Source organism: Papilio xuthus, unplaced genomic scaffold, assembly GCF_000836235.2.
Source record: "Papilio xuthus unplaced genomic scaffold, Pxut_1.1 DF825946.1, whole genome shotgun sequence".
In the NCBI taxonomy this organism is placed as follows: domain Eukaryota; kingdom Metazoa; phylum Arthropoda; class Insecta; order Lepidoptera; family Papilionidae; genus Papilio; species Papilio xuthus.
The window spans coordinates 7,577,370-7,721,548 of record NW_013532703.1 but is presented as its reverse complement, the minus strand read 5'-3'; the positions used below and the strand labels follow the sequence as shown (position 1 = coordinate 7,721,548).

The window sequence follows — 144,179 nt, the reverse complement described above, 5'->3', positions numbered from 1 at the left end:
TCATTCTCGCTTGAGTGCGAAAACTTGTCACTATAACCTAATATTAAGTTAGGGACTTTATAGTTTTGTTTGCAATAAAGTCATTACGGAAATTGTTACTGCCTTGCCTCAAAAATGTTCTAGTTTATATTATTTCTACAATAGTATGAATTTATCCATAACGTTCTCGCAACAGGATCCCATATGAGAAAAAGGATAAAGAGACTACGTTTTGTAACGTCTATTAAAAGTAAGATATTATATTTCGTTTGGATTAATGAAAACTAGACAATTCTAGACATAAATAATACATACATTTTCAGTAAAGTTAGCTACACGAAGGAATTTAAAGATAAAATATACGGTATAAATTCGTCGGGTCACGACATTAGTTTCGCGGCGACGACCGTTGCTAGGATTTTGTCGCATTAGTACCGCTGACATTATATCATGGCAGTTTTTTTACGACCGTATTATTTAGATGTTCTTTATCACGCCACCTTGGAAAAGTTTTCACAGGATATATTTATTCCTTATTTAGGAACTATGTATTTATAATAAAATATTACATAGGTAAAAAAATAGATTATTTTCTTGACATGTTATTATTTGAGTTCTAGCATTTTTCAGATTAGTTTATTTATTGAATTCGAAATATGATTGTAATTGTCTAGTATACTGTATCCTAAAAAAAATATTTAATTTAAAACCATACAGACTGTAGGAGTCATATTTATTTATGAGGGTACTCGTAAATTTCAAATCGAAAAGCTATTTGTCCTTGCAACTGACATGTTAAAGTAACATAAATTTATAGTAGACGGTGACTACTTCAAACCACAATGGGATGGCGATGTCTTCGAAATTTAATGTGGATTTTATTATTCTGCACGTGATTCGCTTTGCTTCGAGTAGTCGGATTAGATTGTGTTAATGATGTTGTGTTCTTTTTAATATTATACGCACTTTGAATCAATTTAGTATTGTTATTATAAGTATGTAATATATAAGTTGAATAATACGATGAGAATGTGTGTGTGAAAAAATGTTTTTAAACATTGCATTTGCCGGTCAATAAAATAACATACACATTATGTTTTTTTTCTAATTTAATCCGTCTCAAAAGTGGCAGGAGACTTTAGTTACTAGAGTTTAGTAAAATGTATTGTTAGGACGAAAATCCGACACTATGCCAGTGTACTGGCGCAAAACTTGCCTTACTAAAATGTCGATGTTTATGTCCCCTCACTAATCAATCTGACACTCGACTTGGTAACGAAAGCGCGCGATTCGCGTCAAAGGATTTTAACTAATAATGCCTCAATGTTTGTATTTGAACCTTTCGTTGCTTTATTATCTAGGTATTGTTTTCCAGATGGATCTGATAGGTATGAAAATTAGGTAACTCTGATTTTGCTCGGTACATAAGCAAGCAATTTTTATTACTTTTAAAATGTTCGTTTTTAATAAAAGTGTATACTTGTAGAACATACTGAGTTACCAACAATTATGAAGCAGTTTTAAACGTTTTTCATTTGCGTCCATATCGCTTAGGGATTTTAAAATTTCTGAGTGCTCTTTATTCACAAGAGCTTTAATGTACTACGAGAATAATGTACATCTATTGTAAAGGGATAATGGAAGTCATTGGCAGATTTTTTTTTCAACGATGTTATAAAATTTAATGATTGAAATAAAAACTGTAGCATTCGTTGTGCTATATTTGGCTCGTTCACGTACCGACACGTGTTGCCGGCTCAAAGGTCTGACATCGACTGACGTCCCCTCTCTCCGGCATGTACTTATGGCGTGTACGCTCGAGACAAACAACACTACGTTTATGCATACACTACAAAAACCATTAACGTTTTTCATTCCATTAGACTTATTTATTCATGTATATTAATATACGTTTTATATCTCATATATTTTTATCGATCAAGAACTGTTCGATGCCAATTCCATGAACGCTCTGTTTTTAAGTATGATTGTCATTTCTCATGGTACCAGAATTTTATACATATTAATAAAAGAATCAGTATTGGCAGGATGAAAATCCTACATAGTGCTGTACTGGCGCAACACTAGCCTTACTAAAATGTCGACGTTTATGTCCCCTCACTTAATATTCTGACACTTGACTTTGTAACGAAAGCATATCATTCGCGCCAAAGGATTGTAACTTGTAATGTTTAAGAGTATGTAATTTTTTTTCAGCATGTAAAATACTTTGGCAACAATTATGTAAAATCTATGTCTGTCTGTCCGCAAGGCTATTGTTTATTGTAATCTCCGGAACGGCTAGACCGATTTTTACGGGACTATGACGGGAAGGTAGCTGATACATGCGGTTTTTTTTACTTTCAATTCTTCGTTGATGAGGTCGTGGAATATTGCTATATTGAAATATATTCATTTGTAGCATTTTGCGCCACAGTTGCGGTAAAATGCACGTACATTTTCCACTTTTCTATATTTAATTTAACTTACCTGTACAACATTGAGGCCGTGGAAATGTCGCTATTAATATTTCTAAAAGTTCTCTTTTTAATATTTTCCTTTACGATATATAGCCTTTACGATTAATGTCAAATTGTATTTAACATACATTTGCTGTAAATGCAGTCGAGTTTTAAATTAAATCTCAGTGCACTATCCTATCTAGAAATTGTGTTCATGTTTAAATTCGGAGCTCTAATAGACTTACTACGAATAGTGTTTACAATTCTGAATGATTGTTTTATGCACAAATAGTTAAACTTCAGTAGACGGAATACTTAATGCGTATGTAGAAAATACGATAATATTAGGATGCTGACTTAAGACTAACAGATAAAAGTGAGATCTAAAACAAGCTTGAAAGTTTACCTTTACTTTTACTAAATAATTGATTGTTTGTTAAACTGTCTGTTTACTGAGCGGCAATTGTCATCGTTACATCTTTCTTTCAACGTATAATTAAAAATTAACACGTTGACGGACAGTAGGAACAAGCGAAGTTCGAAAATTGACACTATATGTTTTTGGGATTTTTAGAATGTTAGAAGTATAGTTTTACTCTTTCTGCTTAAATAAACTTAATTTTGATTAATTTAGTACCTTTAATTAGGTTGCGGCTATAACCGTCATGGCGCCAGCGGACTCTATACACTAAGTGATAGGACGATATATAACAGGTGAAATATGAACTTCAACCTAAAAAGATGTTTTCAAAACACGACACTATGCTTCTACGTATACGCCAGTAAGTGCACATTTGTGCTGCTATAGCCGTAGTGTCTAAAAACGACCGTTTCGTTTTGGACGGCTATAGCAGTCATGCCACATTGTGAACTTCGCTTTGACGGCTATAGCCGCAATTGTCCGTCAACGTGTTAAGTTATTCTTCTTGTCATCGTCTGCAAAATTCTCGACGATCTTAATAGTTGTATTGTAGAAGTTAATTTTGTATGGATTATGAAGAGAGCGGTACAGTTTTGTAAACTTTTCTCTAACTTTTAACGCTATCAGGTTTGCTTGTTTAAATGTGATTAATCGTTTCCAGTAACTTGCTTAATAAAGTGACTTTTTTTAATTAGTTCTAGACAAATAGTGTACATGAAAGTTGTATAAGATTTTTCATGATTTTGAATTTTTGAGACAAACGATTTTTTTTTATTCGTTTGTGTATTGCGTATGTTTCTTTTTTGGATTTAACTCGATATGTTTATATGTTAATTGATTTAAAAGCTGAAAAGGGGGATAAATAACTTTAATTGTATATTATAAATGTACCGATACAAGCAAGTAAGCGAAACACTTTAAACGTATTGAAATGCACACATGAAATATGGCATAGTCCCATTCGCTGGTTACTGAACGGTCTGAGGGCTGTCAATAACCCACTTATGCTTGCTCTAGCATATGACCCAATTTGAATGGCAATATGGAAATGTTTTATCCTTTTATAGATTCATCGAGGTGGAATAACGGTCAAGAGATTACAGGTCAATTGAACTTTTGATGTAACTATTGTTGTACTGTCTACAGTACGACAGCGGTGTGTTGCTACCTCGATAGTACTATAAACAATACTAAGTAAGCATAAAACGCAGTGCCAAGTCTTATTCTATTTGAAGATATCTTGTAGCTTATTTGCTTTCTATATGTCTGTTCATGAAAAAAAAAAGATCGCCGAGTATAAATTATTAAAACGTTATCTAAATGAAATTACAAGAGGGAACGTTGCTATTTTGTTTATTTATACGTATGTGTAATCACGGTTGTTCTGGCGGCCGGGACGTTATCTCGGAAGGAGGCAGCGAGCTGCGAGCGGCGACGTCCGGTTCTCGAATGTTCCATTTCCACCTGGCACTTTGAACGGAACAATTGTTAACAGTTTACGACTGCCAGTCGTTGTGGACAGCGACTAAAAGCCACTCCGCCATTATGTTGTAAAGATATTCCCTTTATAGTTTTGTACTTTTTGATAACACTATGATTAACTTATGTTTCCTTTTTTTTAAATCAGAACCTTACACTATTGAGTTCTTATACAATATTCAACGTAATACCAACATATTAAAAACTACAACATTGCTATGTTGGTAAACAAAAAATATATTTTGTTATTTAAATTTTATAAATACGCGACGTCATTTGCAATGTAAAAGTAGGAGCAGCTAGTCGTAGCGTCAAAAGCTCTCTGTTCATTTTTATCGGCTCTCCAGTGGCGATGGTTTATCGCTACGATAACGCTTTTTAATGACGGACGGCCTTTTCAACGGCGCGTTGTATTTTACGCTTTTTATGCTGTTCCATATTCTATGATGACCATTTGGTTAATGATAAAATGTTTACTATTATATTTACAGTGAAGTTTCACTGTTGAAACTCGTGTTGTTATCCCACAAATTTTCATTGCAAAAACAGACATAATATGTTTGTTTTGGTAGTGGAAGCCCATGTTTTTAATTTAAACTCTGAACAACAGATTTGTCAGGCGGTTATAATTGGATCTAAACCTTTCTTATTGCAAATTCTACCTGCTAAAGAAATGGTCGTGGTGTGGATTGGCAACAACATTAGTTCGTCTTTCAGCTTTTAGTGCAATATAATTGGTCGCAAATTGGTTACTCTATGACGTGTAGACTGCAAAATTGTTTATTTATAATCAATAGAGGTAGCAGCAGCAGCTCTGTCGAACAGCAAAGATTAACTCAGTTAGCTGTGGCTCTGCGAGCTCGTTATAGAACTCTTTGACTCACTTTCTGCTTTGCAAGCGGGACACGGAATGGCTCAACTATTACAAATCACGTATGCATGCACTCAAAGGTTAAAATAAAGTCTGAGCGTCAGATATTTGCCTGTGACTTTGTTTCTGTGTACTTTGTGTTGTATTACTAACTTAAACTTTAAAAATTCGGAGTATTGTTACTTTTTAACCCTAACTTACTGTAATAATTCTACAATTTTCTATAGTCCACTTACAATTAAGACGGTGAAGTTAGAGGTTTAATAGGTAATAAGCTAAGTTTGTTGTTAGTGCTCAGGTACAAATTGTAGAGGCAACGTTGTTCACAGAGTGCGCTCATTTTGCGAACAAGTTTACTCGACCGGCGCGGCGGGCGGTGGCGGAATTAACAAAGTTGTGTGTAGGATTGCTTGCAGCCCGCAGAACTTCTACTTTACCACTATTTAAATTTACATTTAAAACACTTTTAACATCAACTTAAGTTGTTAAATGAAACTATTAATTATGTTTATCATGATAAACAAAATTTTGCTTGGTTGTGTAGTGTACATGTTTAACAATCAAGAGATTGTTTTTTCACATAGAAAATAAAACTATTAACCCTTATTCGATGGTGTCCAGTGTCACGAACAACTAATTAAGAAAATCTATTGAACTAGTTTAGAGAAAATTACGAAAGTATGACTTTGCTAAAAAAAAAAGTTTTTTTGCTACAAAAAATTTCGTCGAATTAAGGGTTAATAGTTGAACCTTCTAGTACTTACATAGGCTACGATTTTACCGTATATTTGCCGTTAAATATAAAATATAATACAAAATAGTTGACAGTCACAGGAAAGAAATCCTGTGCAAGTATTCCGTGGCTTATATTTAAAATAGCTTGAAAAAAATATTGTTTCGAGATGAAAAAAAAAATCCTTCTTTTAGCTAAAATTGAAAAGGTTCTTAAAATGGAATGACTGCTATACTACAGCTACTGTCGACATCGCTTGATGTTAAAATACTTTATGCCGATGTTTTTTTTTTTATTTCATCCTGCAGAATACTACGTCACATTTCACATTAATTTGCTTGGTGTCCGATTTGCTTTATAATTGTTATTGCGTTTCATGGAATACTAGCTTGCGCCCGAGACTCCGTTCGTATGGACGTAAAAAACTAAAGTAGTAAGCTATGTGCATTTCCAGACTACGTTCTACATCAATTCCAAATTTCAGCGAGATCCATGCAGCTGTTCTGGACATATCTCCTAACAAACTTCCAACTATCCATCCAAACATTCGCATTTATAATATTAGTAAGATTATTATATATAGTAAGAAGAAAGATGTATTTATTAAGTGAAGTGTATATTTCTATTTGGTTTTATGTAAGTGTGCATAATCTTGTGTTGTATAGGTTATCACTACATTTTGCCAAGTAGACGGATAAAGTAATGTCTTAGCGGACGTTAACCCCAGTTGGAAAAGCGATTACTGACACGCGAGGCAAATGTAAGTCGACCTGACCTGCCGTAGACGTCTGACAGTAGGTAGTTAAACTATTCAATGCGGTAAGACTAAGGAAAATTATGTGATTTACATAAGCGTGATACATATTGTGTAGACACATACTACTGTAGTTTGGACAATGCGTTCATATACCATTGAGTTTAGTTTTTAAATATATTTGTATAGGTAGAAGCATATGGACGGGTGCACGTATCGATTTTAGTCTATATATAAAAGTCGACTTACAAAAAGGCTACTGTCAAAGTCAAGGTGACATGGAGGACAAAAGTCATTGACATATTCCAAATTAGCTAAGTGAAATATTAATCGACTAGACATATTAACCTTCAGACTATTACTTTGGTTCTCGGGAAATTTGTAGCTGGTGGTAGTAGATTGGATATAGGTTAAAACCTCTTTATGGTCGAGGAGTTTTCTTTGTTGGGATCCATACTTAAACTTCTGAATTACATCGATTTAATTTGTATTAGAAATTTGAAAAACTTCATTATTTTATTTTCTTAATAAGTATTTGCTTTCAAAATATGGAAGTAAGATCATTAGCAGGGTAAAAAAATCCTTGTCATAATTGTAAACGAAATGAGGCAAGTCCGAATGGAAACGGAAAGGCCCTGCGCCATGCTTTTGTCTTTAGCGAGCCCCTAATGACTGAGGGCTTTAATATTAAAGCGCCCTCTATTTCAATTAGTTAAAGTTGTAACTTGTATTTTAATGTTAGTGTACTTTCTTTCTTATATTTTAAACTTCATTTTTCATCAGATTCAAGGAATGTGATACATAATTTTTCTTGAACTAATATTAGAAATTTCTAAATTCTTTTAATAAACTGGTTTAACATCTATTAAGACCTTCAGAGGTTTTCTCTGTAGATTTCCTCAACGAATACTTTAAAATTTACATTAGCCATTTTTCTCGAGTTAATTTAGTTGAACTCTAACCATGTAACATTTGCGTGAGGTTTGAAATTATATGCGCCATTTTGTGAAATAGTTGTAGTTTAGTTAACCAGTCAACGGACCATGACCGACTAAGGGAAAGTCCGTTTCACTAACATTTATATAGCTACGACTAAGTCCAATCTACGTTACGAGGTTTCGAAAGTTTTGTGTCGTTTGTTGATATTACGTTCCTACGATACTGAAATTTATAGGCATTCTTACGCGCAAATAAATACATATAAATAATATAGATATAATTTGTTCTTTTTAATTTGTTTAATGTAAAACTATAATAAATATGTTGTACTAATTACTTCGCTTTTATTCCGCAATATGGGATTGAAGCCTTTGTTATCCTTAATTGATTTTTACGGCCAAGTTTTTTTAAAAACTTTTGTTGAGGCACAGACCATTGTGGTGGTTGCGATTGTTATAAATACCAATTAAGTAAGACAATGGGCTTTTTAAGAGAAATTCTATGTCCGTATATGAAAATAATGAGGCAACATGGCTTTAAAAAACGTTAATTCATTTAAGAAATGGCAACATTGGAAGAGCCTGTAATAACTGAATCAGTTTGACTTGTCAAATATCTAATTCTAGTATTCTTCCCTTATACAGACTCTAGGGTTATGATCCTAAGTATACTTAGTCACGTATTTACATTACAGGACTTCTGCGTGAAACTAATTTTTGTGTCTGAATATACTTTTACGCATGGGAATATTATTTAAGAATTTCATATGGAGTAGTGGTATTATCCTGTCAGTTATTACGATTGTTATGTGTTATCAGAGTGCGCCTGGTGACGGTAATTGTGATAACTTTATTAGGTTTCGGCATAGTACTTGAGATAACGACGTACTTTTATCTGTCGTATATTATCGCGCTGGTCAATATTTGATAGTATGAGACTGCGTATGCTTGTTTATAGATTGTCTGTAAGCGCAGCATCAGTTTTATGTTTTGCTCCGTTTATTTCGTTATTCAAAAGCGTAATTTATGTAGTACAATTTAAAAAGTTACTTGTGAAAACAAAAGATATACGACTGAATAAAAAAACTCAATCATGAAGTCATAAAACTTCAAATTGATTTCTGGCATAATGAGGACGAGATGACTTGTTTTTCGATTTGCAGGTAAAAATTGTGATTGTAACGTGGATTAGATATAGAAAACGCGTTTCCTGTTTTCACACTTAGGAGCGTAATATAAAGAAGTGTTTAACTAATGCAATGTCTGCAGCCGACGTCGAGTGGTTCCATACACTTGTACACTTTGAAGACACTGATTACCATCTTTCCGAGTAAAAAGTCTACTTTACCAGATTGGAGTAGAAAGCATTTGAAAGCTCTATAGAGTTAAAACGCGCTACACTGCAAACAAAAGAACAGAATAGTCGAGTCTGAACGGTTTTATTTAGTGCAGTTTGAGAGGTTACAATTATTGTGCCGAAATGTTTTAGGAATTCTCTCCGGCGTTGATTTATTTCAGGCAAATGAAACAGTTTTATAGTATTTGATGGAAGTCTGCAAATCGAAATAAGTAATACATAGATTAAGAAATAACATCCAAATTTAGAGTTTAATGATTACTCAGACTGTCTTGTAGTACAGATTTCTAAATCTAAACCAAGGGACTCATTTACTGAATATTTAAAGAATTTTAGTGTGGGAGATAGTTTTATGCCTTACTTTATATATAAAAAAATTGGTTTTAAAAGCTTGGTCAAACATCACCGTGAATTTCTGACATCCAAAGATATTCCTACATAGTGAATTAAATCGAATATCAAGAATTTAATTCCGTACCGGGATGCGCTTCAAGGAAATGCTGGCAGGCAGCGCTCTGTGAAATTCATTTATCAAAGAATCCTTGGCCCGTGCGACTTGTGGTGGCTCCAAGGTGTCAATAGAACTCTTCGATTCAGTACAGCTAAGACAAATTTGATAAACCAAAGGAACAGTCATTTGTTACACTTGGTTGAGTGAAATAAAGTATTTGTTCGGAGAAGATTTTTATGTGAAGTACTTATTTGTTTACGATACGGAATACAAAGTTAAATTCGTGTTATCGTACATTTTTAATCAAAGGTAATCTATTTAATAGACATCTTAGAACTTAGAAGATATTACTTAATATTTTATGAATAATTGCTTACATTATTGATTCACGATTTTTAATATAATATTGAAATAGATATCAAATAATTATGTTCGTATTTCTAAATTGCTTACTATTGATAAGTTCTCAATTCTTAAATGAATTATTATAGTTTAAATGTATAATTGGAAAGCTCTTTCTTTGTATCAACTTTATGTTAAAATACACTTTAGATGTGAACTTCTCAAAGAAATTTAAAAGTGATTGCACTACCGAGAGATTCTTGTAATAAAAATTCTCACTTCCAGGTATCGATAGAGATGCGAATAAAATTTCATTTGTGACATCTTTACTAGTTCTTAGAAGGGTTGGTAATCAACTTTTGAAAGGAAGTGAAGAATATTGCCAGCACTTTGATGCTAGTGCCAATATTATTATGAAAATGTATTATTTTATGTCTTGAGTGCATACAATTTTTCTAACATATTTTTTCTTTTCTATAAAATCCTAGTTTGAATGTTTAAACATCTTAGAAATTTTCGTCTTCACTTATTTTTTGGTCCCTAAAATTCATCTTTCTTCTTCTTCTCAGCCATGAGACGCCCACTGCTGGGCATAGGCCTCCCCCAAAGATCGCCACGATGACCGGTCCTGTGCCACCCGCATCCAGGACGGAATAAAATAAAATTCATAATATTTGTATATTATGAATTTTAGATATATTATAAACGTTAGAAATATTTATTATTGTATTACCCTTTTTTTGATAGTAATATTGATTATAATATTATTAGGTAATGGAGGAATATCGAAAAAAAGACGACCCTAATAAAATATAATAAATGTCAATGTACGAAAACCCTGACCTAAAATGTTAGGTTATAGCTTTCGTATCTCATTTAACAATATATTTTTTTGTATACCAAATTTCAGTTTCTTTCGATAATGCCATTCACCATTTCAAAGGCCGGCAACGCATCTGCAGTTCTTCTAGTATTGCTGATATCCATGGGCATCGATGAATACTATGGTATTCTTGCGGCTCGTTTGCCCCCTATTCTTTTTTTTAAGAAATATTTTTTTCTGAAATGTTAAAAACATTTCTATTAGGCAGTTATCCTTGAAACCGCGCGCATCATGAGAAAGTTCCTGTCTCTGCAGCCCTGACCACTGGTTGTTGGAGTCATGGGATTTTGTATATTTTTTTATTTCGAATATGAAATGTACTATATTAAAAATATGATAAATAAATGAATAGGTTTCTATTAATTTTATAGGATTTCTCAAATGACATTTTCCCTTTTCACCCAAGCGATTGCAACTTTGTTTTAACATCTTAACATCTACATGATAATAAATTATTACTAGTAGTGTATTAAGCTTATATATGTTTCCCGATCATTAGTTACACTGTCCGAGAATGGGAATGATACCAGTTGCACGGCGAAACTTTCACAATATTTGTCTTTTATTCCGTCCGGCGACACGATTGATGGAGTATTTTATTTCATTGCTCTGTTATTTTTCATCCCGTGTGATGAATAAAACAACGGTCTTTTTGCTGTTTAAAATCGACAGGCAGACTTATTGCTTGGTAGGCTTATGTTTATTTTATGGTATTTTATTATGATAAAATTTGCAAGCCAGAATGATAAAAGTGAAAAAAAAATAACTAATAAATAAACTAAACACACTTACCGTGGATTTCCGACACCAAGATCCTGGTTTAAAATATTTTTTTAAAAAGATAATGACACGGCTGACGATATATACTGTAGAGGTTTTGGTCTCAGAAATAGTAAGTAAACTGGCCTTTATGTATGCCGAGCATATTTCTTAATCAAGTTATCAATGAATATAACCTAATGTATGTTTTAAAAGTAAGATACAGCGATCGGAGAATATGCTGTCGGTAACACCAACGAATAATTCGTACAAATACAAGTTGAAAATGCTTAACTATTCAAGACCCCCGGGCTCTGGTGCTGCGGTAAGGACAAAAGCGCAGTTGCGCCCACTCTCCGCACCTTATTTTAATTTTTAAACTGGTTATAAAACTTCACGTTTTACATACAATTATTTTACATTTTGTACACTGGAAATGTTTGGAACCATTCCAGCAGCCATCTTTCAACGCGACAAGACTGTTAATACTTTCTACACCATTTTAATGGTTGGCTTTGCAAAATTTTACAAATTACTATTTTCATAAAATATGGCCATATAATAATTATTTTTTAATGCTTATTAATAAATATCATCTAAAGTCATACGAATAGACCGAATCTTTTTCAAAACATCGTTATTACGTTCGTTAGTAGTGTCTTATTTAATTCTTAAGTTTTTCTTCTCAGAGGGTAACTATGCCAAGTTTTGTATTTCCTTTCTTAAAATATAGATAAGAAGTATGAAATAAATTACTCTCAAATTGAAATGAAAAGTAATTTATAAATTGTGGAAGTGCACTTTTGATAAATGGAAGGAGCGAGCACTTTACTAAATTCTTATATCGAGAACTCAGCTTAATAGATTTAAGTAGGCGTTCCTTACTTGTGGCTTCTATTCCTTTTGTTCACTTTCTTGTTACTTTTGTCGAATAGAAAACAGTGTACACATACAATGCGCAGATTGTTCGGGGTTGCGGTAATCTTTATTTAGCAACACGGCGAAGATTTAGCTTTACGATTTTATTGGCACTATCATTTTATTTAAATCAATATGACATACTTTGATCTATTTCTCTACGTCTATGGCCTTACATGTCACATTTGTAAAATAATTGCTTCATACTGTTATTTATAATTTTTAGATTTCCGTACCTCATAGGAAAAAAACCGAACCCTTATAATATCACTTTGTTGTCCGTCCATCTGTCTGTCAAGAGCCTTATTCTCAAAAACGCGTGATCGTTCAAATTCGTTCAAAGAAACGCGTATCAAGCTGGAATTGTTTTTAACAGACTTTAATTTCTTGATTATTGGTTCTTTTCGTCCCCCTCGTATGACGTTAAATGATTGCAATATAGCTTTTACTAGCAATGTCTAAAATGTTAAGTATAACTTCAAACATGAAATGTTAGAGACGATCCAGTTAGTTGGTGCGGCGCCGGTTCCCATTTAACGCTGTCAGTTGTAGCGTAAAGTAAAATCGGATTCCCACAGCTGACACACAAAGATAGCTCTAGTGTTTTAAAAGCATTGTAGAGTTCCTGCAGTGTTAGAGATTTTTTTTATTTAATACAAGGAAATGTGAACAGAATGCAAAACGTATTGGGTATGTCTGAAATCCTTGCACTTAATTAATAAGTTTATTCTCAAATATGATTTAGTTTTTAAGATATTATTGTAAATTAAAACGCGAAATTTTGGATCAGACCACCCAACGGCCAAACAAATCTTTCGCAAGTTGTTTATATCGTGAAGACCAGAGTCAAGTAACGAAACGCCAAGACCCAAGGTAGACTTATTTAAATTCTATAATCTTTCGATTTATTACTCTACTTTATCTACTTACTAGGTATTTAAGTATTGATCTTTTAATTTTATAATAAAATAAGCGATTTAACATTGTTTACTAAGTTGTATACGTGTCAGCTTCATATCAGTCGACGGCAGTAGCTTTTCGCGCACTCGTAAGTAGATCAAAAGAACTTTGCATATCATCAGACTAATATGCTTCATTCACATTAATATTATTATAATTTTATTCACTTCTACGGTAATAAAGTTTAACATAGTATGTTGAATAGGCACCGTGATTTAATTTTGGTATAATTAAATTATGATTTGATATAATTAAAAAAAAGTACAGTAATAATTATAAGAAAGAAACAAATACTTAAATGGCTCTACCCCTATAGATGAATGAAACCTCATTGGTAGAAATCAGTTCAGTTGTTTAGGGTACAGGGGGTTACAAGAAAATTTAACATTTATACAAACCCACATTGGTTGATAAAAATATAACTACGCGAGAAAAACATTCCATCCTTTATATAAACAAAAAAACCCACACATGAATCTCGGGTTATTGGTAATTTAAAATTTTTGACATATAAAATGTTCTGAAGTAATATTTAATTATAAGTCAAACTAATTCAGAATACCTATTACTTTTGCATAAAATGAAGTAAATTAGTTTCATCAAAATATATTAATACAATGAAAGCAGGTCACGTCCTTTATACACCTCTTGTTAATTAGAAAGTTCAAATACTTGAGTCATTGTAACATCTAGCTGCTTTTAACAAGTAAATTTTCCATTTGAATTTGCAATTTTAATTTAAAAGTGTAGATAGAAGTGCTCTCACTACTAGCAGCAACGCTTCAGGAAACTCATTTACTTTAGACTCCTTTGTCTCGGAAGGTTGCGTTAATGAACTCCTAGATGCAATGACAGCTGAGGTGAACTCGCCTCGCTCTAGCTTCACTGCTCTATGTTTATGGTGAGTTTCTACTACCATATATTAACTTTATTGCCGTTCCTCTCATTTTCTTAGTAAATAACAGAGATAGCTATATACAGGTAGTATAGGTAATAGCGTAGAATAAAAAAAATTGTAGCCTATGCGTTGTTCGAGACTATGTCCTATATGTATTCCATATTCAGCGGGATCCGTTCAGCTGTTCTGGAGATTCCATTCATACACACAACCAAACATTCGCATTTATAATATTATGAAGTAAGGAGTAAGATATTAGTAATATAATGCGATTTATTTTATGCACAGGATGTTAGGAAAATCTTATATTATAATTTTAACAAAAAAAAACCTATTTCTTTTGATATTCTCTATGTATGTCTTAACTTTTTATCGTCTTATAAATTCTGTCGAAACAGAAAGAGTAAAAACAGAAAATAGAATTGAAAACAATATATCACGTTTTATTGCTTTTGCTTCAATGGAAAGTATTTTCGGAAGCTAATTGCAAAAAGTAATTTTATTACGTAGCGACTCTGACGTCATTGATTCGCGCGCTTCGGTTATTTATTGAAATAGAGTTAATGAAGCGACACACAATTTAGAGTTAACTCTAATAAAAATTTATTTACTGTGCAAACAAAAAACATTACAAGTAACGCTCGTAATTCAGAGGGGGCCTACCCCATGGTCATGGCCATGGTCTTTTAGCGCGGTCCTGACCCGTCTCTCTTGCCTCTTCCACATTCAAACATGCACGTTAGTTTCGAGTGCTCTTAATACCGTACTTGAGTTACGAACACTTTAATTTTGTATTTATGCATTTGGTCAAATTTTATGGATTATATTTGCAGATCATTAATACCACACAATAGTCCGCGAGTGTGATATCTCGACCTCATATCGTTTTATATCAAGACTCGTTCGCAGCTCATTTCATTTTACACACTGGTGAAATGAAAGCACAATCGATTTTATTATGCATTTTATTTAATATGATTATAATCCACTATAACCGTTGTGTTAGCTCATGGGAACTACTTTATTCACTAGCTGTCGCCCGCGACTCCGTCTGCACGGAATTAAAAACATACTTAATAAGTAGCCAATGTTATTCCAGACTATATTTCCCATCTATGCTAAATTATAGCGAGATCCATTAAACCGTTTTGCACGACATCAACATCCATCTAAACATTCACATTTATAATATTAGTAAGATATTAGTGCCGTTTAATTTTACAATGTCAATTTTTTCATTTATCAATTCAATTTTGAATACACTAAGTTATTTTTATTTTTTGTACACAAACGCAATTTTCCGAAAGCAAACCAGTTACACCCTCGAGATGTGAACCTATTTTCGCTTTCCATTATTTTGGGCCCACTTCACAGCGCGTCTATGCCCTCATGTTACACGTATTTTATTTTTGTTCTATTAAAATTTCGTATTATGTAACGATATGATTTTCTTAAGTGTTATTGCCTAACGTCTTACGGATCAACTATTTCTCTCATATGGATAGATATTTCTACAATTTTCTAAAATGTAGTTTTAAATATGGTACGCTCAGATTTACTATTCTTTTGCGTATTTATGCAGTTGTAACATAAAATAATATCAAATGACATTTCATTTTCATCAAAATTTACCTTACTGTGTTCGTTTCTTAAATCTATAAAGTTCGGACAAGTAGGTGATGAGCCCACTGTGCCCTAGGTTGTTGGCGGAGCTGTCGCCTTGAAGTTCACAGCCGAGCTCGGTTTGTTTCGGGTATCATCCCTGGTGAATTGTTCTGTTTAGGGCGGAGAACAATTCATTTACCTTACTTACCTTTAGAAAATTTCTAAACACACCACATGCGATAGATCGAAAATGCAATAGATCCAAACAATATAGTTACGTAGGTCGTTTGTCTTTAGTAAGCGACCACAAATCAACGATAATCAAGTTAACCAGTTTGAAACGGCTTTAGACATACACAATTGTTCTGTTGACGCCTCTCGATACGACATCAATGTGCAGTTCAAAGCTTTATCTAACACTTTCATTGATAAAAACTATTGCAGTCTCCTTTTTGTCTTTAATATAGTAATAATATTGTATTGTATGTTAATTGCTATAGGAACGCAAAATGTGTCATCTGTTCTACGATCAATCCGCAAAGAGAAATATGTATTTATGTTTTCTATACTTTAAAGCTTAGAGCTTTAAAAATATTATTTTACTTTATATCTTTGACCTATTCCTACACAAGGGAATTGGGTAACGATCTACTTTATTCAAATAATATCACAGAAACTCAGTCTCAATTCTGATAAGACTACAGTAATTCCTGTTGCATCTCGACCGGGCGAAAATCCGTCAGCGAAATTAAAGGGATTAAATTGGATCAAGCTAAGATTATTGTCCAACGCTCCAGATGTTTGGCTGCATTTCTCTAAGCTACGTTGTTCCTCTGAAGTTTGCGGTTTTCTTTTGTTAGAATTAAATTATTATCTTTGTACAGTTATAGTTTTCTTCCTAAGCTAAATAAAGTTTTATTGGGTTAAATTTTTTATTAATTTATGCAGATATTCAATGAAATTTGAAGCATCATAATAATGTAAATATTCACACTGACCTCAATAGATGCTGCCATTTGTAAGGGATAGCTTTAAGCGTGTGACGTCACGCCAACAGATGCATGATAAAACTGCACATTTGTTACTATAGATGTCTCCTCGGCGACTGTCAAAATAGACAGTACGTCTATTGAATAAAACGCAATGTTATGACCAATTGGAATTGGAGATGTGATTAGGTATGTAAGGCACAATCCCGATTATTTTGCTCAAAGGAATGAACCATTTAATTTTTGTACTTTTTCAAATTTTTGAATTGATTCCTGTCGTAAAATGGAACAGGAACACTGTCAGTGAACCACGTAATTACTACCTCAAACTCACTGTGCACTCTCTGTTTTGCATTTTTTGATTAAATTTAAAAGCATTGCCACCATATACATGTAAATAATTTTATTTTCATGTTGTCAGCAATGATTACAATTGATGCTGGTATCCAATGGTTTATTAATTTGTAGTCAGCCAGCAGCGACGTCGAGTGCAGATGACAGCCTGCGATTGTATAATTAATAACTTACATTTGCATACCGTGCCGCGACACGTTGAAATAAAGCTCCGTTTTGGTATAATCCAGCGATACACACCATGTCTCGTGTTTTATAACTCGCTTGAATATTACAGATTGTTTGCAATGCATATTCTATTATTATACATAAAGTAGTTTTAATGCTGCTCTTGAATATAGATTTTTTTCATAGAGTAAAATTTAGCAATTGTTTACGTTAAAATAATGTATTGTGAGCCACGTCTTTATCTTTATAATCTGTGAGACACGATTGCTTAGTCTTTGATCAACCTATAAGTTACTATTATACAAGAATATAAAAAGGTTTTTAGCCTGAATTCTTCGTGTACGTGTTGTGTTGTACATAAAGATTCATTTGGTCAATCGATGGCGATGCATCGGGTATAAACGTGGATTGCGGCCGGTACACAATACGCTCGGTTTTTAATTAATCTGGCCGCTCGTACCGACGCCGCTTCCGAGCTCAGCACTCTAATATTTCTACTGCTACTGAGTGATTGTTACCAAAGCTTTTGTTCTACTGTTCAAAGCTTTTGCGTTGTTTAATAAATGTAATTGTTATAAATAAAGAGTTTATATACTCATGTATATAAACTCTTTATATACTCCTTTTAGTTGAGAAATTTTCCAATAGAAGGGACGCAAAGAAATAAGCGTATTAAATAATGTTATATCACTTACCGTTGGTTTCTGAGACAAAAATCTCTATATGAAACATATCGTCACCCCTGTCATCATCTTTGACGAAACAGAGATAGCAATGTGTTTTTACCGTGGATTTTAGTATCAGAAAATCACGGTTAGAAGCGTACCTCACGTTTATAATCGATTCCAAATACTTTGGGATCATCAAAATAAATAGTCTCTTCCTTTTATTTAATTGTCTTTTAAATGTAAGTGATAAATTTATATTTTAAGAATGATCACAGTTAGATAAGTGATCCTACGTTCCAGAATTTTCTATGTTAAGAAACGTTGATTTGAAAATTGTTTTCTGTTATAATCACTAACATTTCAGTGTTATTAATCTGTGTAATAGAGGGCGCTGATTTTGATGTGCTTAGTTCCGTCGAGGCATCCACGAGTGGATAATGAATGGGACACATTTACATATTATTGCACACTTAATTAAAACGTGCTCTCTCGTGATCGCTGACAAAGCCTTCAGCGAAATTAATTTATTATGAAAATAAATATCAAATAAATACTCGTATATACTAACGTTGTTCTTTGATTTTGTTTTTTGACACCTTTAACATGTAAAGGAATGTGTTAGATTAGGTTAAATGTGGCCTTACATATATGGTACGGTACATATGTTGGTCTATCTTTACTTTTCACGAAAAACGTTTTGTAATAAATACATTTCCTTAACAGTGCATTGAGTGTGAAAAATTAATTCCAACTAACAAAAGAGAGTAAATGGAAAATTATCCAAAGGCTCGTTCACACCACGCAGACCACAATAGAGAGCGGGTGATCCAGTTAAACGGTTTATCGCGGCCAACTGGTCTGCCTGTGACGTCTGTTTTATCCTTCCCCGAGGTGTTATCTACCGTTATTTTATTAAAACTCCACTGTTTAAATCGCAGTTTTAAACGTTCTATCTCTACGTCTAGAACCCTAGAGTGTAGTGAGCTTTTTCCTAATTGCTTTTTTCCTAATTCAAAGTATTGGATAACCTTTGATTTGTTGTTAAAAACATTTCTGTTATTATCCGAAAATTCAAATGCCGAACTGTACAAAAGGAATTAAAAATCTTTTTTTTTTCATTCGTAATTTTGGTGAAAATTTGAGGATGATTTGGAAAGAGCATTACGTAGTAGATGTAGCGCACTGATTGCCCTCGTTTGGCAACATCACGCGCCCCGCTCCCCCGGACAACCCGCCCCGCGCGCCCCCCTCACTCGTCCGTTCTACGTCGATAACTGATTGAAATAGGTTTCATCGCAGCGGCGGAATGCAAATCCATTTAATATCAAACTCAACCTATTTGCAATTACAAATACTCGAGCCAGAGACAATTTTAGTCATTTTTATTTGAAAAAATCATCAAAATGTACTTCAAAAGCTTACAATAAACTAATAATTAGTGAAACACATAATAATTAGCGTAAGCTACAAATATATCCGAATTGTTACTACCTTTGAAATAAGAATAGGTCGTTTTCAAAAAACATCTAAGATCTATTATCTATCAACACACATATCAAGCAGGAACAATTGTACAGTTTCCCTTGTGGTCGAGGTGATTGACATTTAGAAATGGAGGGTGAAGTGAAGGCGGCAGGGCATAGCATGCATATGTAACGCGTCTGTCTGGCTGCCCCGCTCGGACCCTTGCACGCCGCACCGCACCGCTCCGCCCACCCAATGCCTTTTCCATTTCATTTATGTAACTATTGAGCACTAGAATGTATAATACAAAAATAACAATGGCCAGCAACAGTATTAGATGCTGAACAAATGGCCCACTCTTCCGGTAAAATACAAAGACCTCATAGCCGAAGGACGTGAAGTGAAAGGAACCGTTATGTCTGATGATTGTGTTTCAGTAGATCAAATTTTAGTCTCCTTCCCTTCCCAAGGCTATAAGGAAAGCATGGGAAGAGGAAGTTGGCTTTAGTGAGGGGGAAGAAGAACATATTAGAATATAAGAGGGAAATATTCTCTTTCTGTCCACTTCAGGTGTCCAATGCATTTGTAAAACTCGACAGAGGTGTAATGGTAGAGTAAATCGTTGTTTTATTGTCAAAAGCAGTCACTTCTCGTTGTTTATATTACAGTAACATTTTTATCAGCTCAAATGTAAATGGATTAAATGTAAAGAATTCTTTAATACGTATGTTGGATGCGATCAGATTAAGGATTCGCGAAGGCTTTTAAGCGAGGCAATAGACTGTAAACGTCCGTCTTCAGCGTTTGCGCTCAGTGGAGCGACGACCGCTGTCAGGAAACGGGATATGATGGCATGGAGTAACGGATTGTCGCTTCTCAATGTGTATTTACGTTTGAAACGTTTTAAAATTAATTAGAGCGTGGAAAATCACATTTTATTTGATTTTAATGGATATTGATTTTAAAGACAAAAGATTTGTCAAATTAATTGTAAAATTGTCTTCATCTGATGACATATAGGAATTTATATATTCTTTACACATTTTAGTTAACTTTGGGCATGTTATTAGTTTTATGTTGTGGCAATAATTATATTTATTGGTTAAAGAAGTTATTTCCTTTTTGTCCTTAAGTATTGTGTTTGCAGTACCAGGCTTCGGTTTATAGATGTCTCAATGGTTAATGGACCGCGCCGGACACAAGCCGCAGACGACGCCGGAGCGCATGCCGGCAATTACGCTTCAATACGACCACCATTTGATAACACTTAAGCTAAACATTTATCCAATCCACGATATCTCAAACCATTCCACGAAAAAGGTTACGTATCATATGAAATCATTTATGAGATGTAACCGAATAGTTTCTCTGCTAAGGTTATAAATATCCCTTTATAAAACTAACAACTTATAAAACAAACTGCCCGTTGCCCGCGACTCCGTTCGCGTGGAATAAAAAAACACTTAATACATCTATGCCAAATTTCATCAAGATACGTTGAGCCGGTGAAGAGATACGTTCAAACAAACATTCATCCATCTTAACATTGGCATTTATAATATTAGTTAGATAGTGTAGTATTTTAAAGACAGGCGTGAAGTGGAAGCAATCTCGCGTTTCGTCTGATGAGTGTGCGTCCCGGAGGCCTAATTTAGTCCACTTTCCCTTCGCACCCTTTTTCTTAAAAGGCAAGGATGGGAAGTGGAAATGGACTTTCCGGACGAGAGGATGCATGGAAAGAGAAGATATTTTCTTTCTGTGCATCCTCTTCTCCGTCGATTTTAGGTAGGCAACGCATATGCAAATTCAAATTCGTGGCTTAGTATCTCTATGGGCAACGGTCACTTCGCTATTTCAGCGATTTCAGGTTGCCACCTTTTGATAGAAAAAAAATATATTGTCACTTCTAACGTCGTTCGGACATGGATCACATATGCTTGATGAGGTTTTATCAATGTTCAAACATCTTAAATATCGACAAGAGCTTTAAACAAAGCTAATTTTGATCATTTACATGGCTTTTTAGTGTTAACAATCAATATTGCCATGTGAAAACTTTAATATCTACTTCAAGCTATTGTAGAAATATCGCGTTTTAATTTCTTTATACTCATCACAAAAGACATTGTCGGTAGCGAATAATAGGGACTAGTGAGCTGCTAGGAGCTGACTGTAATCTGTAATCCTAGTATTCAGTTCGCGTGGGGGAGAGGGGATTAGTTTGGCTGATCTAGCGGAGACATGTTTCCAATTCTAAGTCCGACTCGTAAATGTCTTTTACTTCAGACGGTTACTGTTCAATTAATGTTAGGAATACTTGAAGAAGGTTTGATATTTTTCCGTAGCAGTTGTTTACGTATTGTAGTGCAGAGTAAAAACTATTTTTAAGGTCTATATTTCGAAGGTCTGTAGTTCTCAGATGATAAAAAACGTTTTATGAAGATCTGTACACATAATTTATTTCATATCACGATTTATTTTCACGTGTTAATTGAATTCACGTATGTAAAGGAGTACTTATAGCGCCAAAGACACCTTTTAAGAGGCTTAAAAATGTGATTGAAAGAATTTATACACACGTGTAGCTTTAAGCTTCTAACATCGCACATGTAACAAAATATTCTAAGAATTATACTGGCAGAAAATGAGACCATAGAGATGGAATAAAGAAATAAGTACCAGTGTAAAACATATAGGTTTCCATTTATTTATGATTTTCATACATGACACGAAATAAATACAATTCCTTATAAGTTGAAATCTGGAAATACCTTTGTGTGTATATCGTTAACGAAAACATTAGCTTTAACTTCTTATTTCTTATGTAAGTCTTAAAGAGGATGACGTAATCACTAAGTCCTATAAGTATCCATTATATTCGTAATAACATGTTTAGAAATGATATTACTGCGAAGTGCTGGAATCAATTAACTACAGGGATCTCATTACCATGCCAATTACGGAGACAAAACGCTGTTATTAATTCTGATGGAAACATCGGAACTAAATCTCTCAGGTGCACTCTCGTGGCTTAGTAGCTAGGTATAATAAATTTCACTTAAGTTCTCATGTAGCGAAACTAATTTAATATTTTGAATATGTAAATTTTAGGGTTCCGCACCTCGAAAGGAAAAAAACGGAACCCTTATTGTCACTTTGTTGTCCGTCCGTCTGTCTGTCAAGACGATCATGATGTGAAAATATGATTATTTTATTAGTTTTTTAGTGGCCTTTAACTGATGCAATTACCTTACAATATTTAAAAAAAAATATGCTAAAAGAAGCACATGCTTGATGTGAAACCTTGAAGTATTTGATCAATAGTGTGGTATAAATCATAATTTTGAACAGTGGTAGAGCCCACTTTAACATCTTCGCACGAATTGGCCCGGCACGCCCAGTGAAATACCACGACCACACAGAAGAAAAGCGTCAAGTGGAAGCTATTCCGCGTTTCGTCTGAAGAGTGTGCGTCCCCGAGGCCTAATTTAGTCCTCTTTCCCTTCCCATCCTTTTTCTTATAAGGAAAGTGGGAAATGGAAGTGGACTCTCCGGATGAGACGATGCATGGGAAGGGAAAATATTTTCTTTCTGTGCATCCTCTCTTCTGTCGATTAAAAGTAGGCAACGCATATACAATTGCGTATGTCTATGGGCAACGGTCACTTAGCTATTTCAGGTGGCCACTCGCTCGTTTGCCACTTTATGATATATAAAAAATAATCAATCTAATGTGAACACTTTAAAATACGCAATAAATCTTATAAAACATTTAAAACGCCTGATTCTTTATAGTATTTGTTCCACTATATTTATTAAATTCTCTGTGACCCTTTCCAAGTAATAAAAATCCATTTAAAATAATCCACCTTTATGAATTACGTGACTTTTGAGATCGCGTGCGACTTAATATAAAAGCAATTCAGAGGCACCTTCAAAGCATTTCCCCAGTATAACGTTTCCTTTATATTAAAAGCTAAATGGTTCTAGTTAATATTATTAATAAATGTTTATATGTTGATATTGCTTTCATATTTAATAAGAAATTTTAATAATTAATAAATTCTATTGAAGCATCTTAAATTATAGCTATGGTGACCTATTCTAGATATCCGGCTTTAAGCGGGAAGAGAATTAAATCCATTGATTTTTTCCAAGAGAAATAAACAAAAGTGAATTCCGTCTAAATTTAGATATTGCCGGAGTATTTTCCCAGCTAATAAACTACAATATGTGTACGAACAGTAACACCGATGGCCGTCTGTAACGCGCACAATTAATTCCTTATAAAGCCAGTGTTAAGGAAGCTTTCGTACATTCTTGGTTTATTGCTTTGACCTATATGACCTTGTTTAATAAAGAAGTAGAAAAAACCTTATATTTTATCTTATATTTTTTTAGTAAATATCCTAAGAAGTTTTGTATATTTACTGTATGTTTTATGTTGTATACAGACAAGCTTAAGTAAAATATAGTCTTGCGCCGCTATCGCAGTGGAGTTCGGGTTGGGGTTCAATAAGACTGAGCTCAGGCACGTGGCTCGCACGATAAGTGAGTCACTGCGGGAGCTACAACAGAAACTCAAACGGCCCTATCTGTATTCCTATATTACTGTGTTAAAAAATAGATATTTTTGTCTCTCAACACCGTATCCGTAACACTCGATCGACAAGGGTTCATTCTTAAGAATTACACAGGCTTCGTTTAATTTCTTTTCTGCTTAAATATATATGCATAAAATTCGATGTCTAATTTCATATACTAAGGATTTTTAAATGTCCCATTTTATTATAAAGTAGCTTGACATATTTTGAATCATCACTGACATCTTTTGATTACACGGATCATAATCACAGGATGTGAACATTCACCAGACGACAAATATTGACGATTCCAGTCTGTAGTAAGCGCTCGCAAACTTCTGTTTGAATGAATTATGGTTAAGTTTGAATTACCATCGAAGAGAACAGATTTAAGTGTTCTATAGTCAATCGTTGTCTAATATGGCTAATGTATACTCACAGGCCAAGAAGTTAACATTTTTGTGATACATTTAAGAGGTCCAAAACTGTTGCATATACCCTTGATATATTTTAAAGTATTTTGTATTTTTATTTCAATATTTTTTTAGGACAAGCTTTAAATTTTATAGTTATGTATGTATTTTATCAATTTTTTTGTAAGGTAAACGTTGTGAGTAGAGCAGCAACGTATAGCAGTCAAGGGGCGAGCAATCGATTTGGTATCCTTTGCATATTATAACGATGTTACATTGAGCTTCATTACTCGCTTCAATATTCCCTAGTCAGGATATCGAAGCTGTCTGCTCCTTTACACAACAGCTCCTGTAACGAGTTTGTCTTTACTGTTTCAAGAAATAGATTGGATGTGGACAATAATTTAGTAGATTGATTCTAGATTTAATTAAGTTTTACTTTTGTATTTTATTTGTCAAATGTCAAACTTGATAAGTTGAAATAGAATTGTACGAACAATAACTGCGATGTAATTTGTCAGTTAACAAGCATATAAAAAGTCTGGAAGTTTTTTTTTATATTTTATGGCGTTCTGACGAATTGAATGTAAACTTTTTGGATAAAAAGATAATTCCATTGTACGGTTCGTGATGGCCGACTACGGATTCAAATTTGTCGAATGACATATTCGTTTTTGTTTTTTTTTTTGCGACTTTGTAACAAAAGGTTGCTATGTTCAATTTAAATTTATAATTCTTGACCACGTACACGTAAACGTGTAATATAGTTTTATTTTTTGTTACGAGAAAAGATAAAAACTCAAGGGCTTAAGAACTTTAGTTGTAACTACTCTATTTAAAAATCAACTACAGTTTAGCCAATCATTAGTGATTTTAAAATTAATCTTATTAATTTTATAAATTACTACTACTTCTTAAGTTTATTTTAATTTCTCGCAGACGGAGTCGCGGAAAACCGCTAGTATGTCAAATAAGCTCAGGCGTTTATCTTTCCTATTTTTAAATCTGTATCCTAGTTTCCTGGATTATTCAGTTCAAACAGTGCCCTCCTGTTAACGGATTCAACTTTAAGTTCCCGCTCAACGCTGTCGCAAGCCGGTGCACTGCTGAGCGAGCACTTAATTAGAGCCGACGTGTGAGTTATTGCTTACGGACGATTACCAGCTTTAATGTCGCTCACAACGCTTGCGTAAGTCCCAACTCATTGTGTTACTACGGCTATTATAATCGTTTTTCAATAAGCCTTTTGTAATGGTCAATTTAAAATGCTTCCTATTTATTCTTGGATCCCCATCTATGAAGTCGTTCCAGTTTCTAGTTGTGTAGATCTTGTACTTTGTCTCTTTAAGATAGCTACCCTAAGATTATTCTTAGTTTATGATTTAAACTAGCTGTCGTACATGGCATCGTCGGCGCGTAATTAAAAAAAAAACTTAAAAAGTAGCCTATGTGTTCTTCCAGTCTATGTTCTACATCCATGTCAAATTTCATAAAGATCCGTTGTGTCGTTATGGATCGCTTCAAACAACCATCCATCTAAACATACGCATTTATAATATGACGTAAGATTTTATGAATAACACGATTTGACGATGACTTTACGTATTAATAACAAAGAACAGATATTTTTCTTATCAGAATTTATACTTGATTTTTTACATCGGATAGGATGGTTCATATTGTTGCCAATATCAGATCGGCTTATGTCGCAAAGGGTTGTTATGGACAGTCGCGTGCAACGCTCTTCCGATACTCTAACCCAGTGTCTTATCGAATGTAAGTGACGTATACATTTTTAAAGATTTATTGTTTACTGAACGTGACTGTACACAAAACGTGCTTCTCCTTGAGCCACGTGAGAAAATCGTTTGGAAGTACAACATTGGCTGTCAGATGGGGAATGAATTAGTTATGTAAATATTTTGCTTCAAAATCGAACTAGAGGCAATTTTATTAGACACTGTATAAGTGAACAAGTAACACTTACTGCACCCTGAGTGAACTACTGAGTGATCGTTTATTTAATCATAAAGGTGAGTATAGACTAGAGCATTTACTTGTACCACTGGTATTGCTTATGTCCTTGGGCGACGTTGAACACCTCGTTGTTACCGCTGCTCGTTTGCCACTTTCTGTTATAAAAAAAACAACAACGACCTGCTCTATGATATGTTCTAATGTATCATACTTTCACGAACCGCACGTGCTTTGGAAGCTGTTTTTTTACTTGTATTATTCGTAAGAACGTTACATTACATTGAAATGCTCGAGAAAATGCTCTGGTGTATATTCACCTTTAAACTTCTCTGAATATGACCAAATGATATGCCATTTTGTAAGAATTATTAGAGAGCGTCGGTGGCTCAGTGGTCAAGCACTTGACTTGCAATCTGCAGGTCCTGGGTTCGAATCCCGCCATGTACCAATGTGTTCGTTCGACGTTCTTACGGTGAAGGAAAACATCGTGGTGCAACCTGCACATATCTGAGAAGAAATTCAAAGATATGTGTGAAGTCAACCCAACCCGCAATTGGCCAGCGTGGTTGACTATGGCCTAGTCACCCGTAACTTAGGGTAGGCTCCGAGCCCCTCGGTGGGGACGTATAGTTAGCTGATGATATAAGAATTATTTTAAAGGTAAAAATTGATAGATGAGATATTAAAAAATAAAAGTTTTTGTTTATACGTTTCAGTTAGATTTATATAGCTAGCTGGTCTATGAGTTGTTCAAATAAAAGCTTTTTCCCAAGCCCGGTGTAAGGGTGGCGTCTGCAAATAGACTCATTGTTATTTATGATACCTAGCGCCGGTTTATTCCCTTCCGTCTGGTTCCTCGACCTTTGCCGACTGAGGAAAAATATCAGTTTTTCATTTTAATAAACATCGTCTAGTAATGCAATAATTAATACTTAAGTTTAATATTAAAAGACACTGGAAAATATTTTCATATTATCTTTTGTTTACAGGTAGACCTCGGCTTGCATTTGCCGTAACAACTAAATTAATATTTTCTTCCCCACTTCGAACATCTTGTAAGTACTTTTTTTTAAAATTTGATTTTTAGACACTTTAAAAACATCAAATAAAGGTATCCATTTATTTGCAACGATAAATGAAAACACTTTTATATTTGCGCATTGAAATTTTAGATTATCGTATACTAGCTGTCGCCCGCAAATCCGCGCGAAAAAAAAGCTTAATAAGTAGCCTATATGTTCGTTCAGATTATGCTATACATGTGTGCCAAATTTCATCAAAATCCGTTGTCATCCATCCAAACATTCGCATTTATGATAATATAATAGTAAGATATGTTTCCGTATTAGGCTTACATTGTTATAGGTTTCATTTACTATTATCTATGTACATTACATACAACATATACAAAATATAGTTTATATTAGTGGATGTATTTCATTATTCAGCTTACTCTACCGCGCATCGCAACGTAGCTTTGACGATTAAATTTCCTGATTAAACCGGGTAATCGCTTGTAAGCTCTCAAACACTCTTTGACACACACGACCGGGAATAAATTGATTTAATAATATACAACTAACACTATCGTCTTTAATTATTAAGTTATAATCCTAATTATACTTATGAAGATCTTCGTATAAATTTTGTGAGTTTTACGTAATAATTATTTACACAAACCGAATACTATAGATATAGAGCTAATTATTGTAAACTTATATAAAAACGGCTAAACACTCACGTATATTCGTCCGGTGACGGCACCGACTAGTTTCGAGCCCATCGGGGGCCCTTCATCAGGGTGAGTGGGACTGGTATTATTTCGCGGACGCGGCCCGTCGCTCACTCAAGTCGGTGCCGCCAACGGACGAATATACGTGAGTGTTTAGCCGTTTTTATATAAGTTTATTATAATGTCTCACGGAAGTTTGAATAATCTAATTATTGTATTGTAAAACTAGACCACGCCCGCGACTTCATCAGCGCAGAATTTAAAAAATAATCTATAATATGCCCGCTTAGATCAGCTACCCACCCCACAAATTACCATGAAAATCGGGATGGTTATCGTGGATTTGTGAGAAGGTATCTCCAGAACGGCTGCATGGATTCCGATGACATTTGACATTGATGTAGAACATAGTCTCGAAGAAAATATAGTCTACTAATCAAGTATTTTTATTCCATGCACAGAGTCGCAGGCCACAGCCAGTAATAATAATGAATGTTCGATGTTTTACGTAGTAAAATTGTCATATTTTCAACATTTATAGAACATGGAATACGATATGAAATTGACGGGAAATGTAACGTTTTGCAAAAGGAAATAGCTATTTCATTTGCACGTATTTTGTAATAGAATAACTTTAAAAGAGCGTTTTAATTTGAAATTTAAAACTAAAGAAAAAACCTGTATTGTATTATGTTATTTTATTAACCTTAGTAATCTATTAGTAATAATATAATAGAAGGGAAACAATTAAAATAAAAACTATGAAAGGCAAAAAAGAAAAAGAACCTTTTCATATCAGAAATTCATGATATTTTTATTAGCTGCCAGTCAAAACAAACGATGCTTTTTAAATGTATTTTTTTCTAAAAAAGCATCTGAAGATTAAAACTATCTTCTATAACTAGTTCTATAAACTTCTTCGCTGAAGTCTAAGTTGTTAAGTTTTCAAACTATCCGCAATAGCTACGACTGTGAAATGGAAAAATTTGTTGCGACTAAAGCGCTTCCTTAACTTTTCAAAAGCGGTATGCGGTTTCTAAGAAAAAGTAGAGTGGACTTATGTGTTTTAATACTTTGAATAAAAACGAATAAAGTAGATAAAACTAGTAATCATTCAGCAAAAGTACGAAAACGATTCGTATATATCGATATCTAATTCGTAATTGTAATCGGTGATTACAAATACGAATTAGTTAGTTTTGTTATATTTTGTTTTGTTTAAATAAAAAGAAAAATATTAGTTGTTAGACTAAATATTTCGATTTTTTATATTTATATGAAAGCGAATAACAATTATTCCCTTTTCTTAGCTTTGGATTAAAAGACGTAAAAAATCTTAAGTACGCCTCTTTCTATATTATTGAAATTAATCTAAGTTAGCGGTTTTTAAGTAATATTACTTGACTTTCATAAAAGCTAAAGTTAATCGTTGAACTTTACAAGCGCATAATGAAGTGAGGCTCGACATTTTGCAAAGGCTCGGGACTGCGCATTTTGTTTGCGATCACACTGGAGCTTCTTTAATAATGATGAATATTTTACGCATCTCATTTTTTGTAATATTCCAATGAAGTGAATTCTTTTAAGGAAACAATATTAAATTTGTTGTAACATAGTGCTGCGCATAAAGGATACAAACATATTTGCAACAGATAAATTAGAAAGTGGACGTTGAACAAAAGATATTAAAATGGGAGGACTCAAAATTACTCCATCGACAAGTTCTTAGTTCCTTAATTTCGAACAACACTTTCCCAAGTTATTCTTGTATAATTTTAAGCTATAAAGTTAATATCCAGTTGCTTCACCCATATGTGTTATTCATTGCCACTTTTATTTGGTCGTTACATAAGCAGTCCCATATTTCAGATTTCTGACACTAAATTTACACTGAGATCCTCCTATAATAATCATTTAAACACCCTGAGTGTGGTAATTGAAGGAACAACGGCTTTTTACATTAAGCCTATACTTATAAAGACTTAATAATAGGGGAAGGAAAATTATCCTAGTATGATTCAAATTACTTCTTTAAATATTCATTAATAAGTTTCAGTGTAGTTTCATTGAAGGTGACTTTAACTTTTTCTAACTTTTCCGTACCTATTTAGTCGGCGGATTCGTTTATAACTTTAGTAAGAAGTCTAGATCGTGTTATTTATGGTATCGTTCGAACATTCCCTTCCGTCTGGGGCCTTGACTCTTTAATGGGTCTGAAGTTCGCACTGTCTCCGGTTATAACTTATGATAAACGACCAGTCGGCTTTTAGCATTTATCTTACGGATATGTTTTATTTAGTTCATTCTTGTTATTCTTTTGTTTTTTAATTTTATTCCACGAAAAGAATTTTTAATTTTGATTTATTACATTTTCATAAAGAAACTTTATTCAACGTAACAGTGGTAGAGCCCGCTTTAACATCTTCGCACGAATCGGCCCGGCTCGCCCGGTGCCACGACCACACAGAAGACAGGCGTGAAGTGGAAGCAATTCCGCGTTTCGTCTGATGAGTGTGCGTCCCGGAGGCCAAAATTAGTCCTCTTTCCCTTCCTATCCTATTTCTTATAAGGAAAGAATGGGAAGTGGAAGTGGACTTTCCGGATGAGAGGATGCATGGAAAGGGAAAATATTTTATTTCTGTGCATCCTCTCCTCCGTCGATTAAAGGTAGGCAACGCATATGCAATGGCGTATGTCTATGGGCAACGGTCACTTCGCTATTTCAGCGATTTCAGGTGGCCGCTCGCTCGTTTGCCACCTTGTGATATAAAAAAAAAAAAAACCTTGTAGTTTATCTCTATGCAGTAGACAGAAATGGCAGTCCATATTCGCTTCGAAGTTCTTGATCAGCCCACTTGATCTTATATCTTTCTAAAATTATAAATGCGAATGTTTGAATGGATGTTTGTTTCAAGGTACCTCCAGAACAGATGTTGGGATCTCTGAAATTTAGGCTACCAATTAAATTTCTTTTTATTACACGCGAACGGAGTCTCGGACAGCTGGTTAATGGATAAAACTAAGTCTTGTTCCTATACATTGATAAACAATATAGAAAGTTACCAGTTAGACATCGAATCGAGTCATATTGAAATAGATAATATCAATAGTTATGTCTTGATATAGTCATAGAAACTTCAATGTATCGTCAAAGCGCTGGAGTAGTTGCTGTTGTCGATAAAGTTAATTTTGTCGCAAATGTTGATTGTGTTAATATTGACAATGGAGCTGCCGTCGCGTCACTTCGCACGTGCGTCTGTGGATGTTTTATATTCCGCGGTGAGGTCGACGAACACTTAATGAAGTGGGGCTTAACTTTGTATAGAGGTTCGAGGGTCGCAATGAGGGGATCGTGTGTGATTACGCGCCGCGGCAGTCAAACGCCCGCCTACACTCTATCTGATCTTTGATAAACTCGAAAAGCAAATGTTATTTTTTATGCTAATAACCGTATTTTTAACAATGGATTCCTTGTTGAGGCACATTTTTTGTTTGGGAAAAAATTATAGTGACATTTTGCTTTTTATAAAATAGCCAATATACTGCCCTTCCCATATTCATCAAAAGACAATATGCGTGCTTCAGTCCAACAAAAAACGTTAATATTAAATTTTCTTTGAAAAAGTCAAATAATATCCTTGTTTTTTAAAAGAACAAAAAATAAACAAAGGAAGAAATAATTGACCTACATTATCCTGTATAGACATAATCCGTAAGCAATAACTGGCATAACAGTGGCATGCCGCGGATTCGCTCACGTCTCGCGAGGTTCGACCCAATGAGCACACGGAATGAGAGGAATGGTGCATTTCCCTAGGTACAGCGAGCAGTACGCGGTGTATGTTCATATCATGATTATAAATCATATATATTGCATTATCTTAAACAATATTTGTTTTTTTTTAAAGAAACTTACGAGTTTTTGCCATCGAAAGATGAAAGTCTGAATTTTCGATTTCTTAGGACCACTTAGGAACTTTTAATAATATCTTGTTCCTTAGATCTGTATTCATAAAGAGAGAATGAAATAACTTCTTTTTTTAACTTTATTTAATCGTCGTAAAGTCTCATTGTTGCTCCCTGCTCTCCGTCTTCACGCATCATTGCATCTTTTATATTGCTCCATTATTACTGCATTACTCCTCCCATTTGTTTTTGGGGTAAATTTATTGCGTCACCTCGGCTCCCGGTTTTTCACCGCCCGCTTATAGAATGCAAATGTCTTATGAAATTGGGACATTTTTATCGATCTATTTGAATATTACTTTATGTTTGAACAAAACTGATGCATTAAATAAATTCAAAGGCTTCTTATGCCATGCGGTTTTCTCTGGATTTTTTTCCTTTGGCATAGCAAGTCGAAGCGTGATGTATAGTAACATAGTGATCAGATATATACTACTTAAAGTTTGCAGCACATTTACAGTCATATGTTTTTTTTTGAAAATTGTGTATTCAAAACTTCGAATTTGTCTTCGTCTTTACAGACATGCATGTGAATTAATTCTTACTGGTATATGTTTGAAATATTTGCATGTTACCGTTGCACCTTTGAGCGGGCACGCAGGTAGGTCAGCGCGGCGGCGGTGTCGCGTTCGAATCGATGCCCCGGCGCCAGTGCGACGACCTGCCTTCCCTCCCCCTCTCTCCACACGTACCAGCCCACATACCATATTAATTACTCGTAATACAATCCGTTGATGTACTGACTTTCTAACAATATGGTAAAAAATCCTAGATAGCCAAACTCATGCTTCATGATGAATCAATCATCTCTGTAGCCCAATTGACTAATATTATCCTAGTTGGTATACCTAACTGCGCAATGGCGTCTTTTGGGTTCGATCTATTGCCGAAGAAAACCCTGTTTGATGTTGAAAAGATTGTCTCCATTAAAGTTCTGCTTTGATAAACTGGCCGCGATAATTTATAATTATCAGAAGCAGAAGACGGAGCATTTAGTACTGCCTTTTAAAAGGGATAGGATTAGGTCCTCGAGATTAAGTCTTATCGACGCCATTTGTGAGGTCAATGAAACGGAACTTTCTTCCCAATCATTTGTAAGACGATTTGTGCTGCGATCGTCTGCAAACGAGACCGCTCGGAGATTTGTTGCTCTTTGTGAATGTTTGATCAAGAATGAAATGGTTGAGTGATACGGAACAGAGAATACAATGGAGCCTCCTCTTTTTACAAATATTAGAAAGAACTGTGAAGTATAAAGGCGTATCTTTGAGGATACGTTGTCTGACCACATATCTACTATCTATTGTGAACATTTCTTTGTTTCTTCGTTATAAAAAAAATCGTCAGATTCGTTCAGATTTTCATCTTCATCGATCTATTTTCACCAATATAATGAATCATCCAATTGTATGCTCCCCTATCGTATTTTGCCACGTTTATTTCATATTATAAAATTTTGCGGAATGACGTTTTCTTTTAAAAAAAATCGTGACGTCTTTGTCGCGCATTTTCCTGTGACTACAATGAAGCGAGAGTAGGTCGAGGCAGGCTTTTGTACAGTCTCATCTGGCTATATAAACTGTCATCTGCTTTCCAGCTTTTTATCATTTTAAACTAGAAATGATAGAATAATTGCCCACGTACATTGTAACGAAGATGCGTACTAATTTTCAAAATAGAGTAACAAGTAACAATGTAGATTAATCTTAGTTAACTTTGTAAATACTTTCATACTATAAAGGTTACTCATGGATTTTTTATACGAGTTATGATACATGTATTTTATGTATGATTTTGTCATTCAATAAAATGTACGTATGAAAGCTTTGCCTTTAATATTTTCGTTACAGGATGATCTATATTTTCGTAGACAAATTAACTCGATGTAACAAGCACGAACAATGCGAGTTATGTAACATACGAAATGATATCGGATTTATAATACCGAATATACGAGTGTTTTTTCCACATTCGACGTTATATTCTGAAATTTCACGTAATTTTAACATGACTCATACCAAATAATTGACGAGAAAACAGTAACATTTCTTTAACAAACGTAAAATATTATTATAAACTAATTAAAAAGGGCTACATTCACGTATAGAAAGGACCAACTGGTTTCGGATCCCTCAGAGTTCTTTCGGTTAGTGATTACCGGGCTAGATTTGCAGTAACGTCATGCTTCGCAATATCTTCTTTCTATATATATATATTTATAAAATTGGAATGTTTGGTAATAAATTAGGCTTTTTTTATTCTCCGCTGATGTAGGCAACCGCTAGTTATTGAGAACAGCATTTTTCATTTTAAACTCACAACTTGCCGCCACCGGACGAATATACGTGAGTGTTTAGCCGTGTTTATATATCAGTTTAGTATAATGTCTCACGAAAGTTTGAATAATTTATTGATTTTAAAATCAATTTCTAGTATAAACAAAACGCTGGTGTATTTTGTGGCGAGAGGCCATCGAGGTAAGGAAGTGGTTGCAATCGATTGCCCGGCGCCGCGCCGAGGACTGCTACCCCTTTGCGTGTCGTATTAATTCCACGAATACATTAGTGATTTCATTAGTGATGTTACACTTACCGAGTTTGCATTGCGTCAACAAATTTGAATAGGGCAATTGGTAAGCAAAATTAAATCTCAAGAGTATAAAGCCACAATTACGAAAACAAATATTATAATGATTTAGTTTTTTCAATTATGTTCGACACAAAAATAAATAAAAATTGTAAATGTAATAAAATTATCAAGAAAAGCTAAAAAAAATGTAAAAATTCTTTGAGCCTCCAGATGCAACATTTTAAAATCGTGTCTTGACCTACTCCCAGTTCGTTATTGTAGTATTAGCGTTGTGCTGAAAGGTCTCCACGTAAAATGTTTTTAAATTAACGTCATGTCACAGAGCTTTGTAGTTGTCGGCGAAAAGGGGGCGACCTTAATATGTATTGTTAAAAACTAGGTAAAAAAGTTAAGTAGTGCAAAGGAATTAACGTAAACGGTTTTTCTATTTAATTATGTTGAAAACAGAAGTGAATGAAGACTAGTTTTGAGGTTATCCTAATCATCAAGTGAATCGCGTGAATGAATCTTTTTTTTTAAGCCCTACACGTCCCTGTCTTGTCTAAATTTTTCTGGACATCGCTACCGAAAAAACCCGCGTTCAAACCGACTTGTTTGTTAGGCGTATGGTAAACTAATTAAGTCGTACATAGCAAAATATATTAAGGAAAGAAACTTATCGCATTCGATTTCATAGACTTTGATGATATATGTAAATAATAGCTCTGTTTTGATAAACAACCACAAATTCGTTTGACTTCATTCGATGGAAAGCCGTGAAATAAACTGTGTCAGTGATTTGTAAATGAGGTTGAATGGACTCTCGCTTGATAACCGCAAGAATACTTAAATATTAATAATTTTCAGACTTAGTTAAAAAAAATTGGATTATTTTAAAATCACAGAGATATAAAACAGCTATTTAACAATGGACGGAAAAAAAAGCTGGAAGTCGAACTTCATCATCATCATCATCATCATCAGCTCGCTATACGTCCCAACCGGGGGGCACGGAGCCTACCCTACGTCAAGGGTGATTAGGCCATAGTCAACCACGCTGGCCAAGTGCGGGTTGGTTGACTTCACCTTTGATTTTCTTCTCAGATATGTGCAGGTGGCATCACGATGTTTTCCTTCACCGTAAGAAAGTCGGATAAATGTACATATGTAAATCGGAAATCGAAAAACACATTGGTATATGGTGGTATTTGAACCCAGGACCTACAGATTGCAAGTCAAGTGCTTGACCTCTGAACCACCGACGCTCTATCTCTCGAATCGAACTTAGGGGCAAAAAAATAACTGTATATAAAGGTTTTGTACCACACGTAAGACAATGTAACTATTAAATATTCATAGTGTTACAAAAAAATATATGCAACGCGAAATTCGGATGTATTGTTCAGTAGCGCAGAAGATAGTGCGGAAATTTTCCCCGCTATTTGCAGCAGGAGGCCTCGTTTGCTTTTGATATTCACAATCGAGGCCTTTGTGTGTGCATTGCAATCCACTACAATATGGAATCACCGTGTAAACAGAGAATGCGTTATTTATTATATTCGATGTTCTTTTTATAACATGATGTAATTTTTGAAAATGGCGAACCTAAGTTTATTGGCATCTACTATTTACCTTTGGTTGTTTGGTTTTAAACATGCTTAGAATTTATTTTATTGAGTAAAGATTTCGTGAGTGCCATTAATTAAAAAAAATATTTTATTTATATCTACAAGACACATTATTTGCAGCAGTAGCTATTTCCCGATCTCATAGTATGTTTAAGTTGGGTATAAGTCTTTGTATGGTGTACTGTATAAAAACGTTCTGGTTATTTACATTGTTCTTGTTTTCATAAGTCTGGTTGACGTTAATGCAGTAAGTCACAAGGTTACGTAATACAGTTGAAATCGATGTCACCACGTCGTCAGGTCGAAGACCTCGTATGTTGAACTAGTGTTATTATCTTACGTCTCTTTTTAGTATCATGATTATTCTTTATGCCTGAATAAATGTTAAACTTTCGGCAAATACACTGGTGTTGTTTGTGTCCAAACACGAAAAATAAGGCATTTTCGAATATGGGGTTATAACGTAATGACAACGGCAACGCATCTGCGGTTCCTCTGGTATTGCTGATGTCCATGGGCGTCGTTGAACACCTTGGTGTTCCCGCTGCGGGTTTGCCCCCTTCTCTTATAAAAAAAATTCTATTCATAATTCGTTATATGATGGAAGACTACAATAATAATAAAACTAGAGCAGTAATAAGGCAATGTAGTCAGTTATTCAATGTCCGGCGATTGCAGCCGCAAACTTTGTCACATTTTACGAGGATTCAAATTTGTACTAGTATTTGAGAAATTTTAATTAAATTTAACAAACATTCTGGAAATATATTGTTACATTTCGACTAATAGATTTTGATATTCATTTAATGGTAAGGTACTCGGAAGTATAATTTAAAGCTGACGATACGACTTTTGTTTTAAAAACGTTACCCTTTTATGTCGGGCAATAGACAGCAATATTTACTACGTTTGATCGTAAATATCACATGCGCGGATTTTTCACATATCCCATGCGTGCATTTCGATTATCTCGACGAAAAATTGTCGAAAAATTCAGGCGAAATCGTTAGCGTAAAACGCTTTAAAGTGTCGCCGCGAAACCAACACGTACTTTCCATTAATTGCTTTTTACGTTGTTTTTTATTTGGCGGTACGACTTTAGCGTTCAAACGGCCCGTGAACGGTTTAACAAATCAGAAGCGTAGCTCTGTACACAACGCGGTAACTTTTGTTGGGGTACTAACGAGCGATACAGACTGAGTATGGTAAAGAAATTGAAGGGTTTGGTAATGTTATTTTTATTTTAATTTGAGTGCAATACTGGACATATAGTGTATTGGCTATGGTCTTGGTTGTCTCTAACGCCAACGTCAAGTGTCAATCGTGACAGTCGTCACACGGCAAGCGAGCGCAGCGGTTGTATGGTGCGTTTGTATACGTGGTGTGGTGTCAAGTGAGCCGTAAAATTCTCCAAAGACTGAAGAAATACTAGTTATAAACATAGCCTATGTCACCGGGGGATATGTAGCTTTCCAACAGAGAAAGAATTTTTCAAATCGGTCCAGTCGTTTCGGACCCTATTCAAAGCAAACAAACATTGAATCAATCTTTACAATATTGTAGATCACGTTATGAAAAATCACATTATGAAATGGTCACACACATAACACATTTGACCTCTGCCGTATTACTTTGATAGTATGTACTATCAAAGTATTTGAATTGTTGAAGAATTGTTTTCGATGAAAAAGCTTTTATATGTATAAAAGCTTTTTCATCGAAAACAATTCATAATTAAATCAATCAGCTTGTAGACACGATAAAATTACAAATTATTTTCGATGCAGAGGTAATTAAAGGGCATCAGCCATTTTAGTTGAGAACCGTTTCCAGGGCAGCTAAAGTTAAATTACTTTCCGTAACTACAGGCCCATTAATCGGCAACTGATGGTGTAAAACAGCCTGCCCTGTTCCACGATAACGCAACCGAACTAACTAACAATTACTCTAAATTCTCTTACAATTTAGTATAGTTTTACACTATAGCAACACTATCTGTCGCCCGCGACTTCGTCTGCGCGGAATTAAAAAAACTTAGTGAGTAGCTTTTCTACATGCTAAATTTCAACAAGATCGATGCAGCCGCTCTGGTGATACCTTCAAACAAACATCCATCTATCTATCCATCCATCTAAATATTCGCATTTATAATATTAGTAAGATATGAGTACGATATAAGGATGTTGTAAGCATTGCCATTAGTCTGATGATATGAACCCTTACTGTTAATAAATTGCCTTTAGTTAGATCAAATCAATTGATTCTTAATGTCGTATTATTTCGTCCCGCAGAGAGTCAAGTTACCAGTTAATTGAAAACTGACTTTCATTATGATTAGTTGCGTTTTGTCAACACCATGTTTGTACAAAAGAAATAAAGTTAAAAGAACATTGATAATTATTATAGATAACTAAGTAGTTTCTTCAACAGTTACTGTGGATTTCCGATACCAATATTACCGCATAAAACATATTATTATCTCTGTTTTGTCAAAGATAATGACAGGGATGACGATATGTTTATATAGAATATATATTATAACAGTAGTAATATATGTTATAACAGTGGTAGAGCTCGCTTTAACATCTTCGCACGAATTGGCCCGGCTCGCCCGGTGAAATACCACGACCACACAGAAGACAGGCGTGAAGTGGAAGCTATTCCGCGTTTCGTCTGATGAGTGTGCGTCCCGGAGGCCAAAATTGGTCCTCTTTCCCTTCCCATCCTTTTCTTTATAAGGAAAGGATGGGAAGTGGAAGTGGACTTTCCGGATGAGAGGACGCATGGAAAGGGAAGATATTTTCTTTCTGTGCATCCTCTTCTCCGTCGATTTAAGGTAGGCAACGCATATGCAATTACGTATGTCTATGGGCAACGGTTACTTCGCTATTTCAGCGATTTCAGGTGGCCGCTCGCTCGTTTGCCCCCTTTTGATAAAAAAAATAGAGATTTTGGTGTCAGAAACCAACGTTTATTCATTAACAGTTAGTTATGCTTCACGGTTGATAGTGTTGTATGAAGTTTTGTATAATGCTCTAAAAAAACTAATATAAAAGTGTCGAGGCGTGGAATTCGTCTATTGTGAGGGCAGACGTAGACGTGTAAGAAATGAAGGAATATTTCCACAGAGTTTGTTCACGAGGCGTAAAGTTGTTTTTATAATTCACACACGAGCCCTTTGTTTGGCTTAGAAAAATCTGCCCTTGTTCATGTATCATGACGCTTTTTACATTCATTTTTATTGAGTTGAAAATTTTATGAATGGTACATTTTGTTTTGTAGGCTTTTCCTTAGTATTTATCCCTATTATTGATTTTGAGAAATTCGTCTATGAAAACGTATGTGTTTTCAAAAATGACACGACATTCCCTAATATATCAAATAGTAAATAGTATGGTATGAACTATACAAAAGTTCACTTAGTAAGTTTTTTTTTTTACTCGGAATTTTTTTTTAGCCAATAAACTAATTATAATTACATTTAACAATGCTAATCACGGTGCGTCTAAATAAAATTCAATAGGGATGTAATGAAAGTTGTTAATTTTGTTGGCTTTGATATTCGTCCTTCATAAATATCGGCATTCGGAAAGCGATGGAAAAAAGAAACGGTTTGACACAACCATTATGCGAATCCATCCCCTTCGCAGGGGTGTCACGCATGCGCAGGGCACTGAGCCGCGCCGCCCGCCGCAGTCCGCCGCCCTGCTGCCTCGGCGCCGCACGTCGCAGCCCAACCACCCTTTCTTCAACGCCGCACTGACGTCGAACGAGTTATTTTTATCATGTTATAACGTGTGAAAACCTGTGCTAGAGTGTTGCTGTGACCTTATGCGTTGATGGATGTTCACAACTCTTTCTTCTACCACTGTGATGTAAGTAGTCTAAGATATTCGGGTCACCTCAATACCCAATAGTCTACGTAAGGAGAAATTAAATGCTTAATTCCGATTGTTATCAGACGCGATTACATCGACGTGGTAAATTTTACTCTACTACCAAGTCTGATTCTGTCACGTAACACGTTACTTAAACGTTAGGATTTTCAACATGTTTTGCGTCTAACTGAATTGTTAATTTATTGAAAATGAGCACGAAATAAACAGTGTGGTAAAATTATATTCGAATATTAACTAGGAATTATAATCTACAGCAGAAACTAGAATATTCCTTCCCTAAATATAAGCAAAAAGGCTTCAAGCGGCCAGACTAGACGGTCCCAAACACAGAGCTAAGCTCTTTAGGGGAATCGGATTAGGAAACTAAATTACGCAGAATATTCTGTAAAAACTACGCCTTAGAAACGGAATGAGCGTGACCCTATTTATGTTCACGGCACGATCGAGCAACGGAAAACGACCCCCGAGTACGACTTCTAATAAACTCAAATGCGGTATTTCTCCTTTAACAATTATTCTGTCACGACAATTTATTATGCTGAGCTTTTGTGGTGCGCGTTAAAAAGGTTACGTGGCAACATTTCGTTTTAAAACTGTTTCCATGCTGTTGTATAGTGTTAATCGGTTGCCTAGCTCATTTTAACATGAACTATTAAATGTTCATAATATGCTGAGTAAAATTGTATTGTTTTTTAGCATTCTACAAATATTATTGTCCATGAAATTTGTCGACCTTGTAAGGACACGCAAAATTACTAATCTCAGACGTTGTCTATCACATTATTTGTCAAAATTTTCACGATTTCACAAAACAAATGGAACTACACTTAGCATCATTCAAACAAGCGCTTTGTATATTATGAACCTAGCCGTTTAACTTTATGACGCGTATTTCTTACAATTACCTAAGTATACACTACTTTCCCATACAAATTTTATTTAAAAATACTAAAAGAAAACACCTTTTTAACTTTTTTTTAACAAAAACATATCTTATAACAGACGGAATAGGTCAAATGAATTTTCAGTCGACGGACCCGCTGTATGCTAATGACTAAATTATATTTCGCTGTGTTTGGGTTTTGCAAACAAAGTTCAAAGGGGCGAGTATGATGGAGATGGTTTGATATTAACTAAATTTTCGTATCTTTATATCTAATAAATTATTCTCTTTTAACCGAAATCAATACTCGATTCTAAAGTACGATTAAAAAATTGTCTTAATAGCTTTGAATGGTTTGAACTTTCGAGCGATAATATAGTGAATTTATTGACCATCTTAACTCACGTATGATCGTCTGGTGACGGCACCGATTAGTTTCAGCCCCCTTGCTGTCCATCTTCAGGGCGAGTGTTTATTTTGGGTTCTTCGCTATCGTGTCACGTCTCGCTTAATGCCTTTTCCGCTATATTTACTAAATTCCTAATTAATTTATTAATAACTTTATATGAAAGAAACACAGAAATGATTCAATCGTTATCTAAACAATTTAATATACGTTTTAGGTTATTATTGTGTTCTTTCGATCAGATAAATTTGAAACAAATATATAAAAAAAAATCGCGGATAAGTAAAATAGTTCGAGATGGATTGTTGATTTCAGTCGCTTATTAACATTTCGAGTTTTAGAATATCACAAAGGTTGATTACCATTATAATTTTGTGAAGAAAGGTTTTAAAATTATTTAGAGCGATAGCTGAGTACTTTGATTGAACGTTATTAAATCAATGAAGAGTCCTTTCTCTGCTATTGACTAATGGAATTGTATACCTGTCATTCAACGTTAATTGAATGATTGTCAACGCGAGTTTTATGTTCCGATGCGAATTTCATCCCAATGATGATATCGCAAGTCGAAATGAAATTATACATACAACTATATCCTATATGGATGGTAAATTGTATCCGGGCATTGTGGCAATCGATGGGGGAGGCCTACATCCAGCAGTGGACAAGTTTAGGCTGAGTATGATGATGATGATGGATGGTAATGATTAGAAAACATATAACAGCTTTGAATATGTAGTTAATTTTAATAATTTGTCTATTATTAAACATAAATAGAAATAATTCTTTGAACCAACTAAAATGACTTGAATGATTTCTACAAAGTTTTAACCTTTGTACTTTAGGTCGTTAACTTTATGTAGTTATCTTGTAATATTTGTCTTTGTAATATTTGAAATACTTCTCAGTTTACATAAGGAGTGTGGGCTTGAAGTTATATACCGAATTATTTGCTTTGTAAAATCTTTACATTAAGTTTTATCAATCGGCATGAAATAGTTTTTTTCGCATATGACTAATGCTCCCATCCTTAATCTTGGCACGTATATTTTCACCCTCAACAATTTAGTGCCCACCCTCACCCACCACTCTTATAACGCGTCGGATAAATTAATTTTGGTTCTGTAGTGGGGGAATTTTATCCCTCAATGTTATGTAAAGAAAAGTTTTTCAGTTTAACTATAATGGATAACCATTAAAACTTTGGTATCCGACTCTCTATGAAATTCGACGTTTATCATTATACACCAATGGCTAAAGTAATTATTATGTACTTATTAATAACTAGCTACCGCCCGCGACTCCGTCCGCACGGAATTAAAAATAAACTTATAAAGTAGCTTATGTGTTCGTCCAGATTATGTTCTACATCTATGTCAAATTACAGCAAGATCCATATAGCCGTTCCGGAGATATCTTCAAACAAACATCCATCTAAACAAAATACGATGTTTTAAATTTTGTCTTTCCTCAAACTGTTACTGTGTATTAACTCTTCCATCTGTGGTCGGAGAAAATCCTATTGATGACAAAATGTTTTTGTACAGGTATTTTGACAATGGAAACCTACGATTAACATGTGTGATGCGATATATTCGGACCGTTCGTAGATTTATCTCAGTAGTGCGGGGCTCAATGTTGTCCGCCGCGTATCCAGTTCTTGGACAACTTGGAGTTATACTTTGACAAATGACATTGGATTTAGAGGACACTTATGTAGGCACATAGTTTTACTTATTATTCTGTTTTACATTTACATTTGTAATAAAACTTACTGTATCCTTTTAAGAGTATAAAGATATAAGATAAAAAAATATTTCTCTAATTCAATTAATTCATTTAAAACGATTTGTATTACGACAATGTTGGCTTGTTAAACTTTGTTAGTTAACAAAGATCTCGTCCGACTTGTCTTTCCTATTCAAAAGTTCAATGAAGTCTTCATGGCTGTATACTAGCTAGCTATTGAAATAAATAGCTTCAGTTATTTAGGAACTGTGTACAATTGTGTATTGTAGTGTAAATATTTGTGTAATTTTCAATTGATTTTATAACCACAATGCGATATGTAAGAACCCCTTGCTAATCACTTGATCCTCGTATCGTGTAGGTCTATCAGCCCCTCGACAGATGTATCCTATCAGACCACAGTACATGAATCACTCCAATTTGTTACACCAATAATGAAAATCTTTTAATGGTGACTCATCCCTTTAAGTTAAGGATTTTTTGGATACAATGACGTCACTTTTATTTACTTAATAAAACATTGAATTAAGAATTTGATGAATAATAATTTTATTATATTGTAAATATTTAAAAATACATAACTTCGCGATATATATGATGCAAAAATGATTTAGAAAACCGAGTACTTTGCTTAGATTTTACTGATTTTGTACTCAAACTCGTTTTTGCGTTGTGCTATCGTGTACCTAGAAACATATAACATAGTGTTGGCTGTATTGGAATGATAAATGTGTGCCATTATCCGGTACGGTTCAGTGACGTCGATCCATTTCTCGGACGCGATAAATCTTTGACAAATTGCACGATCTCTGTCTGATGCACTGCTCTGTGATATGTTGAACATAACACGACGTTATATCCCATAGGGATGTGACGGATTACATGCATGATAATGTTGGTAACATGATATGTTGGATGTCAGCTGAATATATTTTATAGAGTGTATCAAGTTTTTACGACTAAATTAAACCAATGGGGACTGTGAAATGTTGCGATTATTATAACTTACATAAGTATATACCTTGTTAGCAATTTATTATCATTTATGTGTGTTTCTTTAAACCATTTACAAGAGGCAAAGGTATTTACATTTTTTTTTTGATCGCGAGTAATTTAAAAATACATGTGACGTATTCGGATTTTTGTTTTATTAAAAAAAATGTCGGGTTCTAACTGATAATCATCATCTTCAGCTCACTATACGTCCCCACCGAGGGGCTTGGAGCCTACCCTAGGGTGATTAGGCCATAGTCAACCACGCTGGTCCAACGCGGGTTGGTTGACTTCACACATATCTTTGAATTTCTTCTCAGATATGAGCAGGTTGCATCACGATGTTTTCCTTCGCCGTAAGAACGTCGGATAAATGTATATATGTAAATCGGAAATCGAAAAACATATTCCTACAAGTCGGGATTCGAAACCAGGACCTGCAGATTGCAAGTCACTTGACCCCTGAGCCACCGACGCTCTGACTGATAATACAGTTATAATATTTTACATGGTTAAGTGTATGCTGAAATTTTTGTGTATAATTTTAATCCCTTAAAACTTTTTTATTATCAAAGCTTGTACACTGTAAGTGCTTTCATTTAGAAGTTTTAGTACAATTCTTTCACTTTCCTCTAATGTTAGAAATTAGCCTCCTTGGAGTATTTAACTTTTGACTTACGTAACCTAACTACGACTTAATATCCGCTCTTAGTTTAAACTTGGTTGTAACTTTATTAGGTGATTTTTTTTATTTTACTTATTTTAGCTTAGATTTTTTTCACTTCTTGATTAGTCTTTTGCTTTTAGCTTTATAAATCCACGTCGACCCTCACCAATCAAACAAATTCACGACCCCAGGGAATGTTCCCTTTGCAAGGGGATATGTCCAATTTAATTGTGCGACTGGGGATGATGACTCATTTCATTCGTATAACATAACGTATAAATTCAAAAAGTGTAAACAATAATATTTTTTTCTAATATAGTAACCTCTTTATAGCGGATAAACCCAGAAAAAAATAATGTTTTTTTTATTTTTTTTATGGCAATAACCTCTCTTACAATGTTGTCAGTAGTTTAAAGCTTAGATGAGAAACACACATACTAATCTGCTGATATCCATATGCATAGTTAATCCTAGGTGTGACAGCAGTTTGGCCCCGTGTCTTATAAAAAAAATTGCTTTTAGATAACTGTAGGCGTTATCCACAACTTCTAGCGCATATATTGCCACATTGTTTTTTATTTATCTAAGAACAAAATATTACTTTATATATCAGATTATATAAGAACTCATATACAGAACAAAGACCTCACATTGCCTCATATATTGCAATTGCGCTCGTGTATCTACCTCTGATTGTCTCCGCGTTTTCATTTGCAGCTGGTGCGGATTAACAGGAATCCTTTTGTTCGACGAGAACTAATATCAAAGAAAATTCGCCACAAAGCTGACTTGGAGAAATAATCTCACAGTGGCATTTAATATATTTTTTTCTGATAGTATTACTATTTTTACAAGTTTACGTTATTTGACTATTAGTTTCATTTTTATGTTCCTTGCATATCTACTTTATTTTTTATGCCAGAAGATAGCAACTCACAACTGATGTCCATACACATGTGGAACTAACTAGAGTTGTGCTGCGGACTCTACTAATATCAAATATTAGGAATAATAATTATTTTGTTTTTTTTTCTTCATTTAATTAATAAATTATTTTTGTTTAACGTCATCGTGTTAAGTTCATCCCCACACACTCAGCAGTTCTAGATAAAGTGCATTCGCTTCGAAGCGATTCCATAGCGAACATTAAAAAACTATGGAACAGACGCGCGACAATTGCGTGACTAATCGATAGTTATTGTCAGTTCTATACATTTTTGAAGTTCGTCGATTCTATAAATCGCTAATTAACGAATGCACTTTGTCGAGCCCCAGAGGTCTTGCTAATCGATGACATTCATAATGTGGCCACAGAGAGATTACTATTTCCCCTCTGTCAAGGGGACCGGACAAATCAATGGTCGTATCTGTTGTTGCTTTTCATGGACTTGAGTAGATTTACTGTATCTATGTATTTATTTAGGGTTTCAATGTCTTGTGTATATATACGACAATATAAGCGCAAGTATTTTTTTTATTTAACCCTATATACCAATGTTATTGTGAGTTTGATCGAAACATCTGTACATATAGTTATCCTATTTATTTTTAAGAGACACAAGAGAGAGAGAGAGAGAGAGAGAGATCTCTTGTGTCGGAGGCCAAGACCCACTTTGGGTCGATGCGCCAGCGGAGTAAGTAAGTATTTATTTTTAAAGAATATGAAAAGGATAGTTGTATTGTTCAAACCGTGTATTTCCAAAAGACTATAAACTATGTACTATTAGAAATTTACATAAGGAAAAATTGTCGAAAAAGTGCTACCTACAATCCAAGATACATTTTTGAAATATATGGAATATACTATTATGTAATGAATTGCAAATATCGAGACGAGCTTTTTATACGCTTCCAACATTGTTATTTTAGACAGCATTTATTTGTGTTGCAATCAGACATGTATAACAGAGGGGAGCTCCCTTTTAACTAAAAGCAATCTTAATAGTAATGTTTTAAAGGTGAATTTTCAATGTATCCATTCATTATATTGAAATTGTAAATGTTTCTTTTGAAGTAATCGAAAGAAAAACATGTGACTCAAATAAGAAATTTTTATTTTTTTATATCACCACCACCTGAAATCGCTGAAATAGCGAAGTGACCGTTGCCCATAGACATACGCAATTGAATACGCGTTGCCTACCTTTAAACGACGGAGGAGAGGATGCACAGTAAGAAAATATTTTCCCTTCCCATGCATCCTCTAATCCGGAAAGTCCACTTCCACTTCCCATCTTTTTCTTATAAGAAAAAGGGTGGGAAGGGAAAGAGGACGAAATTATTTCGTTGAAAAATTGAAACATCGTAGTCATATTTGATTGGATTGTTTATGCGAAAAATTAAAGCATACCTTTTTAAATTAAGGAATAAATTATGGTAATGGATCGTAATACGTTCAACGGACGCCTAAATGTAATTATATACGAAATGCTGCCACAAGAATTTGCACAATTTAAATTAAAGGTTTTTTTTAATTGTTTTTTTAAATGTATCAGAGTTAATAATGTTGTTTAGGAACACAAATATGGTTTTAATTGACTATTTCAACTTTTACGAATATTTAAAAACGAAGGGAGCGTCGGTGGCTTAGGGGTCAAGCACTTGACTTGCGATCTGCAGGTCCTGGGTTCGAATCCCGCCATTTACCAATGTGTTTTTCGATTTCTGATTTACATATGTACAATTATCCGACGTTCTTACGGTGAAGGAAAACATCGTGATGCAACCTGCACATATCTGAGAAGAAATTCAAAGATATGTGGGGAGTCAACCAACCCGCACTGGGCCAGCGTGGTTGACTATGGCCTAATCACCCTTAACTAAGGGTAGGCTCAGAGCCCCTCGGTGGGGACGTACAGCGAGCTGATGATGACATGATGAATATTTAGAAAGAACTATGACGATATAATCTTACTTCGTATTTATATTATTAATGCGAAAGTTTAGATGGATGTTTGTTACGTATCTCTAGAACGGTTGCATTGTTTTAGCTGAAATTTGGCTTACATGTAGAAATAATCTGGAAGATCACAAAGCTTACTGATTGTATTTATTTAATTCCACGCGAGCGGAGACGCGAATGATAGCTAGTGTGATATATTTCCTTTATCACTTCAAACACTTCAAAGATTAAGATTAATCATATAAATTATTTTACTAGACAATTGGGTAAAAAACGCTTTTCTGGCTCAGCCTCTCTTCATATTTGTGTTTCTGTTCCCTTTCTTTGATATCCAATACACAATCTCCACGGAGTTGAATTACGTCTGTCCCTTCGCCCGAGATTAGACTGAATCATATAATATCAAAGACTTTACTGTATCGCTTCGAATTTTCACAATTCACTCCTCTGGGAAATATAGAAAATGTAACTTTCGAATGATTGTCGTTAAGAGACCGTAAACAGGACACTTTTTTATTGATAATGTCTTAAAAATTCCTTGTCGTTAAATATTTTATTTCTGAAACAGAAATAAAATAAAAATATCAGCAAATTTTTTATTCGATCTCAGTACTTCACATTTTATCGCTCAATTTTGATCGTCAGGAAACTTGTTTCGTAGCAAACGTAGCGCATTTCGTAGCACTTTACATAATTACGTTTATCAATGGCGTAATTATGGACACAAATAGAGAGATATTTTAATTAACATTGTTTCTAAAATTGAGCTTTTTATAATTAGCCATTATTCTTCAATTATTATTTTATATTCTCATGAACAATCCGTGTTTAATAATAATCCTGACAATTTACTAAACAGGCAGGGCTTTGAGAGTTCGCATATTGTAATCTCTTTGAGTAACTTGCGTCGGCTGCCGTCAAATGTCAGCAGTGACAGGGATTGGGGCAGGATTATTGCCATTACTAGTTATGGATACCTTTGTATTAAAGGTAATTTTAATTAGCGTCCCGGAGGTCTAATTTTAGTCCTCTTTCACTTCCCACCCTAGCTCCATCCTGAGAAGGGAAAATGTTCTCATTCTGTGCATTCCCTCCTCTGTCGATTTATGTCGAGGCATGTCGCTTCGATATTAGAGTGATTTCAGGTGGCCTCCCGCTCGTTTGCCTCCTTATGATATTAAAAAAAATTACTGTCCAGAGCCAAGATTTTATCATTTTATATCGTCACAAAAGTACCGAACCAATTATATAAAATTGGTCTATTCTACTCAATATTAAGGTGAGTTTGAGACACCGAAATCTCCGTTTAAAACATATTGTTAAGTCTGTTTTCTCAAAATTAATGAAAGGGATGACGATATGTTTTATACAGAGATTTTGGTCTTAGAAATTCACGGTAAGTGAACTACTTTTTAACCCATTTTGGTCCCTTACTTGTTTGCCACCTTGAACTATAAAAAACCTTCCCCTAGGTTTAGCATTTTTTAGTTTATTCATTGTAATTTTGTCTGAAGGTGAGAGGAGTTGACAGAACGCGGGTCAAGAGCTCAGCTGTGTCGAGGACTGCGGCTCTTGCCAAATTTACTAACCAACTTGAATTACATTCTATTTGATTTTCACGTCACCTACTTTTTGTGGTTTCGTTATTGTATTATTTCCTACGTGACTATGCAATGACTTTTTTGAAGGTTAATCTTGAGTAGGTCATTTCTTTTAGTGCAAAACATGTAATTCAATCCACTTCTATTTGTGGTTCTGACTGACAGTAATTGCTGCTACACGACTCGTAGCTCGAGTGCTTATTATGACGTCATAAGTTGGGTTGTAACGCCTGCACCGTTTGTCCGGGTTCACACGCCGCGCTTGCAGTTAATGTCCTTGTTTGCTTCTCAAACAAACTGTTGTGTTTTGTAACTATGCACTTTAGAGGCTAATATGACACAGATTAAAAAAATATATATTCTTAAAGTCTTCTTCAATTTTATTTACATACTGGTCTGTTATCGTTGTAGCGAATGGGCAATAAATTCCAATAAACATTTTAAGAAAAGGTACACTGGGATAATGTGCGTAGATCCTAAAAGTAAGGTCAGGCTTTGATGTTTTGATAGGGTTTTTGTTTTATGTTAAATTCTCTTTAATGGAGTTTTGAGTATAGCCTTAGGCAATTCTGTCCATTGCCTTTAACATAAGCGTGTATGAATAAGCTGTTTAAAATTAATCGAATATCTTGTTTATTGGGTTTTATTGGATTTTGAGATTAAGCTTTTATTGGCATTGCCTTTTATCTTCGGAAGCACTTTAATATTTTATTAGTGTACTAAAATGTAAATATACCAAATAAGAGCCATCAATCGAATAATTTGTTGTTTAGCTAATGTGAAACTCGTGTACCAGGAGAACATAAGATAATTATTAGGTCACATCACATGACAACGCAGCCGGGTGTTTGCCTCGGGCCCACACGTGCTGTGCCGCCATATTGCCAATCTGCATAAAAGCATCCCCAGTGCACTTTGTTTAACTAAATTGTTTGAACTGGCTAACGCTTAACTGATACTTCAACATACTGGCCAATGAAATTAATATTTGAAACCTTATTTACTTACTAGCTGTCGCCCGCGATTCCATCCGCAGCGAATAAAAGAAACTTAGTAGCCTATGTGTTCTTTCAGACTATGTTCTATACGTATGCCAAATGTTATAGAGATCCATTTAGCCATTTTGGAGATATTTTCGAACAAACATCCATCCATCTAAACATTCGCATTTATAATATTAGTAAGATTTAACATTAGAGCATGTGTTTTACATGTAAACTTTTCTTTTTAAAATTGAACAGTGTACAAATTAATATCTTTGTACGTCGATGTTAGAACACCAAATGACTTTGGATCTCTGCCAGTATTTCTACACGGAGTTATCACACTTCGCTAGAGATCTAAACATACGTATTACTATGTAATAACTCTCAATCGATGCAATTTTATAAAGAGGTATGTAGAGCAATTTTTATCGTATTAAATGACAATTTTCATTCGTACGTGATCTCATTTTATATATAGTAGCTAACACGTGAAATGTAGCACACCAAAGTAATAATCACCAAGTATAGTAAAAGTCCGTTTGGAAGATAATACTTTTAATTAATTGAATAATATTACAGTGTAGTACGTAATCAATACATCGTTGGTAGGACAGCGGCGGCGTCCCGGCAGTCGTGCGCATACGCGTGTTTACAAAGTCAACGCTCGCGGCTAACTGGGGGAACGGGGGAACTACGGCGGGCGCGCAGCCGGGCGGATTGCCGGGACGGAGGCGGGGCGCGTTCAGTTCGTGAGGTGGCGTGATATCGACGCGGTGCTATACAAGGAATATTAAAATTGAAATATTTATTTCAATACTTACAAAATTCTTTTACGCCTTTATATCAAACGTTACATAAACAGTCATTTTTTCTTATATTAAAAGTGTTTTTCGGAAAATATTTTGGAATTTAAGATCTGACTTGTAATATATTTATCAATCGGAATAAAAGATACTACGTGCTTATTTCTATGTTAATTTATTTTAGATAATATGTTCTATTTTTATTCTTCGCCTGGTTTATTTAGTTAGTGAAGAGGAGTATACAGTTCGCTGCACCTAAATGGACGAGATCAAGTTGTAAGCTGACGAAGCTTCGAGCGATCCGTTTTAGCTAGGCTTGTATTGAATTTCGTATAAAACTATCATAGAATCTATAAATTTAACTGCAACGCACAATCATTAATTGCTCACAAAGGATGATAGTTAAGCGTAGATTAGATTTTGTATAAAAATATCACTGGGGGAGACTGACGTTTTGAGTTTTATAAAAATGATAACGTATGTCTTTTTCATAGACTACCTATACTAGTGAAGAACATAATCCCGTATAGTTTAATTCCTTACGAAGATGCCAGGAGATTAAATGATAAATTTTCTTTTTATATGCATTCAAAACAGCGCTGAATACTTAAAATGTACAAGAAAATATAGGTTAGTAGTGGTAGTAAAAAATCTGTCTACTACGGAGCTGGCATTGATCAGCTGGTAAAGGCTCTTGTACAAGTAGTGCATGTAGGTCAAGTTGGCTGATGGCTCACATTTCTCTATTCTATCAGATTATAGACTGAAAGTTTCTTCCACATTAAGCGACTAATCGCTTTCAAAATATGATACACTAGCTGTCGTGACTCCGACCGTGCGATTAAAAAACTAAACTTAGTAACCTTCAGTTTTTCCAATCTATGTTCTACATCTATGCCAGATTTCAACGAAATCCATGCAGCCGTCTTGTAGATACCTTCTAACAAACATCCAAACATTCGCATTCTTTAATTGTTTTGTTTTTTAATTTTAATTTGATATAAACAACAGCCATGTTATACGGCACACAAATTTGGCTTCCGGTAATTTTGAACAGAATATACAGGATGTGTAATTCTAATTTGAATTTCAATTAACATGCATTGTTGAGGGCGTGCGACTTAATAATAAGCACCATGGTCACTACTTTGTGCGGTTACAATCAATAAAGATTTATCTTGCATCTATAGTTGTGGTCAATTTATATTATTTCCAGTTTATTTATCTATGGTATTTTATAATAATAAATGATGGCACTAATTTATAATATACCACTATTCATTTGCTAGGAAAATTGTATAAGGTGCTATATATTTAGCCGCTGTATAAAACCCTTCCGTGTAATCCTATCCATCTATTTGTTATGTACAGAAATACTCTGACAGTAGTAGAGAAATATAAAAATAGTATAAAAAATGACGAAAACAATCCGGATTCAGACGTCCAATGTTTAATTGAAAATCAAAAATCCTACAACGTTCCTAGACCTTTGTTTCTGCCATGAAAAGTACTAATACAGATAAAAAAGCGACTTGGTATAACCTAGTGGTCGGTTTTCGTAGCTTTGTAGTTGCGAACAATCGCGGGTACGGCGCTCTGAGGTCGTTGACCCTAGCACAATGCGCGCAAACACACCTCCTCCCACTTATTGTGCTCTTAGTATTATTCTTCAGGCGTTCCCTAATGAAGTGCAATTCCTCTTGAATATAGTTACTGAGCGAAGTTTTTTCTTCTTGGTGATGCATTGTAAGGACCTCTTCATTAGCTTTAATGAGTTTATGATGTTATTTATTACGCTAACGACTTCCATGCTTTGAGCTATAATTATACTAAACTCGTCAAAAAGGACATGTATATTCATTATTAAAATTTGCATTTTTTTCAGTTTTTTGTTTATGTGAAAATCCAATATGGGTTTTCTTGTTCACAATTACCGTGTCCAAAATTGTTGGTTGACTAAACTAAAATTTTATCTTAAATTACTTTTTTTTTGTTTCAGGTAAGTATCGCCAGTGGAACTGAAGCGTGGCGTGATAGTGCTGAGTTTATATTTAGTACCACCGTACGTTAACTTAACAGAAGTGCTGTGGGTTTATTTCTCTGATAAAATTTTCTACCTACAACCCGTCCAACGAAAACAGTTATATTTTTTAAGACTTCTTTTACGATGTAATTCTTATCGATTGCATTGTTTTATTTGTCAAAAGAATAGTGTGCAACTTCTTTTTTAATGTAAATTATTGAAGCACTTATGTCGACATCTGAAATGGAAATATGGGACTAAGTCTAGACTGCAGACAGAATTACTGACTTGTTTAATTATGCCCGTAAACTGCCTAATATTCACCGAGGGATGAAAGTTCGCTCGTTGTCTGCAAACGTTACGCGACGCCTACTTAACGTATAAGTAGTAAACTTTGAGACGAATTCTTCATTATACGAAGCTGAATTAAAGCGTGGAACACTCCTTTGATACTTTAGCGTCGAATTTTATGTGATTGATGACGTCTCGTGTCTTATTACTTAACTATTATAGAAATTAGGTTTAGTAATTCTACTCTATATGTGATTATTATTGCTATTTAGATGGAATTGTCTATCCTATTACTATTTTTAGACATGTTAGTTTTAATAATTTGTAGTATTCGGCGCGCTTTTGTTACCAAGCCAAGTGTCAGATTGATAAGTGAGGCGAAATAAGCTTAGATATTTTAATAGGTCTAGTGTTTCGCCGATACACCGACACATTGTCGGTTTTTGTTTCTAACACTATTGAGAAATTTGTATCAGTGTTTTGTTCAGATCATATTTTGACACATCTGACATTCAATTATAAAATGCCAGTATCTATTATTTTTCGTGAGTGTCGCTAAAAATCGAGAACGGCTGAACGGATTTATCCTATCTTGATCTTGAAATGTTCGTGGAGGTCTAGGGAATGTTTAAAACGTGAGGAAAATTACAAAATTGCCGGAAACCAATGAAGTTTTTTTTTTAATTCCACGCGGACGAAGTTGCGACAGCTAGTTATAAATAATAATTTTAAAACGAAAATTCTGTGTTATTAGTTAAGCGTCAAACGCTCTTTGTTCAAAGTGAAGAGTAGCCGAGTTAAATTAGTATCCATGTAGGAATACACTAGGTAATATAACCGGCGGGAGAAAGTTGCACCATCGCCGACAGATGGCGCGGGAGAGCTGTTCTCGCTTTACTACCAAACTTTGAGATCAAATCTCCCTAACGTATAGGTTAGCACACCTCCGTACATCTACTACATCTACATACCTTTTGTACCGTAGTTTTAGTAAAGTTAGTAGTTAAAATGGTATATTTATGGTAGTTAAAATGGTATACTTGAGGTTTATTTCATGTTGATTTATACTGATGTCAATACAAAGCATTATTATCATACAAAGATCTTAAGAATTCTTTTACACAACTAAAGAATTGCCTTGCTTCTTGCTATTAGAGATATTTCCTCTAACTTTCTAGACTAGCGACGGCTTATCGTCTCAAATCCTTTAAGTGCCGCCGTAATCCTACGCTCGTGTCTTACTTGCGCTTTGATGACAGCTTCTAGCGGACTATCAAGATATATGATACATACATTGTAAATATAAATAAGTAAACATGTCACAAGATCTTATATCATACTAGCTGTCACCCGCGACACCGTCCGCGTGGAATTACAAAAAAAAAACAATAATTAGCCTATGTGTTCTTCCAGACTATGTTCTACATCTGTGTCAAATTTCGCCGATTTCTGTTAAGCCGTTCCCGAGATACATTCAAACAAACATCCGTCCATCCATCTAAACTTTCGCATTTATAATATTAGTTGGAAGTAAGATCTGTCTCTACTACCGACACACCTAATCACACTGTAAAAGCAAACTCTAATAAACCTCGAACGATTCATGTAAAACACGAAAATGAAAATATTAGAAGCCATTTTAATGCTCGTGAATGTCAAAAAAATTTTTAACAAACCATCAACCCACCGCCTGCTGCAAGCCGCCTGTCCCTATGTACACACTCCGGATTATAATTCCCTTAGCGAGCTTAAAAGCACTCATTGCGTTCAAAACCTTTCAATTGAAGCAATAAAAACGCGACGATCCTCCTGTAGGCTCGCGACGCGTAATGCACGTGTTTCGAGGCTTTTCATCCGACAGCGCTAAGCTTTTATTTTTCGTGGCGCGGGCTTTGGGAAAAGCTGTCGCTGTTTGAAAAAAGAGTAACTAATTTGACATGCAAGGATAGACGTCGAGAGTTGATTTAAGTGATATAGTAATATTTATGTTGAATAAACGTACCAATTTAAGTTTAATTTAATATAAATAAAATAAATATGCCTACTGTACTCAGAATCGATATTTATTTCATACTCCGAAGGCCCATTTTGTTATAATTTGCTGGTAATTTGTATTATACCTAGTCAGAGTATAAACTGACGGATTTCAAAATAAATCGGACACATTTTACAATGGTTTGGGTTAATATCTACACTTATTCGTGTATTTAATAAATTCCAGGTTGATAAATTCACGCGTTCCTAAGAAAAAGGGTCTTGACAGACATACGAACGGACAACACAGTAATTCTATAAGAGTTCCGTTTTTTCCTTTCGAAGTACGGAACCCTAAAATTGTAATTTGAAACATGTGTACCCGCATTATAAAGCAGGTCATCTGTTTATGAGATCTCTCTTTTCAACTGATTCAATGCGATAATGTCGACGTTGTGAAATAGAAACTCTGTATACTTTTCCTCATGCGTGCCATTCTATTTTAATTAGTGAATGACATTTACGTAATGAGTAACAAATCTATATTTAAACGAATCTACGATTGTTGAATATGACTTACACATGTTATAAATACGAATGTTTGGACGTATAGAGGGATGTATGTCCAGAACGGCTGTCTAGCTCTCACTCGCCGAAGTATGGGCATAGATACATATGGCCTGGAAGATTTCTTAAACCGTAAGAACACATGGGGTATTTATTAAGTTTTATCTCAATTCCGAACGGAGTCGCGGGCGACAGCTAGTATTACATTACATCTGAATATGTTTCATATTGCTATAGGGACAAAGTATTAGAGTTACTCTACCTACGCCTTTAGTCAACCATCTCCTGTCTCTGTTTAATATGTAGGTAAATAATTTTAGCATTTGTTGTATTGTTCCACGTATGATTTAATTTATTTTAATGTTATATATACTTCAAAGTTCAAACGAATAAAGTAAATAACAGATTGAGATATGGTTTTCTGCGTCAGTCCCTCGTGTACGCCGCAGACAGATATGGATAAATTAATAAATAATCAGCGTCGGACCGGCGCGGATTATCAGACGTGCAAACGCAAGGATTTGTGATGTTGTTGCAAATTGAATTTTAATCCTATAAAAATAAGATATGTTTGTTCAATGCATGCTGTGATTAAATTTAAAATTGTAGTACGTTATATGAACACTATCGTAATGAATGCTTGATTCTTGTAACTTAACATAAACGGAAAAAATGTTTCGACACCTATAAAGCGTTATTCAAACGCGCGCTTTTTTACCGCGCTTTAAAAATACTTTCATACAAAACAAATGCATTTCAATGTACTTTTTCATGCAGCAGCGCTTTAAAAAATCGACGCGTTTTTTACCGCGTAATATCGCATTTTGAGTTCTCGGCGAACAGAACAAGTGTCAGGAGTGATTTTAACGTATTTGACGCTTGAGAGCCGCGAACGCTGCGTTAAAAAAGCGCCCATGTCGTGGTTTACAAACGTAGTGACTTACTTAGTAGTAGCAGCAATAATATGAAATAAAAAATGTTATATGTATTTTTAGGCATTATTAGTTAAAATCCTTTGGCGCCAATGGCGCGCTTTTGTTACCAAGTCGAGTGTCAGATTGATTAGTGTGGGGACATAAACGTTGATATTTTAATAAAGCTAGTGTTGCGCCGATACATCGGCACAGTGTCGGATTTTCTTCCTAACAGGATAAAAACATGTACGTCTCTTATCGTAGATATCAGAATAGCAATGCAGGGTATTAAATAAAAATAACAGTGTATGTGATAATGTCAGTCTCTGCTCCCCCCGGGTACATATTGTCACGGCCGTTATATTCCAGCGCTTGTTTCGGAAGGAATTTCGTGAGAAATGTTTTCGGACCCTCCATTTTATTGCGGCACCGTATATTGTTCCTTTTATTGTATATTTTAGTGTAACCTTTTTGTATTCAAATATGCATTCCACTATACGTTAGTATTACGTTTTTATAGTTTTATTTGTATACTTGTCTACATCTAGACTAGTCAAAAATGCAAAAGTAGTATATTTGGAAGGAAAGTTGAAATTTTAAACTTCTAATACGCAATTCATAGTTACTGCCACACACAGAGTTGTTAATCGATTAATTAAGAAATCGCTTAGTGTAGGTTCATCATCAGCTCACTATACGTCTCCACCGAAAGGCTCGAAGCCTACCCTGAGTTAAGGTTGATAGTGTAGGTTACATAATAATAAATAATTGTCTTCTTAATATTTTTCTCGCATCGTCATAACTAATCTTACATGTGGACATTTTTGATTGTAGTTACGAAAATTGCGTATTTAATTTAAGACTTTGAGGTGACTTTCCTGTGTACTTTTTCCCTTTAATTAAGAGTAAGGGGACTCCCCCTATTTTATGAATGCAATTTAGGTCTACAAACGACACTCGGGTTAATGGGCTAAACGAATAACCTTTTTTATATCTCCCCGTTAAACAAAATTAATTGGGACTTATTTAAAGAAATAAGACATAACAATTTATTTTGCAGTTATCATTGCAGTACATTTTTTACAAGTAATAATAAATTATTTTACAGTATAAAAATACTGCAAATAGAGCATTAACTTGTCAATGTACAGAAGAATATTTTTGGTGCCATGTGTGCTTTATTCTCCTCTATGCCTTCTTTCCTTTTACCTTTTTCCAGTTAATCACACAGCGTATATTATATTTTTGACAAATGTGTATTTCCCTCATTTAAGTTGCATTACACATATAAAAATGAATTTCATGACACTTGAATGCGAACACTATCGCTAACTCTGTTTTTTACAAAAGAAATGATAGGGATAACATGGTGAGTTACAACAGTAAAGATTCACCGTAACACTGTTTCAAACCCTATTTACATCCCAAGTTTCGTATTACGTCCAATACTGAAGACTAGAACAGATATACATAGTATCATATAGTAATCAAGAACGAGGCCACGTTGAGGATCAACAGTCGGCTATATCGCGTTTCCAGTAGCGCCCAGCCTGAGCACAGTTTAACGGATATTGGCTTTCTCCGAGCAATTTCAAGTCTAGACTTTAATATTGCATCACAGAGCACTGCTTTGTGTTATGTTACTAGTCTTGTAGGTGAACTGAACAATAAATTTCGAACACCTCCTTACTGAGATTACTAACCTATGTATCTATCAAGCCCATTGGATGAAATCTTGAAAGTTGTTTCTAGAAAAAATAATAAATATTTTAAACTGTTCCTAACTAAATTAAGTGGTAAGTCATGCTTTCTTAATAATTTTCTTTACTGATCTGTTGCTTTCTTATTTAAAATTGCACGATTTCGTTTGTTAACAAAACAAAATGGGACCGATTAAAGGTATATCCACTTAATCAAAAGCTAATCTGTACGATATATGAGGTTAAAAAGTTTTACGAGCGCAATGTAGCTTGTAACATAACTGCGTTTAGCCACACAGTCACCGCGTCGCGTCGTTCGCCCCGTGTACACAATGTAATAAGGCCCTCGCCTCGCTCACGGCACTTATCCGCTTCAAAACCCTTCAAATGAAGCAATAAACGTACAACAATCGTGCGGGAGGGACAAACGCTTATAATATTTAATACCAAATGTCGCCATGTTGTTTGTAAAGTTTATATAGTGCAGGTAAATAAGGTAAATAACAGTGTTAATTTCGTTCTTTTCTGCTGTTACTGATTTTGAAAAAAGGGCAAGTTAAACTTGATTGGACTCTCTAATCATAGGTTATAAAACAAATTGTCTAGTTGAAGAAGTCACCTTGTTGTTGTACAAAATGTAGCTCCACTTCTTCGAAATCTTGAACACTTTGAAATTTCATAAGCAGGGAGTAACCTCTTAAATGTCAAGGTTATAATATTTCAAACGGCTAATCACGCAGCAGATTTGCGATAGGTTCATTTAGTAGATCGATGTTGAATTTACATCGGTTCATTGGCTTCACTTGTGTTGTGTGCTTTAACGGTGAGAGGCGCGTAAACATTGCTTCTTCGTCTGTGTATCGCCTACTTTGATTAATTTATGCGCCTATCAAAATATATGTTTTATTTTCTTGCTTTTTGGATACTCAGTATTGTTACGAAACAATTGCTCTTGTTTCCTATATTTAGTACTAGTAAGCTGGATGGATTTCAAGAAAGCGTTATTAGATGTTGAGGGACCATGACTTGATCTATCCTTATTAAACTGAGGAGAAGGCAAGCAGGAAAAGGATATGTTCTCTTCTAGAGGTTAAAATTTTGATGTCACTATATGCAACGCAACAACATCCACTTAACGCTTGTGTTCTATATGGTCATGTGCTTTCGAGGTCACCGTCTTTGCAGCAGGTATTTGGACTCAATTCGACTTCAAAATTTTATAAATTTAATTATTTTAGCCCACATAAGAAGGTATATTTGTCAACACAAATATTATACGAAAAGCTTAGTCCTCGGGTCACCTCTTAACGAAGTTTAATTAAGTTGATACAAGCTTTAGGCGGCGTGGGCCGGTGTAGAGCAGCGCACGTACGACCTTTACGGCTGTTTGTCGCAAACTTAATGAATTAATGTGTTCATTATCAAACTTTACGCCGCCTTTCAAATTGTTGCTGCAAAGGAATTTTTTATGACATTCTATCGATGTTATATCGAGTTACAAATAACTATGGCTTTAGGTTTATTTTGAGTAAAAATGTTTATTTATACATGAAACTTTACTATACGACAGAAGCTTATTTATATTACCACCACTTTTCATACTAGTAAAAGTAGATTTTATTATATTAAATTCAGATTTTCTTATCAAATAGTGGTAAAGTAGTAGTCTAATCGACGTACTATTATAATCCTTATGTTTCTTATTTTAAGGACTATAATAGTGCCACATTTACGTAGTAGTATAACGGATATGAAATGAATATTTGTATGTTTGCATATTTCGTACGTTCACTTTGTACATCAATGGATATGTTCCAAAATTTATAACATATTCCTGTTCGTAATATAGCGGTAATCTCATTACACGGATAACGGTGTAACCCGAAATGTGACGTCATAAATTTACGCTACGCCTGTACACCGAGTAGCGAGATTCAATTAAACAGATTCGCAAACTATTTCTCCCTTATTTCGAGACAATTGTACTTCAAGTTAACAATTTGATATGCTTTTTATTAGTTTTAGCTGTTGAAATTAGTTTTAGTTTGTATTAATTAAAATTTATGGAGTTTTATAAATTTTAAATATTTTTTACTTTGGCAATTAACCTTTATGTTCATTTTGTATACTTTATAAAAATGTACGATCACTATAAAATAATTTTTAACTTTGTTTTTTGCTTTTTTTTCAAAAAAGAAATCTTGCCACAATAAGGGTTAAATCTAAATTCAATGAATAATTGGTAGATCAAAGTAGAGTTAATTATTATAGTAAAAGAATTGTTCGTTATGATTGTTGACGACCTATAGAGTAAGATTAATGAAAGCAGTGCCTTAGACTTGATGTTTAATTTACTATTTAATATGAATTCATAAATTTATGGATAATTACCACAGTTTTATATTAAAAATAATCCCGAATTAATTTGAGTCAGGCATTTCAATGTCGAGTTATGGCTCGAGACAGTTTGACATTGCGTGAGCGTTATTTTGCTTAATAATTCAAATAGTAATTTGATGTCGTAACAATTGGACGTTTCTACCATTTATTTATAGATATATTTTTGTTTATTATCAATTATAGGTGTTTTGTTTTTCTGTCTGTGTGTATATTAATGTGTTTATATGACTACTAAAAGTTTTATTACATGTGTGTAAAAAAACATTTTTTTATTTAGCAACTTTTTTAGACACCTCGGTGTTCCCGCTGCTCGTTTGCCCCATTCTGTTATAAAAAAAAAAAATAAAGCTAATGTAAAGTACGCGATGACATATCGGGTTGTAAAATGTATTCCAATTTTAAAATTTAATTTTAGGAATTCGATAAAATGTTTTATACTCCACCATGCTATTGATTGTCAACATTTGGAACGTTAAAAAGCAATTGTATGAGATTTATTGTAAAGTTACGACACCCTATTCATTAGCCCGCGGCGTCAGCGCGACTACGACGCCTCATAAATGATTTATTTGACATTGATAAATTGCAATTGCAATCACGTTATGGAAAACTATTGCAGAATTTATAAAATATTACTTGTTTTATGCAGAATTACTTTTTAAATTCATATACCAGTCCAAGTCTGTTTTAAGTCCATTGTTAAGCCTTTTTGCAGTTTGAAATAAAACGTTTTTCTCGATTTTTGTTAATTTTATTCCAATTCCAAAGTAAATAAAATCAAATGAAGTTTTATTTATTTTGTCGTAGTTCAAGTAGATAACCTTTACGTCTATTAGTAGCTTCTGCCTGTTACTTCGTCTACGCGGAATTTAAAAAAAATTTATACGTACTGAGAAATGGGGAAGTGGATTTAGCAGAAAGGACGCATAGAAAGGGCAAATACCATCTTTCTGTACGTTCCCTCTTCTGCCGATTAAAATCAAACGCATCTGCAAATGCAAATGTCTATGGCCACTTTCCCTCACATTTGCTTTGCAATTGTGACGAATTCCACTTTTTCCTTTTGATTTCCATTTGACACCTTTGCCAAAAAAAGTATAGATGAACCTGACCTTACCTAACATCTTCATATAGATATAAATATGTGGAATATCTAGCATATAAATTTACGTGGCCATGTGGACACGTCTGCATGTGATCTGAAGAGTTTTGTTTTATTTTGTGTTTTTGTGTTTTTATTTTTGTGTCTGAATTTTAAATTTGTATTTTTTGCTTTGTATGGACCATGTGTCTGAATAAAAAGATTTATTATTATTATAAAACATGTGGAATATATTTAGAATACTAACTAAATGTATAGCGTGCATAAGGTGCATAGTGTCCGCCGGCGCCGGGTCAAGAGATGAGCCGTGTCAAGGGCTGCCCATTCTCACCGACACCACAGTTTTACAACTATATCTCGAATTTAAGAAATTAAACGATCTCCAAACACTATCGATCCAAAAAAACGGAAACTTAAACTACACGAATTTGTTAGGAATTATTTTTAATAAAGATTTAAATTAAATTAATTTTAATTTGTCCCGAGTAGGGTTGGCGACAGGCAGTCGGCTGACCGTAAAAATTAAGGTTTATAAAAATCTTGCACCAACCCTACTTTAGTGGGATAAGACCAGAGAGATTATGAACAACTATAGAATTAGGTAAAGCTGTAGTTACATAAGTAGTACTTAGCACTCTGGGTTCGATCGAACTAATTTGCATACCGCTGATGGAGCACTTAAGACCATGTGAGGACGTTTTAAGAAGATTGAGGTGAATTTTAAATTAAGATCAGCGTAATATGTGCTTATTGGAAACCCTATCTTAAATTAAAGTTTACTTTATTTTAATACTAGCTGTTCCACGCAACTTCGGTCGCGTAAAGGTCGATCTTACAATAAAATCCGAAATATGTAATTTAACTTATTTATTTCTACTGAAAGTATTCTGTTAATTTCCAAACAATCGACTTCAATTTTTTTATATCTGCAGATTATAATATTAATTTATATATATAAATCTTCAGTGAGTGTGTATGTCACTGAACATCTCTCAAACGACTGGACCGATTTTGATGAAATTTTTTGTGTGTGTTCAAGGGGATCTGGGAATGGTTTAGATTCACAATTTTCATTAAATATTAACTTCATATTAATTTATTCAAATTAAAGACGTGTAGAAAGGACAAAGTCTGTCGGGTCTGCTAGTTGAATATAAAATAAGAAATGAATAATGAAAATTATTTAAAAAATACTGTTTCTTTCAACAGTGAGTATTAACAAGTACTAACTTTTTAAATATTTGTAGTCGAAAGCAATGAGCATAAAATAAGTGTTATATTTTTTATTTAAATTGAATTAACCGACTTATGTATCAGTGTTTATGTATTTACATTGGCGCGAAATGTTATGACAATTGTGGTTAACCCATACGGAACGTTCACACTGCGGTCCAGATTACGCCATTAATTCTGTTAATCGCTTATGTACCTATCATTGGATTTCAAAATACATAAAACATATAAAACTTTCGATTCATATTTTGGAACATTTAAAAAGTAAATGAAATACATAATACCAATGGTTACTGCCACTTTCTAATCAAACTATTATAAATAAAGCTTAAAATATATTAGTTAACTAGCTGTCGGCCGCGACTTCGTCAGCGTAGTATTTAAAAAAAACTTGATTAGTAGCCTATATATTATTAGATTCCTACAGTCGTTCTCGAAATATATTCAAACAAACATCCATCCAAACATTCGCATATTAAAAGTAAGATTCAGATCAGATTTTCATCGTGTTCTTTTTAAGTTTGTGTTCATACTAAGATCAGATAACACGGATTATTTAAATAGCAATGTTGAATGTTGTAGTTGTTTTTGTTAAATATGTCAATGTCCTTTTGTTACATAACCGGGTGGTGACAGAGCTGATAGCTCAAATTACGATAAATATAAATCCCTGTCCAAACTTTGTAAATCGATAGTTTAATAACCGCCGTGTAACTGACAGGCTTGAATGCGAATATAAATTTTGTAATGCTAGTTTCACACGAAGGCAAAATAGTAGGACAGAACTATTTTTTGGTAGTAAGCATGGTAGAAGGCCGAGGTAAGTATGTGATCGTGTGAACAAGTATAAGGTCAATCTCATAAATAAAATGCTGATGAAGATCTATGAAAGAGTAGTACATATTATGCCCTAAGTTGTGGAAATGCATAAAGATATGCAGATGTGCCAGCAAACAGTTTTGCTTTATTTATTTAGTCTCGCTTTTCTATCCTCGTCTGAAACTAGCATAATACCGGCAACAGTCACCCTGCGGCACTGTTCAGCTGATGTTATCAAGTGTCATTGTCAGGTGGATAAATGGGGGGTTGGGGGGAGGGGGTAAAGGTTGTTACATTAATGCGAAATATTCCAAACTGTCATGGAAGTTTGCGACAAACAGTTTAGCTGCTACAAAACCGTGAGATTGTACTGTCGAAAAATCCCAACAAAAGTATATTGTTGTCTCAGTTTTTTCTAAGAAATTGAGAGGGATGACTAATGTATTTGGAATCGCGCCACTTTTGAATGCATTAAGAATAAGAATAAATTTATTTCCCAAAAACACATTAAGAATAATATACATTGAAGTATCTTGCAGACCTCGAACTTGTGTGCGAAGAGTATTAACATGTGCCCCGGGGTGTGGGCAACAGTGGTAAACAGTGAGTCGAGGGAACCAGAGGTGGTTTAGTGGGTAGGCTCCTTGTCCCTTTAGGGATGTGGAGAGAGTCCCACATAACCGGAGTGGCTTTCCCCGAGGCACCCGGTATGCGTAACGCATTCCCCCTCTTAAAAAAAGACCTCGAACTAGGCTGGGCCTGTATCTCAGGGCCTAGGAGTGCACTAACCATGAACAAAATAACAGTGTGTACATATCATGTAAAACTAAGCGTGATATTTAAAATTAAACTAACAAGAGGAAACATCTTGGAACGTTTGCACTTACGCAAATGTATTACTTGAATGCAACGCCGTCTAGACAAAGCTATTCCTGCTTGGAAGATGTTGATAACTAGATAACTTTGTTTGCGGCAGCTACGTACTGATTTTAAAATGAGTTTATTACTGAAAAATAGTATCACAAATCTTGATGTGATAATAAATAAATAATTGACGACTAATATAATCTTATTAATATCATTCTCGGTAATATAAAGTTTAAATTTATAATCAATATAATATCTGCACGGCATATGTGGCAGAATGTGTTTGTTCATTAATTCTTGTAATCTGTGGTTACCATATTCTGGCAAATAAACTGATTGATTTATAAACATTCGTAAATATTTTTAATAAAAATTAAATCCTATTCTTTTCATTAAATATGTATTTGTATATGTTTTGTGCAATGGAAATCCACGGTTTTCTGTTTAAACTCGTACTTGAGTAAGCGGTTTCTTACATAACAAAGTTTTCTTAGCAAATATTCCGTATCCCGGCAGTTTTCATAACGTGTCATTTAACTTGGGAATTCAAGTTTGTTTGAGTTTAGTTTGCGAGCCCGTTTATCAATTTGTTTGTTTTATCTCTGACTCTCTTTGATTTGTTTGTCTACCACACAAGCCTGGATTAATATTATTGTGTGCGATATTTTTTTATTTACTTTTTTAATAAATTTATTTATCTGTAACAATTCTCGTGGTAATGTTTTTTTTATGTATTTCGATTTGGCTTCATATTTTCGATAAAAATTTCCATCTGGTGGTGAATATTTTATTGTTTAATTATGAGTAATTTTACTAATGTTATAAATGCGAATGTTAAGATGGATGGATAGATGTTTGTTTGAAAGTATCTCCAGAACGGCAGAACGGATTTCGATGAAATTTAGCATACATATAGAACATAGTCTGGAAGAAGACATAGGCTACCAATTATGTATTTTTTAATTCAGGGAGGCCGGAGTTCCAGGCGACAGCTAGTACATACACTTTACAACCATAATCAATTTTACTCCTTTTTTTTAATAGGATATTTTCCAACGATTGTTTATAATAAGGTTACTAAATAATTACAAGGGTCAGAGAGGAGGTTTGTTAGGGATGTTCCAAACAACAAACTTTAGCAAACGTAAATCATAATAAAATTTTTATCTTGTTGCGGACCCCGAGTATCGTTTTAATTACAATTAATGGAACAGCCCGAGGCTTATGAAAATGCCAGTTCTAATGCAATGAATCTTAATGCTAGGATTTTACAAATAAAATATTTATTTTCTTTTATTTAATAGCAATTTTATAGTAAAATTGGCCAATGCTTAAGTACAATAACATAGTAATAAATAGATATGACATTATTTCAAATATAAATTACAAGTGAACTTGCGTTTCAGAAAAATTCACATAAAACATGTGATCGTAATTTAGTGAGAGAAAGAGACAACCATATATTGTTATGTTTATATTCAAAAAGTGACAGATGGTGTTGGAGCGTTGCCACCACAATGCATGGACAAGCTGTAAAACGTGATATTTTGTGCCGATTTGATTTTCGCCATTTTTGAGCTGACGGTTACAATTGGTCGTAGTGGTGAGGATTTGTACGAATAATAAATATAGTATTACCTGTTAGGAACTTCAACAGGCGCGTTGTACGTGGGATTGTGTAGATTCTACAGACGACACGAAAAACATGAAAGCTGTTAATTTAAACTAACTGCGTCACTAAATTCACCCTCACGTGTAATTAACAGACGGACGAAGAAACGTTGTTTTATTAAAGTAATTTAAGTTATAAACGTCGCCTTGCCAAATTGACTTAAAGAACGTCTTCTTTTATTAGGCTTTTTACATCTAAAATTAAATGGTGCTTGTCATTAAAGTGGTTAATTTCTCAGAAATATAAAAACTTTATATAGGACATAAAATTAACCTCAAAATTAACAAATCTTTATAAGACTTTTAAAAAAAATCACACGATAATTTTGCACAAATAAAGAAAAATTCTTTCTTCTAACACTGAAAAAAGACACGATAAATTTGCTTTTTTGTTCAAGAGATTTAAGTGTGTTTAATAACACTTTAAAAAATCTAAAAATGGAATCACCTAGTGTAATTAAGTAAGGTTATGTAAACGTAAAAATTATTGCTAAATATAAAATACAGAATATAAAAGATACAAGAAATAATCTGTATATTCTTCTATAGTTACACTCTGCTTACATTTATTTTGTTCGTTCTCTGCGCTAACATTGTGAATGTTGAAATGCGACGCAGTATGTTTAATATCAATATGCGCCGGAAGCAAGAAAGGAATTGAAGATTTCTGATATGTACACAACAATAGATATTTTGCCTTTTGTTTTCCATCTTGCGACATATACTTAGTTTTTACCATTGAGCCGTTTAAAGGGTAACCGGATCGGTCCAACGGGAAACACCCATTTTTACATTACATGTTGTCATCCCTTTTATTCTGATTTACTTTAGACTATAAAATATATTAATTTACGTAGTTTAATTATGATTTATTTATGTTTCAGGTAAGTGGAGGGAATACAAAAGTTAAAGATTTGGTTACCAGGTAAGGTATTGCAAACATTTTTTTATAATTTCTATTTTAATTTGAGTAGCGTGAAACCTCTCAACGATGTCCACATCAAAATGTATTAAAAAGGAACTATTGCGATGACCTCCTGATCCGACGGTTTTTTTTTGTAAGTAGTAAAACGAACTAAGCTATCTCCACCGTTCATGAATCATCTGAACGTAACTAAAATAATTCCTTTGTGTGAACGATTTCGAAAAATCATTGAAATTTCTGATGTCTTAGATGCTAATTTCAAAAGTTTGTTGGAGATGTAATAGAACCCTTATTCACATAACAGTGCAAATGACATCGCGTAAAACAACCCGCCAGTCACAATGAATTGTAAACTGCATAATTACATCTCGTAAATTCCCCACGTGAGGGAATCGCGAGCGTAATAGCGGCGTATACGCTCAAGAACGTAACATCAAGATAATGTACGCAATTTATCATTGTTCTAACGTAAGTTTAATTTAAATGCTATTATGTAAACTTAATTCATGTTTTTATTTCTAACTTCAAACTAAAATTGAGTAGCAAATAGGAACAGATATTGTTGTCTCACTTTTACGTAGAGAGTGAAAGAGAAAACAATATTTTTCTTAATGTCTTTGCCTTTGAAACTCAGAGTAACGTATATTAAATTACTAATAAAATGTCATAAGCAATTCGCAAACTTATTTTAACAAGCATTGTTCTCGAGAAGTTTTTTTTTTATGCATAAAATGGCAAAGTAGAATGGAAATTAGTAATTAGCCTTAACAAAAGTTTGACAGCTTCGAAGCACGGTCAAATCTCACGAGACTCAAACTTATACTTTGTACTTAAACGGAGAAATTCATATTTTTATATTATGTTGAGAGAACTTTGATATTGTTAAAATATATTTTTAATAGCAAACTTTAACGCCTAAAACCAAAAATAGCAATAATACGTGAATGAAAAAATAAGTCATAGAAAATTCGATATCTTTCTGTAGTTAATATCTATCATATTTTGCAGATCTAATTATTATTCAACGCTGTTTGATGTTAAAACTTAAAAGCTAGTTGTCTCATTTTAATCTATGGAAAATCATGTCAAGCCTCCAAGTTCTTCGTATGAATATGCCCCAACGAGTTAAGGAGTCGAGTACTCGGTCGCACAAGTACTGGCGACTCGCCCAATGGCGATTACATTCAAAATGCATTGCCAAATAAACGTTACTTAATAATAATCCAAGAAACTTGAAAGACCATTAAGTACTTGACCCATCTTTACATGTTCTTTGACTTACTAATAATCACATTCTAAAGTTTCAAAATAGTACATACACTTTCATGAAACTAATTTAAAAAAAATCTGTGTGCAAATTAATTTAATTTGTTAACAAAGAACAAGTGACGAGCAATTATAAGTCCCTTTGTAGTTTCCACCGCGCCGCGTCAGTCAACGTCGTCTGTGGAACTGACTCAATGGGCCTTACTATAAAAATAGACAATATTTCTAATTTTAGCTTAAACATAAGTCAACCTTATTTATATAGTGACTATAACTTCGGCGCGGATTTTTGACAATTAATGGCTATTGAAAACCTATGCTTAGGCTTGCGAAATGAGTTCTTGATTAATACTAAAGTACTGTGGTGCAAACAACCACTTTACATCCATCATACATCGGCGTACAAAGGGTTAAAACATGCATTTCACTAAACAGTGTCAAACTAAATTTTAGTAGTACAGAATATAGTTCGACCTTATTGGCTCTCTACTACGATAAAACTACAATACGAATTCATATGAGATAGTTATATGCAAAGATCTAGGACGCGCTGACAAAGAACTCGAGGAATTCCTATTTAAGATCTCATATCCTGTTCGTGACGCTGTGTGATGCGGATCTGCGCACATCTCAATGTTTTATAAATAAAAAATGTGTCTAATACAAATGAAAATATGAAAAACTGTGTAAATAGGAAAAGACCGCTACGTCTTTTACCTAGATTTGTTCATACTCAGCACAATTATACAATTTTACATTAAATGTAAACTTGTTTTTTGAGAAATCAAGGATTCGGTTGAAATTTTAAAAGGCACACTAACGAGAGGAATAAGAAATTAAAGCGTCGGCAGAGGGCGCTGCACCATTAACCCAGATCGCAGGGCACTCATTAAACTGCTTTGCTTGTTGCCTCAAACGACTTTTTATCGCTTGCAAATACTTTTGAGATCAGGAGCAATATACGGATTAAAAGCTACCACCTAAATCTGAGATGTAAGACTCGGACTTTATCCTGGTTTTCAAGCGGTCAATATTAAAAAATATATAAATCAACTCTGATAGATCTAACTTTAAATTACATTCGCTAAGGTTTTTGCCAAATTATACGGGCTGTGCTTTTTCATCATTATCAGCTCCCTATACGTTCCTACCGTGTGGCTCGGAGCCTACCCAAGGTTAAGGGTGATTAGACCATAGTCAACCACGCTGGCCAAGTGCGGGTTGGTTGACTTCACACATATATTTGAATTTCTTCTCAGATACGTGCAGGTTGCATCACGATGTTTTCCTTCACCGAAAAACACGTTGGTACATGGCGGGATTCGAACCCAGGACCTGCAGATTGCAAGTCAAGTGCTTGACCCCTGAGCCACCGACGCTCTATGCTTTGCTTTTTCATTATAAATAAAGCATTTTATTGAAAAACTAAATCTGGGATGTCCAAATAGATATTAAACCAATATAAATTGAATATTTACAAAGAAACATGGCGACGCGGTGGAACAAATAGTTAATTTCAAAGTTTCGTGCAACATAACCGAGGTTTGTTTAATTTTAATTAGTAACAAAGCCTCTATATGAAATTTATAACAGCATAGTTGGGGGCTTTGTTGCTCGCAAAGTAAACAAGGAAATAATCCGGGCTTAATGCCGGGAACAGTGGCAGATATTAAAATATTCCCGCGCACCGCGCGCCGTGTAATAAAGATCTGTTTGGCCAGTCGGAGCGGCGAGTGAGCTGGACGAGTGAACATGGAAATCAGGCCGCATATTTGTGGTGTAAGTGACGAGAGGTAGCGTTTTGTGGCTTAAATATGTAAATATTGTAATATCATGTTAATATTTAAGCCACAAAACGCTTATGCTTGTACGGTACTTCATTAGCCAATACTTCTAATGTCGTGTTAAGAAATAAAAACAATTATTCTGATTTGCTGCTATATTGCTCCTTTTTACTTTCTACTTTGATATTTTAACTACTTATCTTTAAGAACAAATGTTTTTTTTTTAATCGGTAATTTTTCGTAAAACAATAAATATGTTCATAGCGTCTTGTCATTAAAAATTCAGAAGCAAATATTTGTACATTTACAATTTAGTTTTTACTAAAATTATGTAATTCAGTTTGTTTGAATGAATTCCCGTCTCTTGAACCGTATCTTATACTGAAATATGACTACAGCGTGTTTTGTTTTTCTTTTCTTAATGTGTTGTTTCAAATTCTCATTCCCAGCTGCTAGGATTTTTCATTTTGTTGAAATTCATACGTCGAATAGTAAACGTATTTAGGTCATGAACCCGGTTTTGAATGGATGGTTCCATTGATAAAGTTATCATACTTTATATTATAAATACAACCAAATATTAAATATTTCCATCGAGTTTTTTTGATAAAAATATAAAATCAATTGCCATCGAAAAGCTCGTGCAAATCAAAACGATAAAAGCAATCGAAAAATTTCGATAGATATCCCTTTTCCATTTACTTCAATTCCAATAGTCCCAATGTCTTTGTTTAAAAAACGTCTGATGGAAAAGATCCCGTGGGTCGACAATGCAGAGAGAATAACAAATAGTGTTCGCGTAATGCGACGTCCCGACGTAACATTGAATAATATTCATGATAAGTGCCGCCTTTGACACGTGTTCGTGTTTCCTTACCGAGGGCCCTTCGAGAGTGCGCTACGAAAACTGAATTTCCACTAGTAAAGTGTCGCACTCGGGCTCTTGTCACGGTATCTTGAAGCACAAAGCGCTGCATTTCTCTTTTTACTACCCACTCCGCGGCGCATTCAAAGTTTCCACTTTCTCGCCACTCCACTTGGCGAATTTGCATCTAAATTTAAAGCGCAGTCTCTACAACAAGGGGAGGATGTCAGGGCTACTATCAGAATTGGGGCAAGGTAAAGCGAATTATTTATATTATTTTTATTCCCCAATTTTTTAGTTTTATTGGAACCTCATAGTTTCCAAGGAACCTGCCAAAGTCAGAATTTTCATTAAGTCTATCATAAATGATCGGCCATGAAAGATAATATATATTAGTAAAAATAATGAACGATTTGTCTATTCATTTCAGGTCTTAAGCGGAAAAAATGCTGAAAAAAGGTTAGTATCTTTGATAATTTAATTTCGAATTTAACAAAATTTAAGTAGTCAAATTAAAAGTAAAAAGAAGTAAGAAAATAGAAAAACTATTAGTTACTCTTAAAGTAAGTGTTTGTCTATAAAGTAAAGCACAAATATTATAGAACAGGAAAGATTATACATTTAATTGTCAATATATTACTTGTATGAAAGTTAATAAAACAAATAATAGATATCGGACATCCTGAATAACATTACATATGGAACATGGAACATAAACACGTAAACACACCTTAGGTAATGAATAATGCATGTGCATGAACATACAGACATGCCCTCTACCCACACACACAAACATATGTCTAACATATTGTTATATCTTAGTTCTAATAATTAATTTAATCGTCCTAGAAACATTACTAGTACTAATAAAATCTTAAATCTAATAGCCAACTTTCGATGATTGCTTGAAGCAACTTTTGTATAAAATTAAATCGTAATTAGTAGATACCTTAACGATTCGTTAATAATAATAGCTGTTAATAAAACAAATAACAACAAACTATAGAAAACTAAATAGTTCATAGTTTAAAATTACGAATCTATTTTATCTTGCAAAGATTTCGTGTAAGCCTTCGAATTTATTCGTTATTTCCGACTCTCTAAAGTGGATATGTATCGAAAGTGACGCGACGGTCTTAAGTTTGCTCAACCGTTTAAGATTTATCTTGCTGGCTCTTAAAAGTCCGTAAGTGGCTCAACGTGACCCACGTTTATAAAACTCTAGTCACCGTGATAAGCACAAATAATTCAAATCTATACTAATATTATAAAACGGAAGAGTTTGGTTGTTTAAACGCTAATCTCAGGAACTACTGGTACGATTTGAAAAATTCTTTTCTTGGTGGATAGTTTAATTATAGAGGAAGGCTTTAGGCTATATAACATTACGCTGCGACCAATATGAGCGAAGAAAAATGCAAGCAAAAGATAATCGCGATAGTGTTTCCGTCAGCCACGCGAATGAATTCGCGGTCATAGCTAGTAAGTGTTAGTGGCCCTTCTTTATTTAGAATCCTTTTTATTTATTTTATGATACGAATAAGATAGGTTTTTTAACAGTTTAAGTCGTTGAAAATCTGACTGATTTTCTCTCTATGGTTAGTTTTTTTTTTATCTTCAGTAACATCTTAAATAACAATGTGACAAGTACTAACATAAGTTATCTGCATGCGTCTAGATATTGGGAATGAAATTAGTTTCTTGGCATGCAGTATTTGTTCTTTATCTAGTCTACAATTTCATGTTTCTTTGTAGTACTGTAGAATCGATTAAATAGATTTTATAGTTGAATAAGTCGACCATAATTTAGTATTATTTGTAGCAATTATCAATTTAGACTTTAAAATGTTTTGCATTACTATATTTATCTGGTTAAAAAAGGTAAATCAACGCTCAACCCTCGTTTCGTAAATATTACAAAATATTGAGGCTATCATACTACAGCTAATATGTAAATAACGATGCATCGTTTTATATAAGAGCTAAAGTTTCTCATTGTTGAGCGAAAAGGGTAACTTTAGTATTAGGGCGCGTTATAAAACAGATTTTCTTGCACATTCACAGTTTTTACACTTACGATTTACACACGTGGAGAAATGAGATTCTTTTACGTCTAGTCGTAAACCGGAAACGAAACTCTTCAATTAGATAAATCAAATAAACGGCGAATATGTTTACGCATGAATTTTATGCAAAGAAAACCTTAAAATTAGTATTCAAAACCATTTATTTGAGGAAAGGCCATTTTGAGACGACTTATCTTGCATATGTTTTCTTTTTTAATATTATACGACCAAAAAGGATGTTTATATGTATTTGCCAGTATTAAAATTTTCACCAATAACATTTATCAGATTACGCTACGAGAAGTAAAAGTGGATTTAGTACCCAATTATGTCGTGTTGCAAATTAATCTACGTCGATATCGTAAACACGACTGTCTGAGAGCAATATGTGAAAGAGTTCATACAGTATTCAATAATCATTAAAAAAATCTCAATTTTAATTCACTCTGGACCGTGAGTGTTTCGAGCGGAGACCGTCATGTTAAACGCCACACAAGTGCACTTAATTACTCGCTTATTGCAGCGGTTTTAAAATGCACCAAGTTTGCACTGTCTGCCTCACCGCTAATATTGTTCTAAGAATTAAAAAACATATTAATTTGCACATGCAGCCCATAATTAATCCTTTTCAAAACTTGCCCTCTTATCTTATTTCTTACTAATATTATAAATGCAAAAGTTTAAATGGATGGATGGATAGATATTTGTTTGGAAGGTATCTCCAGAACGGCTCAACGAATATTAATGTAATTTGTCAGAAATGTAGAAAATAATCTCGAAGAACACACAGACTACTTCTATTTTATTTTTCGGAGACGAAATCGCGGACAAAAGTCACTTATATTGTAATATACTAAAATGCTTTGGATTCGAAAGTACCTGAGTATATTATATTTCTGTGTGAAGTATAAATTGTAGTCATACTTTATTACTTTAGTCAGAGAGAATCACTTTCATGAAATAATTATTTCCAAATATAGCGTGTTCTAAAAGAGTTGTGGAAAACTAAATCATATTTAAAATGAAATTGTTTTCCTTCTTTTGATTTATATTAAAAGATACTGAGCCGTGATTGTAGAGAAGTTGTAAGTCATTCGAGAGCCATTCAATTGAATGAATGGCACTTTTAATTACAAGAGCGAGTTTGAATTTCGTCCGTAGACTGTAGATTGGTATCGAACAAATTTAATTTAGGAATTGACTTAAATTCAATTTCGTGATATTAACAAATTGTTCACAAGACGTAAATTAGTTTCAAGAGTTATTGATAATGATTTTGTAAGATTTAAATATCGTTCTTAACAAGGAATATTATGGAATTACTTCTTTTAGTATTTAGTATTAAGTTGCTCACGAATACAATCCATAGTGTACGTATCACACACGTAGGTTCCAATGCCGAAACTTCATGTCTATTTTTTTTTGGAAATGAGAAATATGATTTTGGTGACCTTTGGACCTTTGTAACTGCAATAAAATCTCGTTAAACACTACCAATACTTTTTGTACCAAAAAATTCTATTTGTTTGGCATTACAGATAGATTTTTAGACATTTCGATTCAACAACAAATACACACACATACATACACACACACACACACACACATAAGTAACCGTAGATCATTTGTTTATTGTTTTAGTACCTTTACATCGTATCCAAAAATTTAATATATTATAATATTAGGTACAGGAAGAGGAAATCATAAAACACGATTGGATCGGTCAGCCTATTTCGAATGTTTAGCGCCTCGCACACGTGTACACGGAATGAGGTTGTTTTATGAGTCCTCATAAATGTAACAAACCTTAACGTTCAACTGTAACAAATGAAAATCAAAGAAAACAAAATTGACCATACTAGAAAAAAAATTGATAAAATAATTCTAGGCTTTGTCACGGGTTCTTTAAGATCTATTAAAAATTATGAGTACTATTTGTGATAGATGTAAATATTAGTTAGAAATTTCAAATGCACATAAATCTAATGAACGTCATTAGAAAGTCTATGTTAATATATAGTTTTTTATGATAAATGTCAACTTTCTTGTCTCTGAGTATAAATTACGTATTGAAATTTGAAACCCTTTGCATTTACTTATGTATGAGGTGAATCAAAAGGCTTAGAGATTCCATTTATTTTATTACGTTTGCGCAAATCGGTGTAATAAATTTGAAATTTGTGTAGTAAAATAAATAAAGGACATTTGAATATATTTCTTAGTTATTATAAAATGATTTTATATGCAATTTATGTTAAATTTTCTTTCGAAGATCGGTGCCGATTTGCTACAATAAAAAAATAAAATAATACGTTATACCTATTAGACATTGCCTATAAAACGCAACCTCATTTTGTAAGATTATTTATATAACTATATTGTAGAGTTATAAGTATAAATAAACAAATAACTACACTATATCGCAGAATACTTAGGACGTTCAAAGAATACAAGGAAAATTTATACTGGACACGAAATAAGATAGGCGTGTCCGGGCCGTCCGTAGCAGAAAATCGTAATCTTTGATATAGTGATTTCTTAGCTTTTTTATTTATGTTATTTTTTATTTCTGTCACATTGATTCGTTCACATTTAAAAGTGTTGTTAACAACAAAGGGTTCATTATTATCAAGGCCGTTGAATGTTCGAAATATCGCAATGAATCATCCAAGTCGACATTTAGTGGAACTACAGGTTAAGCGTCTAAATGCCGTATCTAATATATTGTCAGCCAGTAATTAGTCAGGTTTGAATTGTAGTTGAGCGTATGATACATTTACTGGAACTAAAACTCTACAAAAAAAAACAAGTCGGAGTTAAGTCATGATTTTTCCATTACTTACAGGAATATTGTATTTACATTACTAAGGTACAAGATGAGGAGTTCAGTCCCTTAAATGGTCCTTTAATTACCGTAGAGTGGCAGCTATTCTTTGAAATTCATTAAGTAACTAGAATTTGGACCCACGCAGTTTTAATTGGCGACGCGGACAGAAGTTCAGGACTGCGTTCAAAAGATCTGTCCCCGGTCGCTCCACTTTCTTTAATTAATTAAAATTAAACGAAATTGGATCTTATTGTTTTATTTTTAAATATATGATGCGAGAGGGTCTTGAAAATCCTTTATTCTAGACGAACAAATAGGTCAGAAACTGGTCACAGTCCAATCCATGTAAATAGGGTTGAGTGAAACGTCTTATATAAAGCGTGGTGAAGTGGCGACGGCCGGCGCCGCGAGCCGCCCCATAAAATCCTAGAATAAATCTACCCTCGCAAGACATGCGGCCCCGGCGGGCCTTGCGTGTCGGTGCCTTTGTGGTATGGCCAACAAAACTGCTACACTCATTACTTTTGACAACGCAAACAAGAATATTAGCATTGAAATGAAATCCACGTCGTTATTCATTATTATTTATTAGTTATTTTCTATTATTTTTTATACTGTCCATTACAATAACAAGGGTCGTGTAAGTAAACCGCTACCCGCTCCGCCTATGGCATATTTCGTGGCCGCGTAGCTAATGTGCTATCGATCCGGTAGTTTGGCAGCGGTTACAGTCGGTGCCATGCGGCACACGTCATCGGCCATACCGGGGTTGCCGGGGTGTGGGGCTACCTATAGAACTTGCCGACTAATGCCAAATCGCATTTTGAGCTCGTTTGGGGACCGAAAGCAGACGTAACTTTGTAGGAGCGGGCTACTGAATTCGAAACGATATCATTAGATCAAAGCGTATACGTTCTTGTTTTGTTTTTGTCAAATATTGTCTGTGCAGCGATATTTGAGGAAAGTTTCTTTACATAAGCTGTAACATTATGTTCAGGCGATAAATGAATTTATAATATCCATTAATTAGTTAATTCTGTCATAACACAAAGGGATTAACCAATCTATCAAGTAAACACTTGGAATGGAGTATGATAATATTACGTTGTGTATGCAAATCAGTAGCTACCGGGTAAACGGTCGTTTCTCCGATTAAAATCACATTTAACGTTTATAAACGTTTCTAGTACTAGTGATAATAGATACTAAATAGATTATAAAGCACTTATAAGTCTCTTACTTTACCCATGATTATGTTACACTTTAGTTTTTTTTAAATGAATCAAGTAGAATACACACGGCAAACCATAAATGAAAGTGATTAGCATTCCTAAATCATTTATAACCATCTTAAAGCCGCAATTGCAGTCGTTCATGGATGGTGGTGATGACTTACCGCGTCTTAGTTCTTTCCCCTTGCACAATCAAAAGCAACTATGTCGTTTAGTTTACGTGTTGGTAGGAGAGATACTTTAATATCAAGTTGACAATTTGCTCGTTTACTAGGCAGTCATAACAATTGAGATTAGTACTAAATGAGAGAAAATCGCTAAGCGGGTGGCGTGTGCCGGTAGAGTTGACCGCGGCGGGGCGATGAGCGCGGGCACGCGGCGGGCGCGCGCAGGGGCGGGCGCGGGGCTGCGGGCGGGCGACTCCACGCCCGGCTCTGACGCCGGCGAGATCACGCGCCTCTTCCCCAAGTGCCGCCCCAGGAACAGCCAGCACCAGCACGATAGGTAACACGCACCTCTCCTAACCTCACACCCCACACCTAACCTCGCAACCCACATCTAACCTAACACCTCACGCCTAACCTAACACGTTGCTCTGAGACATGACTTCAGCTACACACAAAATGATAAGTACACTATTATTATAATTCAAAGGATGCTACTGCTATTATTGCTAATTAACAGATAGCTAAAACAATAAGTCGACGGATAGGTTAGGTTATCAAATGTTGTTATCTTGTGTTGCAGCGATGCTTATGATGATAAAGGCTTAACGCTCAATGTTGTTTGTTTTCTATTACAGATCAAATAAACGGAAAACATCAATAAATGTTTAATTTAATGTGTTCGAGGTTATTAAATCATTTAAATACGTGCCTCATATACTAACCTCTATTATTTAAACTCAATCTCATAATCAATTGTTGCGGGGACCGCTTGATCGCTTGTTTGCTTAAAAATCGCTTTAGATAGTAAATCATCATCTCCTCAAAACTAAAGTAATGATCGGTCTATGCTACTCAGCATAAGTAATTGCCCGCGGTTACTTAACTTTAGCACCAAGACTGCTTACGTATTTAGGGACGTACGGGACCTTAATAATGGAATATCTAAATTTATTATTTAATATACTGTATTTTTAGTACTTAATCGTTAAATAATTCCAGTATATAAGATAATTACATAATGTCCGTTACGCTAACGTAGTAAATAACGATTTAATCGAATATTGGTATTAAGGGAACATCAAACATTAATTTGTTTGTAATTACGTCAGTAATTACTGCCGTGTTACTGACATTTGATTAAATAAAATACGTGCAATAATAACACAGTCTTATCACAAATGTTGTGGTGATATAGGGTGATTTATAATCTGCGTTCTTAACCATTTTTTGTTTAAGAATACGAACGTATAGTAAATACGTTTACTGAAGGCATGATCTAAGAAATCAAAAATTATTTGTTAAACTCAAAATGATAACGAAAAGCTAATTGACAGTTCGAAAAAGGAAGAATAAGAACAGGTAATGCGATCATGGATAAGACACCAAGAAAAAATGTGTGAAGCTTTTTGTTGTATTTAATTTAATAGCTCCAATGAACTAACATTCGTTATAAATTCTAGTAAATATATAGTATTCAAGTCTACTAGTACGTATGCACTGAATAACAACCGACAATCGCAGTCCAGGATTAGGTAATCGCCGTATCGCGTGTTCCAACCCTAACTTATCGGCGGGCCGTCACGTGCCGTCGACTTTGCGTCTGTCAAGTCACGTGATCGCAGTTTAATTACAAACGTCGATATTAAACCGGGCCATAGGTTTATGTGTAACACGTGGAATGATAGTAAAGTCATGTTTTTATAGAGAAGAAAATGTACGATTTATGTGACAAGATATATGTACAAGTGGGTGGTTAAATCAAATTTGATAATAACGAATATCGTGGATTCTCACTGCCGAAGTAACTGCACAAATGTGCGTTGGTTTAAAGCTTTTATGAGATTTAATTAAAAAATCCAGTAGGATAAGTACATACAAAGAGTTCAACGACATTTGTTAATAAGTTAGTATCACCACAGTCTGAATGATGATGTAATGAAAGTGATGATGATGTAAAAAGTAAAAGTCAAGTGAATGTCTAAGATTTTATTTGTTATATCGTAAGCTTATGTCATCCAGCTGCTGCCATTAAAAAGTTTATCTTATTATTTTAGTAGTGAATATGGTACAGATTACAAGAAAACTTTTTGGAACAAAACAGATGTAAATTAAATTTATTAACCATTGTAAAAGTGCTTCTTTTTTAAAAATAAAAGCGTTTGAAAATCTTTAAGTATAACAATTCAAAACGTTATTATAATGTAGGATTATAAATATTTTAGTCGACGATAAGTTGGTAATGACTGAAATTCAGAGCATTCCGATTTAAAAGCTTCCTTTTAAATATTGTAATAATTACATCTAATATTGAATACTGCGTAATTTACTTCTCAAATATATCTAACTGTTATATACAACGCAATATAGTACAAACATCATAATTGAAAATTACATCCTTTTCTTCGGCAAAGAAAAATATACAGGACCTTTTTACGAGTCACAAATCTACGTTTATTTTTTTAGGTGACTCTCAATTACTATGTTGTTAATTTCTATTGAAATTATCTCCATATAGAAGGCAGATTATAAATGTTTACAATATTTATTTTTACGATATATGGGAGCCTTTTATAGTCTTACCTACCAAAGTTGAGACTTGAAATTTAATTTTTCCAATTTATCCTATGAATATTTTCATATGGATTTCATGATATATATATATATATTAATAATTAAATATTCAGTCTTAACTTTAGTTGGTCGGTCTACAATATAATTTTTTGTCTGCACGCTAGCACGTCTTTTATTGTGTGGGTACTCACTACTTTAAGTATGCTTTGATGCAGGTAAGTTAAGCATGATCTTTACCTTTTTATATTTTATTTTCCTTAAAAAAACTAGCCTACTGTTTCCACTAAGAAAGTAGACGCCCGCGACCTCTACTTTAAGGCAGCCAAGTCAGTGAAAATCGACAAAAAACAAATATGAATGGTGGTCGCTTGCGACTATTTACGAAGTGGAAAAAGGATTTTATTTCCTTCCCCTATCAATAAGTCTTACGACTAATAGGTGGTGATATATGTCTTATATCCGATGAATTTTCTTCTAGGCTAGGCGTAGGAGTGGGCGTAGGCGTGGAGAGCCGCGAGATGAACGTCGTCAACAACGCTTCCTCGGACGAGGAGCGCGCCGCAGACGGCCAGCTCGTCATACTCAACTCCAAGGGAGGAGCTTACAAATTGAGAGACTCCAGGTACGTTATTCTAAAAGTACTGATGATACTAATCTGTAAGGAAGAATTAGAAGGACTCCAAGTTCAAAAAAAAGTCACTATATCGCCGTGAGATCCTACATTTTAAAGTAAATAAATTCAATAAACACTTATAGCTTTGGTTTAATGAATCTAATTTAACTATACTTCTTCGTAAACTCAAACGTTTCGTTTACTTTGTGAACTAGATTTCAAGAACCAACATTGTTTGTGGTACAGTGTAGTATTCTTTGCCAACAAAAATGTTGGCTATGCATTTGCATCACTTCTGGATCCTTAGAGTGGAATAGACATCAGTTTTTTTTTCACTTATTTTGTATAAATTCGTCTAACAACTTTGCTCCAGAATAATCGAGATAGCTGGCGGTCGCGAGGTGTACTCGCAGAGCAGAACGAAGGCAGCGCGTAAGCTGCGGCACAGCGCCACGCACAAGCATAACCTTCGCAACAAACGCGCCCCACACAACCTCGCTGATGACTACACAGATACTCTTAACAATGAGGTAAACAATAAGAGCCAACACAGGCCAAACAGCCAACACAAACCAACTAAATCTAAATACTGCTACAAACTTGTTAAGAAACTACAATCTCGTCTAAAATACATTTGTCCAAACATTTGACAAGTACGTACGTACGTACAATCATTCAGGTGTACCTATACTGTTGTAACCTACGACAAATCGACTTTTATTTAAATCTTCTTTAGAGCATCCACCCCTGAAATCTGTAATTTTGTGAATTATCTAGGATTATAATTAATATATGTGCGATATATTTTCAGATATCTCTACATAGAATAATCAATGAGCCGAAAAAAATGATATCACGTCACACTTCCCCGACGTATACGAATGGAGATAGAGAAGGTATCATAGACAACAAAACAATGGGCATACCTAAGAATAGCTCGCCCATACTGGACCCGCACAAGACCACCGATGTCAGTGCAAAGAGCAGCCCCATCGCTGTTGTAGCGGACGGCGAGGTTATGGTCTTTGATGATAATGACGACTGGAAAGGTAAAACACTAAATATTGTTTTTATTCATGATTAAACAGCCAGTTGCGAACAGAAACTACTGGACTAGTTATTATGAAATTGTACATTTTCATTCCCTTAATATTCCATTCCACTTGTTGCTATCTCTTTTTTTAAATAGAATGAAAGAGATGACTATATGTTTAACCATGTGGTTTGAAAATAGAAACCCAAAGTCGTACAACCAATGTGTTGGTACGGGTAACTTTGCTGTACGTTGTCTATCAATTTAAATTCTTATGTATCCAAATGTTGTATTACTTGCTATCAACGTTCAGTGGAATTTCCCCTTTAGTGGTTGTTAATTTTATAGTCTGGATAAAATGAAGCTGCTCAAAGTTTATTAAGCCATCGCGGATCCCATTAAACGAATGTTGCGGGACTCCCGCCGGGACTGTGTTTGTATTAACATGTTATAAACGCGACTGTGTACAGCCATTAGTGGGTTAAAATTGTTTATGTACTTTTCATGGGAATTTTGCGTTTCTCCTCTTTTACACGTTTATTTTCTATAAAAAATTTTAACAAACATTTAACTTTTTGTTCTCTCGACTCCGTCCGCCCTTAATTGAAAAAAGTAATAATAATAAGCCTATATTTTGTTGTGGACTATGTGGTCTATAGCTATGTCAAATTTTATCGAAATTCGTTCAGCCGTTCTGAAGATACCTTCTAGCAAACATCCATCCTTCTGAACATTCGCATTTATAATATTAATAAGATGTAGTATCTACGTCAATATCACCATCATCATCAGCTCACTATACATCCCCACCGAGGTGCTCGGAGCCTACCCCAAGTTAAGGGTGATTAGGCCATAGTCAAGCACGCTGGCCAAGTGCGGGTTGGTTGACTTCACACATATCTTTGAATTTCTTCTCAGATATGTGCAGGTTGCATCACGATGTTTTCCTTCGCCGTAAGAACGTCGGATAAATGTACATATGTAAATCGGAAATCGAAAAACACATTGGTACATGGCGGGATTCGAACCCAGGACCTGCAGATTGCAAGTCAAGTGCTTGACCACTGAGCCACCGACGCTCTATGAATATATGTTTTAATAAAGTTGTAATTTAATAATTAATTGCATTTAAAATACAAAAGATTTACTTGTTTCCTTTTTATTTTCAGTGATATTGAATTCTGTGTCCCTAGGTTTGAGGATGGACCCTGACGTTAGTGACGATGACATAGACACGAGTGTAAAGCGAACTTTAGACTGTATTAAGAACGGTGACGGTGATTTGAACAGTAAGAGTGAACTGAGTGAGGGGAGTGAGTCTTCGCCCTCCGGTAGCCCGGGCACCTGGCTGTCGGGGGACGAGGGCGGCAGGGAGGGCAGGGTCACGCGGGTCATAGGGGAGCTTCCCATCGCGGAGTACGAGGGCTCCCCCCGCAGGTACGGGGTCGGCAGTCAGAAGACCAGCAACAGATCGCCCAGACCTGGCTTCCCACAGGTTAGTTGCTACAATCAATTTGTTTATAAAAAAATCACATTTGACAAACACCCCGTTTCGAGCGATCGCTTGCGGCTGCTGTATCATAAAATATGGTTTGGGAAAAAAGTAAACCGATTGTTTATGGTTCTTAGTTACAAGTAACATATCGTTGTATCAGAGGGTGATGACGGAAAGCCGCGGGGAGTCCCCACCGATCACCTCGGCGTTCGATTACCTGTACGAGTTCTCCGAGACGCGCAAGGTGCTGGAGGAGTTTTTCCGCTGTCCCGCCGCGCCCGGACACACGCAGCTCGCCGCCAATGATGATATCGTCAATTTCCAGGTACGTTGAATTTTATTTACTGCTTAAAATAAAAGGCATAAAGCTACATAATACTTGTCAATGGGCGATTTATGAATTGCCAGCAATTTTTTTAAATTTTAATAATTATAACAATTGAGAACGGTTGTAAAAACGATAAGTAGCTTTGGGATAAACTTATATAAGTAAGTAAATCTATAAGACTATTTATACTATGACTATGATATAATAACCAGGACTTGGAATACGAGCTGCGGCGGCAGACGCAGGAGTGTCCGTCAGAGAATGGCGTGGAGGAGGGCAGCGAGTCGGAGTGGCCGCAGCCCGACACTCTCGACTCGCTCGACTCGCCTCACGCGCCGCACAACCACACCAACTTCCTCGGCCTGCAGGTGTGCTGGCTTGCCAACAGTATTATTTAATTCAGTACAATAAGTATCTCCATACGGAGATATTTACTATAGACTAGGTTCAAAACTATTAGAAGGTCTAAAAATTTTACAATCTTCGCTTTATCACGTTTATTGTATTTTCCATCCTGCAAACGACAAATAACAGGTACTGCTGCGCAAGACAATACCACAAAAATAATGATCTTTTCAATAATTCCAGCAACAAACATCACGATACGCGGCGCCAGATGTGTCAGCGCTGCGAGCCGGTCCTCTCGACAGTGGTTCCACGTCCCCCGCGCCGAGGACTTCCATACGAGACTTGCGTGACATGCGTGACACGCGTGAAATGCGTGACGCACGTGACATACGTGACACGCGTGATGTACGCGACGCGCGTGACCTGCGGGACTTGCTGGAGGCTCGTGACCACGGGTCCCGCGAGCGACTCCCCTTCGCCATGTCGTCGGCCGCCAGCGACTCCGCCAGCGATCTCTCACTTGCCATCATGGAGAGTGAGCTCTCTGAAATGAAAGGTCGGTTACATGACACAAACTGTTAGTAAAAGTTATTTTGAAAAATCCATTCTCAAAAAGCTAATTGACGTAGAAAATCAGTGCAATATTTAATCTTAATTTTAGTTTCTTCTTTTATAGATATCACAGTAAAAATATTAATACTGCTTGTACTTTTCCAGTGCAACTAGACTCTAACCGCGTCGTGGTGACTCACCTGCCGGTGGTGGAGGACGGCCTCTCCTCCGGACACGCCTCTGACACTGACAATAATAATCAGGTGAGATTATTGAATGAAGATATTTGGGAAGAAACGAATCCAAAAAGAAATGAATGTCGTCTCCGTTTTTATCTTCTTAATTCAGTATAAAACAATTCCTTTTTATGAAGACAAGTGCATTATTTTTACAGAATTCTTCGGTAATAATAGAGGAGATAGTGGAGAATGGTACAAATTCTGATCCCCTCATACTGTCCGACGCTGATCTACACTCATTGGATCCTTTAGGTAAGAAAAGGAACACATTACAAACAAACATGTTTAGAGTACTCCTAATTATATCCATTCAAAGCCCGGATTATTTGAGAGAAACTTCAAAAGAAAATTACATTAATTTAGTATCTTTAATGTGGTAATGAATTTGCGTGCACTCAGCGTGCTCCGGGCCCCCACCGCCCGCGCCCGCGCCGCACCGCCCGCCCGCCGAGCACGCCGCGCTACCCGCGCACGCGCCTCACGTGCCTCACGTGCCACACGCGCCTCACGTGCCCCACGCGCCTCACGTGCCCCATGCGCCTCACGTGTCTCACGCAGCGCACGGCACGCACACGCCGCACATACACGCCGCACACGACGATGTATACCCGCGGTGAGTTTGTGAACGTGTATGATTATTTTTAAAAGCTTCACTTACTAATTTAAATATTAATTTAGCGCATCTTAAAAATTAAAACGTTGAATTCAATGTAAATGAGAAATTATATGTATGAACTCTCCGGCAATTACACATCTATGAATTTATTTGAAAAAGTTTCTGTGTTTTAATTATGCATACAAAAATGTCTGTTTGTAAAAAGTCTGTGATTACAGACTTATATAGGTAAAATTGTTTAGACAGGTCTGTTACAATTTGTCATTTCTGTTGAATTTGAACATGCATATTACAAGTGAGGTTGTATTTACCTTAAAAATTTTGTATTCCAGTAAGAGGCCGTCGTCAGCACAGAGTACGGAGTCGGCTGAGATCAAACAAGCCAGCGGAGATGAAGGTATCTCCTACATTTTATAAACTCTTCTTACGATTTCGCTAAACGTAGATTATTTTTTTTTGTGTTTTCATCACTAGTGTTTTGTAGGGTTTGGTGCAATTTGGCAACTATGGTAATATTCAGAGTATTCTTAATAATTTCCAGACGAAGCCGACACGGACCTGGAGACGGACAGGTTGCTGGGCCAGCAGAGGACGGATGACCAGGGATTCTTTGATGATAAAGTGAGTTCATAACTTACATTCAAATTTACTAATTCATATGGAAAAAAAATCTCAATATTTTATAATTAGAACGCATATTTAATGTGGCCTTGAGAATGATTTTAAGATTGTTTTAAAATCATTAACCCCTTTAACTAAAGTCCTGGTTTAAAAATGACATCGTAATATTTTACGTCTCTTTGTAAACTATGGAACTATGAGTAAAGCTAATCTTACATTAATTACCTTTTTTCTACTTCTAATAAAATAATTTGAATAAATTTTTACTTAGGAAAAAATAAATTCATTTTATTACGTACCGTTGTGTTAAAATACTACTAATTTAAATTCTCACGTTAGTCATTACATACAAGTTACATTAAAGAAAATTTGTTGGAAAATGAACCTTATGGCTTAGTGCATACGGTGGTTACGTTATCAAATGTGTCAGCGGTATATCGGCGCAATGCGCGTGAGCAATCGAAATTTATACGATGCTTTGACCTTGCTCTCTTGTTATACCTGTCATAGATCAACTAATCGAAGAATGGTCACTTCTTAATTAAGAGTTATTATGTTTGGTATAAGAAGAGTAAAAACTAAGGTTTTAAACATAAATAATGGAGAAATATTAAGAAATATGTTTTTCTGATTAGATTTACAATAAAAAAATTTTTTTTAATAATTATTGTCGTAACTAAGTTGGTAATTATTACCTTTTTTTTAAATATCGAATAAGTATTAAAATAAGTTACTACTACACTATTTTATTATCTCATTATTTATTTGAAAAATAAACTGAAAAAAAAAATTATACACACAGTGTTGAATACTCTTTGACAACCATATGTTACTCGCAATAGACGGCGGGTCAGTCAGTCGTCATTGACATAGCGTACCGACAACACATAGACATATGATTGAGTTCACTTTACGATAACGACTTTATCATAGCGAAAGTGACCAAGTCTGATAGCAGATTATTGACGTATGCTAATGTTTTTTCTATATATGTTTACACGCGATATATCAAACGTAAACATATGCTTTTAGTACTCATCAGAAATGGACGAAGAAACAACTAATTTAGTCAATAATTGTGATTTAAGCGATTTAAAGACTAAAATTATTCATGATAGTGAAAATGTTTGTATAAATAGTGATGTTCCGTGTACTAGTGATGTGAGTCACGATTTTATCGATGAATGTAGTGTAGATTTGACACGAGAAACTATAGACATAGAGAAAGTGGCAAGTGATGTATCTACTAATGGGGAAATTGAAAACAATGAAGTAGTTAGTGATGTAACATCACACGATGATACTGCAACCACTAAGGAGGGGAATAGAAAGGTTTATTTTGTCAAATATTTATTTATATTTATGCGACACATTCATTAATATATAGTTTTTTTACTTACAATTAAAAGGCTATAGGGACGTTGTTTGTATAACAAAGTATACCAAACTAGGCACTTGCAATTTGCTTTAATTTTGCAATCACAGGAGTGCTTTTCGTTATATTTATTTAAATTTAAAGGATTTAATCATACGATGTTTCAATTCACGTGACATCCACGACTTGTTACCAATAGGTAACATCGCCTATACTGACAATTTTGGTCAAAGTTTTTCCCTAACGTTTGTTATGACCGATCTATTATAGAATTTATTTAAATCTCTTCGGTTCTATAAAATGTGGGGTATTCCGGGCAGGGGTGGCGCAAGCCCAAGTCCCGCACGGTGATGCCAGCGGGCGGGGGCGGGGTTGGGGGCGTGGCAGTGGGCGGGGCGGGGGTGTGCGCGGGTGGTGCGGGGGGCGGGCGCTCGCCACGCTCGCTGGCCTCGCACGATGCCGCCAATGAAGACGCGCTTCATGCCGCCAAGGTGCGTGCTAGATGTTGTGCTAAATGTTTAGACCATTGTTTTCTTTTTAAGTTAGAATTTTCATACTCATAAACTTCTTCATGATTGTAAAGAGCATGCACGCATGTATATACGTTTCATAAATTTAATAATAAATACATAATAGTTGACAATCAAAGTACGGATTAAAAGATATTTTCTTATACAACACTAAACTTGAGATTTTTTAATACATATAGGTCGGTTATTAAACGCTTTCTGTGTCTGTCAGGATTAATTGTCTCTTTGGCCAGTAGCTATTTTTTTAAAGTAGTCACCAATATATGAACTCCTTGGTATGTCGGACAATTAATGCTATTCGATCATTTAGTTCTGAAGAGTTTCTTCGTCTTGTGAGAATTTAAAAAAAAAACATTTCTTCATTCCTAAAATGTAAACAAAATATTCAGTAAAATTTTCTTGAAGCATGGAATTATGTTTGTGTGTTTATAACTTATGTTACATTTTAAAATCGGTAAAATTTATTATTATTTCCAGGACAAAGATGGCAAGAAGAAAACAAAAAATAAAGAAGGTGAGTATAACACTTAAATATGACCAAGTTCAATACAAAACTAATTTGATTCCTTTTTTTTATTTACCAAAAATAAACATTACTCTATATTTTTAATTTACTTGCTTCCTTTCCTTGGATGCTTCGGTGAGTAAAATTCACTAAGAGTACAATAACCATAATAGATTGTTAGAAATCATACTTCTAGCTTTAAAAAATATTAGAAAAAAAACTTTAAATTCCTCAACAGCCTCAGTTCTTTTTCATATTATTTTTTTTGATAAGCCCATCTCTACCACACAAATTGAAGATGTAATAATGAAAAAAAAACAGCAAACCCTTTACTATTATTTTTTTATTTAAATTAATTTCTGTGTTATGAACAGACCCGTCAGTGCTGATTGAGGGCGTCCTGTTCCGCGCGCGGTACCTCGGCTCCACACAGCTGGCGTGCGAGGGCCAGCCTACCAAGGCCACCAGGATGCTGCAGGCTGAGGAGGCCGTCTCCAGAATCAAGGTAACCTCACACCCTACATATATCCCCAACATGTACCACTGTGGGTTTTCATTGAAGAAATATCGCTATAAAACGTAAAATTTGGGATTATAGTAGGTTTTTGAATATTTTTTCGGCAGTGGAAACGCACTGTTAGGATACAAATTTGAAGATGACAATATAATATTATAATAATTAGTTTATTATCCTAGTTAATAGTTTAAATTTAGTTCTTTAACTATTATAAGTAAAAACAACAATGTCTCTTCAAATTTGTAGGTTTTAATTTAAATTAAACTAACAACACCAAATAGCTCTATTTAACTATTAAAAAAAACTGATATTTGGCAGTAAATTAATAATTTCATTGCACTTTTTTAATGTTTAAAGAAATCCAATTTAATTAGACCATTTTAATTGGTCGTAATTAAAATTTCTAATAATTTATTAGTAATTAATAACTTTAACCACTAATTTTTTATCTTGTATATTTATATGTAATTTTTTTATGCATTACACAAAACAACTGTACACGCATTCTCATAATACTGAAGGCAAATTCCCGTTTGCCCGTGTGAATCGGTACTATTGTAAAAATATCATGTATATTTAGTAGTTATTTTATACTAAGAGCATGAAATTACATCCCACTGTGTATGCACAAATACGCTTTAATTTGTGCAATGTTGGACCAATATGACAAATGTTTGTTACCAACCTCTACCCCGAGTCAAAAATTTTGACTTTATTTGGACACTTTGGTAGCACAATTTTATTGCACAATTTTACCTACTTAATTCTTAATATGTTTGTGGCAAAATAAATATTAATTTATGATTTTTTTTATTTATAAATGTTTATAAGTACGTAATTTCATGCTCACTAGAATTAGTGATTTGAGAATGCTAGTGAGATATCCTTTTTTTAATCCTTGTATCCTAACATGTACCAATTATAATACCAACAAGTTAGTTGAATAGGGGAACTCCTAGAATGCTCGATATGTACCAGTCGAGTGAAGTGCGTGGCCGCCAGACAGTTTACGCCCGTATTGACATCGCACTAGAGTATTTTTTTCAGTGCCCTCCTCACCCCTGAGCCGACGGTTGTCGGACCCGATTGTCGGATCCCGTATTGGCCGGCTAACCTCCTCTGGATATGTTTGTCTGTCGCTTGCTCCGCTTGTGCCATGCTTTGTGTTTGTTTGAACCTTTGTTTAGTGCCAGGTACAAGGTTTTCATTGACGGATGGTTTTTATCTGTACTTTTAAGCATGTTTGCGGGCTTCAGAGCTACAGCGCCATCTGTTATCATTATTGTCACAGATTAAAAATTGTGCATGCTATTTTACTACCGCTTATTTTGATATAGATTAAATTATCTGATTAAATACACAAAAATTGTTACCTGAGTAATTTTAAACTAGGCTATAATTTTGCTAACATTATAATGGCGTTCACAATTCATCAATTGGTGTTATGAATCAAGTAATTCGTATTCATTGAAATTGTATGGGTTTGTACGTCGCATCACTGGCTTGCCCGCTGGTAATTGTTCATCCAGTTGACAGTAAGCTATCGCACGTAAGCATTAGACGTCCCGATTCACACCGGCCGAGGTGCCCACACGCAGGACGCACGGACATGGGCCTAGCTTAACGCAGCCGCACAATAACAGACCTTACGGTTAATAATTTTAAAGTTGAATTTTAAGTTAAGTCCGCTTTCATACGTAACGATGGAACTCGCCCGCTTCTCACATCATTGTCGATTTTTGTGATGTATTGGGATTTGTTTTGCTTGCTTTCGCGCATATTGACAAGATCTGACGTGTATTGTGTATTACGGTCAATTTGTTTTGTAATAAAGAAGATACGCTGATTATCCGTCAGTGTTATATAAAAATAAAAGTTCTAATTATAGGCATATAAATGCTGATTACAAAAATAATTATACTACTTATAAAACAATGCAAGTAATTTTTGTTGAAATTAAATCTTGTAGGTTATAAATACCGCGGGAGTCTCAAATGTCTTCTAAAATCATATTTTACACAATCTGTATTAATTAAAAGTTGAAGTAAAATCATAATCGTCGCGTAAAAATAAGAAATTTCTTTCTTTCAGAATAAACCATAAAAATAAACGTATTTTAAATATTCTCAATTCATAATACTTCTATTAACTTACCTAAACTGTTAATTTATTTATCTGAACGGACGAAGTTGATACTGGTTTATCGATTAACGTTTTCTACAGACGTTCATTCACTACGTACATAAATTGACGTTATAAAATAATCCATTAAACAAAAAACAGGGAACCATCAAAAATAATTTTACAAGCGAGCAAAACAATACGTTTCCGTTAAAAACAAACCCATCCGTGAGCACCACTGATCTCTATAAATGTATAGGTGATTGCTTGAAATGACAGTTTTTGTTTCATTCCAATTTCACCGCGCCTGTTGATGTTACGTGACAGTTAATTCTATCTATATTAATAGTTCGACTGGTGCTGCCGCTTTAAACCGTAACGGTCAGCGCCTACATGGTGAAAATCAGTTAGGCACAAATTATCACGTTTTATAGCCAGTCCATTTATAGAGGTTAGTGGTGGGCACAGAATATATAAGTTGGGTGAGAAGTGCGCGAGTGTGCGAGGAGGTTAGCGGTAGCGCGGGTGTTTGCCGGTGGCGCGGGCGCAGTGGGGCTGCGAGGGGCCGTACTCGGGCGTGTATGCGGCGCCCGCGGCCGTCTTCCGTCTCTCATTCCTCGGCTCCGTCGAGGTGGATGAGGACTCGCGCCGCAGGAAGAAGAGGCCCAAAAAGAACATGGTGGAGGAGGCCGTCACTAAAATCAAGGTTGCGGATAAAATATTACATGCTAGTTGTTGTCTATGGAATTTTTTTAAGTGAATATTTCAACAGCGTAGCATAGACAAAACAAAAGTAAAATGATAAAAGAAAGGTTGGTTAAAAATGAATTCAGAAATTTATGCCTCAATCGAGAACTTGCTAGATGGAAATTGCATCGTGTTTTGACAAAGTTACTTATCAGACAATAATTGTACACAATAAAACTTATTGTTACTCATTAGGAAATCTTAGTAAGCGTATATAAAAAAATTCTGGCGTTTTTATTACAAAATACAGGTCATTTTAAATTTTAAAAATCTCACTGGCTTTCTCTAACACTAATCATGTAGTTTATATGAGAATTATTTAAGCTTGTTTAATTTGAATCTAACTTACTAATATATTAATGCCGGTTTCCTTTGCTATCATTGGATGTCAACAGGCTTTGGTAAGTGTTGTTTTATTTTGATATATATGCAATTAGCTTTATATAATATAAAAAGGCTATTTTTCCAGTATGTACTTATTATAATAAATTGTTAAATGAGTATGCCAAAAAAAATAATTGGGCGAATCACAATTCACAACTGGTTTTCCTTATTTCTTTACAGAAAGTTTGGTCACCAACATTCTGTTCAAAACACAGAATGGTTTCTTTTATGACTTCCAGATTTTTATATTTTAACGTTGACTTTTTAGATCCTCCATGAACTTTAAATATTACCCAATTATTATTGTCCGCAGGCCCCCGAAGGTGAAAACCAACCGAGTACAGAAGTAGATCTTTTCATATCTACGGAGAAGATAATGGTTCTGAACACGGAACTGAAGGAGATAATGATGGATCACGCGCTACGGACCATCTCCTACATAGCCGATATAGGCGACCTCGTCGTCCTCATGGCCAGGAGGAGGTTCGTCCCCCACGAGAACGATTCTGATCAGCCAAAACTGAACCGTACTCCAAAGATGATATGTCACGTTTTCGAAAGTGAAGAGGTGAGTCAATTTAGTTTTATTCTCGAGGTCATAGGATTAGGCGCACGTTGTCAATAATGTTACCAGTAAATAATAAACTTACTCTTGGTTTCAGGCGCAATTTATAGCTCAATCGATCGGGCAAGCATTCCAAGTCGCGTACATGGAGTTCCTCAAAGCCAACGGCATCGAGGACCACAGCTTCGTGAAGGAAATGGACTACCAGGAGGTACTGAACAGCCAGGAGATCTTCGGCGACGAGCTGCAAATGTTCGCAAAGAAGGAACTGCAGAAGGAGGTGGTGGTGCCCAAGGCCAAGGGGGAGATCTTGGGCGTAGTCGTGGTGGAGTCCGGCTGGGGGTCCATGCTGCCCACAGTGGTGATCGCCAACCTAGCGCCGGCTGGAGCAGCGGCGAGATGCGGACAACTTAACATAGGTAAGGAAATTACACAAAAAATCTTTACAGCAAACTTTCAGAGGGCCGATGTATCGCATTCTATATGGGACTCATGAAACATTCTATTGCTTTTCTTGCAGGAGATCAAATAATAGCAATAAATGGAGTGAGCCTGGTGGGACTGCCACTGTCGACATGTCAAACTTATATAAAGAACTCCAAGAACCAGACAGTGGTGAAACTGACGGTGGTGCCGTGCGCGCCCGTCGTGGAGGTCAAGATAAAGCGGCCGGACACCAAGTACCAGCTAGGATTCAGTGTGCAGAATGGAGTGGTGAGATACTATGACCTTTTCTTTATTTAAAATCGTACAGGAGAAAAAAGGTGTACTATGAGACAGGGTAATGACTAATCTTCTACAAAGGCGATTAAAAATAATAACGATTCATGGTAGAAATCAACATTTAAATATGTTAGTCATAACTGCGAAAAATTGAGCTTTACTTTTGTTTTTGTAGATTTGTAGTTTGCTGCGCGGCGGTATCGCGGAGCGCGGCGGCGTGCGCGTGGGACATCGCATCATAGAGATAAACGCGCAGAGTGTGGTGGCCGTGCCGCACGAGCGCATCGTCAACCTTCTCGCCACCTCTGTAGGCGAGGTGAGCTCTCCACACCACCACACTACAACACTCACAATACTCACAACTGACTTATAAACTTCCACTTCCAGATATTAATGAAGACGATGCCGACGTCTATGTTCCGGCTGCTGACCGGGCAGGAGAACCCCGTGTTCATATAAGTGCGCGTTCGCCGCCGATACAAAGTGCCTGCTTACCTCACGCGCCCCGCCCTCCGCCCCTCGCTCCACCCACCCGCGCAGCGCCACGCCCCTCGACAGCTGGGCCACTCCCACCAACACAGTCCATGGGAACACAACGTACCGGTGGCAAAAAAATCTAAATCGACTATTGTTTACTACCATTTATGAAAGAAAATATTCTTTATTCATTGATGTAATATGAAAGTGTTGGCAATAACATAGGACTCAAAACGAAGTACTTTATTAAATAATTTGTCTATGATTTGATTTAAATTCTAGAATTTCTGTTTTTTCAGTACTACTATCAACTGTGATAACTATGTAATCACAAGTTAAGAAACTAAAATATCCAAATCCTGAATTTTAATATACAAAAACATGAAAAAATAATCCCGCCTTGATTTGCCGTGACTTCGATAAAATGTCTATGGTAAAAGGAACATTATTTTTGTATAGGATATTCCACAGCTGACATTTTTATACTTATACTAGATATTGGCTCGGCTGTCGGTGCATACTCTTTGACACCACCACGGGAACTAATCTGAAGTCCAAAAATGCTTACAATGCTTACTTGGCTAAATTAAGTTAGTTATAAGTTGTATATCGCCATTTGTCAAGTGTTTGTACTTGCTATGTATAACTTATGTCCATCTATTTGAATGAAATTTAATCAATCTTAGTATGTTTTAAAGTAATTTTAATGTGTTGCAGCCATAGATAAGTGAAATATCCAATCTAAAGATAAACGAGAGTCGATATTGTAAAAGACTGAGGAAATTTACCCGAAAAAAGACTCCTACGGCCTCTTTTCGCATCACTTTTGTGCTTCGTATTACGTATTTATAGGTTATATATCCGTGGTTTCCCATTACCACGCAATCATTTTTTTTTAATTTAAAGTGTATTTAAAGAAACCGCATACTTCATTTAAAATAATAAACCTGCTTACAATTTTAATATTTTATTGCTCTCTAAGAATGCTTTGACGTTTTATTGAAGTCTGTTATTTTTTTATAAATGTGTCAAAGATCAAATAGCAAGTGCAAATGCATTGAAGAAATATTCATGATCATGACATTGTCAAATATTCCTTGAAAAAAAAATGATTTATTATGTGTAAATTAAATATATAAAACCACTCATATCTGCTTAGATAATATACTATATTAACTGATTATCTGGCATCTATATGTTTAATTAAGTGGACAATAGCGGAGATCGTCTGAATATTATAAGTGTCGTTAGCATGCCATGTTTGCCATAGATAATCTCGATTTTTATGTGTTAGTCTTTAAGTATTTAATCAAAATTGTTGCCATATTATTTTTTAATTTTAATGCTTAGTTTTCGCATCGTATCGTCCATACATTCTTTAATACCATTCCATTTTAGTTGTTTATTTCTAGCACCTATGTATTTTTTTATGTTGTTAATATTTTTTTAGAAGATTTTAGTCGATGTTTATATTCAATAATAGTTCAAAATCTTGTAATGCTAATTAAGATGTATAGCAAAACAGATACAGTTTATTGAAATTTCTACAATGTCGACTTCAAATGTAAACCTTCAAAAAATACATAAATGAATATGGTAACATTGTTGTACGCAAGTTGTCGACATTGCGAGCGATTCAATACTGCCAATATTAAAATATATCTGCCCCTTATAAAAATAAATTTAAAAATATACGCCGCCTCCATGATATAGCGAGTGCGAAAAGTGATCATATTTAATAAAAAAATGAATTGATTAGTAGATATTAATTATAAAAAAGCATTATTTCGTGTAGCGTTTCAAAAGATATGTCATATTTTGTAAATTTTATAGTGTGGCTATAGCATTATAACCTATATCAATATGTATGTACTGTTCTTAGTCAAGCTTAGCGCTCTGAGGACGAGTTTTTATTTTTATTTATATATAAAAATACTATTATTAAAAAAAATGTGTATCAGTAACTCGTACGTATCCTTCTTACGGAAACTCGCTTCTTTCTATCTTCATGAAATGCTTTTCCAATGTGTAGGTCCTTCTTTCTCTTTTTATGTATACGTTATCTTTTTCGTACGGCCAGTGTCGACTGATGTTCTAACCTAAATATTAATTTATTACTATTAAAAAGAAAAAAGTTTAGTACATTGTTATATTAGAGACATTGTATTATTTTTTAAATTCACGATTGGCTAATGTTTTTAATAAGATTCTTATCAAAAAACTTTAAAGTAATAAAACTTATTTATTTATTTTATTCTAATTTTCTTATCCTTAAACTATTGTCAAATGACGTCACGTCCTCACTGGTCTGCTGTTACCGTGGTTTTCCACTGTCGTACAACTTGTATTAAAATATATTTTTATCCCTCTCAATCTCTTAGAAAAGAGAGAGACAGAGACAACATGTTTTAACACATGGGCTTCGGAGTGGAATTTCACGGTTATTTCGTGAGCTGTGTACGTTCAAGTTATATGTAGATATACTATATGTAATCTGAAGTGTAATTTTATATTGCTAGCTGTTGTGAATAAGATTTATTTACATTAAATACCCACAGATAATAAATAGCGTCTATCGAAAGCTGGTACATACGGTAGGTGACACTGTGACATGTGAAATAACTATTGTTGTTCTCATTTCTAAGAGTATTATTCTAGTCTGCATTAAAGTTAAGAATAAACTGAACAAACTTATACATAATGTTTTATTTTTCCCATCCTTTCTATCAGTTTAAAAAGGAAATTAAATATCAGCGCATCAGATGTTTTTTTGAAATAAATGGAACATTAACGCTGGCAAGAGCCATTGAAAAAATTAATAAAGATTAATTTTGTAAATTCACAAAAAAAAAACGATAATATAGAAGAGAATTTCAGAAAAAATGTCTGTGTTCCAAGAAACAACTATAAAACTCTATATAACTATAAGTCAGTTTTTCAGAACTGAGTAAGAGCGACGCTGTTATTTAAAGTTATGATCTCATTTTTGTTCCAGACTACCGACAGATTTGAATTGTTAATTTCGGTACAATATATTCAAAAACAATGCGACAGTTCTACGTATATTGTGCTGCATTATTCGGTAGTACTTACGTCACATTATTGTTTTTAGAATTATGTCGGCCGATCGTATTTTAGATAATTTCTACCAGACTAATGTAACCACGAACAGATGTGTAGATAAGGGAAGATTAGTTGACGGCCTTGACTTCTCAGTCAAGTTAAAATCGAATTGGAAAGATAATTAGCGACCACATTTATTTCTTCGTCCATTGCTGGCTCCGATGTCTCACCCCATAAATTATAACTTGAAAAAGAATTTAGTTTTTGAACTTTGGGTTTTAAAATAAATCAAATAAATAAACAATATTTAAGTACAATAACTAACGTGATTGTAATAAATTCAATAAAACATTGGTTGGATATAATATTGAAAAAAAAACAACAAATAACTTCGCTCAATGCTTCGACGGCTCTAGGACGGCATTCAAAGGCTTCACACGAGTCAGCAACGTAGTCTAGGTCGTGGAGGCGAACACTAGTCTGCCTAGGATTTATCTACTCTAATGTTATAAAGAGATTTGTATGTATGTAACAAATAAATTTAACCATTAAACTGATTTCAAATATTATTTCACAATCAGAATGCTTTACTTCTGAGTAATATTGTTAACATAATAAATAAGTAAATAAAAAATCGTTATTACTGTCTACTTATCTTCAGCTTACTATACGTCCCCAACGGGCTCGGAGCCTGTGCGAATCAAAACAGGCTGCTGGTTATAAAGTACCTACTCAAAAAGTCACATTTTATTAAAATCACGTGACAATTTTTTGTATCAAATCAATTTTTATATAAAAGAGAAAACGTCACGGCTTTGTTGCGTCATCAGTACATGCAATGTTGCGTGCTTAGAAAAAAGGCATACAAAAAATGGTCAGGTGATCCGCGACCACCAAAAACTTCGCCGCAATATTCTGGATGACGTAGTCCGACAAATGTTCACTGATTTTGTAGTTTCCTCTTAATTGAATAAATATCAAATATATAGGTATACCAAATAAAATACGTTAATTACTCCTATTTAATTTACAATGGCAGAGATACCTTTTGGGAAAAATATCTATATTCCAACAAAATTCTGGATTTATCTCAGTGAATTTGTTTAAAATATAGGCTTGGCGTGTTAAATGCTACTTTCTATTCTTTTTTCTGTCTACCCACATCACTTATGTATATTTTAATCAATGCCTAAATACTTCTTTACATCATTCAGCTTCTGGTGATGATGATTAACCTAGGGCTCCTAGGGAACTTTAAATCAGCTTTCAATCTAAAATGTTTAATTATATACTTGTCAACTCATATACTTGCACATCAAAGGTCTCGGATCCTATCATAAGGTTAAGGTTGAATAGACCTTAATCCACCAAATTGGCACTATGTAAGTTGGTTGACTTCACATATATTTTTGAATTTCTTCACAAATACGTGCAGGTTGCAACAGTATTATTCGCCAGTGAGACATTGAAATTATATAAGAATGGCTCTTATTGACATCAACCGAGAGGTCTATATATAACCTAACCTAAAAAGTACTACTTACCGTATTAATCCTATATCATTAACTTTGCCGCTGCCGCAATAGGTAAAAACAATGTTTATACTTACCAATCTATATGTTTCTTCATGAAAATGCACACCAAAGCACTTGTTCCAAAACTTATGCAATGTCTCTCATTCTATTTGAGAAATCATGTTTTTCTACACTTTGGTCTCATACAAGACTTGTAACTTGTTTACTTACCATTAGGTTTCATGTTTCCGAGGGATATTATTTTGTCACTCGCAAAATAGTATAAATCTTTATGGGTACTCTTAGTGGACAAGTATATTGGTGGAAAAATTTAAATGTAATTTCAATACATAAATAATTATAAACCATTTTGAACTCAAGAAGTAACTACGGTACTTTATGGGTTGGCATACTCATCCTACTAATATAAATATCAATGTTTGGATTGATAGATGGATGTTTGAAGGTATCACCGGAACAGCCAAACAGATCTTGATGAAATTTTGCACAGATGTAGAACATAGTCTGTAAGAACACATAGACTACTCATTAAGTTTCTTTTATTCCGCATAGACAGAGTTGTGGGTGACAACTTCTAGTCTTGCTTAAATCAACAATTGTTTATATAGACTATTACTATTGGAAGTGCACAATCACAAAAATATTTAATTTGACATATTGTTATCTTGGGAACCACAAGCTTTCTTTCTTATAATATTGTTGGACAAACACATTGTAACAAACATGTTATGATAGCTATCATAAAACGATTCCTGTCTGTCCTCGTAAAGTGAATATGTTAGATCTTATCTATAGATGACTAGTTTTAAGAGATTGTTATAAATAAAATATTAATTAGCTTTTTTATATTATGTATTTTTGAAATTTGCTCACAAAGCCAAATGAAATGTAATATAAATACAATTTGTTGATGACTCTTTTAATACAAGACACAAATAGAGAACACATAAGAGACAATAAAATTAAGTGAACAGTGTTTGGAAATGGAAAATAAGTTACCTAAAACAATTGTTATAGAGTTCAAAAACAAAGTTCTGCTTTAGTTAGCTACAGATCTGATAGTATTGTTGTTTCCTATAGTTTATCAGGTCTTGCAACAAAATACAATAGATAAGATTCTTTTACAAAGGCGTTGAACTTTGTGATGACACTTTTTCCTTTGTATAAAATTAACCAAATTTAATAACCATGAAATATATACATTTAAGTCTCCTGATACTCCATATTCACTATTTTTAATTATAGTAAAAAAATATGCATACCTAATATCATAACGAAGCTACAAGTGAGGGTTAAACAATGAGGGGGCAGGGTCGGGCAGTCAGGCAGGCGGGCTGCCGGCTCTGGGCGAGGCTGTAGAAATGCTAAGGTTGCCGGCGGGCGCAGGCCGCGCGCTGCGCCCTCGCCCACCGTTTATATAAATTTCTTCACAATTGTCTCTTCACAAGTTATTGGGCCTAGGATGTAAACGTAACTTGCACTCTTAAAATCATGATATTTTTTTTACTTTCGTCCCCTTCGAGTCACGCGCGTGGGATAGGCACTGATGGGTGCGTGCGGGCGGCGCGAGGCTCGCGACCGCTCAGTTGTCCATGGCATATCTTCGTGTCCACTCCTTTGCGTTTCGAATTGCTTCGCTTTCATTCACCTTCCACAGCTCGGCTACGTCGTTTGCAAGTGGGTCGTCCGGGTTTGGCGCCGACAGCAGCGCCTGGATCGACAGCAGCACCGTGCGTATCTGTAGAGCTGGGCTCCATTTGTCCTTCAATATATCCAAGCATATACGACCCAGTCGGTCTATGTTCGGATGGTAAATTTTCGTAATAAACCTAACCTTAGGCGCCGACATGGGATAGTCTTCTGGCAGGAAAAGTTCTAATTTGAAAAGTCCACCTTCGAATGGAGAGTCTTCCGGGCCGGTAACGATTACGTGAAAATAACGGGCATTGGTTTCACTAGGCACTGCGCTGATACCCGGCACGGGTTCCTGCATAAGTCGCTGTGTCTCTTTGATTATTCTACGTGGTAGGGCTGCCATTTTATATATGCGGTCTAGCGCAATTTATCAAATGAAAGCAGGTAATCATATAATTGTAAAAAAATATCCAATTGTCTTTGCACAGCACGTGTTTGTAACGAATTCTGAGGCACCAATTCTATAACAACAAATTATAATAGCATTTTAGCATAGTTTTTCTCAAAACGCGACTACAAAAGCGCAAGTATAGTACCAACTTCAATTTTTTCAAGTATAGACAATATAGCATAAAATACCATAGAGTATAGACAGAAAATTATTTTGCATTTTAATTTTTTTGGATTCTTTCAAATTGGACCAGATTGAGTGGTCTCATCGGAAAAGAGTTTTAACCCAACCAAAGTTTCAGTTGTGATAGTACTTTTAAGGCTCAAAAGTTAATAAAGAAGCGTAGTCGAGTAAAGTGTCAACTGTATTAATTAGAATTAGTTTTCCTGTCTGCATTTAGAAATACTTTGAGTGATAACTAATTTCTCTGCTATTCTTAAACAGCAGTATTTTTAACAGTAATTATCGAAGAGTTTTAGTAATTTAGATTTTTGAAGTCCAATGTGTTCCAACCTCTTATGTAACATGTGACATTGCATTTTTAGGTGTAATTACTTATTTACTCTGTGGTTTTTACAGGATTGCCATAATCACAAAACGCAAATTTTACCGTTTATAATAATGACATTAATCTGGATTGAGTACGAGACGACTTTATTAAAAAAACCTTTATGAGCTAGACCTTTATTTAACAAAAGAATATGAACAATCCAAAAGTGACCAGTACCAGACCATATATAACTAAAATATCAATGAGAATGATGACAAGAAAGTAGCAAATATTTCAAGTGTCAATACATAGATGGCGTTGGTACACATGTATCAATTCTACTGTAAATAAGTTTTATTTTTTCATCTCTTGACCGACTGCTGACTGAAAGAAGGTAATAATTAATTTATTAATACGTCATAGTTATACTATTTCAGTATAGATAATTATTCAGAGTTAGAAATTTACTTTTTTAGGTTACAAGAAATATTTAAGAATTCATTTTTATATCTTTTAATTTTTTGTCCTTGGTTACGTCTTAATACGCTACCTCTTTCGATTCGTGAAGCAAGAAAAATCATATTTGACAAAAAGTATTTTAATTAAATCAGTTAAGGTCTTCCCAAACAAACAAATCGTTTACATAGATTCCGAGAATGTACTTAGTATTGGAGAATTTGCCATCTGTTCTATCTATTAAAGGTAAAAAATCCCTATTCAACGGTCTAGACATCGCGATCTTCATATTCAAAATGAAAAATGTCATTCAATTTTTGTCTAATGGAGCTAGGAAACCTGTAAAGTATCTACTTAATGCTCTTCACACAGTCTGATTGTAGGATATTATTCCCTATTATATCACGTCTTATTGAATTTCAACAACTTATGCCAATTAAAAACATATAGGATTTGATAAAGGGATTTTTTTCTATCAAAATAAAATTATAAAAAGTCACTTTTTAACGACTTAATTATAATAATTCCAAAGTAATTAACAGTAAAGGAATATAAGTATCGTATTTTATCAAGCCCATCCTCCGCATTCGTTGCTGCATTCGGTCTCGCTGGCAAAGTTGTTGGTGCCAGCGGGCGCGGCGCCGCAGTGCTCCGCCCATCTTATTAGTATACATTTCTTCTGGTCCCAATCGTATGAGTAACTAAACAGAAAAAAACAAATATTCTGTTATCCTATTGTAATAAGCGAACGTCAATGGATATTGGTAACTTCGCTATTTTGGCGAAATTAGGTAGCCAGTTGCTCTTTTCCCACTTTAAATGGAAGTAACTGGGGAAGTGGGCTTGGCATAGAGAAATATACTTTGTTGCTTCTTGTAGATGTTTATAGGCAGTGGCTATTTCGCTATTTTAGCGATACCGAGAGACCGCTTGCTCGTTTGCCTGTTTCAATTATAAAAAGGTCAAACTTAAAATATACAGATACTAGCTATTGCCCACCACTTCGTCCAACAAGTTGGACCAAAATATAGATGCTTACAATATTTGATAATAATTGGTTCAGTAGTTTCGGAGTTTACCGCGAACATTCATTGTCTATTAGCTAGCTAGAAGGAGCTTATTAAGTTTAATAGTAACTAATATTATATTTAAATAATTTCAATTTTTTCTATAAAAATAATTTATGATACCGCTCAGTATGTGGCCATCTGTCTCTTGCAGCGTATTCTATGACGCAGTGTCTTTCCTTTACGAGTACCTTACATAACTCTGAATCCACTGTAATATAAAGCACACGCATAAAATGTAGATTAAAAATTATTAATTGTTTTTTAATTATTTAGATGTTTTTATTCTAAAAAGCTGTCGCCAGCGATTCCGTCCGCGCGGAATAAAAAAAAAACATAATTAGTAGTCAACACATAGGCTTCCAGAATGTGTTCTATATGTATGCCAAATTTCATAGAGATCTATTCAGCCGTTCTAAAGATACTTTCAAACATCCATCCATCCATCCAAACATTCGCATTTATAATATTAGTAAGATTTGTCTAATTATTACAGTTCTATAAGAAAGTCATTTGGCCTGCATTTGGTAATTCAAATAAGAGAAATATGAAAAATGAAAGTTTTAGAACAACGTATTCTAGTAGTATTATACTATATAATAAAATATTTAACATAAAAAAACACTCACATGATTCAATTTGAGTTACAATCATCGATAAAGTAAAGATAATGAAACAAATATTCAACATGGCGTCAAATCGATCAAAGGGTTATCGTCGTTCTACTTATCGTGGTTTGTTTATATACATAGTGAAGGAAATCTCACGGAATTATCTTTAAAATTTATTAGTCACGGTTCTAACTAGATGTCACGTGGTACACAAAGCGCGGGAAAGCGGAACAAATTTTTAAAAAGCACGACAAAACAATATTCAGTAAAATTGCAGAAAACAATACTTTATTAAAATATTTTAGAAACAGCTCTGAAAAGAAATTTAAAGTTAAATATTTGGTATAAGATTGCAAATTTTGTTTTTGTGTTTTTTCCTACAATTTTTCTCAAGTGATAACTGTTAAGTTTTTTTAAGGAGTACTTTTATGGTTCAGGTTCACGTAAGCAGATGGACAAGGAGTGCTTTTATTAAAATTCTTTCTATCGTTATATAAAATATCCCACAATGAACAAGACCGGTAGATATTTGCGAACGTGGACGTTCACGTTGAATAAATAGCATTCCATTCGTCCAATGTCCTCTCAGACCCTCACAATTGTTTATCTTTTATCTTCAACGCGTATTTTTTCGATCGTTCGTTACCAAGATAAATGGCTTCTTATTTTTCCAACACTTTCCGTTTGCCGCGATATTCTCAAGATCATTTGTTTTCCCATTACTTAAAAAGAATTTTCACGTCATTTATAAACGTCGAAGAATATAAATATACGTTTAGACTACATTTTTTTTTAATTACGCGGTAACACACATAAAAAAAGAACATAAAGACGAATTGATAACCTCCTTCTTTTTAAAGTTGGCTAAAAAATAAAAAGCGGTGACGTTTTTAAATTAAGAACACAAGTGACAAAGTGCCAGTATCAATAAAATTACATTTTCCTATCTCACCATAAAAAAAGATACACCTTACTCTATGTGCTTACTATGTAGCTATTTGAAAGAAGATTGTTTTTTTTTAATTTCACGCAGTCAAAGAACCTACACTCCGGTAAACTTGGTTTAGTGTATCTATGTAGATATCAGGGACGCAAAGCAAAGGATTACCGTTTGGTTACCGCGACACAAACTCAATTCCAGTATCGCTTCGAGGCTTTACCGTAGCATCAACTACGAACAGATACAAAGCTTTGAAAACTGATGAAGCTTACGTCCTAGACTTTATACGAAGTTCGATTTAAAAATTTTAATTTCCTCAAAGACTCCATAGGTAAAGATTTTTTTTTAAGAATAATATATATTATGTTATTCCGCCTACAGCTGCCTAACGAAATTTATCCTTTGAACGCATTATTTGTGCTAATTAGGCACAGAATAAAAGTTTAACTCAAAACTTGGCCTCTTAAGGGTTAATTTAGGACTAATATAAGACTTTAAATGGAAACTGCCTTCAAAAGGTTTCGCTAGGGTGCTTGAAAGGTAGTAATTGTACATTTAAGTACAAATTAGGTAAAGTAGAGACATCTTATTATATTTTAAGTATATAAAGTCTAAAAAGTAAAAGAATTTAAACAGCATAACATCAATTTTATACTCGAAATCATGAAAATGTTTTGCTGTTAGTGAAAGTGGAACCAATGTTTTGTTGCCGAGTATTGAGCAGCGACCGTAACCGATTTTGTAATCATATTTCGAATTTAAAACGATAACAAACTCCCAATTTGTGTAACAAGCAACTGTCCCGACAGCCGTGATCGTCTAGTGGTTAGGACCCTACGTTGTGGCCGTAGTAACCCAGGTTCGAATCCTGGTCACGGCAGCGGATCGCTGTCGCGGCGGGACTTTTTTTTTTAATTCCAATTTAGCATTTTTCAATATCGTTAAACTTAATATAATAATATATTTGATAAGTGTACTTTTTACTTATATTGCATTTTGTTTGATGAATTAATAAAGAAACGATAAAAGAAAATTATCTTATGTATTTCAACGTTGAAAATAGTACTTGGTTTTTGGTATACATAACGTGATTTAGAAAGAGAAAAAATGAAGAAACAAAATATCCTCAATATAAAAGTATTATGGCGTAAACTAAAGACAGGGGTAAAAATAAGTGTTCTGCCGCGACAGCTCTATGCTGCTTTGACTAGGATTCGAACCTGCGTCACTATGGCCACAACATAGGGTAATAACTACACAGTTAAAAGTACCTGTGTTATTTGACACCTCATTACTAAACACAGTCATTTGTTTTTTTATAGCAATTGGAAGATTGTAAACGGCACCAGTGTGATTAAAGCAGTTCAAAGAGTTCCTATCTTATTCAATTGGAGATCGCAAAACTTCCTCATCGTACTTGGGGCTGGTGTTCTTTGGAGGTTATGATGTCAGAAGTCAACGTAAGCCTGCTGTATCACCACAGGTTATGGTATTTACAAAATAGTTTATCCGTGTTTATAATCATAGTCACAAAAGTTCGTAACATGGACCATGGGTTAACTCATTATAATTTATCGAATTTTATATTAAAACAATTTGTTTTATTTAATTTACCGTTAAATTTGAATAAAAATATAAGCCGCGTGAAAGAAAGAGAGATACATATTGTAAAACGGTAACGGTAATACTGTAAAGATGAATTTTATTTTATTTATTTCTTTCGTCTTACTATTTTGTATGACGCTATTAGAAGCTCGTAAGCTTTTTATATGTTTTTAATATATTCGTATGTTATAATATATTAAGATTTTATTATTTAAGTTTAACCATTTTCACAGTTGATACGAGAAAATGCCATGAAAAACCAACAGAAATACAGTGTCTTGTCGACGAAGCCACACCAAGCTCTAAATGGTATTCTTTTTTTAAATGGCCCTACTAAGTACGTCATAAGAGTAAGAGAATGGAGATTGAATTGTAACACTTTCTCTCTTTCTTTCTCTCTCTCTCTCTCTTCTACAACAGTGGTAGAGACATCAAAAATAACATCTGTTGCACGGATGGGCCCAATTGAAAACAATTGCGCGTTTCGTTTGCAGTGTGCGTGCCTTTAGTCCACTTCCCCTTCCTACTCTTTTCTTGTAATAAATAGATGCGAAGGGCTGGTTGAGTTGGCTGAGGAAGGGACGCATAGGAACAATGCTCTTTTTTATGTCCCTTCTACATCTGCAAATGTAGATAGGTGTCGATCACGTCGTATAATGTTTTGGGAAATTTAGGTGGGCGCTTGCTCATTTGCACCTTAAAAAATTAAAAAAAATGGCGCGAGCGTACCTTTAGTAACTATTTAATTAACCCTTAGTACAGGTGTTAATAACAATATTTTTACAATTACAATTTTAATAACAATTATAGGCTTTCTTATGTTTCAGGTATGTTTACGACTGGGACAGCGGGAATTGTGACTTAGTGCATTGGTCCGACGAATGTGCTTCGCCCGAAGTTGACACAAACATATTCACAAATCAAGATATATGTTTAGCTGAATGTGATAATAGTCATTAGAAAAATTGACATGTTCTTCAACGATGGTAATTAATTTGCTGACCAACAATAAAATAATATTTGTTAATAATTTTATTTTATTTTTGACTCAAATGTATTTATTGCCATTGGTAAATATATACGTTGGGTAAACATGTATCTTATATACAATTTATTATAGTTCCTAATTTCTTAAAGTATGTACATAGATTTAAGTTAATGGAAATAGACAGATACAATGATAACTAATGGTTGGTTTGTTATAGCAGTCTCTAGTCTCCCTTCATACTAAAGGGACATTGGAGCTTTCTGCTTAGTATCCGTACCTCGAAAAAAAAAACGGAACCCTAATAGGATCACTTTCAAGACCCTTTTTTATGTAAAAATATGTACGAATGTATATAGGTCGAGTTAACATTCAACTATAGATTCTAAAGTACATAATTCATGAGAGTAGTTTCCTGCAGCCTTAATAACTTCTTTGATTTAATGTGAGATGTGTTTCGATTCGTATTCTTGGGGTTGTCAGATTTATATAATTTTAATTTTAAAATTCCTTGTTTCTATCTGATAAAATAAATCGCTGTTTATTGAAACATAGACCATGCGATAATTTCTGTACGCTAGTAATTTAATTATAAAAAACTATATATATTATTTATTTATGTTTTCGTATGAAGAAAAAAAGGAATTCTCATACAGTAGGTTAACATTAGCGAAATGTATGCAACTTATTTGTTATTTTTTATTTCCTGCGCATTTTTCAGTTCGGATGCAAGTAAGTTTAAATGTTAAATACTACATATAATTAAATTATTCAAACTTTCGTGAGACATTATACTAAATTGATATATAAACACGGCTAAACACTCACGTATATTCGTCCGGTGGCCAGTACCACGCATCCTGATGAAGGGCCCCCGATGGGCTCGAAACTAGTCGGTGCCGCCACCGGACGAATATACGTGAGTGTTTAGCCGTGTTTATATATCAATTTACTACATGTAATATTACAGTATTAACTAAATAACTCTATGGTTAATATTATTCTACTATTCCAGTAAATCCCCTGAAATGTAATTCCGACACGGTGGATCCGAAATGTGTTGTCGAAGAAAGCGCAGTCTTCTCCAAATGGTACGTTTCAATATCTTGTTCTAAATCTATAATTTATGTACACCAACGGAGCTTTCTGCACTGAACACTCTTACCTTACACCAAATATCTTAGACACAACATCGCAAGTCGGTTTTAGTAAGTAATTTATGTATATCGTATTTTACTTATGCAGAATATATTTACATACAGGGTGTCCCAAAAGGTTACGTACATAGGAAGGGGGATTGCCCCAGAAGGTGTAAAATTTTTAAGTTTTTAAAAAATGCCATTTATTTTTTTTAATACCCATAGGGGAATTTTTATTTTATTTTTCTGGTGACCCTTGTGACCACCCCTATCATCCCCCTTCATATGTACGTAACCTTTTGGGATACCCTGTATAACTGGCTGTTATCTGCAACTTTGTCAGTGTCATTTAAAAAACGAAAAATAAATTCATGTTCTTTCTTGACCAGGTATGCTTACGATGCGAATGGTCAGGAGTGTATCCTGATTAGATGGTCCGACGAGTGTGACTCTCCGGGGAACAACGTCAACATTTACGCCAGCATAAAGGAATGCCAAGACGAATGCGACAGGGAGTTAAAAGCAAGGCGTTTTGGATAAATTACAATAAATATCTGTTGTCTACTTATTAAATAACTTAAATCTTAGATAATACCAAAGAAAATAAAAATATAAGCTCCGCCGCGACAGCTGAACGCTGCCGTGACCAGGATTCGAACCTGGGTTACTACGGCCACAACGTAGGGTCCTAACCACTAGACGATCACGGCTGTCGGAGCTTGTGCTAGTAAAATGAATTGTAGCAACTTATCTCTCGAATTAGAAAGTAATTTATATTGCCGATAGCAAAAACGTTTGGAATCGGTTTTTACTGTGCAACAGAAATTGTTGTTTTTTGGCAGAAATACAAACAGTTGAGTTTTAAAAAAGGTCGTAGTTGTAATGTTTTTTTTATGACGATACATGATAAATTGATGACAAAGAGTTAATAATAATAATACGTCTCATTATAGCTGCTTCGTTGTACAGCTAATCTTTACAACGAAAGTTCGAGAACAATTGTGTAATGCGCTACTAAAAAATATTTGAAAGCAACTATGAGAACTAATTTTAAATACGTTTCAGAAGATAGGCAAGTTTCTTTATTTCATGTAAATAAAATAACTCAGTGATCTAAAAGCCGGAATACGTTCAAAATCGACGAAGGTTTCCCACATCAGTTTGATTGAGGAACTGACGTAACATGAGTTATTTATTTGGATGTCATTCAAAAGATTTTCCATTCATACGTCCTTGTTCATTTTCTATGTACCCAGAGTCGTTTAAGGGTTACTTAAGCAGTCTAGATTTTACATACTAAATCTAAAAGGGAAATTGTACCGTTCAACTTTGATTTTAGTCTTGAAGTAAAAATTATCAGAAAAATACGACAAAATTGTATTGCAATCGGTAAAGAATGGACTAGACGAGGTCGGGGCGCGGCGACAAACAGCCGGCCCGCCTAACTGTAATTACAGTATAATGTTAAAAGTAGAGCGAATGATTTAATATTAATTTAGGACGCACTGAAATCATGATGTACATAATTTCAGCTTGAAATTATACTATCTTTTATTGTTTTCGTATTTCAAAAACATTTAATTGGCGTCTTCTTCATATTTTAATTGTAAGTTCTAAAGAATTGAACGCTTTAACATATTTCTATTTATGTTTTTTTAATGTTCATAGAGAATGAAAAAGATAACAGACCTAGCATACTTAGGCGTCTTATACATGAAGGTACTCTATGAATTAGTAGCCTCTGTTTTGTGTTAGTCTGCGCTAGTCACGCCCTAATCCAAAATGTATACTATATTCCGACCGGCAGTGTTTTGTGGCTGTCGTCGCAACAGGCTGTTTTGTATCAAACGTAAAATATATTCCAGTGATTTATTATTCAAAAGGAGTTGAGTTCGAACAAGCTGGATTACGGGAATGGGGAACAAAATTGTAACATTTACGGAACAACAATTAGAAGATTATCAGGTAAATAAATTGATTTTTTAGTCAAAAAATTGACACCGCAAATAAAACTCGAATAAAAAAGCTTTGGTATTATCAATTCAATTGGTTCAATAGTTGTGTTTTGATTTTTGTTAAAATCGTTGTTAAATCAAAAGTTTGTAAATGTAAAGTTTTAAAAGAAGTCTTCGTAATGGTCTTCAAAGAATAATTTTGCTTTTCGTATTCCTATCTACTAGATCAGGATAATCTAGAAATGGACTTATGTGCTTTTAATATCATAGAAGTGCTATTTTACTAGATAATTATAATAATAGCTGTAGTATACGTTCAGTGACCTTGATTTAATACTTAGCACAAATACAATGTCAAGGGAAAATTTTCAGCCACGAGGCACAGTTGTACTCGTATATACTAATTCGTTCGTATATACGAGTACTGTTAAGGTCAAAAGTTTATTTATTTATTATACACGTACACACTAAAGATAAACACAATAAAACTGATAATTTATCCAATAACAGGTGTACAACATAAAGACAAAAATGAATAAATTAATAAGCCAAAGAAAAAGAAAAAAAATTAACAATATATTTAGGTATGTGCCTCTGGAGGTGAAGAAATTACTTTTTTGAAAGTTTTATTTTATTTAAAGTACATCTTTTTAATCGTAAAATGTATTTGATTTATGAATAGGACTGTACATTTTTTACAAGGAAGGAAATATTAAGGTAAGTGGATCATAGCGTTTATCAACAAATCCAATTTCTGGTCGACAGAAGAGAAATATCTGAATGTTATTACGTTCTTGTCTGCACTCACTTGAGTATTGTCGTAAAAAATGCTGATCGTCTTGGGTTCTTTTAACAACGAAGACGTAAACAATTTATGATCCCAGTATTTGTACTAGTTAAAGCTTACATAGCTATTGTTTTAAATTCGTATCTTAAACGCTTTTTCTACTAGCGGGACTAGCCATTTTTTTTTCTTTATATCATAAGGTGGCAAACGAGCGAACGGCCACTTGAAATCGCTGAAATAGCGAAGCGACCGCTGCCCATAGATATACGCAATTGCATAGCGTTGACTACCTTTAATCGCCGGAGGAGAGGATGCACAGAAAGAAAATATTTTCCCTTCCTATGCATCCTCTCATCCGGAAAGTCCACTTCCACTTCCCATCCTTTCCTTATAAGAAAAAGGGTGGGAAGGGAAAGAGGACTAAATGAGGCATCCGGGACGCACACTCATCAGACTGTACGCGGAATTGCTTCCACTTGACGCCTGTCTTCTGTGTGGTCGTGGTATTTCACCGGGCGAGCCAGGCCAATTCGTGCTAAGATGTTAAAACTCTACTACAGTTAAAAACAATGCAACACATACTGCGCGCGAATGTACACATACTTTTGTACATACAAATGAATGTGCCTTTAAAAACATGTTTTAACTGCAAAATATTCTCCTTCGTTCGTAGAATGTTATCACAAATATTTCCATATCATTTTCGAATATTGAAAGGCGTAGTTTATTGTACGATTGTCTATGACAGCTGTTATATTCAGTAAGACGACATCTTTCATTTAATGGCGCAGGCATTCGGTGCGATATTTTTCAAGAAAATGGGTACTTTATGCGAAAACTATTACCGTATCGTGAAATTTATATTTTCCTTTGATATTTTATATAATATTATTCTCAATATATTTATTAAACATTTAGATATTACTCGCCTTTGATATTCCAATACTTTATGTTTTTGTAAACAAAAGTTGAATATCATACTAATATTATAAATGCGAATGTTTGTATGGATGGATGTTTGTTTGAAGGTATCTCAAGAACGGCTGGATCTCTATTAATACGGCATTAATATAGAAAATAGTCTGGAAGAACTCATAGGCTATAAATCAAGTATTTTTTTTAATTCCGCGCGGACGGATTCACGGGCAACATCTAGTGGAAATACATAGAATGTTTTGGGAACTAACAGTTTTATTTTGTTATAAAATCTTACATTTTTAAATACGGAATACATTCTAAGAATAATATTATAAATAATAGACCTGTCTCCATTCATTGTGCACTAAAATCATTACTATGATTGGATCTTCGATGATTAATGAAGGTTTTACATGCAATGTGCACTCTATTTTACAGATTAAAAATTCCATGGTATATCTTTTCTTTAATAATTTTATTTTGGCGTAATTTATAAGTATTTAAGTAAATTTAATTACATTAATATTGTATTGAAGCATTTAGCAGAGAATTCAATTAAAGTTTTTTTAAAATTCAATAAAGAAATAAACGAAATAAAAGACGAAAATGTCTTATCTTTGTATTTTATTACAAGAGTACGCAAATGCCAGTGACCGGCGCGGTATGAAATTGTTTTGTCCCAAAAAAAAGTTTTTATTCTTTATGACTTGATGAAGTTGCCACCGGCCAGTCGTTTATAGCTCATAAGATACAGATTACAAAACATAAGGACTGTTGAAAGAATACGAAATGGATTATTAGTTGCTAGAGCTTATTATAAATTATTTTTAACTTATCGTGGGCTTACATGCCGACGAAGCAACTGTACTGTTGTTGTTTCTCATTTTCTGATAGAGAATGAGAGAGATGACTATATTTTTGAACTAGTGTTTTGGTAGTAAATACCAAGTTTTACACAATAATTATTCCATAGGTAAAAAGTGCATTGATAGTTGAGGTCTATTAATCATTACAAATCTTATATTTATTAGAGTTTTCAAACGATTTCGAGAAGTGAACCCGGACCTTGTCCCAAAGCGGATGACGGAAAATCAAGCTCACACCATAGCTGTGCCTGTAGAAGAAATAGAAAAACTACCTGAATTAAAGGTATTGTTCTTGTATTACTGACAATAATAACCTAAGTTTATACGAGGTGTCACCCCAGGTTTAATTTTGGCTATCAACTTATGGTTTTACAATAACTCCGAACTCAACAATTGATCTCGAGATATTTTTACTTCGTACCGTATTTGCAAAACCGATCAAAAGATAAGAAAAATAATCTATTTTCGGCTATCGAATTGTTTTTGTTGTTAATAAAAGGAATAAAATATTTTAAATTTAATCTCGAAAAATCGAATACTTATTTCGACTTCGAATCGATATTTCCAGTTCGTATCGAAATATAAAATGTTAAATTTAAAATTGGTTTCAGGAGAATCCTTTCAAGCGTCGCATCTGCCAAGTATTTTCGCACGACGGCTCCGGCAACCTTACGTTTGAGGACTTCCTCGACATGATGTCCGTCTTCAGTGAAGCGGCGCCGAGGGATATTAAAGCTTGGTGAGACTGCCACTCTGCACTTTAAATCTAACACACATTTCAAAGAAAGATTTTGCAATTGCAAGATTTATAAAATATATTTCGTCGGAAATGTAGGATATTAAATTTTATATACATATTTTTATGTTAAGTTTGTTGAAATATTGCTTAAAGTATTATAGTTTTAGTTTTTTAAATATTTTGAGGATCCTAAAATGTGGATTTGCCACGGATTAAATACTATTTGCAGTTGACTTCTTTAAGTGTCTAATTGTGTCTAATAATCTATTTAAACAATTCCTAAACAGGAAGAAGACAAGACAGAAGTTTGTCTCTCAATATTACAGGATAACATTTAGAACTAATCTCATCCAGTACTCGTATTGGAACTTATTGTATTTTTTCACTAGGTACGCATTCCGTATCTACGATCTGGACGACGACATGTACATAGGACGCGAGGATCTGCTGGAAGCGACACGGCTGCTGACCAAGGGCGAGTTGCATCCACAGGAAAGAGACGAGATCGTCGCCAGCGTGTTGGACGAGGCCGATGTTGATGGAGACGGGAGGTTGTCCTTTATGGACTTCGAGCATGTCGTTGTACGCGCACCTGACTTTTTATCCACATTTCATATTAGAGTTTAATGATATTGATAGAATAAATGAGATGAATGAAACAATTATTGACTACATTCATGACAGCTAAGGAGTACCTATAGGTTTGGTGTTCCATAGAGAGAAATCATTGCACCAGTAAAAGTTGGAATTAAAGTAAAAACATATCCCAAAACTGTCACACTTATCAGGCATACTATTTTGTTCATTCTTTTGTGTGTATTCAATATCAAAATAAATACTTAACAATGATTAAAAATGTTGTTTATGTTTCACAATTTAAAAGCTTTTCTGAACGCGTAGGAGTTTAAAACTCGTTTGTTCCGTGAGAATTTTGTTCTGTGGAATTATTATAAAATTTTTAGAAATAAAAGGAAATGAAAAAAGGAAACTTTTAAGTAGTGGTTTTTTTGCAAATATTGTTTATGAGGATAAAACAAAATTTCTTCTCAAGTTCTTTTATATAAAATGTTTCTTAAATATTTCAATACTCATCAGATATAGAAAATGTAACGTTTTTGTTTTGAATATTTATCAAGTAAGTATTCATTTATACTAATTTTATTAAAGATCAATGATTTATTATATATTTTTTTATGTAACGAATATACCCAAAACCTCTAAGACCGATATCAAAAATGCTTACGCCATTAGAAAGATAATCATCACTGAGTAACATAGGTCTTACTAATATTATAATTGCGAATGTTTAAATGGATGGATGTTTGTTTAAAGATATTTTGAGAACCGCTGTATGGATCTCATTGAAATTTGGCATAGGTGTAGAACATAGTCTTTATCGCATAGGCTATTAATTATTTTTTTAATCCCGCGCAGACGGAGTCTCAGGCCACAGCTAATAGGCTAAATTAATTACTAGAACTGTTTTATTTGTTTTACTCAAAATATTGGCAGTGAATAAAGATTGTTTAGTAATCAAAAGTAGCCAACTATCTACGAAAAGGATTAGTTAAAGTCCTATATCTATAATGTATATAGGCTAGCCGCTATCCTGCGTTGGGATCATACCGACATCTATCAGCGACAATGCCTTGATTGCCTATTACTGTTTCATTACCCTAAGTAACTTAATTGTCAATCTATCTTGCATCCATCAAGTGTCGCTTGTAATTAAGTTATACGTTGATTGACTATCTCGATTATAATGTAAACCTAGACTTTAAGCAATCTATTTGTGGCTTGTGGCAACATTTTATCTAGTAATTAGGTGTCTATTTTCATAACCTAAAAAGCTTAGGAAACTCATATTATAGTAAAAAAGATATTGTAAGTAATAAACTTTATAATCTTACTTATTTTATAAATCGGAATGTTTAGATGGATGTTTGTTTAAATATATCTTCAGAACGGCTGAACGGATCTTGATGGAATTTGGCATACATTTAGAAAATAGTCTGGAAGAAAACATAGGCTACTCACAAATTTTTTTTAATTCCGCGCGGACAGACTCGTGGGCGACGGCTAGTTTATCATAAAATCCATTACATAAATTGGATCCTTTGCTTATAATGGCTTAAATGTTAAAGGTTATTCAGGTGTGCTTGTCCTTGGTTCAAAGACGAGATCACGTATAACATTTATAAGAGGTTTGCGGTTTGTGGAAACATTTGTCTTTATTTGAAGTTATTTAGACAGTATTTTTAGAACGGCTGCATGGATCTCGCAGAAATTTAGCATAGATGTAGAACGTAGTCTGAAAGAACATATAGGCTGTTAATTATTTTACTTTTTAATTTGCGGATCAAATCGCGGGCCATAGTTAGTATTTTCTATATTAAGAAAGTGCGTTGCTTAATGAAAAAGTGGAACTCAAAATATTTTAATGCGTATGTTTAGTTAAGCTAATTTATGATAAATGAATTAAGCAACGAGTTCCAAAGGAAACATGAAACATTAATCTTCTCAAAAGTGTCTCGTGAGCAACTCTGACATATCCGTGTATAATGTCAACGTATCTCGTTTGTTGTTCAGTAAGAGTTAATACTTTGAAATTCACGTAATATGTTAATTATACAGCGTGTTTCAAATAACTGTCTAATATTCAAAGATTAACTGGAGAGTTGAAAATACAGGTCGTTACTTTTTTGTTGTCTATTTGTTTGTATGTGTGTGTTTGTGTGTGTGAATCGTTGTCCACGCGATTGTGATGATTGAATAAATGGACTAAAACTTTTATTTTTACTGTCTAATTACCTAATAATTTTCTAAGATTATTTTCATATTTAGAATATTACTTAGCTTTTCATTAATTTTGCTCGGGTCGCCAGTGATTGCGTCCGACTGGGATTACATGTGGCTGTAGAGGGGGCTGCGCTCATCCACGCCGACGGCCATCTTTGTTATTACGACATAACCGTTTCTAAAATCGAGACAACAAAATGGCAATAGATTGAAAGGAATGGAAAATTTTCTTGACTTAATTAGTAAAATATTTATAACATAAAATATGATAGAAAATTATGAATAGTACATTTTCATGAGCGTATATCCTGAACAAATAACTCCGAGACTCCGGGGATTGTAAACGACAAATAGTAAAATTATACAAACGTCGGCGAAAGGTGAAAGAAAATTAAAACAGTACCTCAGCTGGTGCGGCTAGCTGAATACACACCGGTATGTTTGCTGCTGTTTCTCATTTTCATGAAAGTGGCTAACCTTAAGGCGGCGAGCTCTCAAGAGAAAATATATAGACTATTTTATTGGAAAAATTCCACGAAATTTATGGCGTAAGAGTATTCATTTTATTACTAAAAACGGACATAATAAAATAATGATAGCTAAAATTACATAATCAGATTAATTTAATGGCTTATGTAAGTAATTAGATAGTGATTTTATCTTTTTCAATTACATTTTTTTTAAATTGACGTCAAATAAAAGCTTGCTGATATTATTACAAACAAAGTTAAAATACATTTTGATTAAAAAATATATTTTTACGAACACAAAAAAAAAACTTACACTGAATTGACATTTTTATGATCCCTTTCAACACTATTTTGTTCTTTGGAACTTTTCTATAGTCTTTATTTAGGTTTTCTAAACTAACTGTGCAGCGTTTCTCTACACACAAATCATAATTTTGTCTACAAAATGTTGAGTACATTATTAAACATAGCTAATTCTTTGCAGTATTTGTAGCAATAATGAAATTTCCATCCAGTTCAAAGCTGTTATACACGACAAACATTATTCCTTTGTTAAAATACCATGTTATATTAAGGGTATGTATAATTTGGGGTGACAATTTAATGTATGTTGTCGGAAGCTCGCTAAGACTGGTACAAGATTAATTCGCTGTGGGCCATGACACGTAGAGATATGTCTCTGATGTATTACGCGATCATTAAGCTATGTTAAGAACTACTCTACCGTGTTTGAGTTAAATTTAAATTGTAAATGCATCAATTTACCGGATTGGCCAGACTAATCAATAACCATGGCCTCTGTGGTGTTGCGGAAACTGTCATAGTAAATCCTACTGCTAGTAAATGGTCAGAAATGATGCGATCCGCAGCAGGACCAGAGTAACCGACATTGCCCGAAGAATAGCAAACCATAAGTGGTGCCCGCAGAAAGGATGATCGATGGGGCCGAAAAGTTCTAGAGTGGTCGCCGCGGACGGGTCGACGCAGCGTGGACCGATGACCTAGTCAAGGTTGCGGGAGTGCATTTGGTGCGGGCGGCACAGGACCGGGCATTGTGGCAATCGATAGGGGAGGCCAACGTCCAGCAGTGAATAAATTTAGGCTAATTTTGACGATGATGATGAGTAAATGGATGGAAAATATTGATGATATTGTGCGAAAATATATAATTTAAATGTAGTTAATTAAATAGGAATATTCCAGTTGACTTCTAATCAAAAACTGGACAGAAGTCAGCTCGAATTGACCTTTCTAACCGTTGGTTTCTAAGATCAAAATCTCTGTATAAAACATATCTCTGTCATCTTTAATAAAATAGAGATAACAATGTTTTAAACCGATATACTGGTCTCAGAAACTGACGATAAATGAATAATTAGTCGATCCTAATCAACTAACTGTTCATTTTAAAACCCTTAATACGCTACTATTCAAAGTAAATATACATATAAATAATTTATATATTTACAAAGCTTGATAGTGGCAAGCTAATCGAATAAATTAAGAGTGGCCTAACAAACGGGTTGTATAATTTGTCGGTATCACGAATGAAACAGGATTGAGTTTGAAACCCTTAACTAATTAGCAAGGATGAATAAATTTTGCCGTTACCTTTTAACTATTAAAGATATCTCTCATTTTATTACTCTGTAACAGTTAAATTAAATAAAAGTGTTTGTTTAATTATTTTACGAAACTTAGGAATGTATCTTAAATAGAATAGAGATTAAATATTAAATGAGTTAGATAAAAAAATATATATATATTCGAATGAAAATATCTTTGTATTTAGTTAAATGGAATTAGCATTGATATCCTATTTCTGTTGACCCCTTTTAGTTAATAAAAGTGAAAGTATTTATTTAGATTTCTAAGAAATTCTTGTTTAAAATTATTAACAAAAAAAAACAGTGACTTCAAAGAAGATTAATTTAACGTAGAAAAAATCGCGACATTTTAAATTCGAAACTTTTTAATTACAGTACAAAAAGACTTCGTACAGGTGTTCGTAATGAAAGAACGCTGTTCCTTTGTTCGTTATTCTATCGCATTTCAAGATTAACTTTAATCTGAGACTAATTAAAGCATAGACAAAATGCTGGAGTCTAATTGACATCTTAAAAACCAAACGCTTTTAGTAGCTGCTAAAAACCAAATGAGTATTTTTGTCGCCTACAATTAAAATCCTTTACGTAAGTTTATAGAAGTTGTGATATAAAAACACTTTAGATGTATCGCAAAGAACATATCTTACTTCTTACTAATATTATAAATGCGAATATTTAGATGGATGGATATTTGAAGGTATCTCCGTAACGGCTCAACGGATCTTGATCAAATTTGGTACAGATGTAGAATATAGTCGGGAAGAACAAGTAAGGTTCTTATTAAGTTTATTTTTCCCGCGCGGAGTCGTGGGTAACAGCTAGTTATCTATATAATAGACTTAATTTATATTGTTATTAATTCCCGTATTTACGTAACGTATCATGTTGAACTTAATATGGCTGCATTCATTTGTCCTAAGGTGATTTTTTAACTTAACCGAGAGTCAATTGTTTATTTACAATCCAACGGATCGCTTACTCAGCGGGGAAATACATAAATGAAGAAAATACATTCGAATTGGAAAGCAAAGAGCGTAGAGCTGTTTTGATTCAATTATTTGAGTTTATATGGACTGAGTGCTTTGTGATGTCAATCAACGTTGACTAAATTAAAGAAAACAATTTTAGATTTTTTTCTGCGAAGAATGTTTTTTTATTTTAAATATTATTTTCTACTTTAATTTCAAAATTTTTGAAACTTTTCAAATAATGTCTGCCTTAAATTAATATTTAATGATAGCAATGCTTCAAGTCTAGATGCTGTGTTGAGATTATTAAAAATATATCAATTTTCGTATTATCTTTCAAAAAAGACTTTCTTTGAAAGTGTGAAAAACGGAGTTTAATATTTACTGACAGAAGATTAGTGTAAATTTCTGATATTAATAATTAAATATTATAGTAATTTTAATATTAATAAGAACAGAAGAGAACAGAAGTTTATTGCCACACAAAAAAAAAGGATAAGATCTTTTGAACTAATTGTGCCCGCGATTTCGTCCGTTTCCTTATACTTTCAAGTAAGAAATTCGCTTAGAATACTTATGGTTACTTATTCACGTGTTTTACCGAATCAACAGAAAGCCGATTTACGCGTGACTTAAACGAAATTGATTTAATTCCGCACTTCGGAAGGAGCCCCCTCTTGGGTATAGATTTGAATACGGGAACTCTGTATTCCATTACCTGTTTCAAAGGTGAATTCCAAAGAACTTTATTGGAACATTCAATAGCGAATATTTTTTCTTTCTCTCTACATGCATGTATTTTCAATCGGAACCTTAAAAAGGAAACGAATGTATATAGTAAGTATTTGAAATCTTTTTATTACGATATCATAAAAGAAAATGTCGTTCAAAAAGTAATATGAAGTACACGAAAACAATGACCTTTCTACTATTAAAGTGTTAACTATTCCTCGCTAATTATTTGCCCGATTTAAACCTGTGTATGTATACAGTGTGTTTCCATTGAAGAAACATGTTATCCTTACTGTCATTCTTCCCAAAAAAACATAATGAAATATTAATAAAACTCAATACAATATTAAATATAGATAAAATAATGATACCTTTTTTTATATGTTACAACGACGACAAATTTCGAACTATCGACAAAACAACTAACTAAGCTGGAGGGTCCGAGTTTACGAAGCAGACGCCTTAATGTAAAAACTAAACAAAAGTTGGGCAATACACCCCGCATTTTGGGGTCGGATATCTTTGACTCAGTAGTCCCGGGAACGAGGAGGATAATAAGGGACGTATATAAAAGTACAATATCCCGCAGGCTGTTTCTAATTGGTTGGGACAAGATGTTCTGCACAAATTCTTAATAGAAATATCATTATTTATTTTTACAATGATTGTATTAAACATTTTTGGGAAAATATGAAAAGGTAGTCAAACGATTAAGGTTAAGTTTAAAAATAGAGCACGCATTTTAGAGACAGCCTTTCTGAAGACCGCGTATTAAGGATTGTAGATGTCTAGATCGTTCGATGTGTATGATGATGACGATTCTATTTTATATAGACGTCTCATTCTATATTATATCATTTGTTTTGGATAAAGATTATATAGTTTTATAGACGATAGTCTCAGAAACTTACTTATTATAGAAAATAAGTAAGTTTCTGAGACTAGAAATTCCACAGTCTAACTAAATAGCGTCCAAAGAAAAGTTTCACGTCCTGTTCTAATAGAGCGATTTATAGTCAATTTAGTTACAAAGTGCTTTTGTAGAGAGATCACGAGCTCGCGCCGTCGGAAAATGTTCGTACGTGACGTGATGCTTCGTACAACGTGCCATATAATGTAATGTTCATGACTGAATACCACCGTATAGAAACAGAAAATCATCTAATTCTATAATAATATATATTTTTTTTTATATTATAAGGTGGCAAACGAGTGAGCGTCTACCTGTAATCGCTGAAATAGCGTGACTGTTGCCCATAGACATACGCAATTCCATATGCGTTGCCTCCATTTAATCGACAGAGGAGAGGATGCACGGAAAGAAAATATTTTCCCTTCCCATGCATCCACTCAGATTATATTATATATTTATCCCAAATTTCAGCGTTTACCGCTGAGATGTTCCGGAGATACCTTCAACCAAACATTCATCTATCAATTATTATTATAATATAATCTTACTAATATTATTAAATGCGAATGTTTAGATGGATGGATGTTTGTTTGAAGGTATCTCTAGAACGACTTAATGGATTTCGATAAAATTTGGTTATATATCGAACATAGTCTGGAAGAACACATAGGCTATTGATTAAGTTTTTTTATTATATTCCGCAAGGACGTAGTCGCGGGTGACAACTAGCATACGATATAGTAAGAAGTAAGATTTATTTTATTTACAATTGTTATAGTTAAGTAGTAAAGTAGTACAGTACAAAGAAGGAATCTATCAATTTACACTCTACATGTTGTAGAATAATCTCACATCCGATAAACAAGTTGTAATACAGAGTTATACAGTGGAATATACCTCAATTACAGTTGTGAACAATACGAATGTTCAAACTTTCGATGGCAAATACATTGTTGTTTGTTGTTTGCAGTTCGTTACTAGCACTGTTTTTAGTTCTCACTTTATTTAATATTAAATAACAGTTATGTATTCACTAGCTGTCGCCCGCGACTCCGTGTGCGCGGATTTTAAAAAAAAATTTAATTAGAAGCCTATGTGTTCTTCCAGACTATGTTCTACGTCTGTGCCAAATTTCAGCGAGATCCATACAGCCATTCTGGAGATAACTTCAAACAAATATCCATCCATTCATACATTAAGACATTCGCATTTATAATATTTGTAAGATTAACATATTATAAAAAGTATTTTCTGTATTGAACCTTGTAAGTAAATGTAGAGATATGAGGTTAAGGTTTTTGTAGTAGATAATACTTAAGAGAATTTTTTATAAGATTCCTATTGTTCAGAGAAAAGCTCCGAGACATTTTGGCCTTTACATTGTTATTAAGTTTACCAGTGAGAGTACTTTGATGCGAAGTTTTTGCTTTTTTATTAATTTCCTTTTTTTGCGTAATCACGCGATTTCACTTTATATGTTTGGTTTGGGAATTTCTTGGATTTTTCTTGACAAGAAGATGTTACCACATTTCTTTTCCATTATTTTGAGTATTTTAGGTGGAAAAAATAATGAGAAGTACATAAGTTACCCCTTGAAATAAAATTATCGTAAGGATGTGAAGAAGAAGAAGTGAATAAAAATATCTTGAATTTCGTAAAATCTTAATAATCAAATCATTTTTCGGCACTGGGATATTATTTCTAAGAGAGGTATTGGAAGCTTATTTCAACGGAACATTAATATTTCATATTTCTAGAGTTCTTGCCACATATAATATACTAAGTATGTATATGATAAATTATTTGCTTGAAATGAAAAATATCGTACCGGGAAATTGAGTCCCGAAATGTATCGACGCGGGATCGGAATATTAAAATTAGTACAGATATCATGAGACATTTTTGGGATTAGATATAATTTATACAACTAATCATGAAGCTGAAAAGTAAATTTAATTTGAACTTATTTAAAATTTTTGAAATATTCAAGAATCGTATAATGTTGTAGCAAAAACGAGAGAGGTGTGTCATGAGCTTGCCAAAGGCAAAGGCCACAGATCTCCACTGTGGTCTCTGCCTACCCTTTTAGGTTACGGACGTGAGTAATGATATTAGTGTTGTTATTTTTATAATCAAGAATAATTGGATGTAGGAGTCATATGATTATAAAATAGCACTGGTATTATTTTTTAATAAATGTCAAAAGCTAAATTTTATATATGCAACTTCTGTAGCAAATTGACGAGGGTATAATTATTTTGTCAAACGTTACGAATTCATTTGTTCAATATGAAACTCTGAATTTAATTAAAATTTCAGTATTGCGTCGCGTTCACCTTAAATTGCCGTAACAATACGTTTCGCTCTTGTATTGTTTTCAATAAAATAATATAAATTATTTTGGATATAATACAATTGAATTGAACGTCCGAAAAGCCAATAAAAGTTAATTTTACTTTTCATCTTCAATACTCACAGAGGCTTTATTATGCTATAAGTCTGAATACGCCGAAATGGTGAAGCAACTGCTGCCCTTAGATCTACACAATTGCAGATGCACCTACCTTTAATCGACGGAACAGGAGATGCACAGAAACATTTCCCCTTCCCATGCGTTTTCTTCTCCATCAAATCTACTTCCCCTACCCATCTTTACCTTATAAGAAAATGGTGTCTCTATCTATTATTGTGTACCTAAAAAAAATAAGTTAACATAAAACTTTACCAATCTTAAACCCTCTTGAATAACAAGGGGAAAAACCACAGAACTTCAACCGCGGCATCGTTCAAAAGAATTCCTGGGAACAAAATCTTTAATCTAACAAAACAAACGCCGGTAGGAATTCCTTTGGGATACAATGCAATTTATAAGATAAGCTTTTAAACGGGTAATAAGTAAATGATTCTTATTCGATTCAAAATTAGAATGGATTTAGTGGTTTTTATATTTTGAAGAATAAAGAAATATCTTGCTTATGGATTCAGCTTTATTTCGCGATAACAATAGCTTTGTCTCCTTATGTACAAGTTTTTAGATTGTTATTTTATCAACTACATCCATCTAATTGTTATAAATGCGAATGTTTGGATAGATGGATGAATGTTTAACAAACCATCAGGTACATTCAGAACAGCTTAATAGATCTCGATGAAATTTGCATAGATATAGAACACAGTCCAGAAGAACTCATAGGCTACTAATGAAGTTATTTTTAAATTCCGCGCGGATGGAGTGGGGACGACAGCTAGTGGTTTATAATGCTTTAACAAAGAAGCAATATTTTTATCTAATTTAAAAATTAAATATTCTTTAGTTGACAAGTTTATAAGTGGTTAAATACAATGTCACCTTCACGATATCGAGAGCCTCTCAATTACAGGTGGGGCCTCGACTCGAGATGGCGTTTAAAGGGGGACAAACACTCGCGTTCGAAATTCAAATTTATAATATTAATATTGTACCAGTGTAATATAATACTGATTAAATATTGCACTGACATTTTATAATATTAATTAAACTGTAACAAATAGTGGTAGAGCGTCGGTGGCTCAGGGGTCAAGTACTTGACTTGTAATCTGCAGATCCTGGGTTCGAATCCCGCCATGTACCAATGTGTTTTTCGATTTCCGATTTACATATGTACATTTATCCGACATTCTTACGGTGAAGGAAAACATCGTGATGCAACCTGCACATATCTGAGAAGAAATTCAAAGATATGTGTGAAGTCAACCAACCCGCACTTGTCCAGCGTGGTTGACTATGGCATAATCACCCTTAACATAGGGTGGGCTCCGAGCCCCTCGGTGGGGACGTATAGTGAGCTGATGATGATGATGAAATAGCGGTAAATATGCAGAGCTACAATAAAACATATAGGACTGTACTTGGATTATATATTTATATATATAGTTTTTTTTTTGTATATTATATAACTATTAATTTAATTTAGCTTCAACAATAATATATCAACAATCACTACGTTTTATTATTATACTAATGTGACTACTTCATACATTGATTTTTTACTACTGTAAATTTAATTTCGCAAAATAGCAATCAAAAGCCCTACAGAAATATGATTTTTTATGTAATAAATATCTAACAAAAAAAGGCGTAAAGAATATTTTATGAGCACTACGAATATTATTTTTTTTAGAAGAACAATGTTAGACGCTTAAATAAATAATGCCGACGCTTCTACGACGTAGATATTGGGTGTTGAAGTGAACACGTAATGTCTTTGTTGATTTATTAAATAACTTTTGAATATTAATAAAGATCTAAGCAAGAAACAGAAAGAACAAAGTGTCAAGAGCAATTACTTTCAGTGGGCTTAATACGAATATTTGCGACAAGGGCAATCGTAACTTAGCCGAGTTTGTTTTAAATAAATGTTAAGTTATTATTGGTGAATTGCTAATTATTGGAAAACATGTATTTTGCGGTGTTTACACAGTATGATTTGTTGATTTCTCCTTTCTACATAGGTATATAACTCCAATAAAATTGATAGCGAACAATTTTCAGTCAGGTCAAAAAGTCGGATATTTTTCGCAGGCATTCTGTACAGCCAGTTAGCTGTAGAACATTCTTTAGTCAATTATCTACACAACTCCACATGCAGGCATTGATAGATAAAATTTTCAAATGATTCGTAAAACAATTTTTGAACTTTGTTGTTCATTTGTAAATATCGCATACAAGACTGAACAATTTTTCAGCTTACTTTATAAATTCACTAGCTGAGAAAATAATGATTCAAATAGTAAAAGTAAACAGCTAAAAGTTTCTTACAGATACAGACAGAATTACCTATTACTGTGGGATTCTGAGACCAAAATCAATATATTTTGGTCTTAGAAACCCACAGTATAAGTAAACATATCGTCGTCCCTATCATTAACTTTGATAAAACAGAGATAACAATATGTTTTAACTGTAGATTTTTTGTCTCAGAAACTTACGGTAAATGTTGTAATTTTAAGTTAGCTTTTACTGAATAAATAGAAATTGTAATTTCATGATTTAACGGAAATAAAGTATTAACAAATATTATTATTATAAAAGTGCGCTCACTTGACTGGGAACAGACGCTTTATCATTGAGGATCTATCAAGTGTTCTTAGTAAAATTGCTTTACTGTTATTTGTTATAATATTATCAGTTTGCAAAGGTTTCTTTCACGTAGTTTACCTATCTAATATTTACATTGATAAGAGGTTGGTTAGTTAAGTTGGAGGTTAAGTTAACCTAATTTGACTCTTCTTTTTTTACTTGTTTAAATATATCTCATTGTCTCAGTGCTAAATTAAGTATAAATTTATTCCAATAACTTTATAAAAACATCCTTAACTTAATGTAAAAGTGATCCTTGATAATCGGTAAATATCCAAGTGCTTGCTGTAAATATGCGCTTTAAGGCTAGTTTTTTTCTTTCAAATGTGATGAATATACTTGATGAACTAACTTCTTTAACAAGGCGAGTCTGTAAGGATGAAAATGTTTAAACGCTAGATGAATGGGGTTTGTTTTCACTTTTCACACATTCTACAGTCGACTCGCGATTGTTGTGCGAGACGCACGTGTCTCGTTATTTGTATTTTACTGATCTGCGAAGATTTTAAAAATTAAATTGAAAAATATTTATTTTGATTTTAGTATATTCTTTAAAATTAGTTAGAAATTTAGAAATGTTTGGATACTCTTATGTTATACTTAATAATGTTTATTTTTTAAATTAATATTAACCTAAAGTATGTTAAAATGTTAATTTATAATATTAGCAATTAATCAACAGTATAACTTTAATATGGTTAATTAAATTGTTTGAAGTTTAGTGAAATAAAAGTTTACTTTATAACTAATTGGTAAGTTATAGTTTTTCTTTTATTACGTCTTCTTTTGAATGTTGGTGATCAGCTACTCTCACAACTGTCCACGATAACTTCAACCCGCAAAAGCAAAGTTAAAAGCTAATCAAAAGTCTGTTGCAAAAAATCTTATAAATGCAAATCTTAATGGATGGATATTTGTTAAAAGGTGCTATAAATATTGCTGAAATTAGTCATAGATGTAGAACATAGTCTGGAAGAACACACCGGCTACTATTTTTTTTAATTCTGCGAGGACGGAGTCGCGGGCGACAGGTAGACAATTATAAAAGAAAAGAATGTTATTATTTTAATAGTAAAGTTAGAAGTACGAGTATCTAGTTGACGTGTCATTAGCGGAGTACCTCGTTACTTTGAGCTTTAATGAGGTCATTACTAAAGCGCTTGTGTTTTTTTTAATTTATTTTATAACTCGGAATTTATACAGTTTAATATCAAGTACTTTGTCAAGGTCACTGCATCAGGTGGTTGTAGTTTTATTAATACCTAGATATGCCTACATACTTTTAACCCAAAAGAATATGTTTTCACAATAGAGAATAGACACGATTGACATACCTCTATCGCGTCCTATTATCTGTGTTATACTGTTTTTGTTATGGAACTTTATAAAATGATAACTAACATTAACTTCATTGAATGATAGAAGTATTGCAACAGAAAACATAAACCCTATCTAACTGTTTAGAGAACGGTTTATCCATTATTGTACTATCCCATGTAATTAGCTAATCCGAATCCAATAATCAAGTCAAAGATTTTCGGTTGGTTGGGTTTATAATCGGATTCGGCCGTAAATTAAATGCATTTATAGTTTATAGTAGACTCCGTTCGCGTGGATATATAAAAAAACTTAATAAGTGTAGCCCACCCATCCATCCACCCACATCACATCCATCTAAACATTCGCATTTATAATATTAGCAACTTAAATAAAAAGGAGCATTTTCAAAACATAAATTTGAAAAAAAAATTGAATAGTATCCTATGTCCGTCTCCTGGCTCTAAGCTACCTCCTCACCAATTTTCAGCCATATCGGTAAAGCCATTCTTGAGTTATAAATTGTGTAACTAACACTACTTTCTTTTATATATATAGATTTCAAGTGGAACTTAAATCGGTTTTGTAAAGAAAATTGTGTGCTATCACAATAAATTATTCAGTAACGAAACACTCACGTATTTTCTCTTTTTACAGTCGCGAAGACAATAAGAGGTTTGTCGAATAAAAGGAGCCGCCAATTCAAAGATAGCTTTATAGAAAGTATTATTTATTCAATGCTCTTCGACACTTTTGCAAAGAAGAAAAGATTTTTTTATTTGGAAATATTCAAATTTTCTTCATATTACAAATCTTCATCATAATCTAAAGTATATACAACACATTTTACTTTTTCTTCTTTGTTCTTAGTCTACTAATTATTATTACCAATAAGGTTTATTATCACTTTTTATATTATAAGGTGGCAAGCGAGCAAGCCTATCATAATTCGCTGAAATAGCGAAGCAACTACTAACCATAGACATCCGTAATTTTTGCGCGTTACCTAACAATCGTTCTAATCTCTAGTGCTTAAAATATTACTCAAATAAACTCTCAAGTTACATGCATACAGGAGATAAAACTTTATCAATATATCAACGACTGATTTAGAATTCAAGGCAACCCTTTTCAGAGCTGTCCCACACGGTTTCTAATTGTTCCTACGCGGTTTTAACTACCGGAAGTGATTATAAGACAAATCACCCTTAATAGTAGTTGGGGTTATAACTATTGTTTTTGTCCACCCTTAAAACTTTCACGTTAGTTTTAGTGACAATATGATTATTATTTAGGTTTTTAATATAATAGTGAGGTTACGTAAATTATAATATCAATAGATCTCCAGAAAATCTAAAGTAATCTTAACAAAACCATTAAAGTGAAGACCAATAATTGTCTAACATCGACGGTTTCCCTTTAATTCTTGAGGAAAATCAACTCCGCAGAAGAGAAACCGGAGAGATGAATGTAAATAAGAAAGTTTTATTTAAAATTCTTGTCGTGATTTCGTACGTGAGGGGAAGTTTAGTAACAAATTTTCGTAGACTTTGAAATTATTGCTTTATAAAATTTTTGGAGCTTCTATATTGTGGTTTTATGAATAAGATAAAAGGAAGTTTTTATTTCGTTAAATACATACGTTAGTTCTCATAATTATGACCTTTGTAGACCCAAAGAGACAGTTCTATTTAAGTCTTATAGTTAATTTTGAGAATAAAAATAAGATTTCATCTATATAGAAATAATAAAATTAATTTGTGTCATAATAATAAATTATACAATCTGAATGTTGCTAGAAATCCTCTCGTTTGTTCGTTAACCAGTTGCGTGCCGAATACGTGATCTGAATTGAAAATTAATTATATTTACAGCACATAAAATGGATACTACATCTAAATTTAATTTAATAATACGGAGATGAATTTTAAATAATAATTAAATAGTGATATAATAAACAAAACACGACCTTTAAGAGAAAAGAGATATGATTTTACTTAATGTTCTATGAATAAAATGTACTATCAATGCATTAGTACCCACATACCTTGTTGTGTAAAGTCAAATTCAATAGAACTGAGAAATTACAACAAACCAATCTAAAGAATTTTACCTTTATAAGGCTGTAATTACTTAACTCTATATTAATTATTAAGTGACTTATTAATTAATCTACCAAAATGATACTATAAACTATATATTAAAACTAAACCAACTATAAATAAATTGTACTCCTAACTTCGTATATTCACAGTTCAATTTTGGAGTACATACTACGACACAGACATCGGGTGCGGCATAATGTGATATCATTTTTTTGTATCTATGTTGCCTTAACGCATCTACATTTTGCATTAAGTGCATATTTTTACAAGCCAATTTATATGTTCTAATAAGCCAATAGGTGAAGTAAACATACAAGGTGTAAACAATGGAATATGAGTTATCATTTAAATATGACAATCTTTTATCACATCGCTTTCGTCATAAATTAATATGACGAGAGTCGCACGCAGATATGACGCGATTTGATGACGCATTTCATTTTCATTCACAAAGAACTTTATAGCGTCTGCAATAGAATATTCCTACTAACATTCTCGTTGCTTTTATATTCCTTCAGTGAATTGGATTGGGTAGTTTTGAATTCTCACTGCATTGATATTGCTCCACATTCGGTTTTGATTGCTTTGACACAATTTCTGTGTTCAATGTCATCATTGCAAGCGGATTGGTGCACATTTATCGACTTTCAAGTTGTGCTTTGTGTTTAAGTAGTTAGGTTAACACGTAATTGAATAAAAACATCAATCTTTACATATATAATTCTTCTGTGCGTGTGTATGTCACTGAACTTCTCTCAAACGACTGGACCGATTTTGATGAAATTTTTTGTGTGTGTTCAAGGGGATCTGGGAATGGTTTATATTCACAATTTTGTCCGCTGGACAATGTTTTTTTAATTGATTTTTAATTTATTACTAGTTGTTGATTTTGGAATGTTTTACCAACAGACGGCGCTACCATCGCAGTGTCAAATTTTAAATAATATATGCATTTTCAAATTAAAGACGTGTAGACAGGACAACGTCTGTCGGGTCCGCTAGTTACGATATAAATGTTCAATGGAAGTATTAATAAAAATGCTAAGCTATTTTTTTCAGAATTTAATGGATGCGTTATTTTTAAATAAACTTTTTTAACTTTGCTATCATGATTTAGGAGCATAACATAATATTTTAAAGTTATTTGACTTGCTATAAGACTTATAAACTTTGAAGCGCTTTAAACAACTGAGATATTTTAAAAACTTACAATTATTTTTACTTTACTATATAATATATTAATATAATTGTTATAAATTTTAACGTATATCGTAACAAAGTTTTAAATCCCAAAAGCCTTATTTCAAACTATTGTCAGTAAAATCATAAAATCAGATGTTAACCGTCCCCTTGACAAAAAAGTTCAGTAATAACATTCCTTCGGTACTAAGTTTTGAAGAACAATTAAGTTGACTGTGGAAATAGGTAGCAAATTTTCTTAGGCCGCCTAACTTAGTTGGTTCTTCGTAATTGTTTAAAATTAAGTTATTAAAATTATTATAACACCTTTTCTTGTAATTTACTTTGACATATTTTAAAAAACAGAGCACTCTTATTTCACAGTTTGGATTAACACACACTCAGGACACAAGGTCAAATTGACCTTTACTTAATTCCGCCCTCGAATCTATCCGCGCGGAATTAAAAAAAGCGTAATAACTAGCCTATGTATTCTTATCGGCTATGTTCTACATCTATGCCAAATTTCAGCTAGATCCGTTCAGTCGTTCCGCAGATATCTTCAAACATCCATCCATTTAAACATTCGCATTCGCATTATAATATTAGTAAGATAAAAATGTTAGTTAAAAAATTCCAAAACATTGTAATTTTTTAACTAACATTTGGGAGCATTTGCATTAAAACGTAATAAAAAGATTTTCAGGATGAATCTAAGAAAATTTTACACACGTATTGAGTCGAAGGTTCATAGTATCTTTCAGTGTGACCGTGACGTCCATGCGGGTTGGACGTCTTTTACTTTTACAGACTTATTTGTTTTTCATCCGCGCACGAACAGAAATGCTTAGCTGAGCTAACTTAGTCGTAAATTTACTATAATTGTAAAATGTAAATAATTAATGGAATTTTATTTTTAAATTGTGGTGTTTTAAAATAATTTAGTGTTTTATTTTTATAAACTATATTTCTTCAACTTAAAATTATTCTTGTAATTTAATATCTATTTTAATAAGTAAATAATTTTTTTTATTCATTTTCTAATGCATAAATTGGAGGTATTTGCGGTGTAATTAAAAATAAAAAACAAGTGTAGTTATTTGGATTTATCAACAGGTAAACATTTTGCGTTTGAACCTCAAGTGCTCCTCTAAATTATATATTTATAAATACATTAAAATATTTAATATTTTTACTATTATTATATAAGGAATACTTAATACTATCAGTATTTTAAGTATTTATCATAATTAAGTATTTTTAACACATTTTGACATGTAGAGGCGTTAGTATGCAATCCATCATTCACGGTTAAGAAGCTTATTTTATCTTTATTCACATTTCTCTCTCATTTAAAGACATTAATCGTGGGTTTCTGAGACCAAAACCCGCGTTTAGAATATATTGTTATCTCTGTTATATCAAATATAACGACAGGGATAATATGTTCAGAGCTTTTAGTTTCAGAAATCCACGGTAAGACATTGTATAAATTAAAATTGGTAATAAATTACACGTACAGTTAACACACATTTATAAGTTAACTTGGCATTGGTATTGTTTGATTGTTCGTTGTAATAAAATTTAACTATAATAGAATCGGTGTTACGTACTACGTCCTTTTTAAGGAACATATTTAAAAAAAAACTTGTCAATTCGACGCCGAAAATATTAAGAGATTACGATATCGGACTTAATAAAAAATAAACAACATTTATAAAAGTTGATATCAATTTTAATTATTTTCGTCCTCGTTCTACTCTCGAAGCAAACATTTCATAATATTCATTAACTCTACATCTCTCATAGACATTTATTAATAATTTCTAACCTCTTAATTTTACTTAATCAACACTATGAAAATTACCAAGCATTGATTACTATAGTACTATAGAGAAGATTTTTTAATTAATTACACTGATTTTATATGCCTTTTTATTTTTCGGATTAAAGAATATTTAAAGTATACAAATTGTCACAATATGTCATCATCAACCTGCCCTTATCCCTATCGAGGGTCGGCACAGTATGTACCACTCCTCCATACATCTCTATCAGCCGTCATATCCGAGTCTACCCCCTTCTTACGCATATCCTCTTTCACACAGTCATTCCATACTCTTTTTGGTCTTTCTCTACCTTTGTAGCCATCCACATTCAATCTCATTACTTTTTTGCTTATATCATCAATATCCCTCCGCATAACATGTCCAAACCGCTAATCTTTTACTCCTAAAATTGTCACAATGTGTATAGAATTAATTTACATTTTAAAATTAGTTTGTTCATTCAAAGTGTAAAGCGTAAACGGAAAGGTAAACAATGAAACAAATTGTTTAATTAAAATGAATTAAGGCCGACATTTTAATTTAGTACGTTGTTTTATGTCTGTAACCCCAGTATACAATAGGCAAGCAAAGTTGCCTCGTATTAAAGTCGTTAAAAATACAAGCTAACTACAGACAAGTTTGAATAAAGCTACGTTGCCTGAAATTTAAAAAAAATTAAAAACATTTCAGTTTAAAACAAAGTATACTGTAAAATATTAACGTGGTTTTTCAGTACCTATATGTGTGCTACAATATTTTATCACAGTTTTTCTAAAACAATAAGAAAGCTTATAACATTTGTTTTGGCAGTGGAGACCAACTCTAAGACTCGAATATTGGCTCGTAGGTTACATTAATTAAAGAGTTTTAACAATATCACATTATTGCTCGACTGTCGACGAAGGGCCCTGACTGTACGTCTGTTTGTCAAGTTTTTTCTCTTAATTCTCTGACAAACCAATATTAAAATGTCTGTATTAAAACAGTTAGAAATCGTTAAAATAAAACATAACCATAATCAAGATTAAAGCAAGTTATAGGTTGGTTTGTGGTTGCTGTTGCTTTGATTGTGTGGTCTCTATGTACCACAGATTCTACTACTATAGAATTTTCAAGATATCCAAATAAAAGTGAACACGAATTTTAGGTTAGTCCAAAAACTATTGTACTGAAATTGTACTTTAAATGTTTGTACTCTAACCTCATTATATTTTTTTCTGAAAGAAAGACACGATGGAATTTTGTTTTTATTAGTATTGTCTGAAAATAAAATTGGTAAAAAATTGTCAAATATACTTTAACAAAAAAATATGTACGAATGTAAAATACATTTGAAATTTGTTCGGTTTGAAGGATTTTCGGACGGTATAATTTTATTACAAATCAGGATAAAAAAAGGTCGGACCAGCTGGAGCTATTTCGTATCATTTGCTTTACCAGAAAATGGCTTGAATGAGAATAAATTAAATAAATATTCACACTCTTCTATCAAAATTTAATGTTTTTATGTCTTACAAATTATTAAATCTAAGTACACTGTTCCTAAAAAACAAATAAATAAAGTAAATTAACAAAGTGAAATTGTACTTTAAGAACATGCATGTTGACGCAGCAACACGGAAATGTACGCTAAAAGCAGTCACATTACTCAAAACTTAAAAGGTCAGAGTTTACCAGAAGAAATGCCGGTTTTAACAGTTATAAGAAATTTTTATATTTTAATTTCTTAGTCAGTGGTTTATTTTTTTAACTTTATAATTATAATTCTAAAAAGTGCCATTTCAAGCGTAAAAATACTATGTTACTAGCTGTTGCCTGCGACTCCGTCCGCGCGGTATTAATAAAAAAAAACTTAACTAGTGGCCTATGTGTTCTTCAGCCTAAGATTTATATCGGTGCCAAAATTCATGAAGATCCGTTCAGACGTTCTGCAGATACATTCAAATAAACATCCATCCATCCATCCGAACATTCGCATTAGTAAGATTAAATAATATTGACGCTTATCTTTTATCCACAATAATATATAAAAAATACATATATTTAGTATTTGAAATGCACTGTATCCAATTAATAAAGTCCTATTTGTAATTTCATTTCCATTTTCTCCACAAACCAAACGACATTTTCTCTTTTGAAAACGAAATTTTCCTTAAAGTTTCGAAAGTTAATTATTTCTGAATAATGTTTCTGCCACTGTCCAACTTACCGGAGTTCCGGAAGGTTTTTAAGTTACGTATTGTAATCGACTTCGTGCAGGAAAACATTTATATGATTAGAAAATGTACATTTAAAATATGAAAATGTATAATACATATAATTAAAATGCACAATTTATTTGACGACAAAATGGGATACTTGCATTCTCTTATATAATCTATATATTCTATTCCGTTCAACTGTTTTTCGGATATGAAATCATTCTATTAATATCTTTCTCATTTAATTTTTACATTTACTTTATTTCATTACACCACCAATCACGTATTCATATATTTAAACGCTAGCCAACATTTTCATTCATTTCATTTAGTCTCAAAAGCCAGTTCCTCATTCTTGGTGCTTGTTATAAACAGCCACAATTACTAAACACCGATCTCAAAGGCGTCAATAGCCTAATGGTTAAGGGTACGGATTTCCGATCACGAGGTCGGGGGTCGAATCCCGCCATTCGACTATTGTCGTAAACCATATCCTAGCACAAGCCTAGAGCTTAGTTGGAATGGTAAAAGAAACATTAGTAAATTTACGAAAAATCTGCTAATATTTAATTAAAAAAAAACATCCCATCCCCACAATTGGAGAATCATTACGGATTGGCAATATCATTCAATATGCTTTATGAAGAAAAACCAATACCAACGCCAATCACTGACACAAACAGCAAACACCAAACAAAAATAAGGCAAACACCTATTTCATGTTTGTTTAGTATTCGATGTTGGCCGTTGTTTGACAAGCTTGAGGATTCGACTTTATTATGTAATATTTGCAGTGCGGAGTGATGTAGCGTGATGTACAGCAACGAGAGTACAGCGGGCGAGGTTGAGGACACACCGACACAGGACCACCTCGCTCTGCTCATTGTTCTGTACGTCTTTGTCTCAATAATAGGTATAGTGGGTGAGTGTGCAACTAACCTTATGTTTTGTTGTTCATAGACTTTCTACAAAGAGATTTTATATGGCATTTTTTTATTAAAATTTCTCATTCATTGCATGTTTTTCGAATTCGTTATTTAAATTTTCACGTTTATTCTAGTTCATACTCTAACTGACCTAAATTCCGATACATGTTATATTGATATTGTCATCTTCAATCACACCATTTACTTGTCACTACAAGCTTTGTATCATATTTTTGCCACATAAAAATCCTCATAAATCATGTAAATACGTTATGACTTCGCAATAATTCGCTCTGGCATTATTCCATATCATTACATTATTTGGAATTCGTTCAAACATAAAATTAAATTGTACATATATGTTACAATATTCATTCATAATCGTATTTTAATAGGAATAGTTGGATAATTTTGTGAAGATTTATAATAGATTTTTGTCTGGTTGGTTTTTAATGTCTTTTTCTGTTACCAGGCAATGTGAGTTTAATGGCGGCGCTGGCGTCGAGCGGCGCGTGCCGGCTGCGAACGCCGCAGCTGCTGAGCGCGTGCGCTGCTGACCTATTGGTATGTGCAGCAAGCGCGCCGCTCGCCGCCGCACGCGCCGCCCACCTGCACCGCCTGCCTTGCCATGTCACACACTATATAGAAGTAAGATCTCGATATCGTAATTTGAAAAGCGTCACAAACAATAACTACTTTTATTACTTGACGTGACAACGTGGACTTCCAAAATGTATAGTATATGTGTATGTAGTATGAACATGTATGTGTTGTGGCAGTCATTCCCGGTGGCGGCGAGCACGCTGTCACTGGTGGCGATGGCGACAGACCGGTGTGGCGCGGTGCTGCGCGGCCGCGAGAACCCGCTATGTGCAAGGCCTTACGTCGCCGTGGCCGCAGTGTGGGTGGCCGCTTTTATACTCGGTGAGCACTACTTTATCGTATGATGAGGATACAGAATTCAATATTAATCTGTTTTTATTATGGAGATAATTTGTTTGCAGGCGCCGTGATGATGATAGCGACATGCGTGTCGTGCCCCCCACTTGCGGCGGCGCACGCCGTTGTCACGTACTGCATTCCGGTGGTGGCGGTGATGCGTTGCCACTGGGCAGTGCGCGTCAAGCTGACCGCACTCTCGCTGACGGCACGCGCGGCACACGGTGAGCTGCCGCTGCCCGTTCCGCTCATTCGCCGACCCACGCACGTCATCATTGTCGCCGGCGTCGGCCGGGAGCGCCGCGACGCTGTCGACGTCGGCGACACCAGAAGCAAAAAGAAGCTCCAACCTAGCCTACTTGGGCCACAACCGCAAACCTCGACGCTGCGGTCGCGGCGACGGCTCGGGAACGTCCTCGTCGCGATCAGCTTAATCTTCGCAGCGTGCTGGTGTCCACACGCCACCTTCGTTATATCCAGCGCATTTGGGGTGCGCGTGCCAGCCGCCGCAGCACAATACGCACTGCTACTGGGACACGCGCACTCAGCGCTGAACGCAGCCGCCTATTGGTTGCTGAACAGGCACGCGCTGACGGCGGCTTGCGTGGCATGGCGCATGCCGCAGCTGCGCGTGCGGGAGGAGCGGCCTTCTTCCACCAACGAAGCGGCGCTGGGCGCGTTCCACCCGCGGTTGGCGCGCCCGGCGCCTTCGCCGCGACCGCCGCCTTCTAGCTTTTTATATTGAACTCCTTTATCTTCTAAGCTCTATCGATCTGTGATTCCTGTCTCTCAGTGCCTCGTAGACTACGGCCAGCCCCGCACTCCGGGGAGCCGCTCGTTTCGTCGTTATAAACGTGGTTGTTTGAGATTTTATGGAGAATAATAATATCTGTGAAGCAATAAAATGCATGAAACACTCTTGCTAGTTTTATTATAGCTAAACCATAAAAGTTTTCATTTACCTTTTCCAAAAGCTATACTCATCAGGAAATTATACTCTTCGTCGGGTAATAATATACCTGATTTTTTTTTAAACTAATGACTTTTGTTTTACTTCTGTTTTCTTCTACTACAGAAAAGGAGAGGATAAGTGGCTTTTACATGAGATCAACAGAAATTAAAATACTTATACTGAATGGTACTGGTACATCGCGTCAGTATTCCTCCGACTCTATTATTGATGAAGTGATGGATAAAAATGTTGTTATAACATATGCAGATATCGAGTTATTGTACTGAATTCTGTATATCTTATTAGAAAGTTTATTTACTAAACTTTTACATCAAAAAGTTGTTCATACTTTCTGTAACTGAAGACAAATCAAATTTTCCTATTCACACAAACGAATTCGTTGATTGATTAGTTATCAATTCACTTTGATTAATCAATGTTTTAATTTATTCGTCCGTCAAAAGAAAATTAGAGAATTTAATTTATGTAAATATTATTAATGAATGAAGTGAATATATTAAACTACAGTTTAATTAAGAACCTTTAATTATTTAAAACACAGTTATATATTCTTTAATACGGTGTGAAAAACTTTTAGAGCGTGTTCTACATCTATGCCAAATTTCATTGAAATCCATTGAGCCGTTGTGGAGATATCTAACAAACATCCATCCAAACATTAAACTTTCCCTTTTACAATATTACTGAAAAGAAAGATTAACAGGACTTTATGTTTATTAATATCGAAATTACACCTGTCGCCATGATATCACAACTCACTAATACGCTACCGGGTTGTTAAAAAATAGCTACAAACAATTGGATACGCGCATATTTGTCATAAAACAAAATATCTTTCAAAAATATTATACTATCCAGTATCCCCTCGTTTAGTAAGCCGGGCGCTTGAGGGTTAAATATTTGCTTTGATGCCTCACAGAATAGGTAAACGTTAGTTTTGCTTTATTTCTGTCGACACACAATGTAAACACAGAGTTCTGTCATTGAAAATACAAGAGCTTTTTTTTTCTTTTTCATTAACATTTTAATTTATTAAAAGTATGGCTTTTTTGTCCCAGTATTAATTTTTCATATCTTTAATGGAAACTTTTTTAAATAGTGATCGTCAGTTTACTACTGTCTTAATTATTGTAGTAAGTGTTAATACTGTCGCCCGCAGCTCCGTCCGCGTGGATATATGTATAAAAAAAAACTTCATTAGTGTAGTCCACCCATCCATCCATCCATCCATCCATCGATATCACATACGTCTAAACATTCGCATTTATAATATTAGTGAGTTAAATAAAAAGCAGCTCTTCAAGGCATAAATTCGAAAAAAAATAATCAATAGTATCCTATGTCCGTCTCCTGGCTCTAAACTACCTCCTCACCAATTTTCAGGCATATCGATAAAGCCGTTCTTGAGTTATAAACAGTGTAACTAACACGACTTTCTTTTATATATATATATAGATTATTACTTCAACATAAAATTACGTAGAGAGAAATCTACGACCATTGTCTGTGGGTTTCCAATAGTTAGTCTATATCTTCTGTGACCATTTAAGCACTTTAAGTAGTAGTAAATTTAATTTTTCGTGATATTTATATTATTTTCCCAGTAGAACCTTTTCATGTATCATCGTCATCATCATCTCCGTGACCTAATCCCATTCTCGTACGGTTATCTCACCAGTTTTCTTCCTTCAATCTATTTTCCATCATCTCAGTCATGTTACGCATTTCACGCATCCATCTTTTCCTAGACCTACATCTACCAGTGTACCCTTCTACACTTGTAACTTAAATTCTCCTTTACGCTTTAGGTTCTTCTCTTCCCATAACATGACATTAACTGCCCCAAATAATATTACCATTTATGCCAGATGGAAATCACACCACGGATTTAACATTTTTATCTTTTATACACATGATGTAATCTTTTTTAATGGATGTATGATCCTTTTAAATTAGGATGTCATTAGTGCAGGATTTATGCAAGATCCCTTTGGATTAACGCACGTCACGTTCATAGTAATCACGTTTAAAATGAATTTCATACGATTTAAAGGATTAGAGCATTTCAATTTAGAAGAATTATTTTAACTGTCAATAATTTTCAGAACTTTTTACTATAAATTTTGGTTTTAACTTTTTGAATTTCTTTTTTCTTTTAAGGACTAAAAGAAAGGAATAAAAGACAATATTTTATAAGATATAGGGTGCGCAAATAAGTTCTCGCTGTTTGTCAATAGATGGCTCTACTACTCTAATATATCAAAGTGTAATTTGTTAGAAGCGTAAAAGTCTTCACAAGTGCCTTTGTCGGCATAAAACTATTATAAAAGTTTATTTTTAAAAGATGTACAATTTTCATTTTTACGAACATTGTTTAAAGCTTTTTTATAAAGAACGCCGTCTTCTTATTCAAGAGTTATTGAATAATATTAAAATTCCTTATTTAACTTAGCTAAATCTTATATATAAAATTTTCGTGTCACAATTTTCGTTCCCATACTCCTCCGAAACGGCTTGACCGATTCTCATGAAATTTTGTGAGCATATTGAGTAGGTCTGAGAATCGGCCAACATCTATTTTTAAATCCGCTCGGACAAAGTTGCGGGCGACAGCTGGTAAATTATAAAATACTAGCGGACCCGACAGACGTTGTCCTGTCTACACGTCTTTAATTTGAATAAATTAATATGAAGTTAATATTTGATGAAAATTGTGAATCTAAACCATTCCCAGATCCCCTTGAACACACACAAAAAATTTCATCAAAATCGGTCCAGTCGTTTGAGAGTTCAGTGACATACACACTCACAGAAGAATTATATATATAAAGATTAAACATGTATAATTTTGGTGGTCGCTGGGGTCAGTGTCGCTAGAATATTAATTAAATATTAACAATCAGAAATTATTTTTTAAAAAACAATTTTTAAAATTTCTAATATCACTGGTCAGTATTCAACCACCTTTAGTTGAAATAGCTTTACTTTATTCAATTTCAATACATTTTTTCATTTAGTTATGATTGTATGCGCAAGCGCATGTACCAGCATAAAAGTTATTATGTTCCTAATACTTATAATTTAAATCAAATTATTGATTAGATATATTTTTAAATTATTTAGGAAAAAATAACAGTTGTCTACTAGGTATTATGAATTTAATAGTATGGAGACGCAGAGGACGCTGTTGCCTCGCATGGGCAACAACGTCCTCTGCGAAATTATCAACGCTGCGAGATCCGAGGTTGTGCTATCGCGCATGCGTCACCCCACCAGCTGCATGAGACCCACAGGGGCAGGAGGACGGGGAGCGGGGAGCGGGGGAGCCTCGCGTTACTCGCCAGTCCGTCGTCATATTCGATTCCTGCAAAAATGATAAATGCAATTTCCAAATAGACGTAGAGACTTCGAGTTAATAATGTAGTTTTATACAATAAATTCAATATGTTTGTTACAAACCATGTAAGTATTACAGATTATACAAACCTAAAACATGAAATTAGATAAATTCTTTTTTTTATATCATAAGGTGGCAAACGATCGAGCGGCCATCTGAAATCGCTGAAATAGCAAAGTGACCGTTGCCCACAGACATACGCAATCGCATATGCGTTGCCTACCTTTAATTGACAGAGGAGAGGATACACAGAAAGAAAATATTTTTCCTTTCCATGCATCCTCTCATCTGAAAAGTCCACTTCCATTTCCCATTTTCCTTATAAGAATAAGGGTGGAAGGGTTAAGAGGACTAAATTTGGTCTCGGGGACGCACACTTATCAGACAAATCTCTCTTTATATGTAACAGGATATTTACCTAAATGACATTAGTTAGTAATGCTAATCTCAGCTATGTTTATCCAAATAATTGCATTAATATAACTAATACATATTGAGGTGTATATCAAATTATTAACATTGTCAAAATGCAAATGATATTGAACAAACTAACCGCAATGTTCATATCATTTGCATTTGTGAAAATCATTCGCAATCTGTATTGCGGTAAATTTTTCACATAAAATATTTATTACAATATCATTTCAGTTATCAATATGCGTTAGAAAAACATAAATCAATGGATATTTGCATTTTTATTTCGATTTCATTGTAAGTGAAGAAAGGAGTGTCTGTTATTTTTGTGTCAATTTCGATTAATTTTTTGACCTAAACCTACATTAATGCACAGTTCTGTATAACAATAGTTAAGTAACTAAACCATATTTTACGAGCAATGTTAACTTTTATAAAAAAGACTTATCTTCTTTTTTTAAATGACCATGCAATATCGTATATTATTTGATTGATAATTTTATGAACTTTCAAATGAAAATGAAATTAATCCTCCAAATCCAAATTAAACTATAATCCATGTTTAATTAAGTAGAAACCTAAATCGTTAAACTAAGCAATTCGCTATGAAATGATTTCAGTTTTTTGCAAAGTTTAGAGTAAGTTATCAAGTCAGTATCTGGGCACAATTCCAACTGACCTTTATATCGTAAATCCTAAGTACTTGGTTTACGTAATTGCTTCAACATTATGAAGGAAGTCGTAAAAAGACTCTTAATGTCGGTTTGATAACGTTCGGTCAAATTAGTTGATACGTGTCCGGTAAGGGAGCTAAAGCTTTACGACTGCCGCACGCCGCGCAATAAAGGTGTTTGGGTCAGCTAAATGTTTTATGACGTCATATTGACCTTTTATTATAATGCATTTTTATTTTTACCATTTCTTACGTGAAAATAATAATTAAAAGCAACAGAATGATGGAGGCGATGAACATTACAACAGACGAATTAAAACCTCCTTTTGTTCCAATTTTTTATTTTTTTTTAATTAGTTGCCTGTGCTAATCTATTGATAATCAGTGGTGTTAATCGCTAACATTTTATCAAGACACGCGAATCAAAACAGCCTTGTAATAATATTTTAAGTACTACCGTTACTCAATCTATAATTGCAAGTGAAAGTGCTCCAATTGCCGTAGCAAGTTGTAACATAGCAATGTTTCATTACTCAGATCACAAGCTCCGACAGCCGTGATCGTCTAGTGGTTAGGACCCTACGTTGTGGCCGTAGTAACCCAGGTTCGAATCCTGGTCACGGCAGCGTATAGCTGTCGCGGCGGAGCGTATTTTTTTGTAAATTCCTTTAAAATTGTTACTTTTGAAGCAAGTTTGTACAGTAGTTATATTTTCTTGTCTTTTGGATTTTGTCTCGATATGTTTTACATTTTTTTCTTACAAAAATTACCTGAATCAGCACATCTCTCATTAGGTCTAAGTTTACAACACTATTTATACATGATTTTACGTTGTCAATTAATTAATGTTTGTGATAGAACAACGCATAATTTCAAGAGAAAGAATAACGATGAAAAAACATTTTAAACAACCTATTATTTTCCCAGCATAAAAAATCCAAAGCACCTTTTTTCTTTCGGTAAACTCAGTTAATTAAGGAAAGGGTATACGTTGACGTAAAAATATTATTAAATTACAAAAAAGGGTCGGATTGTTCGTTAAAAATGTTAAGCTAAACCGGGATCGTAATGTATGATAGAGATACGTTGTTATACTAGACTTGAAGCTCAACGATTTACTTGCTCTAAAGTTTCGTGAACTGTTATATAAAATAATGTACTGTACCGTAATTTTATTACTTTTTTTAGCGCTAAAAATAAAACTCGAACGTTCAACTTTAGTAGTCATAATGTCGGGCTAAGTGGCGATCTTTATACAAGCACGCGAAATGTCGGAAAAATTTTCAAAATGGTTGAATCGTTTACACTTACTGTTAGATATCTTATAAAAATTCACTTTTATTTTCATTTTTATTCAACTTTATTTCCATAACCTAATCTAGCGACATCGGACTTTATTACAATTCCCTTTCTACCACGAAGTTATATATTTCTTTTAAGTTATTTGCTTAAGAAAATTAAATTAAATCCACTAAAATCTTTAACGAACGTTAACATAGAAATCGAATTCTGTATTTTCTAAAGTCTTGATTCATGCCCGACCTTTTTTGTACTACGGTCACCGCTATTTAACAAGACTACCATCCGATATTTAACTTGTAATTGTGGCTTATATATAGTTCTACAGTTCAAATATTACTCTGTATGTGGGTGTAGCTTTTTAAAAAATATATAATAGGAATATTTGTCAAGGTGAATCAAGCCTGCAATGAGGTAAATCCGTTTAGAGATGAAATTGGGGTGGTCGGACAATTTCGTTCCTAACAATCATAATGCGAAAGCGTTCGTGCGGAAAACGTTTATCCCCTTTTAACAAGGCTGTTCTGAAGCGATCCCTTCATCGATTCCTAAGGGACAGAGAGAGTTCTTTGTAAGATCATTGAGGTTTTTACTGTAAGTTAAAAGTCTTATGTCTCATTTAATGCTATAGATATTCTATAAAGAAACATAAGAAGATACGATGAATAATTACATTGGGTAGATTACTAAAAGACTATTCGAGTTTTTGTTTATAAACAAAAATAAAAGATAAATCGATCCCCGACCTCAAGCTTGACAGGCGGGTTTAGATTCTTTAAGATATCTGTTTAATCATTCCGAATTTTATTTCATCA

At 34.1% G+C, this 144,179-nt stretch overlaps 5 protein-coding genes and 3 non-coding genes across 11 annotated transcripts; 5 read left to right on the top strand and 3 right to left on the bottom strand.

Annotated features, from left to right (window-relative positions):
- Nucleotides 1-40,034: 40,034 nt before the first annotated feature.
- LOC106124487 (uncharacterized) lies at nt 40,035-96,947 on the top strand. 3 transcript variants are annotated; one of them, XM_013321192.1, is made up of 24 exons: nt 40,035-40,195; nt 67,655-67,695; nt 72,041-72,069; nt 78,080-78,239; nt 80,952-81,095; nt 81,460-81,616; nt 81,898-82,135; nt 83,313-83,614; nt 83,775-83,939; nt 84,155-84,310; nt 84,531-84,846; nt 85,008-85,105; nt 85,237-85,333; nt 85,481-85,694; nt 86,030-86,094; nt 86,239-86,318; nt 88,701-88,737; nt 89,103-89,233; nt 92,509-92,514; nt 92,811-93,065; nt 93,160-93,481; nt 93,583-93,776; nt 93,961-94,101; nt 94,173-96,947. In XM_013321192.1, the coding sequence occupies exons 3-24, from the start codon at nt 72,057-72,059 to the stop codon at nt 94,242-94,244; spliced, it is 3,363 nt and encodes a 1,120-aa protein (XP_013176646.1). In that variant the 5' UTR covers nt 40,035-40,195; nt 67,655-67,695; nt 72,041-72,056; the 3' UTR covers nt 94,245-96,947. The 3 variants fall into 3 exon arrangements, with proteins under 3 accessions (XP_013176646.1, XP_013176647.1, XP_013176645.1); XM_013321193.1 differs by lacking the exon at nt 78,080-78,239 and having other exon boundaries at nt 40,036-40,195; nt 83,289-83,614; XM_013321191.1 differs by lacking the exon at nt 92,509-92,514 and having other exon boundaries at nt 40,036-40,195; nt 83,289-83,614.
- Nucleotides 96,948-99,758: 2,811 nt separating this feature from the next.
- Ubc13 (ubiquitin conjugating enzyme E2) lies at nt 99,759-101,118 on the bottom strand. Its single transcript, XM_013320349.1, has one exon. The coding sequence runs from the start codon at nt 100,896-100,898 to the stop codon at nt 100,443-100,445; it is 456 nt and encodes a 151-aa protein (XP_013175803.1). The 5' UTR covers nt 100,899-101,118; the 3' UTR covers nt 99,759-100,442.
- A 1,272-nt stretch (nt 101,119-102,390) lies between these two features.
- On the bottom strand, nt 102,391-103,687 carry LOC106124191 (uncharacterized). The gene is made up of 3 exons (XM_013320659.1): nt 103,589-103,687; nt 103,083-103,170; nt 102,391-102,593 (listed from the first exon to the last, which is right to left on the bottom strand). The coding sequence occupies exons 1-3, from the start codon at nt 103,647-103,649 to the stop codon at nt 102,461-102,463; spliced, it is 282 nt and encodes a 93-aa protein (XP_013176113.1). The 5' UTR covers nt 103,650-103,687; the 3' UTR covers nt 102,391-102,460.
- A 1,631-nt stretch (nt 103,688-105,318) lies between these two features.
- Nucleotides 105,319-105,390, top strand: TRNAH-GUG (transfer RNA histidine(anticodon GUG)). Its single transcript has one exon. It is a non-coding gene; the product is annotated as a tRNA-His (tRNA).
- Nucleotides 105,391-108,877: 3,487 nt separating this feature from the next.
- On the bottom strand, nt 108,878-108,949 carry TRNAH-GUG (transfer RNA histidine(anticodon GUG)). The gene has a single exon. It is a non-coding gene; the product is annotated as a tRNA-His (tRNA).
- An 880-nt stretch (nt 108,950-109,829) lies between these two features.
- Nucleotides 109,830-114,333, top strand: LOC106124170 (Calcium and integrin binding family member 2). Its single transcript, XM_013320640.1, has 5 exons — nt 109,830-110,204; nt 110,877-110,911; nt 112,931-113,048; nt 113,377-113,504; nt 113,894-114,333. The coding sequence occupies exons 1-5, from the start codon at nt 110,154-110,156 to the stop codon at nt 114,129-114,131; spliced, it is 570 nt and encodes a 189-aa protein (XP_013176094.1). The 5' UTR covers nt 109,830-110,153; the 3' UTR covers nt 114,132-114,333.
- Nucleotides 114,334-126,827: 12,494 nt separating this feature from the next.
- Nucleotides 126,828-137,411, top strand: NGR-A17 (neuropeptide receptor A17). Of its 2 annotated transcripts, none has more exons than XM_013320669.1 (5): nt 126,828-126,864; nt 135,538-135,665; nt 136,142-136,317; nt 136,449-136,593; nt 136,674-137,411. In XM_013320669.1, the coding sequence occupies exons 2-5, from the start codon at nt 135,557-135,559 to the stop codon at nt 137,351-137,353; spliced, it is 1,110 nt and encodes a 369-aa protein (XP_013176123.1). In that variant the 5' UTR covers nt 126,828-126,864; nt 135,538-135,556; the 3' UTR covers nt 137,354-137,411. The 2 variants fall into 2 exon arrangements, with proteins under 2 accessions (XP_013176123.1, XP_013176122.1); XM_013320668.1 differs by lacking the exon at nt 126,828-126,864 and adding an exon at nt 131,769-131,829.
- A 5,207-nt stretch (nt 137,412-142,618) lies between these two features.
- Nucleotides 142,619-142,690, top strand: TRNAH-GUG (transfer RNA histidine(anticodon GUG)). The gene has a single exon. It is a non-coding gene; the product is annotated as a tRNA-His (tRNA).
- Nucleotides 142,691-144,179: the final 1,489 nt, after the last annotated feature.

What these genes read in the sequence shown, in the direction of transcription:
- LOC106124487 (XM_013321191.1), top strand. An exon ending in ACACTGACAATAATAATCAG is followed by an intron (nt 85,106 to 85,236) that starts GTGAGATTATTG and finishes TTATTTTTACAG; the next exon opens with AATTCTTCGGTAATAATAGA. An exon ending in TCGCCACCTCTGTAGGCGAG is followed by an intron (nt 94,102 to 94,172) that starts GTGAGCTCTCCA and finishes TTCCACTTCCAG; the next exon opens with ATATTAATGAAGACGATGCC.
- Ubc13 (XM_013320349.1), bottom strand. Translation starts at nt 100,898, where the DNA reads ATGGCAGCCCTACCACGTAGAATAATCAAAGAGACACAGCGACTTATG.
- LOC106124191 (XM_013320659.1), bottom strand. Translation starts at nt 103,649, where the DNA reads ATGTTGAATATTTGTTTCATTATCTTTACTTTATCGATGATTGTAACT. An exon ending in TGTAACTCAAATTGAATCAT is followed by an intron (nt 103,171 to 103,588) that starts GTGAGTGTTTTT and finishes TTTATATTACAG; the next exon opens with TGGATTCAGAGTTATGTAAG. An exon ending in AGATGGCCACATACTGAGCG is followed by an intron (nt 102,594 to 103,082) that starts GTATCATAAATT and finishes TTTTCTGTTTAG; the next exon opens with TTACTCATACGATTGGGACC.
- LOC106124170 (XM_013320640.1), top strand. Translation starts at nt 110,154, where the DNA reads ATGGGGAACAAAATTGTAACATTTACGGAACAACAATTAGAAGATTAT. An exon ending in ACAAGGAAGGAAATATTAAG is followed by an intron (nt 110,912 to 112,930) that starts GTAAGTGGATCA and finishes TATATTTATTAG; the next exon opens with AGTTTTCAAACGATTTCGAG. An exon ending in CCGAGGGATATTAAAGCTTG is followed by an intron (nt 113,505 to 113,893) that starts GTGAGACTGCCA and finishes TTTTTTCACTAG; the next exon opens with GTACGCATTCCGTATCTACG.
- NGR-A17 (XM_013320669.1), top strand. Translation starts at nt 135,557, where the DNA reads ATGTACAGCAACGAGAGTACAGCGGGCGAGGTTGAGGACACACCGACA. An exon ending in ATGTCACACACTATATAGAA is followed by an intron (nt 136,318 to 136,448) that starts GTAAGATCTCGA and finishes GTGTTGTGGCAG; the next exon opens with TCATTCCCGGTGGCGGCGAG. An exon ending in GGTGGCCGCTTTTATACTCG is followed by an intron (nt 136,594 to 136,673) that starts GTGAGCACTACT and finishes ATTTGTTTGCAG; the next exon opens with GCGCCGTGATGATGATAGCG.